At 39.5% G+C, this 125,556-nt stretch overlaps 5 protein-coding genes across 7 annotated transcripts; 2 read left to right on the top strand and 3 right to left on the bottom strand.

Moving 5' to 3' along the window:
• Positions 1 to 53,498: 53,498 nt before the first annotated feature.
• On the bottom strand, positions 53,499 to 56,622 carry TIMM8A (translocase of inner mitochondrial membrane 8A). The gene is made up of 2 exons (XM_054572262.1): positions 56,423 to 56,622; positions 53,499 to 54,901 (listed from the first exon to the last, which is right to left on the bottom strand). The coding sequence occupies exons 1-2, from the start codon at positions 56,552 to 56,554 to the stop codon at positions 54,740 to 54,742; spliced, it is 294 nt and encodes a 97-aa protein (XP_054428237.1). The 5' UTR covers positions 56,555 to 56,622; the 3' UTR covers positions 53,499 to 54,739.
• An 820-nt stretch (positions 56,623 to 57,442) lies between these two features.
• On the bottom strand, positions 57,443 to 88,434 carry BTK (Bruton tyrosine kinase). Its single transcript, XM_054572261.1, has 19 exons — positions 88,323 to 88,434; positions 79,883 to 80,053; positions 79,258 to 79,356; positions 77,346 to 77,414; positions 75,730 to 75,811; positions 68,912 to 69,040; positions 68,547 to 68,614; positions 67,112 to 67,299; positions 66,408 to 66,470; positions 65,514 to 65,568; positions 65,143 to 65,222; positions 64,835 to 64,962; positions 63,907 to 63,981; positions 63,251 to 63,422; positions 62,516 to 62,732; positions 61,443 to 61,507; positions 60,522 to 60,640; positions 59,832 to 59,989; positions 57,443 to 57,921 (listed from the first exon to the last, which is right to left on the bottom strand). The coding sequence occupies exons 2-19, from the start codon at positions 80,021 to 80,023 to the stop codon at positions 57,850 to 57,852; spliced, it is 1,980 nt and encodes a 659-aa protein (XP_054428236.1). The 5' UTR covers positions 80,024 to 80,053; positions 88,323 to 88,434; the 3' UTR covers positions 57,443 to 57,849.
• Positions 88,435 to 94,077: 5,643 nt separating this feature from the next.
• On the top strand, positions 94,078 to 97,399 carry RPL36A (ribosomal protein L36a). Its single transcript, XM_054572260.1, has 5 exons — positions 94,078 to 94,149; positions 94,552 to 94,657; positions 94,881 to 94,948; positions 96,938 to 97,060; positions 97,323 to 97,399. Exons 1-5 carry the CDS (start codon positions 94,147 to 94,149, stop codon positions 97,341 to 97,343), a joined length of 321 nt encoding a protein of 106 aa, XP_054428235.1. The 5' UTR covers positions 94,078 to 94,146; the 3' UTR covers positions 97,344 to 97,399.
• A 662-nt stretch (positions 97,400 to 98,061) lies between these two features.
• GLA (galactosidase alpha) lies at positions 98,062 to 107,514 on the bottom strand. Of its 2 annotated transcripts, XM_054572281.1 has the most exons (7): positions 107,222 to 107,514; positions 103,065 to 103,239; positions 101,852 to 102,029; positions 101,007 to 101,098; positions 99,535 to 99,696; positions 99,164 to 99,361; positions 98,062 to 98,798 (listed from the first exon to the last, which is right to left on the bottom strand). In XM_054572281.1, exons 1-7 carry the CDS (start codon positions 107,437 to 107,439, stop codon positions 98,514 to 98,516), a joined length of 1,308 nt encoding a protein of 435 aa, XP_054428256.1. In that variant the 5' UTR covers positions 107,440 to 107,514; the 3' UTR covers positions 98,062 to 98,513. The 2 variants fall into 2 exon arrangements, with proteins under 2 accessions (XP_054428256.1, XP_054428257.1); XM_054572282.1 differs by lacking the exon at positions 101,007 to 101,098 and having other exon boundaries at positions 101,796 to 102,029.
• Positions 107,515 to 107,720: 206 nt separating this feature from the next.
• Positions 107,721 to 113,654, top strand: HNRNPH2 (heterogeneous nuclear ribonucleoprotein H2). 2 transcript variants are annotated; one of them, XM_054572279.1, is made up of 2 exons: positions 107,721 to 107,820; positions 111,461 to 113,654. In XM_054572279.1, exon 2 carries the CDS (start codon positions 111,514 to 111,516, stop codon positions 112,861 to 112,863), a length of 1,350 nt encoding a protein of 449 aa, XP_054428254.1. In that variant the 5' UTR covers positions 107,721 to 107,820; positions 111,461 to 111,513; the 3' UTR covers positions 112,864 to 113,654. The 2 variants fall into 2 exon arrangements, with proteins under 2 accessions (XP_054428254.1, XP_054428255.1); XM_054572280.1 differs by lacking the exon at positions 107,721 to 107,820 and adding an exon at positions 109,605 to 109,797.
• The last annotated feature ends 11,902 nt before the right edge of the window (positions 113,655 to 125,556 follow it).

Raw genomic sequence — 125,556 nt, 5'->3', positions numbered from 1 at the left:
ATGGCAAAAAATGTTTTATGCTGATTAAAAGAAATCAAGAGTTAATTTTCAATATTTCATTCATCTTAATGGATTGGTAAGAATTAAACAAGACCATGGGAGAGCAGGCAGTTTTTTATGACTTTAGAGCCAGCATAAATAGTTCAGAGCTACTTTCTGAAAAGTTCAGTTCTTATTATTAGGCTATGTATAGGAGTACACCTAACTTTGTGGAATAGACACATTCCTGAAGGGTGATATGAAAGAATGTAAACTCCAATTTATTCATCGCTAAGATTTACTGTGTGCATTCAATGTGTAGGAACTACATTGAGCATGTTAGGTCTATTATTTCACACAAGCCTCAGAACCACCACTTATTTTAAGTACTCCTAAAAATTTTTAAATAAACCCTAAAATGAATCCCTTTTTTTTTTAATCACAAAAGACATCTTCTGTAAGGTGAACAACCCTCTCCAAGGTAAACTTTATTTTTCATCTTACTTTCCACCTATTTGGGATATATCTGAAGTGGCTTGCATTTTTGCTTTTTGGGACCACACTTCTTCTGAGGAAATTTTTCTCAAAAGTGGAAAGAAAGCAATGTATGCATATGAAACTTGACAAAGTTTTCTTAGGTCCTAAGGACATTATACTATACACTAAGTTATAAAATCTTATACATATACCTCATGTTAAATTAATGTATAGCTCCTAATACTTTGTAAGCCATTAACTGGGCTCTGAGTTCTGAACTTGAATATCACTTAAAAGCACAGGAACCTTTCTTTAAAAACATGTACAAGTTAGTCTGAGACCCTATTATGGTGAAATCATTCACCAGTTACAATTCAGTCCTTTAGTATGACTTCGGAAACTACCAGAAAGGCATAGATAGAAAGCACAAGAGAGGCCAGCAGTGGAAAGGCAGACAGCCAGGATGAGAGAGAAAAAGACAGAGGCATTGATTATTTGTGATAATCAGTTTTTCTTCCTGCTTCATACAGTTACACACACATAATGTAAACATAAGGGGGAAAGTTAATTAAGATAAAGCAAATTAAATTAAAAATCTTGGGGCTGGGAAGATTGCACTACAGCACAAAAAGTAACAAACACTAAGATTGGGAGCAGAAATACACATACTTGAAGAACTAGCTGTTAAGCAAGATTTTATCGAATCAGTAGTAACTTTTAGATTTCTCAGCAGAACTAAGACTAGGACACTTTGTTCATTTCAACGCCTTCCTCTCAACTCCTGTTTTATGAAAGAAAGAATGTAAAAACGGAAACTTTCAGAGAAAGTTGGCAATCCTGGTTGAAATTTTTAATATTTTTCAAAATTTGCTACCTTCATTTATCCAATGAACTGGTTGTATAATATTTAAAAGACATCCACTTTTATCTTGGCAAGCACTCTTTGATACGTAATTAAATTAACAAGACCTCTCTCCACCATTTACCTCCCTGTTCAAACTCGCGTCAGTAGAATTAGATTTGGAATCAGAATTATGGCGAGGTGGAAGGCGACTGACAATATGCACCAGGCAGCTCAAGTCACCATCAGCCAAAATTGGCATTTTCTCATCTTCATAGCCTCTGGCTGCAGTTTAGAGGCAATAACCGCTCCATCCTTACCCCAGGGGCACTAAGCTTCCAAGGGAAGAGTCCAGCTCCTAGACTTTGAACAGATTTCCCTGGAAAGTCAAGGGGTCGTATCCTCTGAGCCTCGCGGTTCACACTGCCAAGAGAGGGAAGCACCGTGCGCTGACGCAAAGCGCTGGCCCGCCCCGGGACCCCTCCGCCCGGCCGACTTACCTGCTCCTCCGCTGACTCGCGCGGGCACCCATAAGGCCGCGCGGGAAGGACCCGCCTCTCTACCCCCCTGGTTCCGACGGGGGCGCGAGTGGGCTTCTGGGTGGCAAGCCATGGAGACTGACGGCGGGCGGCGGGTGGTAGACTGTGCAGCGGCAGGTAGTAGCAAAGCTCACAGCCCCTCCCCGCCTCGCCACGCCTCCGCGGCGGCCTGGACGAGCTGACAGGCCAGTGGCCTCGAAGCGCAGCCAGGTCGCCGCGTGCCGGGGCGGAGGAGTGAGGGTGGTGTTGGGAGTGGGAATGGTGGTAGGGGAAAGACTCGAGGGGCGCTGCGCGGGGCAGGAACGCGACAGGTCCGAGATCTCAGGGAATAAGGCTTAAGAACTAATTCTCTGGATACAGGGTCAACCTTCGGATATGGCCTCAGGGCTTTTACCAGTGCACGGCGATATTTGTAAAAGGGGTGGCACATTTGGTTGCGCTTCACCGGGTGACAAATACGCCGCCCCTCAAACCCATTTAATAACTGGAATCGGCGCCCAAGCTACTCTAACATATTAGCCACACCCTCTCTTCCACAGAGTCGTTATTTTACATCTGTTGAACAGGGACTTATTTTTCCTAAAGGGATCCCACAGTTAAAATAAACTTCTCCTGAAGAATATCCTTAACTTGCAGGGGGAAAAACCGTAAAGCCACTTACCTAGCCCTTCCATTAAATTTCCCAGAGAAGTTCTGGCATTAGCTTGGGCGCCGTGGCTGGCAGGAGGTGGGGTGCCTTGGTCACCCACAGTGTGAGTGCCGGAGTCATCCGAAGTTTCAGCTTCAGAGTCCACAAGAATTTGGGGGTCTTGGAAACTCATAGTTTCTGATTTTGAAGTTGTTGGTTCACTTTCCGACATATGGGTGAGCTGCCCCTCAGGGTACTCCAGGGTCTACCTACTTGAGGTACTAAAATGGCTCCCTGTTCAGTCATGTGACCTGAAAAGTTCCAGTACTTTCATGAAATGATGTCGAAGGTATCCTCCTTAAAGACATAGGGATAAGATTAGAGACAATACGGTTGCCTGTTAGAGATTATAGCCACGAAGTTTCTACTGTTGAACAGTTATTTAAACTTATTGTAAGGAATAAATATTTTGGGAAGACGAATGATTGTGTAATCATTTCTTCTGGATAAGTGATTTTTTTTTCCACTAGTGAAGCTAAATTACCAGAGCCTCAGACCTGGACAAAATCATTTTGGTCCCTTTTAGAATCCATGAACTGTGGTGTTACATCCTGGGTCTACTACATCAAGGGTTATAATACAAAATAGACCAATGAAATTCAGCTTTCATTTACTGTATAATATTCATGAAGGCATTTATTACATAAAAATAATTTTAATAATAAATAAAAGTTATATTTTTAGTAACTGAGATACTTGAGTAATTGTGTTTTGAATCATATAGACAATGTGAATTGAGTAATTAACTTTCCTTATGATGGCTGCTAGGATGCTCAGAACCCATTTGGCAATCCATCTCTGAAAACTGTGAACCTTATGTTGATATTTCTTTTGTCTTAAATAACGAGTTTTTCCCAATTCCCTAATTATTTTTATCTTGTGTGGTAAGTAACACTGCAAGCTGTTTCGAAACCCTTTATTTTTTTGAACCCTTTAAAAAGAGAATTAGATATAAATATTAGATAATTTTAAAAGTGTTCTTACAGAAGTGTCACAAGGAGCATCCCTATGGGTGGAAGAGAGGAGCACAGTGAGCTCACTTATAAATTCAATCACCTGACAAATGTTAATTGAGAATCTAATATGCCGAGCTTGATTTGAACTATTTATTGAATGTTTAAAATATGGTAAGAGTTTCATGGAACGAGGTAAAAATTAAGATACAGGCATATACATATGTAATTTTTCTTTAGTTGCCAGATTTCCAACACGTTCTTAAGAAAGAAAGGAATAACCCTGGGTGGTGTGCTCAGTGGGTTGACTGCAGGCCTGAGAACTGAAAGATCATCTGTTTCATTCCCAGTCAGGGCACATGTCTGGGTTGAGGGCCAGGTCCCTGGTTGGGGGCATGGAAAAGGCAACCAATTGATATATCTTTCGCATATCAATATTACTCCCTCTTTCTCCCCCCCTTCCCCTCTCTCTAAAAAATATTTTTAGAGATTTTTTAATAATAAAAGCTTTAAAAAAAAAGAAAGAAGGGAATAAAAAGTGCAAAAAAGGAGAAAGGGCAAGAATTATGATTTCTCTTGGTAGGGAAGAGCTGATCCCAGACGTAGTACTGATGTACAAATTACCTGTCACATACATACTATCATGTTGTCAAATACATACAGAATATATTTATGGGTTCTGTTCTGTCCTGTTGCTGACTTTCGAATAAGTTCTTCTGGTCCAATCCCCTCCAAAGTCCTCCTCCTCCTCCCCCAACTAAAGCTTCAATCAGGTTCATCATTATAGCAAATATGCAGTTTCATGTAATTCCTTCAACAGAAATGTATTGAATTATGTGCCAAGAACTTATCAAAGGTTAATAACATTGAACATTCACTGAGTGCTTATTAGGTACTAAGGTCTTTGCTAAGTGCTCTATGTGTATCTCTTTAACCCTCATAATTGCTCTGTGAGTTTGTTGTGACTATGGCCCTGTTTCTTTTTTTTTTTTGTCTTTTTTTAATGAGTAAACTAAGATTTTTAATAGTTAGTTAATGACCCATGTTCCACATTTAGTAAATTGCAGAGCCAATACTTAATTTAAGCTCAGGCCCATTCGACTCTGTGTCTATGTCTACATTCTCAGACCTCCCCTACACAATTAGATGTGCAGTTTTCCCCATTCTCTACTCCCCCCAGTCCCTGGAAACTTCTACTCTTCTTTCTGTCTCTATGAATTTACCTATTCTAGGTACCTCATATAAAGTGGAATTATACAATATTTGCCCTTTTGTATCTGGCTTATTTTACTTAGCATAATGTTTTTTAGGTTCATCCATGTTGTAGCATTATCAGAATTTTGTTCCTTTTAAAGGCTGAATAATATTCCCTTATATGAATATACCACATTTTACTCATTCATCTGACAATGGATATTTGAGATGTTTCTACCTTTTGTCTATTATGAATAATGCTATAACATTGATATACATATATCTGTTTAACTCCCTGATTGCAATTGTTCGGGGTATATACCTAGAAGTGGAATTGCTGGATAATATGGTAAATCTATGTTGAACTTTTTGAAGAACCACCAAATTGTTTTCCATGCTGGCTGCATCATTTTACATCCCACTACAATGTGTAAGAGTTCACTTCTTCCACATCCTCACTAACACATTATTTTCAATTAAAAATAATAATAGCTATCCTAATGGGTATGTAGTTCTGTCCCATTAAGCACTTATAGACATCTTTATTATATGTATTTTTAAACAAATCCCTAAAACATTACAGAAGAACAATCACATTTATTCCCTGAAATAACACTCTTGTCAAAATAGTTTGTGTGCACAGAACACTCATATAACCATCTTTATCATTATGGTTTTGATTTGCATTTCCATAATAGGTAGCAATGTTGAGCACCTTCTCATGTGATAATTGATCATTTGTATATGATGTTTTTTTAGAAATGTCTATTCAGGTCCTTTGCCCTTTAAAAAAAATTGAGTTGGTCTATTTTTGCTGTCATTGAGTTGTAAGAATTCTTTTTTTTTTAACTTTTTTTATTGTATTTTTCCATTACCATTTATCCCCCTTATACCTTATCCCACCTCCACCCACCCCCTCCCCCTGCAGTCACCACACTGTTATTCATGTCCATGAGTCCTTTTAACTTTTTGCTCAATCCTTCCACCACCAATCCTGCCCCAGAGCTGTCAGCCTGCTCTCTATGAGTCTGTCTCTATATTTTGCTTGTTAGTTCAGTTTGTTCATTAGATTCCACATATGAGTGAAATCATATGGTATTTGTCTTTCTCTGACTGGCTTATTTCACTTAGCATAATGTTCTCCAGGTCCATTCATGCTGTCACAAAAGGTAAATTTTTCTTCTTTTTTATAGCTAACTAGTATTCCATTGTGTAAACATCCCATAATTGTTTTATCCACTCATCTACTGATGGACACTTCGGCTGCTTCCAAATCTTGGCAATTGTAAATAATGCTACATTGAACATAGGGGTGTTTGTATTCTTTTGAATTAGTGTTTCAGGTTTCTTTGGATAAATTCCCACAAGTGGAATCACTGGGTCATAAGGCAGTTCCATTTTTAATTTTTTGAGGTAACTCCATACTGCTTACCACAATGGCTGCACCAATCTGCATTCTCACCAACAGTGCAAAAGTGTTCCCCTTTCTCCACATCCTCACCAGCACTTGTTATTTGTTGATTTACTGATAATAGCCATTCTGACAGGTGTGAGATGATAGCTCATTGTGATTTTAATTTGCATTTCTCAGATGATTTGTAACATTGAGCATTTTTTCATATGTCTATTGCCCATCTGTATGTCCTCTTTGGATAAGTGTTTATTTGGGTCCTTCTCCCATTTGTAATTGGATTGTTTGTTTTGGTGTTGAGTTTTGTAAGTTCTCTATATATTTTGGACATTAACCCCTTATCAGATATATGTTTTAAAAATATCTTCCCCAGTCTGTGGATTATTTCATAATCTTGATAGTATCTTTTGATGCACAAAAACTTTAATTTTAATGGCACCCAATTTATAATTTTTCTTTTGTTGCCTGTAACTTTGATGTCATATGCAAGAAATCATTGTCAAAACCAATACTGTGAAGATTCCCCCTATGTTTCCTTCTAAGAGTTTTATAGTTTTAGGTCTTTGATCCATTTTGAGTCACTTTTTTTAATATGGTGTAAGGTAAGGGGCCAACTTCATTCTTTTGCATGTGGATATCCTATTCAGTTTTCCCAAAACCAATTGTTGAAGAGATTGTCCTTTCCCCTGTTGAATGGTCTTGGCGTCTTTATGAAAGATCAGTTGACCATTTATGCTGGGTTTATTCCAGGAATATTGATTATATTGGTCTATATGTCTGTCCTTATGTTAATACTACACTGTTTTGATTACTGTATAGCTCTGTCGTAAGTTTTAAAATAAAAAAGTGTGAGTCCTCTAACTTTGCTGGTTTTTTTCAAGACTGTTTTGGCTATTTAAGGGTTCCACATGAATTTTAGGATGGATTTTTTTTTTATTTCTGAAAAATAGCCATTGGGATTTTGATAGAGATTGTATTGAAACTGTTGATCATTTTGGGTAGTACTTCCATCTGAGCATATTAAGTCTTCCAGTCCATGAACACAAGATTTTTTTTGTTTATTTATGTCTTCTTTTTGTCATCAATGTTTATTGTTTTCAGTGTATAAGGCTCTTGCTTCCTTGGTTAAATTTATTCATAAGTATTTTATTCTTTTTGATGCTATTATGAATGGAATTGTTTTCTTAATTTTTTTCATATTGTTCATTGTTAGTGTATAGAAATGCTGCTGATTTTCGTGTGTTAATTTTATATCCTACAACGTTGCTGAATTTTCTTATTAGCTCTAATAGTTTATGTGTAATCTTTAGAGTCTTACAGATCATGTCATGTGAACAGAGATAAGTTTACTTCTTCCTTCCCTATCTGAATGTCTTTTTTCTTACCTCACTGTTCTGGCTAGAATTTCCAATACCATGTTGAATAGAAATGGTGAAAGTGGACATCCTTGTCTTATTCCCGATCTCAGGGGCAAGGTTTCCAGGCTACTATCATCGAGTATGATGATAGCCTTAGGTTGTTTTTTCTTTTTTATTAAAATTATTTATTTATTTATTTATTTATTTATTTACAGAGAGAGGAAGGGAGGGAGAAAGACAGGGACAGAAACTTCGATGTGTGAGAGAGACTTCGATCAGTTGCCTCTCACACTTCCCCCGCTGGGATCCTGGCCCACAAACCAGGCATGGCCCCTGACTGGGAATGGAACCAGCGATCTTTTGGCTCACAGGCCGACACTCAAACCACTGAGTCACACCAGCCAAGGCAGCCTTGGATATTTCATATGTGGACTTTATCATGTTGAAGTTTTCTTCTATTCTTAGTTTGTAGAATGTTTTTTTATCATAAAAAGGTGTTGAATTTTATCAAATGGCTTTTCCATATTGCTTGAGATGCTTATGTCTTTCCCCCCTTTATTCTATTAACATAATGTGTGACATTGATTGATTTTTATATGTTGAAAATTTCTTGCATTCCAGGAAAAAATCCTTCTTGGTTATGGTAGATAATGCTTTTAATATTTTTCTGAATTCTCTTTGCTAGTATATTTTGGAGATTTTTACACCATTGTTCAAATGGATGTCAGTCTGTAATTTCCCATTCTTACAGTGTCTTTGTCTGACTTTGGTATTAGTGTAACTCTGGTCTCATAGAATCAATTAGGAATTGTTCTCTCATAAAATTTGAAAGAGTTTGAGAAACATTGGAGTTAATTCTTTACATGCTTGGTAGAATCTATCAGTGAAGCCATCTGCTTCAGACTTTCTATTTTGGGGGAGGTTTTTAGATACTTATTTAATCTCCTTATTGGTTAAAAGGCTGTCGAGATTTTCACTTTCTTCATGATTAAGTTTTGGTAGTTTTGTGTTTTTAGGAATTTGTTCATTTCTTCAAGGTTATCCAATTTGCTCATGTACAATTGTTAATAGTATTCTCTCATAATCATTTTTTTTATTTCTGTAAAATTGACAGTAATATTCCTGCTATCTTTTATAGTTTTATTAATTTGTCATTTCTCTTTGTCTTTGTCTGGCTGACAGCTTCTCAATTTTGTTGATATTTTCAAAGAACCAACTTCTGGTTTCATTAATTTCTATATTGTTTTTCTATTCTCTATTTTATTTATTTTCAATAAGCATTTTGTAGTTTATTTTTCATTATAATTGACACATATTATATTAGGAAGTGATGACCACAATAAGTCTAGTACCCATCTGACATCATAGTCAATTATTACAATATTATTTACTATATGTCCTAGGCTGTTTTACATCTCAGTGACTCTCTAATCATCATTATTTCCTTTATTATATTAACCTTGTGTTCAATTTGTTCTTTTTCTAATTCTTTAAGGTATAAAGTAAGGTTGTGGATTTGCGATGTTTCTTATTTTTTAATGTGTATAGTTATAAATTTCCCTCTTAGCACTGCTTCTGCTGCATCCCATAAGTTTTGTTTCATTTTCAATTTTCTCAAGTTATATTCTAATTTTCTTTGTGATTTATTATTTTTTTGTCCAATGATTATTTATTCTGCCAATCTCTCTGCCTTTTTGTTGGAGAGTTTGATCCATTTAAATTTAAAGTAAATACTGATAAGGAAGGGCTTCTGTCATTTTGCCATTTATTTTCTGTGTGCCTTGTAGTTTTTTGGTCCCTTGTTTCTTCCACCAAAGACTTCCTTTGTGTTTAGTTGTTTTTTTTATCCTCACCTAAGGATATATTCATTGATTTTTAGGAAAAGAGGAAGGGGGGGCAGAGAGAGAGAGAAGAGAAGGGGGACATGGATGTTGGAGAGAAACATTGATCAATTGCCTCTTGCATATGTCCCAACTGGGTATTGAACCCACAACGTAGGTATCGATCCCACAACCTTTTGGTGTACAGGATGACACTCCAACCAACTGAACCATCCAGCCAGTTCTAGTTGATTTTTTCATAGTGATATATTTTTGTTTCCTTTAATTTCCTTTTGCGTCTATTCAATAGATATTTTCTTTGTGGCTACCATGGAGAAGATATCCTAAAGTTATAGCAATCTAATGAATTTATACCAACTTAACTTAAATTGCATATGAACACTCAACTCTTATGTTGCTCTAGCTCCCCCCTTTATGCTATTAATGCCACAAATTACACCATTACATATTGTATGTCCAATAACATATATCTATAATTATTTTATGTATTTTTGTTTTAAATACTGTAGAATACAAAAGGAGTTACATGCTAAAAATACAATAATATTGGATTTTAGATTTACCTCTGTATTAAACTTTGTTATTGTACACTATTTCCTTATGAGGTTTTGAGTTAATGTCTGGCGTCATTTCAGCCCAAAGAATTCCCTCTAGCATTTTCTGTAGAGAAGGCCTAGTAGTAACAAAGTTCCTCAGTTTTTGTTTATCTGAAACTGTCTAAATATCCACTTCATTTTTGAAAGATAGCTTGACCAGGTATAGAATTTTTGTTTGACATTTTTTTATTTCAACACTTTGAGTATGTAATCACATCACCTTCTATCTTCCATGGTTTCTGATGACAAATAGCCTATTAATCTTATTGAGGCTGTCATGTACATATATCACTTCTTTCCTGATAATTTCAAAATTCTCTCTTTGTTTTTAACCATTAGACTATAATGTGTCTGAGTGTGGATCTCTTGAGTTTATCTGGCTTGGGATTTGTTGAGTTTCTTGGTGTGTAGATTCTAGTCTTTTATCAAATTTGGGAAGATATCAGCCATTTCTTCTTTAAATATTCTTTATTCCCCTCTCTCTTTCTTTCCTCTCCCTCAGAATCCCATTAAGTGTATATTAGTATTCTTTCTCCACCCCTCACCTGAGGTAATTTTTTCATTGTTTTTAGAGAGAGAATGGGGGGAGAGACAAATACCAATCAGTTGCCTCCCATACACATCCTGACCAGGGATTGGACCCACAACCTAGGTATGTGCTCTGACCTGGAATTGAACTCACAACCTTTTAGTGTATGGGACAATGCTCCAACCAACTGAGTCTCACTGGCCAGAGCTGTTAGTATTCTGGATAGTGTCTCAAAAGCCTGTTGGACTCTGTTAACTTTTCTTCATTATTTTTACTTCCTGTTCCTCAGACTGGATGATCTGGATTGATCGATCTCCAATTAGTTTCTTCTGATTGCTCAAATCTTACTCAAATTTGTGTCCTATAGTGTAATTTTAATTTCAGTTACTGTACTTTTCAACTCGAGAATTTCTTGTTGGTTTCTTTTTATAATTTCTGTCTTTTTATTGATATTCTCTATTTGGTATGACACTGTTTTCTTGGTTTCCCTCAGTTCTTTGGGCATATTTAAGACAGTTGGTTTAAATTATCTAGTAAATCCAATGTCTCAGCTTCTTCAGGGACAGTTAATATTAATTTCATTTTTACCTGTGAATGAGCCATACATTCTTTTTTTACATGCTTTATAATTTTTGTTTAAAACTGGATATTTAGATTATTATAATATGATAATTTTTTTCTTAAAAGATTTTATTTATTTTTAGACAGAGGAGAAGGGAGGAGAAAGAGAGGGAGAAAAACATCAGTGTGTGGTTGCCTCCTGCATGCCCCCTACTGGGGACCTGGCCCACACCCCAGGCATGTGCCCTGACTGGGAATCAAACCAGTGACTCTTTGGTTTGCAGGCCAGTGATCAATCCACTGAGTCACACCAGCCAAGGCAATATGATAATTCTTGATATATCGTTCTCGCCCCTCCCTAGAATTTGTTATTGTTTCTTCTTGCGGGTTGTTGTTTGTTTGTTTAATGGCTTTTTCTAAACTATTTTTGTAAAGTCGCTGTTCTGTAATGTGGCCAGTGAAGTTTGTATTCCATTTGCTTAGTAATCAACTAATATTTTGACAGAATTTTCCTAAATGCCTGAAGCCAAGAAAAAAAAAAAGGAAAACAATAGTCTCTCAATTTTGCAGATTGTCTCTGTGTTGGGAGACTCCTTCAATACTTAGCCAAGTCATTTACAACTCTTCCTTAGCCTTCAGTTCTGGCTTGCATGAATCCTGAAAGTTAGCCAGAAATGAAATCTTAGGTCTTCTCATGCCTTTTCTGAGTACGTGTCCAGTCCTCAGCGTGCACATGGCTTTCTCAATTCCCTAGTATATGTGAGAGCTGTTAAAAGTTCTTATTCCCCCACATGTTTCCTTTCCCATATTCTTCTTTCCCAGGTTTTTCAGTCTGTCTATTTCTTGTCTTGACTGTTCGTTAATTCCTTTTCCCAGGCTGTGCTAGTTGAAACTTTTGCCTTTAAATGCTTTTGGCAAAAGCCACCCACTGAGCCCTGAGAATGCTCTGAGTCAGGTGAAAGAAAGGCAAGCTCTTACACCAGTCCTTGAGGTAGTCACTAGTCAGGTTGAAAGACACAATCACAATCTTTGGGAATAAATTATTGACCCCCTTTGGGGGTCATTATTGCTTCTTCTGCCAGTATCAACCTGTACCAGGAGTGCAGGATGTCATCTTCATGGCTGCTGCTGACCAGGGGTTTGGGGGGTTGGTTGGCAGGTGATTTAAAATGCCACAGCATTTTTTACTGCAATGTAGCTGTTTCTTCATTAAGTTTTCCCTTGGTTGTTGGTTTACTTTTACTACATTCCAGAGTTATACATAAGTTAACAGTTTTGCCAGCTTATTAGTTGTCTTAGTGGAGAGACAGAACCTTGGATTTACCTACTCTGCCAGTTTTGGTGATGTTCCTCAGCAAATATAGTTACTGTAAAGTTTTGGTTAGTTTCCATAGTTCTTTAAAGTTGATTTTAATTTGATCAGGTTATTTGCTGCTTTTGTGAAGAGAAAAACTTTTGGAATTTCCTACTCTTCCATTTTCACTAATGTCACAAAAACAGGAATTTTAAAATCTGGGGAAATTGTCCATCTTAATATTTTATCCAACCAGAGACTCATTGCTGGAAGGAGACAATGTCTGGCCACTTTGACTTCCACATTGGCCTACTCTAGGCTCTCAGCTATAGCATTTTCATTGGAGGAAGTGTTCTTAAAGAAGATAGACCTTACTAAAATGAATTGAAACAGTTCCATTAGAGCAATCTCTACATTTCCAAAAAGGTTGATTTTAAACTTTTCTTCTTGTCCTCTTGTTTTCTTTTCCATTAGCACATTTTTTTCTGTGTACTTTTCTGTATGTACTGTTTTTTGCAATTAACATGTTAATTTAATGATAAAAATCAAGCCCTTTCTAAAACAAGTAAAAATAAAAGTGACAGGAAAAATACAAATTCCTTACTAAAGCTCATAAAGAACAGTTATTTTTCAATTGTGTTTTCATCTGAAGAAAATATAAATAGTTGCACTATTACTTTATTATATTGCAATATTCTCGAATTGATAGATAATAATTTTTCTGCCATTCTTTAGGTCGTGGAGGTCATATATACCTTAAAGAATTGTTTTGATGGGTTGGGCTAATATCCATTAAGTGCTCTTCTGTTTCTAATCTATTGAAATTATATTTAACCCAATGACCTATTTTAATTTTAATTTTTTTAATTTTTAAAAAGATTTTTAAATTTATTTTTAGAGAGAGAGGAAGGGAGGGAGAACCGGAAGGAGAGAAACATCAATGTGTGGTTGCCTCTTGCATGTCCCCTACAGGGAACCTGACCTGCAACCCAGGCACGTGCCCTGACGGGGAATTGAACTGGTGACCCTTTGATTCACAGGCCAGCACTCATACCACTGAGCCTCACCAGCCAGGGCCCAATTACCTATTTTTCTTGCAGGTTAATTTTATTTCTTTTTTAAATGTCAAAGTTAATTATAAAATATTAAAAAATTAAAACCATTATAAAATCTCGGCAATTAAACCAACATAACACCTGCACAAAAATAATCAAGTAGATCAATGAAATATAATGAGCATTCTAGAGACAAACATGTATGTCTCTCTAACAATGTAATGTAGGATTAAGTTGATATTTCAAATCAATGGGGAAAATAAGGCTTATTAAACAAATAAGGTCCATGGACCACTATTACTTGAAATAGAAAAATTATAGAACCCTATTTCACACATTATACAAGAAATATTCAGGTGAGTTAAAAATTAATATGTAGAACCTAAGGAGTTTTAGAAGAAAACAGAACTAATATTTTTTATGACCTGAAGTAAAATATTCAACCCCAAGAGCTATAAAGTAAATAATGACAATGTGACTATATTAAACATTTAACTATATAGTAATATACATATAAAAAAAGTTAAAAGAGAAGGAATAGAATAGAAAAGTATTTGTAACACATCTAAACCATAGTTAATAAGTTGTTTGTTTGATTGATTTTTTTAGGGAAAAAAGCTCTACAAACCTTTAATCAATAAATGGATAAAGAATACCAAAAAGTGATTTAAAGCTTTTTTTGAAATAATAGAAATAGGCAAGAAATATACAAAAACAGGTTTAGTTTCAACATATAGTAAAGGAACAATTAAAACATCATTGTCACAATCAGATTAATGAGTATTAAAAATATTAGTAATATCAAGTATTGGCCACTCTGAAAGGAACTGGGTATTCATAGAAACTTTTTCTTCATCTTAAAGCAGTCCCTTTAGCATATTTTGAAGTGCTGGTTTGGTGGAGGTATAGTCTTTTAGCCTTCTTTTGTCTGGAAAATTCCTTATTTTGCCTTCCATTTTAATTGAGAGCCTTGCTGGGTAGAGCAGTCTTGGTTGTACTTGTAGGCCTTTGCTTTTCATTACTTGAAATATGTGTTGCCAGCCCCTTCTGGCTTGCAGTGTTTCTGTTGAGAAGTCAGCTACTAGCCATATTGAGGCTCCCTTATATATTACTACCTCTTTCTCCCTTGCTTGCTTTGGGATTCTCTGTTTCTCTTTGATATTTGCCATTTTCATGATGATGTGTCTTGGAGTGGGCCTCATTGGGTTCCTCTTGAATGGGACCCTCTGTGCTTCCTGGACTTGTGTGACTTTTTCTCTTCTCCAATTAGGGAAGTTTTCCATCATTACTTTTTCAAACAGGTCCTCTATCCCTTCCTCAGCCTCTTCTCCTTCTGGTATCCCTATGATATGGATATTATTACGTTTCAGGTTGTCCTGCATTTCCCTCAATGCCTCCTCTGAGTCATTTTTCATTTCTGAGTCTTTTTTAATTTTCTCCATCTTTCTGGGAGCTTTTTTTCTACCTTGTCATCCAGCTTGCTGATTCAGTCCTCAGCTTCATCAAGTCTGCTTTTGGTTCCATCTACTGTGTTCTTCAATTGAGAAACTGTATTCTTCATTTCCTCTTGCCTATTATTGATCATTTCTATGTCCTTTTTCATGCTGATATAGTTTGCAATAAGTTCCTCGTAGTGTCCCTGTAGTTTTTGGTAATTCTCTCTGAGCTCACTGAGCTCATTGAGCTTCCTTAGAACCGTTGTTTGGAACTCAATATCTGATAGTTTACTTGCTTCTATTTTGTTTAGTTCTTTTTCTGGGGATTCCTCCTTTCCCTTCGAGTGTGGCATATTTTTTTGTCTTCCCATTATTTGTGAGACTCTTCTCTTTTGCTTCTGATTCTTAAGTTGATCTGTCTTGATTTCCTGATTTTCTGGTGTGACCTTCTATGGTAGGAGACTGCTGTTTTAACTTTCTGGATCTGCCTCTGATGATGTCAGATGTTGTCCCTCTCTGACCTTAGGCAGTCTGTTCTTTTTTCTTATTTTTTTTAAAGTTTGCTTTTTCATGGATCACAGTCAGGCTTAAAATAAGCGAACAAGCATTCTGAGTTTTTCCTTTTCCCGGATATTTTCAGTAAAATCTCATTTCTTCCCATAATTACATACACGCTCACATACATAGATGTAGTCACACAAGCATAAGTACATTTTTAATTTTTTATAATAAAAAATTATCTCATGGTGGCTGGTATGGTTCAGTGGATTGATTGCCAGCCTGCGAATCAAAGTGTCGCTGTTTCAGTTCCCATTCAGGGTACATGCCTGGGTTGTGGTCCAGGCACCCAGTAGTGGGCGCATGAGAAGCAACCATACATTGATATTTCCCTCTCTTTCTCCTTCCCTTCCCCTCTCTCTACAACTAGATAAATAAAATCTTTAAAAAATTATCTCAAGGAGAGAGAAGAGGGCGGAGGAGTAAATGGGAGTCACGCTGACCTCCTCGCCCCAAGACCAAACTGGAATTGCGACTAGATAGTGGAGTAATAACCAGGAAAACAATGGAACAATAGTGGGAGAGGAGCCTTGGAGCCCCAGACACACAGTGGATTCGACTCTCACACATCCCAATGGGTGAGAAGTGTGGTGGAGGCTTGAGAGGGTGGGCTGGGTGCCCGCAGGCACTACCACCAGAGGGACATTGAAAGGGCCAGTTAGCTTCGCCCGAGAAGAACGGGGTCTGAATCATGAACAGGAACCCCTAAACTACAGCAGCTAAAGCCGAGAAAATACAGACAAAACGCAACCCCAAAAAGCTTAGGGGTGCTCTCTGCCAGAGACAGGTGGCTGGGGATGCAAAGAGACATTTAAAGGGCCAACGCAAAAATTGCAGTGGCAGCCACCCTCCTTGATCTCTTGGCAGAGGCAGCAGTAGGGTGGGCTGGTGCCTGGGAAAAGACTGGTGAGGAAAACTTTGTGAAGAGAAATGACACGGCGGGCCGGTGGAGCCCTGGTGATGGCACGTCTCCCACTCTGCAGCTACCATCTCGCTCAGGCATAAGGGAATCAATTAACCTGCCTTTTGTGCGCTCCGCACACAGCCTGTACGCGTGTGAGCTGCAGGGCTGAGTGCAAACTGGCTGGGAGAGCCTTGAGGAGAGACTGGAGACAGAGGCATTGGGGAATGAACGGGAGGAGGAACCGGGGAGTCCCGACTCCCTCCCGGTTCTGTAGTCTCCATTGTGGGCTGGAAAGGCGCGACCCCAAAGAGGCAGAAGCGGGGCGCGCATGAAACAGACTGCTTGAGATTGAAATGCAGTGCGCACAGGGGGTGGATCCTTGGCCGAAGGGGTCAAGAAACTGCCGGGAGGTCCCTGAGGAGAGACTAGAAACAGAGGCGATGGGGAAAGAATGAGAGGAGGAACCGGGGAGTCCTGACTCCTTCTCCTTGCCATAGTCTCCATTGCGTGGGAAGAGGCCACAGCCCCAAAGAGCCAAAAGCCGAAAACCACACATAGACACCCTAAAAACACTCAGCACAGGCGCGCACACTTGTGCCGAGTGACCTGTGAGGGCTGGCGAGCGTGTGTGTGACCCCCGCGGGCTGGCGAACGCTTGCACCAGTCTGCAAGGCCTCCCACAGATTGGCACCGATATGGACTGCGAGGGAATGCACAGAGCGGCAAGGGTGGGCATAAATTGACCCGCCCGCACGGGACTGCTGAGCAGCCCACAAAATTAGTAGAGCTGCCCAGAATCCCTGGAAGAGAGACCGGAGACAGGATAAACCGGAGAGTCCTGGAGCTGACTTCCTCCCATTTCCGTAGTCCCCATTTGGCGAGGGCAAGCAATGCACCCAAAGAGACAAAAGCGGGGAAACACGCACAATACAAGTCCCTAAACTGACCAGAGCCAGGGAGCTCGCCGGCCAGGGGGGCCAGATGAGTACGTGAGGTCTCGAATAAACCCCCTGGTCTGGGGCAAGCACATGCGAATCCAGGCAGGAAGGGGATACTGCCCCGATGGGAGCGCACTCAAGGATCCAGCAGGAAGTGCAGAGAGACCCCAAAAAATAGGCCAGCCCTGACCGAAGGGGTCACAGAGCTGCCCCAAGCAGGAGTCAGACAGTAGACTCCTGGAAGGCTCAAGCAAACAACCCAAGGTCCTATAGGGTAAACAAATAACATCATCATAGGCAGGCCCAGAAAGAAAGGAAAGCACAAAAATACTTAACAGACACTCACAAAAATGGGAAGGAAAAGAAGTTCCCCTCAAATGAGTGGAAAAGGGGACTCCCCACAGAGAGACCTAAATGAAATAGAGGCAAGGGAACTATCAGATATGGAATTCAAAACAATGGTTCTAAGGAAGCTCAATGAGCTCAGCCAGCTCAAAGAGAACTCTGAGAAACTGCAGAGAAACTATCAGGATCTTACAGCAAACTATATCAGCCTGGAAAAGGACATAGAAACTATCAAGAAGACACAAGAGGATATGAAGAATACCATTTCTGAATTGAAGAACACAGTAGAAGGAATCCAAAGCAGGCTGGATGAAGCTGAGGATGGAATCAGTGAGATGGAGGATAAGGTAGAAAGAAGCTTCCAGAAAGGGCAAGAAATGGAAAAATGACTCAAAACGAATGAAGAGGCATTTAGGGAAATGCAGGACAACCTGAAACGCAATAATATTCATATAATGGGGATACCGGAAGGAGAAGAAGAGGAGAAAGGGATAGAGAACCTCCTCGAAAAAGTAATGATGGAAAATTTCCCTAATTTGAGGAGAGAAAGGCTCTCATGGATCCAGGAGGCACAGAGGACCCCACTCAAGAGTGACTCAAGGAGGTCCACTCCAAGACACATCATCATTAAAATGGCAAATGTCAAAGACAAAGAGAGAATCCTCAAGGCAGCAAGGGAGAAGGAGAAAGTAACATACAAGGGGGCCCCGATATGCCTAGGAGCTGACTTCTCAACAGAAACACTACAAGCCAGAAGGGAATGGCAACAAATACTCCAAGCCAGGAAAAGCAAGGGCCTATAGCCAAGGCTGCTCTACCCAGCTAGGCTCTCAATCAAAATAGAACGGGAAATACAGAGTTTCCCAGACAAAAGAAGGCTAAAACAATATATCTCTACCAAACCAGCACTCCAAGATATGCTAAGGGGACTGGTTTAAGCAGATGAAGCAAAAGAATGACACAGAGAGGAACACAGGTACAAAGAGAAAAGATGAGTAAGTTTCTATCAGTAATATCTCTCAATGGGAATGGACTAAAAGCCCCAATCAAAAGACACAGGGTAGCTGAATGGATAAGAAAACATGACCCACACATATGCTGCCTACAAGAGACCCACCTCAGAGCAAGAGACATACACAGATTGAAAGTAAAGGGATGGAAAAAAATATTCCAAGCAAATGGGCATGAGAAAAAGGCTGGCGTTGCCATACTTGTATCAGACAAAGTAGATTTCAAAGTAAAGGCCATAAAGAGAGACCCAGAGGGGCACTTTATAATACTTAATGGAAGAATCTATCAAGAAGACATCAACATTGTAAACTTATATGCTCCCAATATAGGAGCCCCCAAATTTATAACGAAATTTTTGCATGGCTTCAAAAATGAAATAGACAGCAACACACTGATAGTAGGGGATTTGAACACCCCACTGACAAAAATGGACAGATCTTCCAAACAACACATTAATAAACATATTGTGGCATTGAATGGCACACTGAATCAAAGAGACTTAACTGATATATATATATAGAACCTTACATTCCAAAGAAGAAAAACACACATTCTTTTCAAATGCTCATGGCAGTTTTTCAAAGATAGACCACATGATAGGACACAAAGCAAACCTCAGCAAATTAAGGAAAATTGAAATAATACCAAACTTTTTCTTGGACCACAAGGCCTTGAAACTCAAACTCAACCTCAAAGAGAAACTTCAAAAACTTGGAAACTCATGGAGACTGAACAGTACACTATTAAACAATGAATGGGTCAATAATGAGATAAGAGAAGAAATCAAAAAATTTCTGGAAACAAATGAAAATGAACAGACAACAGTCCAAAACCTATGGGACACAGCAAAGGCGGTCCTCAGAGGGAAGTTCATAGCAATACAGGCTTAACTAAAAAAGATAGAAACATTTCAAATAAAAGACCTAACACTACAACTTCAAGAACTGGAGAAACAACAACAAATAAATCCCAGAGCAAGTAGAAGGAAGGAAATAGTCAAGATTAGAGCAGAACTGAATGACATACAGACAAAAAGAACCATTCAGAGGATCAACCAATCCAGAAGCTGGTTCTTTGAAAAGATTAATAAAATTGACAAGCCATTAAGCAGACTCATCAAGAAAAAAAGGGAGAGGACCCAAATTAATAATATCAGAAATGAAAGAGGTGAAGTCACAACGGATACCACAGAAATACAAATGATCGTCAGAAACTATTATGAACAATTATATGCCAAGAAATTTAAAATCTTGATGAAATGGACAAATTTTTAGAAAAGTATAATCTTCCAACACTGAAGGAGGAAGAAACAGAAAGCTTGAACAGACCGATAACAGCTGGGGAAATTGAAGCTGTAATCAAGAAACTCCCAGCACACAAAAGCCCAGGACCAGTCGGTTTCCCAGGAGAATTTTACAAAACATTTAAGGAAGAGCTAACCCCTGTCCTTCTCAGACTATTCCAAAAAATCCAAGAGGAGGGAAGACTCCCAGACTCCTTCTATGAGGCCAGCATCACCCTGACCCCAAAACCAGATAAAGACCCTACAAAGAAAGAAAACTACAGGCCAATTTCTCTGATGAACATAGATGCTAAAATCCTCAACAAAATATTTGCAAACCGCATCCAGCAATACATTCAAAAGATTATCCACCACGATCAAGTGGGATTCATCCCAGGGATGAAGGGATGGTTCAATATACGCAAATCAGTAAACGTGATACATCACATAAATAAAAGAAAAGACAAAAACCACATGATCATCTCGATAGATACAGAAAAAGCATTTGACAAGGTACAGCACCCATTTATGATCAAAACACTCAGCAAAATGTGAGTAAATGGGGCATTCCTGAACGTAACAAAGGCCATATATGAAAAACCTACAGCTAATATCATACTCAACGGGCAGAAACTGAAAGCTTTCCCACTAAGATCGGGAACACGACAAGGATGTCCGCTCTCACCGCTTCTTTTCAACATCATATTGGAAGTCCTAGCCACAGTGCTCTGACACAAGAAAGAGATAAAAGTCATCTAAATAGTAAAGGAGGAAGTAAATCTAGCATTGTTTGCACATGACATGATAGTGTACATAGAGAACCCTGTAGACTCTACCAAAAAACTCCTCAACCTAATAAGTGAATTTGGCGAAAAGGCAGGATACAAAGTCAACATTCAGAAATCAAAGTCATTTTTGTACACCAGCAATGCAATAGAAGAAGAAATCAGAAAAATAATGCCATTCGATATAGCAAGAAGAAAAATAAAGTACCTAGGCATAAATTTAACGAAATACGTAAAAGACTTGTACGCAGAAAACTATACAACATTGAAAAAAGAAATTAAGGAAGACACAAATAAATGGAAGCATATACCATGCTCATGGATTGGAAGAATTAATATCCTCAAAATGTCCATACTACCCAAAGCAATTTATAGATTCAACGCAATCCCTATTAAGATACCAATGACATATTTCACAGAAATAGAACAGACATTTCAAAAATTTATATGGAACCATAAATGACCCCAAATAGCTGCAGCAATTTTGAGAAAGAAACACAAAGTAGGAGGGATCACAATACCAGACATCAAACTCTACTACAAAGCCACTATACTCAAAACAATCTGGTACTGGCACAAGAACAGACCCATACACCAGTGGAACAGAATAGAAAGCCCAGAAATAAGCCCAGGTCTCTATGGGTCTAGTATTTGACAAAGGGGGCAGAAGCATACAATGGAGCAATAATAGCCTCTTCAACAAATGGTGTTGGGAGAGCTGGACGGCTACATGCAAAAAATTGAAATTGGATCATCAGCTGACACCATACACAAAAATAAACTGAAGATGGATAAAAGACTTAAATATAAGTCGCAACACCATCAAAGTCCTAGAGGAGAACATTGGCAGGAAACTCTCAGGTATCCCACGCAGCAATTTTTTCAGTGATATGTCTCCTAAAGCAAGGGACATAAAGGAAAGAATAAACAAGTGGGACCTCATCAAAATAAGAAGCTTCTGCATGGCTAAAGAAAACATCAGCACAATGAATAGGGAGCCAACCCTATGAGAAATATATTCGCTAATGATACGTCAGATAGAGGTTTGATCTCCAAAATATATAAAGAACTCACTCGACTCCACTCCAAGAAGACAAATGATCCAATAAAAAAATGGGCTATGAACCTGGGCAGACACTTTTCCAAGGAGGAGATACAGAGGGCCCAGAAGCATTTGAAAGGACGCTCAGCATCACTAGCCATCAGAGAAATGCAGATCAAAACCACCCTGAGGTACCACCTCATACCAGTCTGAATGGCCATCATAAACAGATCAACAAACAACAGGTGCTGGCGAGGCTGTGGAGAAAAGGGAACACTAGCACACTGTGGGTGGGAATGCAGACTGGTGCTGCCACTGTGGAAAGCAGTGTGGAATTTCCTCAAAAACCTGAAAATGGAACTGCCTTTTGATCCAGTGATTCCCCTCCTTGGACTATACCCTAAGAACACCAAAACTCCCATACAAAAGAACCTATGCACCCCAATGTTCATAGCAGCACAATTTACAATAGCCACGTGTTGGAAGCAACCTAAATGCCGATAAGTAGATGATTGGATCAAAAAGTGATGGTACATATACACAATGCAATACTACACAGCAGAAAGAAAAAAAGAACTACTAAACTTCGCGACAGCATGGATGGAACTGGAGAGCATTATGCTAAGCGAAATAAGCCAGGAGGCGAAAGACAAATACCCTATGATCTCACCTATAAGTGGAACCTAACCAACAATACAAAGATGCAAGGAAAATAAGACCAGCAACACTGAAAGGAAAAATAAATCAACAGAGACAAGAGGGAAGAAGGGAGAGGGGGCGGGGACAAGGAAGGGAAGGGGAAAGTCAAGAAATATATAGCAAGGACTCATGGACAAAACCAAAGGGGAAGATCTGAGGGAGGGAAGGAGGGAGGGGGCAAGGGAAAGTGGTGGTGGGTTGGCAGAGACAAATGTATTTGAAAAAATAAGTTAAAATTTAAAAAAATAGGCAAAATAAATTATCTCAACAATATATTCCTCTCTCTTCTCTACAGTCAGATTTGTTTCTATGTGGCTAAGTCAATAGCAAATTTATCTTCAGCTCTCATTGCCTTGATGGAGAGTTATACTTGGGTTCCACTGCTCAAAGCCTGCACTGTAGGGAAGCAACGTTCTTAGGAAAATTATTCTAGTGAGGGGGCTTCCTGTGACAAATACCAGAAAGTGATAAGGGTAAAGTTGGTACCATCTGCTAGAAATTGGGACTGAGTATTTCAATAAAATCTTGCCCTTTTGGTCTTCTCTTCTGGCAGAAGTAGAGTTTTCTAATCTTACTAAAATAGAAATTAAGTGCTACTTGTGGTATCTGAAATTTTACTGCTTATGTTTTTCTCTAGGACTTTTATGGTGTCATGACTTATAGCTAAGTTTTTTTTATCCATTTTGAGTTTATTCTGGTATATGGTGTAATTTGGTGGTCTAGTTTCATTTTCTGCATGTAACAGTCCGGCTTTTCTAACACCATTGACTGAAGAGGCTATTTTTACTTCATTTTTTGCTTCTGCCCCCTTTGTCAAATATTAATTGACCATAGAGATATGGGTTTATTTATGGGCTCTCTATTCTTTTCCATTGATCTATGTGTCTATTCTTATGCTGGTACCAGACTGTTTTGATTACAGTGCCTTGTAGTATAGTTTGATATCAGGTATTTTGATCCTTTCTATCCCACATAGCAATATTTTTGCTGAGACACCTTCTAGGGTAAGGAAATTAAAGGAAAAAATAAACAAATGGTATTACATCAAATTAAAAAGCTTCTGCACAGCTAAAAAATAAATCACCAAAATGAAAAGGGAACTGACTATATGGGAGAAGATATTTGTGAATAATAAATCGGACAGGGGTTTGTTCTCCAAAATATATTAAAAACTCATCTAACTCAACACTAGGAAGGCAAACAATCCAATTAAAAAATGGGCAAAAGACCTGAATAGATACTTCTCCACGGAGGACATATAGATGGCCCATAGAGATATGAAAAGATGCTCAACATCACTAGCCATCAGTGAAATGCATATTAAAACCACAATGAGATACCACTTCACACCAGTCAGAATAGTCATCATTAATAAATCAATAAACAAGTGCTAGTGAGGACATGGGAAAAAGGGAACTCTAGTGCATTCTTGGTGGGAATTCAGACTGGTGCATCCACTGTGGAAAACAATATGAAATTTCCTCAGAAAACTAAAAATGGAACTGCCTTTTGACCCAGCAATTCCACTGCTGGGAATATACCCAAACATCCCAAATCACCAATTCAAAAGAGCTTATGTAACCCTATGTTCATAGCAGCATTATTTACAATAGTCAAATGCTAGAAACAGCTTAAGTGCCCACCAGTAATGAGAGGATCAAAAAACTGTGGTACATTTACACAATGGAATACTATGCAGCAGAAAGAAGCAACTCCTACCCATCCCAACAGCATGGATGGAACTTGAGTGTATTATGCTGAGTGAAATAAGCCAGATGGTGAAAGTAAAATATCATACAGTCTCACCTATAAGAGGAATCTAATGAACAAAATGCACTACCAAGCAAAATAGAACCAGAGTATATGGAAATATGTAACAGACTGACAGTGACCACAGGAGAGGGGGAAGAGGATAAGGGTGGAAAGAAGAGGAAGGGACTAGTCAAAGAATATGTAGGCATGACCCATGGACATGGACAACAGTGTAAGAATTGACTGTGAAAGCAACAGGTGGGCTGGGCAGAGGAAAGCAAAGGGGGAAAACTGGGACAACTGTAATAGAATAACAATACAATTGTTTTAAAAGGAAATTAAAATCTTATCAGTTTATCTTTGTATAAATGTACCACAGTTTGTTTGTTTGTTTGTTTTCTTTTTTTTTTAATAGTAAGTCTGACTTCTTTTTGCCCACCAAATTTTTGATGGAGTTATGAGAAAATACATTTGCATTTTTTTTTCTTTTTTTTAAATTTATTTACTTTTTAAATACATTTGTCTCTGCCTCCCCCCCACCTCTTTCCCTTGCCCCCTCCCACCTTTCATCCCTCAGCTCTTCCCCTTTGGTTTTGTCCATGAGTCCTTGCTATATGTTCCTTGACTTTCCCCTTCCCTTCCATTTCCCTGCCCCCCCATTCCCTCTTGTCTCTGTTGATTTCTTTCCCTTTCAGTGTTGCTGGTCATATTTTCCTTGCATCTTTGCATTGTTGGTTAGGTTCCGCTTATAGGTGAGATCATATGGTATTTGTCTTTCGCCCCCTGGCTTATTTCGCTTAGCATGATGCTCTCCAGTTCCATCCGTGCTGTCGCAAAGTTTAGTACTTCTTTTTTTTCTTTCTGCTGCGTAGTATTCCATTGTGTATATGTACCATCACTTTTTGATCCAATCATCTACTAATGGGCATTTAGGTTGCTTCCAACATTTGGCTACTGTAAATTGTGCTGCTATGAACATTGGGGTGCATAGGTTCTTTTGTATTGGCGTTTTGGAGTTCTCAGGGTATAGTTCCAGCAGAGGAATCGCTGGATCAAAAGGCAGTTCCATTTTCAGCTTTCTGAGGAAATTCCACACTGCTTTCCACAGTGGCTGCACCAGTCTGCATTGCCACGAGCAGTGTATTACAGTTCCCTTTTCTCCACAGCCTGGCCAGCACCTGTTGTTTGTGGATCTGCTTATGATGGCCATTCTGACCGGTGTGAGGTGGTACCTCATGGTGGTTTTCGTCTGCATTTTTCTGATGGCTAGTGATGCTGAGCATCCATTCAAATGCCTCTGGGCCCTCTGTATCTCCTCCTTAGAAAAGCATCTGCCCAGGTCCTTTGCCCATTTTTTGATTGGATCGTTTGTCTTCTTGGAGTAGAGTCGAGTGAGTTCTTTATATATCTTGGAGATCAAACCTCTATCTGATGTATCATTAGCAAATATATTTTCCCATACGGTTGGCTCCCTTTTCATTTTGTTGATGTTTTCTTGCGCCGTGCAGAAGCTTCTTATTTTGATGAGGTCCCACTTGTTTATTCTTTCCTTTATGTCCCTTGCTTTAGGAGACATATCACTGAAAAAATTGCTGCGTGGGATACCTGAGAGTTTCCTGCCAATGTTCTCCTCTAGGACTTTGATGGTGTTGCGACTTATATTTAAGTCTTTTATCCATCTTCAGTTTATTTTTGTGTATGGTGTCAGCTGATGATCCAATTTCAATTTTTTGCATGTAGCCGTCCAGCTCTCCCAACACCATTTGTTGAAGACGCTGTTATTGCTCCATTTTATGCTTCTGCCCCCTCTGTCGAATATTAGATGTCCACAGAGACCTGGGCTTATTTCTGGGCTTTCTATTCTGTTCCACTGGTGTATGGGTCTGTTCTTGTGCCAGTACCAGATTGTTTTGAGTATAGCGGCTTTGTAGTAGAGTTTGATGTCCGGTATTGTGATCCCTCCTACTTTGTGTTTCTTTCTCAAAATTGCTGCAGCTATTTGGGGTCATTTATGGTTCCATATAAATTTTTGAAATGTCTGTTCTATTTCTGTGAAATATGTCATTGGTATCTTAATAGGGATTGCGTTGAATCTATAAATTGCTTTGGGTAGTATGGACATTTTGAGGATATTAATTCTTCCAATCCATGAGCACAGTATATGCTTCCATTTATTTGTGTCTTCCTTAACTTCTTTTTTCAATGTTGTATAGTTTTCTGCATACAGGTCTTTTGTGTCTTTGGTTAAATTTATCCCTAGGTACTTTATCTTTTTTCATGCTATATCGAATGTTATATTTTTTCTGATTTCTTCTTCTTCTATTGCATTACTGGTGTACAAAAACGCCTTTGATTTCTGAATGTTGACTTTGTAACCTGCTGTTTTGCCAAATTCACTTATTAGGTTGAGGAGTTTTTTGGTAGAATCTACAGGGTTCTCTATGTACACTATCATGTCATCGGCAATCAATGATAGTTTTACTTCCTCCTTTCCTATTTGGATGCCTTTTATCTCTTTCTCTTGTGTGACCGCTGTGGCTAGGACATCCAATACGATGTTGAAAAGAAGCGGTGAGAGCGGACATCCTTGTCGTGTTCCCGATCTTAGTGGGAAAGCTTTCAGTTTCTGCCCGTTGAGTATGATATTAGCTGTAGGTTTTTCATATATGGCCTTTGTTACGTTCAGGAATGCCCCATTTACTCACATTTTGCTGAGTGTTTTGATCATGAATGGGTGCTGTACCTTGTCAAATGCTTTTTCTGCATCTATCGAGATGATCATGTGGTTTTTGTCTTTTCTTTTATTTATGTGAAGTATCACGTTTACTGATTTGCGTATATTAAACCATCCCTTCATCCCTGGGATGAATCCCACTTGATCGTGGTGGATAATCTTTTGAATGTATTGCTGGATGCGGTTTGCAAATATTTTGTTGAGGATTTTAGCATCTATGTTCATCAGAGAAATTGGCCTGTAGTTTTCTTTCTTTGTAGGGTCTTTATCTGGTTTTGGGGTCAGGGTGATGCTGGCCTCATAGAAGGAGTCTGGGAGTCTTCCCTCCTCTTGGATTTTTTAGAATAGTCTAAGGAGGACAGGGGTTAGCTCTTCCTTAAATGTTTTGTAAAATTCTCCTGGGAAACCGACTGGTCCTGGGCTTTTGTGTGCTGGGAGTTTCTTGATTACAGCTTCAATTTCCCCAGCTGTTATCGGTCTGTTCAAGCTTTCTGTTTCTTCCTCCTTCAGTGTTGGAAGATTACACTTTTCTAAAAATTTGTCCATTTCATCAAGATTTTAAATTTCTTGGCATATAATTGTTCATAATAGTTTCTGATGATCATTTGTATTTCTGTGGTATCCGTTGTGACTTCACCTCTTTCATTTCTGATATTATTAATTTGGGTCCTCTCCCTTTTTTTCTTGATGAGTCTGCTTAATGGCTTGTCAATTTTATTAATCTTTTCAAAGAACCAGCTTCTGGATTGGTTGATCCTCTGAATGGTTCTTTTTGTCTGTATGTCATTCAGTTCTGCTCTAATCTTGACTATTTCCTTCCTTCTACTTGCTCTGGGATTTATTTGTTGTTGTTTCTCCAGTTCTTGAAGTTGTAGTGTTAGGTCTTTTATTTGAAATGTTTCTATCTTTTTTAGGTAAGCCTGTATTGCTATGAACTTCCCCCTGAGGACCGCCTTTGCTGTGTCCCATAGGTTTTGGACTGTTGTCTGTTCATTTTCATTTGTTTCCAGAAATTTTTTGATTTCTTCTCTTATCTCATTATTGACCCATTCATTGTTTAATAGTGTACTGTTCAGTCTCCATGAGTTTCCAAGTTTTTGAAGTTTCTCTTTGAGGTTGAGTTTGAGTTTCAAGGCCTTGTGGTCTGATAAAAATTTTGGTATTATTTCAATTATCCTGAATTTGCTGAGTTTTGCTTTGTGTCCTATCATGTGGTCTATTTTTGAAAAACTGCCATGAGCATTTGAAAAGAATGTGTATTTTGCTTCTTGGGATGTAAGGTTCTATATATGTCAGTTAAGTCTCTTTGATTCAGTGCGTCATTCAACGCCACAATATGTTTATTAATGTTTTGTTTGGAAGATCTGTCCATTTTTGACAGTGGGGTGTTCAAATCCCCTACTATCAGTGTGTTGCTGTCTATTTCATTTTTGAAGCCATCCAACAATTTCGTTATAAACTTGGGGACTCCTATATTGGGAGCATATAAGTTTTCAATGTTGATGTCTTCTTGATAGAGTTTTCCTTTAAGTATGATAAAGTACCCCTCTGGGTCTCTCTTTATGGCCTTTGCTTTGAAATCTACTTTGTCTGACACAAGTATGGCAACGCCAGCCTTTTTCTCATGCCCATTTGCTTGGAATATTATTTTCCATCCCTTTACTTTCAATCTGTGTAGGTCTTTTGCTCTGAGGTGTGTCTCTTGTAGTCAGCATATGTGTGGGTCATGTTTTCTTATCCATTCAGCTACCCTGTGTCTTTTGTTTGCGGCATTTAGTCCATTCCCATTGAGAGATATTACTGATAGAAACTTACTCATCTTTTCTCTTTGTATTTGTGTTCCTCTCTGTCTCATTCTTTTCCTTCATCTGCTTAAACCAGTCCCCTTAGCATATCTTGGAGTGCTGGTTTGGTAGAGATGTATTCTTTTTGTCTTCTCTTCTCTGGGAAACTCTATTTCTCCTTGTATTTTAATGGAGATCCTAGCTGGGTAGAGCAGCCTTGGCTGTAGGCCCTTGCTTTTCATGGCTTGGAATGTTTGTTGCCATTCCCTTCTGGCTTGTAGTGTTTCTGTTGAGAAGTCAGCTCCTAGGCATATCGGGGCCCCCTTGTATGTTACTTTCTCCTTCTCCCTTGCTGCCTTGAGGATTCTCTCTTTGTCTTTGACATTTGCCATTTTAATGATGATGTGTCTTGGAGTGGACCTCCTTGAGTCCCTCTTGAGTGGGGTCCTCTGTGCCTCCTGGATCCATGAGAGCCTTTCTCTCCTCAAATTAGGGAAATTTTCCATCATTACTTTTTCGAGGAGGTTCTCTATCCCTTTCTCCTCTTCTTCTCCTTCCGGTATCCCCATTATACGGATATTATTGCGTTTCAGGTTGTCCTGCATTTCCCTAAATGTCTCTTCATTCTTTTTGAGTCGTTTTTCCATTTCTTGCCCTTTCTGGAAGCTTCTTTCTACCTTATCCTCCATCTCACTGATTCCATCCTCGGCTTCATCCAGCCTGCTTTGGATTCCTTCTACTGTGTTCTTCAATTCAGAAATGGTATTCTTCATATCCTCTTGTGTCTTCTTGATAGTTTCTATGTCCTTTTCCAGGCTGATATAGTTTGCTGTAAGATCCTGATAGTTTCTCTGCAGTTTCTCAGAGTTCTCTTTGAGCTGGCTGAGTTCATTGAGCTTCCTTAGAACCATTGTTTTGAATTCCATATCTGATAATTCCCTTGCCTCTATTTCATTTAGGTCTCTCTGTGGGGAGTCCCCTTTTCCACTCATTTGAGGGGAACTTCTTTTTCTTCCCATTTTTGTGAGAGTCTGTTAAGTATTTTTGTCCTTTACTTTTCTTTCTGGGCTTGTCTCTAATGATGTCAGTTGTTCACACTATAGGGCCTTGGGTTGTTTGTTTGAGCCTTTCAGGAGTCTAATGCCTGTGTCTGACTCCTTTTTGGAGCAGCTCTGTGACCCTTTCGGTCAGGGCTGGGCTATTTCTTGGGATCTCTCTGCGCTCTCACGTGGGCTCCTTGAGCGCGGTCCCAGCGCGGCAGGGTCCCCCACCTGCCTGGGCTCGCATGTGCTTGCCCCAGACCAGGGGGCTTATTCGCGACCTCGCTTACTCATCTGTCCTCCCTGGCACGTGAGCTTCGCGGCACTGGTCAGTTTAGGGTCTTCTATTGTGTATTTTCCCGGCTTTTGGCTCTTTGGGTGCGTTGCTTGCCCTGGCCAAATGGGGACTACAGAAATGGGAGGAAATCAGCTCTAGGACTCTCCGGTTAATCCTGTTTCTGGTCTCTCCTCCAGGGACTCTGGGCAGCTCTACTTATTTTGTGGGCCGCTCCGCAATCGCGGCGGGTATGTCAATTTATGCCTGCCCTTGCCCCTCTGTGCAATCCCTCGCAGGCTGTATGGGTGCCAGTCTGTGTGAGGCCTTGCCGGCAGGTGCAAGCGTTTGCCAGCCCGCGTGGGTCACACACACGCTCGTCAACCTCGCCCATCACTTGGCGCAAGTGTATGCGCCTGTGCTGAGTGTTTTTAGGGTGTCTATGTGTGGTTTTCCGCTTTTGGCTCTTTGGGGGTGTGGCCTCTTCCCGCGCAATGGAGACTACGGCAAGGAGAAGGAATCGGGACTCCCCAGTCCTCCTCCCGTTCTTTCCCCAATGCCTCCGTTTCTAGTCTCCCCTCAGGGGCCTCTGGGCAGTTCTGTGACCCCTTCAGCCAAGGATCCAACCCCTGTGCGGACTGCGTTTCAATTGCAGGCAGTCTGGTTCATGTGCGCCCCGCTTCTGCCTCTTTGGGGTCGCGCCTTTCCAGCCCACAATGTAGACTACCAAACGGGGAGGGAGTCGGGACTCCCCCGTTCCTCCTCCCATTCTTTCCCCAACGCCTCTGTCTCCAGTCTCTCCTCAAGGCTCTCCCAGGCAGTTTGCACTAAGCCCTGCAGCTCACACGCGTACAGGCTGTGTGCGGAGCGCACAAAAGGCAGGTTAATTGATTCCCTTATGCCTGAGCGAGATGGTAGCTGCAGAGTGGGAAGTGCGTTATCACCCAGGCTCCACGGGCTGCTGTGTCAGTTCTCTTCACAAAGTCTTCCTCACCATTTTTTTCCCAGGCACCAGCCCACCCTGCTGCCACCTCTACCCAGAGATCAAGGAGGGTGGCTGCTGCTGCAATTTTTGCGTTGGCCCTTTAAATGTCTCTTTGCATCCCCAGCCACCTGTCTCTGGCAGAGAGCACCCCTAAGCTTTTTGGGGTTGCGTTTTGTCTGTATTTTCTCGGCTTTAGCTGCTGTAGTTTAGGGGTTCCTGTTTATGATTCAGACCCTGTTCTTCTCGGGCGAAGCTAACTGGCCCTTTCAATGTCCCTCTGGTGCCAGTGCCCGTGCGCACCCAGCCCACCCTCTCGAGCCTCCACCGCAATTCTCACCCGTTGGGATGTGTAAGAGTAGAATCCACTGTCCGCGGCACCAAGGCTCCTCTCCCACTATCGTTCCACTGCTTTCCAGGTGATTACTCCATTATTTAGTTGCAATTCCAGTTTGGTTTTGGGAGGAGGTCAGCGTGACTCCCTTTCACTCCTCCGCCATCTCTTCCACATTCCTGTTTGTTTATTTTCAAATACACTTGTCTCTTCCTTTCCCCCACCACTTTCCCCTGCTTTATCCACTCATTTACTGACAGGCACTTAGGCTGTTTACAGCACTTGGCTATTGTAGATAGTGCTGCTATAAACATAGGGGTACATAAACTCTTTTGAATTGGTGATTCAGGATGTTTGGGTATATTTTCATAGTCTGAAAAACAGATGCATTTCCCCCTTATTTACCAGTCATTTGTACACATTTACTGATACTTTGATTATTGGGTCATATCATATTAAAAACTATCAATCTAAAAAAACTATCAATCTTGGTTCATTAAAATAATGACAAAATCTAGTAGGGCATCAGTAAGAACTATCCTGTTTTATAGCTGCTGGAATTTATTTAATTGGAAAAAAAGGTAGTGATAAATTGAAATTTGGGAGAAGTTCAGAATTTATGCATCACAAGTGTATGTATAAGAGCTTTTAATTCTCTACATAGGCTGTACCTAACTTTAAGAAGTTTAGTATATGTAAAAAATTGGACAGATATGCCAAGTTTTGTGTTCCCTCACTAAACCTCAAAATTTGTGAACACTTTGCAGTGGGAATTAGAGAAGCGTCAATTTTGTAGCCTGTGCCTTTGCCCTAGCAACCCCTGGTTGCACTAAGTATATTAGTAAGGTAAGCAGAAGGTGCTTTATCTGGTATTTCTGTTAGCAACATCATAATTTGTGTGTGTGGTTATTTATTTTTTAAGCATATTTTATTGATTATGTTATTACAGTTGTCCCAATTTTTCCACTTTGCCCCTCTCTACCTGGTACCCCCCTTCCCTCCAACATTCTCCCCCCTTAGTTCACGTCCATGGGTCATGCATATAACTTCTTTGGCTTTTTCATTTCCTATATTATTCTTAACATCCCCCTGCCTATTTTTTCCTCCCCACTATACTCCTTAATTCCTGTGCCTTTTCCCCCATTATCCCCTCTCCCAGCTGATAACCCTCCAGAATGATCTCCATATTTATGATTCTGTTCTTGTTGTAGTTGTTTGCTTAATTTGTTTTTGTTTCTGTGCTTTAGATTCAGTTGATAGCTGTGAGTTGTCATTTTAATGTTCATAGTTTTGATCTTCTTTTTCTTAAATGAGTCCTTTCAACATTTCATGTAATAATGGTTTGGTAATGATGAAGTCCTTTAGTTTTACCTTGTCTGGGAAGCACTTTATCAGTCCTTCCATTATAAATGATAGCTTTGCTGGATATAGTAATCTTAGTTGTAGGTCCTTGCTTTTCACCACTTTGAATCTTCTTGCCAGTCCCTTCTTGCCTGCAAAGCTTCTTTTGAGAAATCAGCTGACAGTCTTATGGAAACTCTTTTGTAGTTAACTGTCTGCTTGCCTCTTGCTGCTTTAATTATGATGTGTCTTGGTGTGGTCCTCTTTGGGTCCAACTTGTTTGGGATTCTCTGTGTTTCCTAGACAGGTATGTCTATTTCCTTCACCAAATTAGGGAAATTTTCTTTAATTATTTTTTCAAATAAGTTTTCAATTTCTTGCTCTGTCTCTCTTCACCTTCTGGCAGCCCTTGATTTGGATGTTGTCATGTTTGGAGATGTCCCAGAGTTTTCTTACACTCTCCTCGTATTTTTAAGTATATTTTATTGATTATGCTATTACAGTTGTCCCATTTTGAACTCCTCTTTACCCCCCTCCACCCTGTACCCCCCCTTAGATCATGTCCATCGATCATACACATAAGGTCTTTGGCTTCTCCATTTCATATACTGTTCTTAACCTCCCCCTGTCTATTTTGTACCTACCAATTATGTTTCTTGTTCCCTGTACCTTTCCCCCATTCTCCCTCCACCCCCTCCCCACTCATATCTCTCCATGTGATGTTCATTTATTTGATTCTGTTCCCGTTCTAGTTGTTTGCTTAGTTTGTTTCTGGTTTTGGTTCTTTTATGTTCAGTTATTGATACTTGAGTTTGTTGTCATTTTACTGTTCATAGTTTTGATCTCCTTTTTCTTAGACAAGTCCCTTTGACATTTCATATAACAAGGGCTTGGTGATGATGAATTCCTTGATCTTTACATTGTCTGGGAAGCACTTTATCTGCCTTTCCATTCGAAATGACAGCTTTGCTAGATAGAGTCATCTTAAATGTAGGTCCTTGCTTTTCATCACTTTGAATACTTCTTTCCAGCCCCTTCTTGCCCTGCAAGGTTTCTTTTGAGGAATCAGCTATAGTCTTATGGGAACTCCTTTGTAGGTAACTGTCTCCTTTTCTCTTGTTGCTTTTAAGATTCTCTCCATTGTTTTGAATTCTTGTTTCTTCATTCCATTCTGGTTGCATGTTTATTCCTTCTTTATGTTCCAAATCATTGATTTGAATCCTGGTTTCCTTCTCTTCACTGTTGGTTCCCTGTGGATTTTTCTTTATTTCACTTAATGTAGCTTTCATTTATTCCCTTATGTTTTTGCCATATTCAGTGAGTTCTCTGAGCTTCCTGATCACCAGTGTTTTAACCTCTGCATCTGATAGGTTGGCTATCTCTGTTCATTTAGCGTTTTTTTTTTTCTTTCTGTTATTTGTCCCCTCAATTTGGCAGCCTTCCTATTCTGTGCATTAGGTAGGGCAGCTTTGACTCTCTGTCTTAGGGCACCTGGCGGGGGAGTCTTAGGTATTCACCATGGTGGGGCAACCTGCTTCACTGCCTTGTGGCTCTGTGTCGGGGGAGGAAGTGTTGGAGAGGGCACAATGCCACTGCCTAGCTTCTGGAGGCTTGCCTGGTACTCACCCTGCTTCCAGTCACTTCACCCATTTCCTTTATGAGTCTGGCACCCTTCTAGCTGTCGCCCCGGTGGTGATTATCAGAGTGGGTGGGTTTGCGGATGTTTTAAGCCTGTGCAGGTCCTTTGAACAGACTCTTCTGAGAAACTTGCAGGTTCTTCTGCCACCCCAACACCCACTGGTTTTTACAGCCAGAACTTCTGAGGCTTTATCTTCCTGGCACTGGAACCCTGGGCTGTGTAGTCTGGTCTGGGGCTGGGATAGCTCACTCCCAAGGTATCCTTCTTGATTTTTATCCACCACACATGAATGTGGGACCACCCATTTTGCTGCCACTGCTGCCACCACCACAGTGGCTGCTCCACGCCACACCATGTCCTCTCTGCCCTTACCCCCCATCTCTGTCCCTCCTGTCTGGATGAATTTGGCTTCTTTAAATCCTTGGTTGTTGTACTTCCATACAGTTTGATTTCTTGGCAGTTCTGGGTGTTTTTTGTTTTGAGGTTAGTTGTGATTCTTCTTGTGGTTGCTCAAGGATGCTAAGCATGTTCATCTATGCGTCCATTTTGGTCAGAAGTTGCATCATCATAATTTTTAACTTTAGCTTTCCCATTCTTCTACCCACAAACTAGTTCTGATAGTATTTATTTCTGCTGAGAATGGTCTTTCATTTCCTTATTTCTATTTAGGAGAAAATTTAATTTTTATAGTGTTTAAAAATATTATATATTTTAATGAGTATTTGCCCATATACAATACAAAGCCCACCAAATATAACATTTCTTAAATTTTTCCTTGTGCAATAATTTTTCTTTAGTTTAATTTGTCTGTCTTATATGACCTTTGCTTCTTCTTGCTTTTTTTCCTAGGAGCTTTCCAGTGAATTAAAATAAAACCATTTTTTTATTCCTATTGAAACACTAGAAAATAATCTATGTGGTATAAGGAAGTTGTACTGAACTTGGTCATTTTTATCATTTTTCCATGAATTATATAGCTTAATTCTTGAGAATGAATTCTAGGTTTATTTACCTTTTACCTGTTTTCCCATACTTCAATTTTATCTTCTTACGATTTGAATGGATAATCCAATATACATGGGAATGTGGGCTTCATCCTAAGTATCCAGGGCTCCATGGTAATGGTGCTGTATGGCCAACAGAAGGAACAGACTTCTACCTTGTCACAAATGGCAGAAATGGAAAGGTCTACGTAGTGATAAAAAAAATGAGAACATGATTTTTACTTAAAAATCACTTTTTGATTTTTATTTTAAGAAAATCACTTAATAACAAGTTAGACTATAACCAAATATGGTTTATTCCAGCAATGAGGGTGATTAGATATAAGAAAATCTATCATCATAATCCATTATATAACCAAATTAAAAGAGAAAGCCACAGATAGTGAAAGGAATGTGAAAAAAATCAGCAGGAATTCCTAATAAAAGCTCTAAATAAAATAGGAATAGAAAAAATATACCTAAATATAATATGTCATTTATGAAAAGCCAAGAGAAAAGAGTATCATAAGTAGCATTTTGTTAAAACCATTTTGATTAAAAGCAGGGACTATATGGACATATTTACTATTGTTATTATTAATTAACATTTTTTCATTATTTTCAATATTCAAGATGAATGCTGTTCAATATTATAGCTACTAGTGATGTGTGGCTATCTGCATTTAAAATAATTAAAATTAAATAAAATTTAAAAAGTAGTTCCTCAGTCTCACCAGGCACATATAAAGTGCTCTATAGCCACATGTGTCTAGTGGCTACCATATGAGACAGCACAACTATCAAATACTTCCCTCACCACAGGAAGTTCTACTGGACAATGCTGTTCTACAGAATGAAGTTAGATAAGAAAATCTGTATATATAGTGTGAAGAATGAGATTAAATAATCTATCTCTCTTTTTTTGCTAATTTATGCTTATATAGATAGAAAACCCAAGAGACTTAGTAAAAAAAAATCTATAATTAATAGGAGAGTTTGGACTTAATATAAATACAAAACACTAAATAATTGTCCATATTATAGCTATATACACTTAAACGGGAAATGAGAAAAATATTAAACTTCAAAATCAGTAAAAAAAACTAATAAGCCAGACCAAAATATACAAATACTGCATGATTTCACTTATATGTGGAATCTAAAAAGGTGTAACTCATAAAAGCAGAGAATAGAATAATGGTTCCCAAAGGCTAGGGGGGAAATGTGGAGATGTTGGTCAAAGTGTAGAAAGGTTCATTTACATAGGATGACTACATTATGAAAATCCAATGTATATCATGTTAAGTATAGTTAATAATACTGTATTGTATACTTGAAATTTGCTAAAAAAGTTAATCTGAAGTGTTCTCACCACAAAAAATTATTACTTTGTGAGGCGATGGATATGTCAGTTAACTTGATTGTGGTAATAATTGCACAACACACACATTTTCAAAACATCATATTGTACATTGATTTTGTATCCTGCAACTTTACTGTATTTATTGTTTTTGAAAATCCAATGCATACCTGTACACTAACAATGAAATTTCAGAAAAGGAAATGGAAAAAAACAATTCCTTTTGCAATTGCAACAAAGAGCATAAAGTACCTAAGAGTAAACTTAACAAAGGATGTAAAAAATTTATATATTAAAAGGCACAAAGCATTATTAAAAGAGATTGAAAGTGACACAATGAAATGGAAAAAAAATTTCATGTTAATGAATTGGGAAAATCAACATAGATTAAATGACCATATTGCCCAAGGCAATATACAGATTTAATGCAATCCCCATCAAAATTCCAATGTTTTTTTTAAGAAATAGGACAAAAAAATCATCAGATTTGTATGGAACCACAAAATAATCCAAATAGTCAAAGCAATCCTGAAAAAAAAAAGAACAAAGCCATAGTCACTACACTTCTTGACTTTGAATTATACTACAAAGTGACAATCATCAAAACAGTATGGTACTGGTAGAACAGACACACACTCCAATGGAACAGAATTGAGAACCCAGACATAAACCCATATGTGTATATGAGCAAATAATTTTCCATAAAGGAGCCAAAAACAATGGTAAAAAAAGCCCCTTCAATAAATGGTGCTGGGAAAATTGGAAAGCCATCTACAAAAGAATGAAACTAGACTACTGTTCATCCTCATATACAAAAATTAACTCAAAGTGGATAAAAGACTGAAACAACAAATTACATAGAAGAAAACATAGATACTAAACTTATGGACTTTGGTCTTAGACAAGATTTTATAAATTTGACCCCAAAGGCAATGGAAGTAAAGACAAATATAAGTGAATGGGACTATACCAAACTAAAATGCTTATGCACAGCCAAAGAAACTGCCAACAAAACAAAAAGGCAATCAACCAAATGAGAGAAGATACTTGCAAATAACAGCTCCAACAAGGGGTAAATATCCAAAATATAAAAAGAACTCATAGAACTCAACACCAAACAAACAATCCAATTAAAAAATGGGCAAAGGACCTGAACAGACCATTCTCTCATGAAGACACACGGATTGCAAACATATATTTGAAAAGATGCTCAACTTCACCAGCTATTAGGGAAATGCAAATAGAAACTGCAATGTAATACCACCTCACATCTGTTAGAATTGTCATTATCAACAAGAAAAGTAATAAGTGTTGAAGAAGTTGTGGAGAAAAAGGACACTTTATTCACTACTGGTGGGAATGTAAACTGATATACAATTATGGAAAAACAGTATGGAGGCTCCTCAAAAAATTAAGAATAAAGTTACCATATGACCCAGCAACCCCTTTTCTGGGTATCTACCCCAAAAGTTTCAAAACATTTATTTGCAAAGATATAATCACCCCTATGTTCATTGCAGTATTATTCAAGGTGGCCAAGAGATGGAAATAACTAAAGTGTCCTTTGCTAGATGATTGAGTAAAGAAAATGTAGTACATATATACAATGGAATACTACTCAGCCATTAGAAAGGCTGAAATATTGCCATTTGTGATAACATGGATGGATCTTGACAATATCATGCTAAGAAAAATAAGTCAAACAGAAAAAGTTAAAAACCACATGATGTCACTCATATGTGGGATATAAAACTGAAAGCAACAAACGAACAAACAAAAAATCATAGACACAGACAACAGTATTATGGTTACCAGAGGGAAGAGGCATGGGGAGTAATAAAGGGTAAAGGTGGTCAAATATATGGTGACAGAAGATTTGACTTTGGATGGAGGGCACACAATGCAATATACAGATGATGTATTATCGAATTGTACACTTGAAATCTATAAAATCTTATTAACCATCATCACTCCCAATACATTTAATTAAAAGAAGGAAATACTACCTTTTGTGACAGCATGGATGGACCTGGAGAACATTATGCTAAGTGAAATAAACCAGTCAAAGAAAAATAAATACCATATAATTTCACTCATATGTGGAATTTAATGAACAAAATGAACAAGCAAAATAGAGACGGACACAGAGAGAAGGCTGACTGCTGCCTGAGGTGGGGGTTTGGAGGCTGGGTGGGTGTTATTGAGCAAAAAGAAAAAACTCATGGAGATGGACAACAGCGTGGTTGACTGCAAAGGGGAGTGGTGTGGGGGGATGTGGAGGAGGGGATGAGGGGATAAATGGTGATGGAAGGAGACTCAACTTGGGGTGGTAAACACACAATACAGTATACAGATGTGTTGTGGAATTGTGCACCTGAAACCTGTATTTTGTTAACCAGTCTAACCCCAATAAATTCAATAAAAAGGAAAAAACAAACAAAAATAACACTTTACAGCTTAAATATATATAATTTTTATTTGTCATGTATACCTCCATAAAGCTGGAAAAAAATTTTAAAGAACTTATAAAATACTATGGAATAAATTGAACCAGAAAGATGCAGAACTTGTATGAAGAAAAGTACAAGATTTCATTATAGATGTTTTATAAATGTTAATCTCATGAGCTCATGAAAAAGCACATGCAGTGTTATTGAATGGGGAAACTTAATATCATAAAAATATCAATTATCCCAAAGTTAATATGTAAATGTAATGCAATTCCGATTAGAATCCTATTGAGATTTTCGGGGAAGAGGATTGGGTAAAATGGTTAGCCAAGAAAACTTTGAAAAATAAGAACACTGAAGGAGGATTTTACTTTCTAGATATTAAGAAATGGTATTAAGCCATTGTGATTAAATCAGCATAACAGTAATATAAGATTAGACAACAGATCAGTGTAAGAGAGTAGCACATCCAGAGTGAGATCCCAGGATATGTGAAAAGTTAGTGTATGACCAAGGCAATAGTCCAGTTTAGTGGGAAAATGGTAAATTATTTAATAGTTGATACTAGCACAATGGCTACCCATTTGGGAAAAATATAAGTGGATTCCTACCTTACATACATTAGAAAAATAAATTACAGGTGGATTAATATTTAATACAAAATAAAATGGTAAATATGAAAAGTCTGATAGATTGTGGTGCAATGTAGGAACAGAGGAAATCTAATAAAGACTTTATAAAAGGATAGACCTATTCAACTATAAAAGCATTAAAAGTACATTTTTAGAAAAAATAAATCAATTATATTTCAGTTAAAAATGAAGATTATATAATTTGTACTCAACTTTATATATATTTCTATCTCTTTTTTCTAATGCTGAAATCTTTGTTTCTCATGACATTAACATGATTATTTCTTCATTTTATCCTACAATATATGTCTTATAGTTTTAAAATAACAATTACAGTATTATTAATAACAAATATGATTATTGAATGAAACTTACGATTTCTCTGTGATTCTTTTTGTCTTTGGGGTATACCCCACCAATGTAGTCAAATTATTGTGTTTTAAAGAAACCTGGCATAATTCTTCTCTCTGTAGTTCTGCCAACTGTTATATATCTAGAGTTGTTTGTTGTGTTTTTTTTGTTTTCAACATTTAGGGATTTGGTGGTTTAATTTTTGATATAATTAAGAAAAAACTACATGATTCCAAAGTCAAAACTGTAAGACAGAGAAGTCTAGCTTTAATTCCTGATCCCTAACAACTCATTCTTTCTTCTTGTTAGAGATAATCATTTTTATTAGCTCTTAGTTTATACTTCTACTGTTTATTTTTGAAAACATAAAAAAAAGTTATATATGTTTTTATTTCCCCCTTTCTTTCATAAAAATTAGCATGCTGAAATACTATTCTGTGCCTTGCTTTTTCACTTAATGGTATATCCTGGAGATCATTTCATGGTATATAGAAATGTTCCTCATTTCCTTTTACAGCTGCATGTTATTCCATTGTTCCAATGTACCATATTTTTATCCAGCAAACGTCCAATGACAGACATTTGGATGGTTTCAGACTGTCAAAAATGTATTGCTCATGAGAAAATGGTATTGTGAAATGATAGAAAATACAAGGGAGGGCAAAAGTAGGTTTATAGTTGTGAGTACATGAAACACAGAGTTTGTTCTTGTATTATTGTTTATTAATTATTATATTATTTTCCATATGAACAACTGTAAACCTACTTTGCCCACCCCTATATATATATATATTTATGTCTCTACCCCAAGTTTCTGGCACAGAGCTCCTATACCAGATTATGTGCTCCTAAATACCTTGGAATTTCCTGGGTCATAGGGGTCTTTTTTTTTTTTTTTTGAGAAGGCTGCACTTTCAAAAAATATTTTATTTTTTTATTGTTTATGCTATTACAGTTGTCACCACTTTTTCTTCTTTGTACCACCTCCACCCAGCCCCTGTTCCCACCCCCACCCCAATAAGGCCATCACCACACTGTTATCTCTGGCCATGAGTCATGAATGTAAGTTCTTTGGATAATTCCTTCACCTTCTTTCTTCCAATCCCCACTTCCCCCACTCCTTTTTAATAGCTGTCAGTCTGTTCCATGTATCTATGCCTCTGCTTTTGTTTTCATTAGATTCAAAATATGAGTGAGATCATATGGTATTTGTTTTTCACTGACTGTCTTATTTCACTTAGCATAATACTCTCCAGGTCTATCCATGCTGTCACAAAAGGGAGGGTTTCCTTCTTTTCTACTGCCATGTAGTATTCCATTGTGTTGTAATGAGGTGACTCTTAGTGGACTCCTAAACTTCCAACTCTAGGATGGGAGATGATCACCAGAAATACCAAGTTATGATTAGAAACTTGGAGCTTTCAGCCTCATACCCAATTCCCTGGAAAGAGGAGAGAGGCTGAAAATGGAATTAATAATCTATTATGCTCAAATGATGAAGGCTCCATAAAAATCCCAATTATACATGGTCCAGAGAGCTTCTGGATTGGTGAATATATTTATATGCTGGGGAAATGATGCATCCCAACTCTGCAGGGACAGAAGCTCCTGCACTTGGGACCTTTAATATGTTTTATATACAGTAGTTCCCTCTTTATTCACTGTTTTGATTTCTGTGGTTTCAGTTACCCACAGTGAACCATGATAAAAAAAAATTAAAGGGTGACTTCTGGTCAAGATGGAGGCATAGATAAACACAGCTTGCCTCTTTGCACAACCACATCTAAATCACAACTAAACTATAGAACAACTGTCAGTCATAAATTGAGCTGAATTGAAGTACTACAACTACATAAATAACGAAGAAACTACAATGGGACTGGTAAGAGGGGCAGTGACAAAGAACGGGCTAGTCCCACACCCACATGTGGCAGATAAAAATTGGAATATCTCAGGTGCAAAGGATCCAACCTCATACCAGGCCTCCCAGCCCAGGGTTTCAGTGCCAGGAAAAGATTTCCACATAATTCATGGCTGTAAAAACCAGTGGGGAATGAGGCTGTGGAAAACAGAAACTGCTGGGCTCCATGGCAGATCCTCTTGAAGAACAAGCAAACAGACTTACTCAGACTTACTCTTTCTGAGCTCCAGCATTGGGGCAGAAGATTGAAAGGTATCAGAGACATACAGGGAGGAACTGAATTGTCCAGCACCAGGGAAAGAGCTGGGTGTCAGCTTTCTCCTAGAGAGAAGAACTGGCAGAGGCCACTATTCCTTTTCTGATCCCTCCTCCCACAGAACTACAGAACCAGCAGGTGGGTGCCATCCATAGCTGTCTCCATCAACCTGGCTCACACTATTTGCCCCATCCCAGTGATTCCTGAGGCTCTACCCCTCCCACTTTTGGGCCCTCCCAAGCTGTTTTAAGTGGCTTTTCCATATGAATAGCTTGTCTTGGCCCATGCTGCAGATTTTCCTAAATTATCTCAAACAACCAGCATCTGGATTAATAAGGCCCATACCTCTTACTAAGTTGCCCCAGGCCTGGCACTAGCAGCAGCCAGCCTTGGTTCACAGCTTGGCTTCACCTGGGCACCCCCAAACCCAGCACAAGTAGCAGCCATATTCATATAGTTTTGTAGCTTATGCTGTATGACCCTGGACAGAATACAGACCTTGGATGTACCAACAGCAGTCAATGCTCAAGTACAACAGCAGGGTGTACACAGCCCACATAGTGGCTGTACCTTGAGTAGCCAGCTTGGGTAATAGAGGAGGCTGTGCCACTGGACCCAAGCCTGGGAGATGTAGCAGCTCTACCTAATACATAGAAGCAAACACAGGGAGGCAGCCAAAATGAGGAGACAAAGAAACATGGTCCAAATGAAAGAACAGAACGAAACTCCAGAAAAAGAACTAAACAAAATGGAGACAAATAGGCTACTAGACACAGAGTTTAAAACACTGGTTATAAGGATGCTCAGTGAACTTAGTGAGACCTTCAACAGCATAAAAGGGGGCATGGAATCCATTTTTTAAAAACCAGTCAAAATACACATATACCATAGTGTATGAAGGATACACTAATTAAAATAAAGAACAATTTACATGGAATCAATAGCAGAGTGGATCAAGCGAAGAACTGAATCAGCGATTTGGAATATATGGAAGTGAAAAACAACCAATCAGAACAAGAAGAAAAAAAAATTTAAAAAAATGAGGATAGAGTAAGCAGCCTCTGAGACAACTTCACGCATACCAACATTCACATTATGGGGGTGCCAGAAGGAGAAGAGAGAGAGCAAGAAATTGAAAACCCATTTGAAAAAATAATGACAGAAAACTTTCCTAACTTGGTGAAGGAAATAGGCATACAAATCCAAGAAGCACAGAGAGTCTCAAACAAGATGAACCCAAAGAGACCCACCCCAAGACACATCACAATTAAAATGCCAAAGGTTAAAGACAAAGACAGACTCTTAAAAGCAGCAAGAGAAAAGCAGTTAGTTACATACAAGGGAGCCCTCATAAGGCTGTCAGCTGATTTCTCAAAAGAAACTTTGCAGGCTAGAAGGTAGTGGAAAGAAATACTCAAAGTGACGAGTAGCAAGGACCTACCACCAAGATTACTCTACCCAACAAAGCTATCATTTAGAATTGAAGGACAGATAGTTTCCCAGATGAGAAAAAGCTAAAGGAGTACATTGCCACCAAACAGTATTATATGAAATGTTAAAGGGTTTTAAGAAGATCAAAAACATGAACAGTGGAATGTCAACAAATACATATCTATCAACAATGGACTCTTAAAAAACAAAATAAACAAGCAAAACAGAAACAGAATCATAGATACAGAGAACATTTTGATGGTTGCCAGATGGGAGAGCTTGGGGGATGGGCAAAAAAGGTGAAGGGATTAAGAAGTACAAATTGGCAGTTACAGAATAGCCATGGGGATGTAAAGTACAATATAGGAAATGGAGTAGCCAAAGAACACATATGTATGACCCAGGGACATGGACAACGGCAACAATGTGGGGACTGCCTGGGGGATGGGGGGCACTGGGTGGAGGGAGAAAAAGGGGGAAAAATTGGGACAACTGTAAAAGTACAATCAATAAGATATAATTTAAAAAACTAAAAAAGAAAAAGAAATGTAAAAATGTTAAAGGGAAAATTCTAGAAATAATTTATGTTTTAAATTCTGCGCCATCCTGAGTAGCATGATGAAATCCTGAACCATCATGCTCCATCCAGCCCAGGTACTGAATCATCTCTTGTCCAGCATTTTCACACTGTATATGCTCCCTACCTGTTAGACATTTAGTAGCCATTTGGTTATGAGATGGGCTGTGTTGGTATCACAGTGCTTGTGTTCAAGGGACCCTTATTTTACTTAATAATCCAATACTCACATAATTCTTATTATAGTACATTTTAATAATTGCTATATTTTATTATTAGTTATTGTCATTAATCTCTTACTGCATCTATAAATTAAACTTTATCATAGGTATTTATGTACAGTAAACAGCATAGTATATTTAGGTTTCAGTACTATCCAGTTTCAGACAACCACTGGGGATAGAACATATCCCTCCCCAGGTAAGAGGGGAATACTACATAACATACATAGATATATACATATACTATATATATAATATATGAAATAGCATAAAACTATATAACATACAAATTAGAAAAATGAACATGTTTAAGGAAAAATGGGCAAACCTTATAAATAGGTGGTCAATACATGAAAAAAAAAATTCGAACTTACTCTCACACACTTCCAACAGGTATGTAAATGGTTTCAACCTTTCTAGAAAGTAGTTTGCCAACAAACATTAAGAACCTTAAAATGCTCGTACTTTTTGACTTAGTAAGTCTTCTTCAGAGTATCTACTACCCTAAAGGGTCTATCTGAAGTGCACTGTTTTATATGCAAAGATGGTCTTCACTGGATTATTTATAATAGGAAAAACTTGCAAAAGATCTAAATGTGCAAAGTTTGGGAGATTTTGTGATTACCTTTATGATTTGTACATACTATGAAGCCATTCAAATGATAGCGAAGAAGAGAGGTGAAGCGTAACAATCAAGAGCATAGGTTTTTGAGACATATCTGAATTCAAGTCGGCGCACTGTCATAGGGTATGTGATTCTGGACAAATCACAGTCTTTCTAAGCCCCACTTTTCTCATCTGCAAAATAGGAGCAATAACCGTTTTAACCCATAGAAGTTGTGTGAGGATTAAATCTGATTATTCATGTGTTAAACACAGTGCCTGGCAGACAGCTTAGTAAACAGTAACTCAGTAACTTAAGGATGTTGGTTTTTACAGATGAGATAATGGGATAAAAGAAAGGGTGGGCCACTTGCCTGAGGTCACACAGTTAGTAAGTGTTGAGCTGGGATTCAAACACAAAATTTGACCTCAAAATTCATGTTTATATCCACAGCAATAAAATGTTAGTTGTTTATGCTGTTGCTGCTGCTGCTTAATGACCTAGGAAAATGCTTATGAGAAAATGTTGAATAAAAAAAGTAGGATACAAAATTATATGAATAGTATCATTCTGATTTTCCTTCAAAATTATTGTACATAAATAAACATGCATGGATAAAAGACTGGAAGAAAATATGCCAACATTAAAATGATAATCTTTTGAGTAAAGTGTTCAGAGCAATCCTGGCACATAGAAAATATTAAGTACTATCATGATCATGTTTTGATCTTCTGAAGACTCCAAAATGATCTAAATGTGAAGTTAGTTGTATTTATTCTGCTCAGGACTCATACTGTATCTGAGAATTTGCATCTTTAATTCATCAGTTCTGGAACACTCTCAGCCATTACTTCATTGAACATTACATTTTTTTTTCCATTTATCCTCTATGTCTCTTTACTTTTCACATTTTCAATTTCTTTATCTCTCTGAGCTGTATTCTGTGTATCTATATTCTAGTTTACCACATTTTATCTGTGCTCAGTCTGTGGTTTATTATGTCTATTGACTTTTCAATTTTAAAACTTTTTCATTTCTATAATTTTTTTTTCAAAACTACCTGGTCTTTTTTAAAAAATGGTGCCTTTTTCTTTTCTCACATTTTCAATTATGTCTTTAATCATATATTATTATTTTATTTTATTTTATTTTAATTTTACTTTTTTGTTCTCATCCAAAGACTTGCTTATTGATTTTAGAAAGGGGGGAGACACAGTATTTAAATTTAATACTGTGAATTTAATCTATTTCTCAATTTTTCAACATTTTTTCAACTGCTTCAATGTTCTGGAAAAAATTAACCATTTAAGAATATGTAAAAACACATTTATGGGGCCCACATTTTTCCTTTTGTCTCAGGCTCCAGTATGGCTGGATGTGGCATTTAGAATTTGGATATTTTGTTTATCATGGATTTAAAATTAATTTTGATTTTAAAATATTGCATTAAATGTTATTTATCTTCATTACTGAATTTTTGGCATTCCCTTAAATTTTGCATACAGGCAAGTGCCTTACTCACCCTTATCACAGCCCTGCTTGAGGTCCTTAGATATAAGTAAGTTATGTGAGTTTAGGGGCATCTGAAAGCATTGTAGTTAAAATATAGAGCTTTTATTCCTGTCAGTGGTTTCCATCACACCTTTTCACTCTTTAGTAGAGTTCTGAGTTCTGAAGTGGGGAGAAATTTTTATTTTTAAAATAATACTTATTTTTGAATTGGTAATACAATCGCATGATTCAAAATTCAAAGGGCATAGAGAAAAGATACATAGTAAAAAGTCTCCCTCCCTCCTCTACCCTTTGACCACTCAGTTCCTCTTCCCAGAGGCAACCAATGCTAACTATATACTTTAAGAGATAATGTACGCTTATTCAAACAAATGTGCACCTGTATTTTAATCCCCCCATCTATGTCTTGAATTTTGCAGTTTTAATTTAACATTATGTATTAGAGTTCTTTCCATATCAGTATATAAAGAAGTTTTCTTTTTTATAACTGCATGGTATCTCATTGTAGGAACATTATATAACCAATATCTTATTGAGAGACACTAATGTTAATTCCAGTCCCTCTCTACCACAAACAATGCTGCAGTGAATAACCTTGTTTATATGTCATTTTGTACATGTTGAGTATATCTGTAGGATGAATTCCTAGAAGTCGGATTTCTGGAATAGAAGCTTGTATCTATATTTTGGTAGGTATTGCTAAACTGCTGTCCATGGAGGTGGTACCAATTTACACTCCCATCAGTAATGTAAGAGCACTGTTTCCTTATAACCAGAAACAACAGTTATCATGTTTTTTGTTTTGCCAGTCCAATATATAAGAGATGATAGCTCAGTGTAGGGTTTTTTCATTTCTATTAAACAGAAAAGAATCTTACCATGTGTTCAGGAGCCATTTTTTTCCATCTCTTTGAACTGTCTCTCTATATCCTTTACATATTTTTCTATTGAATGATTGGTCTTTTTAAATTTTTATTTATTTTTAGAGAGCGGAGAAGGGAGAGAGAAAGAAAGGAAGAGAAACATCGATGTGAGAAACATTGATCAGTTGTCTCTCCCACACCCCCAAATGGGGATGTGGCCCACAACCCAGGCATGTGCCATGACCTTGAATCAAACCAGTAACCCTCTCTTCATAGGGTGATGCCCAACCAACCAAGCCACACTGGCCACAGCAAAACAAAAGTTATATTTTAACTTGTTTCCCTCTTGGCTTGTATAGAACATTGAATTTGTGAGTACTCTTTTAAGTATTTCTGACTTTAAGTTTTTCTGCATATGTTCCTTCAAATAGGCTACAATAAACAATGCCAGTTGTTACCCAAACATTTGGAACAATAAAACTGGGGAAAGTCATTTGTATAATTTCCTCTCCACAGCCAGTTAGACATGATTAGTTCTGCTCTCTTCCAGTCACTTTTGCTCCCCTCAATCCATGGTATCCTTTCACTGGCACATTTTTTTATACCCTGTTTCCTTTCCTATCATCTGTTTTACTCCTTTCCACTTTACTCCAGATTTCTCTCACAACTCCCCCAGATTCTAATTGTCTCCTCCTGTCCATCCCAACTTCCGCTATCTAAACTGAATCCTTCATACTCTCCTACCTGAATTAGCAAAATATTTATTATTATTCCTCTTCCTTAATCCAGCCACCATATAGCTGCTAAAGTGATCTTTCTAAATGTGTATGTGAGGGTAACAGAAGGACTTTCATTTAAGCGATCCTATGTTGTTTGAAAGTCTTAAAACATGCATGCAGTACTTTTGTCATTAAAAAAGTGCAAATATCATTATATCACTCCATCACTGATTGCAAGATAAAACTCAAAATTCTTAATATTATATGATTCATTAACTGCGCCATCAATTAATCAGCTTCAATTAATCAGCTTCATTAACTAACTTCTTGCTTTCCTCTTATTCTCCAAGTCTGCCAGGGTTATCAAAGATGCTTATTTCTGAATAATACATAACAGCACCAATTAAAGCATGTGTAATCTGCCAACCATTTTACATGTCTCATTTTTTCAACCCTGTAAGGTAGGCATTACAACTCAGTTTTATACCGAAACTGAGGATCAAAAAGGTTAAGTGAATTCCCTAAAGTCACATAGATGCTGGCAGGGTCAGGATTTGAACCTTGTTCCACTTAGCTCTAAAACTTACACTCTTTTGATTATACCATCCTACTTCTGGAATGAAATGTTCTGGTCATTCTAGCCCTGCTTTTTAAAGAAACATTACTTCCTATCTATTTTTTTTAAAGATCCTATTTATTTATTTTTAAACAGAGAGGAAGGGAGAGAGAAAGAAAGGGAAACATTGATGTGTGGTTGCCTCTCGTGTGCCAACTACTGGGGACCTGGTCCTTAACCCAGGCATGTGCCCTGACTGGGAATCAAACTGGCATCCCTTTGGTTCGCAAGCCAGCACTCAGTCTACTCAGCCACACCAGCCAGGGCACTTCCTACCTTTAAATATACATTAGGAGGCAATTTAGTATAGCTCAGACCATGAGCTCTGAAATCAAACTGCCTGGATTCAAATTCCATCCCTATATTAGCCGTGTAACCTGGAATATGTTTATTATTATGAGCCTCAGCTTCTCCATCTATATATAATGGGCACAGTAATAATAGTTCCTCTCATACAGTTGTCACGTGTAAAATATCTAATACGGTAAAGAGTCCACTTATCATCAATATAGCAAAGCTATTATTATTTTATTATTATACTGCTGATACGTATCAAAATTATTTGTCCTTTTGTTCATGTAGAGCTCCTGATCAGTACATCTGAACCCTGGTTTCCTGTATCTTAATTATCCCTTCTAACACTTCTAAGTAGCTTTGCTTTTTTGAGAGTGGTTTTTGCAGATACAGCTTTACATACGCAAATTTTATTCGCTCATACATTAAGTGGCTAATTACTGGAACATGCTGGCCACTCGCTAAGGTGTTACCTAGTGTAATGATTTGTCAAATTGCTTTAGCATTTTTTTATGTAAGTACTAAAAATAGTAATTCATTATTTTCTTTTATCACAGGATTTGGCTTTTTTGCCCTATGTGTAATCATTTCCACTTGTCTGTCTTCATAGTGTGACCTTACAATGGCCAGAGTAACCTCCTGGTGTATATTATTTGCTCTTCAGTTGGCTTAGTTTCTGTGTCAGGTTTCAAGTTTGCACATTGCCTTGAAGCAGCTGTTTTAGAGAAGCCAAACACAAAACCAGCCCTGGGTGGGATACTCTTAATTTGTCTTGTGATTTGTGTTAAGCATTCAAGTAAACTATCTGAACAAGACCTTGGATATTTTCAGTACCTACACAGTCATTCCCATGCAGTATTTCCTTTTCCATACTGCTGTCACCACCTGCTCTGCCCTTTTTTAGAAGGCAGCATAGGCCCTCAACAACTTTAGTGGTACCACCTGTGGTTTCCTTGCCATAGTTCTTTTGATGTTTCTTCCTCTACTCCTTTTGAAATATATTTTGGTTTGTACCAAATATAATCTCTCCCTAGACCAAGATTTTTTTTAAATTAAGGTATTGATACAAGGAAAAAATGGTTTTGAAAAAAAGACAATCAAAGCCCCGCCCTCAGCCCAGAGCTGAGCAGGCCATTTCCAAGCCTGAAGTGTTCCCTGTCCTTCCCTGGACGTCACTGTCCCCTTCTGCACTCTGGTGGCTTTGCTTATAGACTTCACTTAGCTTTGCAGTGGGCCTGAGGAATTTCCCGGGGCAGTGAGGCCTAATGGGGCCATGTTCTTGGTGCAGGTGGCCTGCCTGGATTGCAGCCTGATCTTGATCCTCTTGGAAGCCTCCCTGGCGGATCTGAATATCAGGCTGGAGAAGAAAGTGAATATGGACCATTTCAGGCCAAATATCGTGGTGACAGGCTGTGATGCTTTTGAGGAGGATACCTGGGATGACACCCTCATTGGCAACACAGAAATGAAAAAGGTTGTGGCTTGCCCCAGGTGCATTTTGACCACAGTGGACTCAGACACCGGAGTGATAGACAGGAAGGAGCCACTGGAGACCCTAAAGAGCTACTGCCTGTGTGACCCTTCCGAGAAGGAAATAAACAAGATGTCCCCACTTTTTGGGATCTATTACTCGGTGGAAAAAATTGGAAGCTTGGAAGTTGGGGGCCCTGTGTATTGGATGGTGTGGTGACATATCCATAAGGGTAACATGTTTTCAGCGTCAGGGAGACATTGATCTGGATTTTAACTTCAACAGCAGCACCACCTTGGCAAATCCTTACCACCCAACCTCGGATCATCTTCTCCCTGGAACTGAATCTCTGTCTTGACTTTTTGGAGTTACACACGCTCCGGGTGAATGCAAGGAAAGTATTAGAGGTGACTGGGACTAAGGTTATGTAGATTTTAGGTAAGGAAGACTTTTTAAATACATAAAACTGTCTTACAATTATTTTGATTGTTACTATAGCTATCATACTTCTGACATTAATACTGATGAGTTAAGAAAGTATAAACAATCTGCTCAAAAGCTGAAAATTTTTTCCTAAATGTTTACATTTCATTACCTACCATTCCATGTTTTAAGCAAAACGAGAAACAATTGGTGTCCTGTCTTGCCTTTATATGTGAACACACAAGGTTCTGTTAGTTGGTTTTTACATGACTACTGAGTCCTGTTGACTTTCTGCTCTTGTGATTTTGACCTCACCATCATGGAATCAGGTCATACTCGACTGTAGCAATTATTTTATAGACCTCATTTTTATAGCCGATAATGCTACTTTTCAGCCATATAAAAGAATTGTGTGTAATTGCCAGCTACACCACCAGGGATTCCAGGTATGATATAAAATAGAATGGAATTTAGAGAGTCAAGTGGGAAGATGGAAGGTTGCACATAGTTTTTTAGGTGCAAATAATTTTTTTTTTGGTAATAGAGAAATGAACTCTTTTGGTATGACTAAACAAAAATTCTCACTGAATATGTGAATGACTTAACCTACTTATAATTTTGTGGCATCTTTGGTATTAATAAATGTGACTTTCTGTTGTAAAAAAAGGACAATCAACTGTCTTCCATGAAAAGTCTATTTTATTTTTTAAAGATATTTTATTTATTTTTAGAGAGGAGAAAGGAAGGAGAGAGGGAGAGAAACATCAATGTGTAGTTGTCTCTCGCCCACCCCTAACTGGGGACCTGGCCCACAACCCAGGCATGTACCCTGACTGGGAATCGAACCAGCGACTCCCTGGTCCGCAGGCCAGCACACAATCCACTGAGCCACACCAGCCAGGGCTAAAGTCTGTTTTACAGGGAGGTTATTGATGTTCCATTTTGTAATCTGAATCCTGTATGGAGATTTGTTACCATAAATAAATACAAAGGTTTTGCTTGGTTTCTTTGCATCTGTCATTCCTAATGTTCATTCATGGATCATGAACAGGTTTAAAACTTTCAAACAACATAGGACAGCTTTAAATGAAAGTCCTAGGGATAGTATGGTTCCAGTTTTCACAGCATATGCTTGGTAAAACACTAGAAATCCTAAGTCAGTATCTTAGGCACCATGGGGTCAGGGCACAGGGAGGGGGGTTGAGGCCACAACAGTGGGCAGGCCTCCAGATACCCCCGCCATCAGAGTAGCTTTGCTTTTCTATTTTATATATTAATTAGGCTTCAAGAAAGACTGCATTTCAGTAAGAGTCTGCTAATCCAATCCTTTTGTTTTACAGCTGTGTCTTGAATGTTCTACCCTGAATATTTGAAACAAGGACTTTGAATGAATGTCATTAGGATTTACAGCACATTTCTGTCAAGGTTCTGAAAATAAATTTCTCAGATTGACAAAACAAAAGCTCAAATTGTTGCTCTGGCAGTTAACCCTCTTGAGGATGGATGCAAATGTTCTAACTCTTCTTTCTCATTATTTTGTGCCTACAAGTGTCAAAACACATCCCTTGGTGCTCAAGCATGTTGTATGAATCTGACAAGACCCTCTTTCTCATTGTATTAGCTGAGCAAGCAATACTGTACAACAAAGACATTCAAGTTTGTGTGTAAATGTAATGAGAACACGTTAATACTAGATGAAGGAATAATGATATAGTAATAAAGTAAATAAGATATAGTAAAAAGAATAAGGAAGAATGAAGAATAAGGAAGAAACCAAAGGACATCTCCTTCAAGACCTGAGGTTTTTACATGAACACACTAAATTTTGTAGGGAAAAAAATCAAAAGGGGCATACTGATACAAGGTACATGCCAGTTACCTACCCTAAAAGTCTGATTTTTCTGGACCTCAAAATGATATTCTTACTGCTATGCTGCTGCTGCTGCTACTTTTTCCCCACATACATGTTCTCCACACAGCAGCCAGACCCTCCTAAAACTTAAATTATATATCACTTGTCTGCTAAAAAAAAATCCTCAAATGGCTTCCCCTCTTGCTGGGTAAAATCCAAGTCCTTGCCATGGCCTACAACACCCTACATGATCACCACACACCCTTGACCCCCCAGCCCAAATCCATTTCTAGCATATTTCTCAGACTTTCTTACCATTCTCCTTACTCAATTCACTCCAGCCATACTGACCTTTTGACTGTTTTATCTTAGAATCACAGCATGCAGCTCCCACCCTGGGGCTTTAGGACTTGCGTCACCTCTACCTGAAATGTTCTTCTCCCTGAAGCCTACATGGCTTGGTCACTTAATTCTTTCAAGCCCCTGCTGAAATGCCATTGTCCCAAAGAGGCCTTCTCTAACCATCTTATCTCAAATAACAATACCCCACAAATATTCCCCAAACACCCTTACTCTGATTTTTCTCCATAGCACTCATTGTATTGACATATTTATGTGTTTATTGCCTACCTCCCCTCACTAGAACATTAAGCTCCACATGGCCAGGGACTCTGTGTACTGTTGAATCCTGGGCACAAAGCACTGAAATGTTTGTTGAACTGTTTTGATTAGGATTTTTAAAAAATTCCTTGTGACTATATGCAGGAAAGCTAAAAGGACTTGAGGCTCTAGAAATGTTATTCCCCCAATTTTCATGGATTTTCATAGAGGCACTGAACAAGTAGATCCACTCTAGGTCTATACTCCAGTCTACCCAGGATTTGAAGTAAGAGGAGAGGAATCTGATCAATTTAACCTCTTCTACTACACTCAGGGAATTGACTGTCAGCACTGAATTCTTTCCCTCCCCATCTCACCTCAAGGTTCCCTTTTCTCACAAAAAGGTCAGGGATCTGTGGAATACTGTGCTATAACTTGCACAGAGCAGGTACCCAGACTGACTACATTTTAGCCTTGGAACCAGTCCACACTGAATTTCTCCAGGGTGCAGGTGATAGATAACCAGAATAGAAAGCCTTCTCAATCACAGAGTTGAATCTTATAGAAGCTTTTATTTCAGTGATCAAAAGAACGCAGTAAATGGAACCTATATTGATTAACATTGGGCATGCAACTCTACCTCAAGCTGCTGTTGAATTCTGACAGGCCTAAGTCTTTATAACTTATTTAGGCACATCTTTGAATTTCTTGGACCCTGATATACAGGGTAAGTGAACTTCTTCCTTGTGGCACTTTAGTAATGAGAATTATGTTCACTGGCTAGATTCCTTTATAACTAAAGGCCTCTAGATACTCAGCTGCCTATACTACCTTGAGACCATATTTTTAAGTAAATCACAGTATAAGGGAGATAATTTAGAAAGCTGAACTGTATTCTATGAACATTCCACATTTTCCAGCACTCATGGTCAAAACATTAGGTAAGGAGGCCTACAGGTAAGTGCCAAATTACTCTTCCCCCACTGCCACCTTTCTCAGAGACTCCAAGATGTGTATCAGTATCCCTAGAAATCTGAAACAAGTTCATGCAAATGACAGATTTTACCCATGTGGTCCCACTATCAAATTACAGAAAGCAGTTCCACTATCCAAATTATAGGAAGTAGTTAATGGGACTTTGAGAAAAACATAGTCCCACAAACAGTAATATGCATCTAAGAAAGTCTTCCATTCATCTGGCCATTGTTTTCACAAGATTAACATTAAAAAAGCACAACCAAATACACATTATGACCCTTAAACCCCAAACACACAAAATATTGGTCTTTGTTCATTCTCTGATGACCAGATGTTCCATGAGTGCCAAAGGTAGGAGACAATGCCCCCATAGCTTTTCCTTTAACCATTCTTCAACTACCTTCCTTTTCCAAAAAGTTAATACTGAAATCAGTCAGAAAGGCTTTCTGAGAAGACTGGCTTGGATTTCTGGGTCTGTTCCAGTCGATTCAAGATGAATTGGCTTGTATCAATGAAGCGCTCAACGCAGTTCACAAAACAGGCCTCAGCCCGACTGTCCAACTTTGGCCCAGGCTTGTCCATGCATTTTTCCTGGTCAGGACAAGATTAAGAATCACAAAAGAGAATTTTGCGCAAAAAAAAAAAAAAAGAGTAACTCATTGTTTAAAGGAAAAATTTCACCTAAAAACAGTAGCTGACCTGTCAATCATAGTTCACATATAGCAGCAGCTTACTTTGTGGCAAGAAATTTTCTACAGCCTTACATCAAATTCTCATAACCTTACAGAGTAGGTACCATTATTAATCTTCATTTTAAAAAGAGGGAAACCATGGCATAGAGAGATACTTTGCCTAACGTCATAGGGACCAGAAAATTGTGGAGTTGAGATATTACAAAACAAGGAAAATGACAAGATACAAATGAATTAACCCTTCGCTGAATTTGATTACAACTCCACAATGCCAACTGTATTAAATGCCTTTAAATTAACTACAGGATTAAAAGGGTGAAAAGAGAAATCACTGCGCCAAGACACCCAAAAACCTACCAAAGAATAAAAGAAAATCTATGACCTGAGATTCTGTAACATTATATACTTAAGCCAGAGGTTCTTGATTCCATCTTAAATCCAAGGTGAATGGGAAATTGTATAAATTTTCCTAAAGCTTACCAAGTCTTAGGGAAGTCCTTAACCACATTCAACATGGGCCAAGTGTAATGAATCAGATTTTTTTTTTTAAACTATCAAAGCACTGTGTTCCAAGGCAGGCAGGAGTTAAGTAAGCATTTGTTAAGGGTCAGAGTTTAGCAATAACATAAATTTATGAAAAAATGACTTCAGAAACTGATGACTGTATCTAGTCCAAGTTAGGCAGTTCAAATGAATTCTGGTCATTATTTTCTGCTGTGTACATAAGCCTCAGACCCTTCTCTTCTAAAGAAAATTACCCTTGGCCTCTGAATTCTGTATGTCAGGGCAGTTATGCTGCCGTTGGCAGCCAGAGAACACTTTGATCCCAAGATACAAATGCCCTCCACCCTTTTGCCAAAGTCCCCTCACGGGGCATACTCAATTCCTTAACCTTCGGACCCAAAACGGTTTAATATTACAAAACAACCCATCAAAAAGACAAGGAAGTGTGTACGTTGGGCGAGATTACACCACTTTTATAGTTAATAGGCTAGAGGCTCTCATTTGTCACAGGGGACGTTAGAGACACGGGGTAGTCAAGGTAAACCCTAAAGAGTCCAGGAACAGGAGCTTCGCCGACTACCCGGGGCTCGGAGTTCCAAAAATTATATCCCAGTACTGGGGACTCTTTCATCAGTGTTGCTGGCCAGCACTAGGCAGCTTCAACCTCAGGTGCCTAAAGTGCTGGTTGGGACAGCGGCATAAGTCTTCTATGATTCCCAGCCTCTGTACCAACACAGTCTAGGTCGAGTGACAATCCCCTGAGAAGCGGAATCACTTTTTCTCCTACCCGTGTCGGCCTGAGAAATCTAAGGAAACCAAGGGGTGCTGTCTGGTGCTCCCTTCTCCCCGAGTCACGCGGGGCAAGGACAAGGGGAAAGAAGGTACGGTGGCCAGGTCTCGGCCCCAGGCTCCTCACCCAACAAAGTTCGGTCATCTGGTGCACCAGCTGTTGGAAGCGCTGCTTCTGAGTCTCCACCTCGATGAAATGCTGCAGCTGTGGGTCCACTGAGCCCAAACCCGTCGCGGAGGAAGACGAAGAGGAATCCATTCCAGCAGAGGCACCAGTGCTGAAATGAACTCCGTAGCAACTCACCGACCTTCACGTGTCTTCGCGACGGAACCGGAACCACAACCCACTGCCTTCGGGACCGCCCCCCCCCCTCGTGAGCCCACTGCGCCTGCGCAAAAGTTCGCGCGGGTCTGGCTTTCTACACGGGTCCCCGGTCGGGAGTACCCCCCCGTTCCGCTGTGTTTGGATTCTCCTGGATCCACCCTCTGCGTCTTCCCCACGTCGGGTACTCAAGTCTAGCAGCTGGCGCGCTCCACGCAGGTCCTCTTAGCCCACTCCCTGCCCTATGCCCTCGCTGGGCTCTCCTCCTGGCTGTGTGCCCACTCCCCTCGCCCCCACCAAGCTCTGTTCCCGGCTGTCTGTGCTCCCTTCTCCCGCCCGCGTCCCCATCCCGCCTGCGCACTGAGGTCTCAGGACTCGCACCCCAACGCCTCATCGCTGTGTGGACATTATTCGGAAAAGAAAAGAAAGAAAATCAAGTGAAAAGGAAGTTACTGCAGACCACGTGGCCGGTTCGTGCTCGGCCCAACAGCCTCGCCCTTGCTCGCTTCCGAATTGGTCCGCGCTTTCCCAGGTTCCTTGTTAGTTCCCGGCCCGGACTCATCGGACCTTCTCTTAGCGGTCCTGAGTTTTCCCCTCCTGACTTGGGGATGGAGGCTCCGGCAGAATTCGTCTCAGAGCAGAATTTTTCAGAGGCAGAACTTTCCCAGAGCCCGAGGGGTTAAATGCCGAGGATCCTGTCGATTTCTCAAGACAGGAATATGCCAAAGCAAGGTCACAAAACAGTTTTCTGGAACACTGAGGGCATTTCAGGGAGGCCGCATGATTAATCGAGAGAGCAAGAAACCTTCATGCTTTACAGTAATTTTATTTTATCAAAACACTCCCCCGCCCATGTCTGTGACACCGTTTTATTTTTGCCAAATTCGGCCTCCCTCCCTGCAAGGTCTAATGCCTACCCAAAAGAGCTGTTGGACCCCTTGTGAGGCTATTTACATCCCTCCCTCCCCCAAACTGTTTGCATCCCAAATTCAGTTTCGGTACACTTGGGAAATTTCTTCTCTGGGGCACAATACCAGGCACAAAAATTCCATGGCCTTTGCTCACAAGGTACTATCCCATGGAACTAAAGAGGTAACCCTAGACGTAGAGAGTGGCCTTTGTGTATTCAGCGAGAGCACAACTGCTTCAGGGCCTGTAGCCTAGGTTTGCCCCCAAGAAAGTGAAATTGGGGTTTGTGGGGGAGAGTAGAACCAGGAAGCTTATTGGTGAGCTCAGGATTCTTCATCCATGACATCTAGAATATTGCTCAGAAGAACTTTGAACGTGGGACGTTCATCTGCTTTCTAAAACCAAAGAAAAAGAGTGTTAGAGTGGGCTAAAATCCAGACTTCAAGCGAAATGCAATGAGTAAGAAGCAAATGTTTATTAAGTATATCCTATCTGCCCAGTAACATACCCTGTTGATTACCCCCAAAAAGGAAAGAAATAGTAGCACTCTATAAAATACTTGTGCACTTTTCATCTTTAGTAACCCAGGTTATTAATGTGATGAGGACAATTTGCAAATTAAACTGATAAACATTGATTAAAACAGGGCAAATTCATTACATAATTGTACATCAATGCCTTCTTATTTTGTATCCTCAACTGAAAAATGGCTACCAAACAAGTTAAGAGGTTGACAGAACTGAAATCCTAAAAGCTTTGATAATTTTTAGCTTGGTTTCAAACACTTTCTATCATCTCATAGTCAAAATTAACAAAGGAATTAACATTTCAAGGCCACGGGCTGCGTGCATCACTGGGCAGGGATCCTGAGCACCTAGGACCTACTGTCTGGTTTGCAGACTAAGGACCTCTGTGACGGCCATGGTCCATAAGCCTCCTGAGGTATTTAGTGATTCAAGGCATAGCCATGCCAGAAAGATCTCAATTCATCAGCACGAAAAAGCCATCAATTTCTGTTCCTTTGAATCAGTGGTTCTCAAACCTAGGTGAGTATCGGAACTTCTGGGGCCCTGGATGGATAGCTCAGTTGGAAAGAGTGTCATCCTGATACAACAAGGTTGCAGGTTCCATCTCCAGTCATGGAACAGACAAAAAGCAACCAATGAATGCATGAGTATGTGGAACAACAAGCCTGCCTGCCTCTCTCTTGCTCTCTCTCCCTCTTCATCCCTCTCTCCCTCCGAAATCAATAAATTAAAACAATTAAAAAGATATTTCTGGGTTCCACGCCAGACATACCTCATCAGAATCTCTGGAGATACGGCCCCATCATCTGTAGTTGTAAGAGTTCCCCAGGGATTCTGATGTACATCCACTATGGAGATTACTACTTTAAACAGGCTGTGGGGAAAGTGCCTCTCTGAAACAGTTAACTAACAGAGTGAGGATGTCCTAGTTGCGGGGGAGCACAGCCATTCCACCTTAATCCCGCATGGCACAGGAGGGAGAAGGGAAATGGCTCCAAGGGGTTCTCCATACTTTCCTTGTGACCCCAGTCATTTTTTAAGGAAAAGATGCCATGCTCTGATCCAGATCCCCAATTTTTAACCCCACCAAGAGGGCTCCAAATTGACATATGTGCTTGTTGGAAATGGTCTTCCTCTGTTTCTAGTGGGGCAGAACTAAAAGCTGAACATTTATTTTTTATTAGAGATTAAGGTTGCCAAGGATCTACTGAAAAGTGGAGGAGGCACCTCTGGAAGAACCAAAAGTGAGAGCAGCAAAGCATTTTAGTAATAGTGGGACAAGTTCTTTATTTTCAAAACACCACATGCCCTGCAATGCAACATTATTTAAAAGAGCACTACCTATTTTTGTTCCCTTTCAGGTCATAGGGCCTTTATTTTTAAAATCTCACTTAGGGGCACAGCCAGGAAGGATTGGCAGTAAAGTAGAAGAAAGGACCAATGACTCCCAAAAGAGTGAACACAAATTTTAATGACTTTTTAATGCCCATACATTTGTCTGAGTGCCTTTGGCTTCCTGGATATACTAGGTGATATGGCCTCACATCACCTCCTCTCCCTAAAGCTGAGTTGTTATTGGAGTCTGCTAATAATACTCTAGTGAGAATTGGAGTGGGCCTGGGAAAGCTTCTGGCCATAGAAGGATTAGGGTGCAGGCTAGGGTCTTAAAATGTGTGCAGCTCCATGCAGCCAGGGAGAGTGGGAACTGGGTGCTTGGCTGGCTAAGTGAGAAACTAGGTACAAGAAAATAATTTAAGAGGTCCCAATAAAACACTTACCTCATGCCAGCAGCTGTACATGATGGTATATACCCGCTCAGAAGCTAGATGAGGCCTGTAGAGACGCAGGCCTTGGGCAATGTGTTCAGCGGTTTCACTGTTAGTAAATCTCTCATATGGCATCTTCCCCAGAGAGTAAATTTCCCACATTAAAACCCCTAGAAAATGAAAAAAAAAAGTAATAAGTCAGTTTGCAGTCTTTTCAGGTATCAAGGATCCTAGTCTTCCTTAAAACAACCTCAAAAAGTAGATTCAGCCAATTTGCTGCTCTGTGATTTTTGCATTTTGTCCAAACTTCCACTATAGTATTGACCATGCTGGAGGCTAATCAGAGTTGCACTGAACCATTAGCTCCTTCAGGAGAGACACCATCATATTTGTCTTTGTGGTCATAGGGTCTGGGAGAGTCCCTGGTACATAATCAGTATTCAGAAGCTGTCAAATACTGAGTGGATTGTTTGTTCCCCTTATTGTACTATATTGTAAATTCTAAGAAGGCAGGGATCATATCTAGTTTACTGGTTTTATCCCCAGAAATCCTGTGGTGCCTGACATAGTAAGCACTCCCTAAGGATTAGGTGAATGAAAGCAAGAACAAATAACCTCTCTGTGCAGGTTGCAAAGTGTCAATTCCCATATTGCGTTCCTCTGCCTTTGAGCTGTGTAATCTTTATGATCTTATCCACTCACCAAAAGCCCAAATGTCAGATTTGCTGCTGAACTTGCTGTACATAAGCACTTCTGGTGGAGACCACCGGACTGGGAATTTGGAGCCTACTGAGCTTGTGTATTCATCATCCAGAACATATCTGCAAAGGATTCAGGGCTCGTTACTTTTTGGATTTGGAGAGCTTGATATTAACTTATGTTTTCTTGGCACAGTTACAAGAGTTGCACAAATAACAGCCTATAGGCCAACCAGTGTGTTTTACAAATGTTTTTTTTTTTAATCACTGTCCTTTAAAAAAAAAAAGATTTTATTTATTTATTTTTAGAGGAGAGAAACACCAATGTGTGGTTGCATTTTGCGCGCCCCCTGCTGGGGACCCGGCCTGCAATCCAGGCATTTGCCCTACACTCGGAATCGAACCTGCAGGCCAGCGTTCAATCCACTGAGCCTCACCAGTTAGGGCCATTTTCCTGTTCTTACATCTGATTTAAATTTCCTGATTGACAATGTGGTTACAACAAAGGCGAAGTGAAATAAGACCTAATGGGTACTCCCTTCCTCCTCTCTATTCCTTTCCTTTCTCTATTCTCTTCCTTTCTCTATTCTCCTTCCCTTCCTTCTGTTCTATAGTTGCCAGTGAGACTTAGGCTGATTAGGAAATAAGAAAGGATGGAGTAAAGGCAACAGGATTAAGAGATCAAGATAGCCATTGGGAAAATTTCGCTTAAAAAGAAGAGAAGGAGAAAGAAGAAAGGAGTATAACAATAAAACAAAAGGATGAAAGAAGTGACAAATTCAGAGAAAGAAAAAGTGTAGAAAGATGTTGAAAAAGACTAGAATGAGAAAAAAGAAAGGGAAAGGATGGAAAATTATAATGCCTCCTCAAGTTTGTACTGTGCTATTTTTACTTTTGGAGGGAAAGATGAAAAAGACACACTTACCTGGATAGGCCGAAGTCAGATACTTTAACAACTCCTTGATCATTTACCAAACAGTTTCGAGCTGCCTGTAGTGCAACAGATAGCAGTGAGACTCTATCCCTGGCAGACAGGTTAAAGGCACAAAGCTTCTGCCCACCAGGAGAGTGAAGCCAGGGTAGCCTCATCTCCTTCAACTAGAGCCACCTTTCCACCTTACAGGAGTCAGCTGACACTGAAAAACGTTGATGCATTTCCATCACATGTAAAGCAACCTGATATGTGTACTAATAAGTAAAACACTGAGGGCTTGCAGAATCATTCCATTCACGCTGGCAATTCCGCAATACCCCTTCCTGCTCTTAGAGAGTTAAGGGAGAACAGAAGGCAAGAGTGTTTTGATTTCCGCTTTTCTGCCAGTGGGACTAGGACCCTCTGAGCCTTGGTCTGGTTGAAATGGGCAGGGGCACAAACTCATGCCTCCAGAGGCCAGGCAGACAAAGTGATAGAGTGAAGAGGGGTGGCTGAAGATTGCAGGAAACTGCAGAGAACGCAGCCTGTCTAAAGGAGGCAGCTGCTCCTCAGCTCCAGCCCGCTATTAGCATGGCCTGTGAGATTGTGGACCTGGTTACAAGATTGTATAGACTCAAGAGAAGCTGGAAATTCAGTTTTTTAAAAATATAAAATGTTTCTTTTGAAGTGTTTGCTAATAATATAATATTTAAAAAGACAAGCACCCACAGGCCCCAGTTTGTGACTCTGATGTAAGCAAATGATGGCTCTGTGCTAGGAGCAGCCCCTTTGGGAAGCAGCATTGCCCTTCTGCCCCTTAAGGACCCCACCATTTCCTTGGTGTGGTACAGGGCTTGAAGTGAGTGAGTGTTCTAGCTCCTACCATGGCAGGACTTGTGGTGTTGAGGCTGGGAATCCTTGACTGGATAACCACTGGGGCAGAGGCTCACCTAACTTTCAGTGTTTTGTAGATAAAACTGAAATGATGGCTTCAGCAACCCTCCTCATCCATGTACGATATATCTTCCTCTGCTACTCCCACCTTCTTAGCCCTTGATCCCAGGCCAGGGCTTTTGAGATCCTACCAGGTCTCTGTGGAGGAACTGCTTTGACTCCAGGTATTCCATTGCTTCGCAGACATCCTTGCACATCTCCAGCAGCTGCTGAGTCTGGAAGTGGTGACGCATCTCCCTCAGGTAGTTCAGGAGGCAGCCATTGGCCATGTACTCAGTGATGATGAAGATGGGGCGCTGTTTGGTGCAGACACCGTACAACTGTACCAGCTTCTCATGTGAAAGGTTCCTACAGGAGAGGCAATGAACCAGTCCTCCCCTTCTGGCTCTATATACCAGTCAGAAAAGGGCTGGAGTAGAAAGCAGTTGGTCTGGGATTAGAGTGTCAGATAAGGGACCACAATAACAAGTTGACTTTCCTCCTTCCCACCCTACATTCCAACAGTGCCTAATATGTAACAGTGAGCAGAGACTCAGGGACCATCAATAGAACAGGAAATGGATCAAGGGCTGAATGAATACTAAGGCTAAATCAGAGTCAGTCTTCCTCTGGAAAGTCTCATTTTCCACAACCACTCTGAAATGCCACTGAGATAGAAGCATCCATGATCAACATTAATCTCAACCAATATCTAGGGTAGATAAATGATTACCTTAGAAATCAGGACTCCCACCAATCAAAGGTTGACCTCAGGCCCTGGTCCCAAATCTCCTTCACTAAAAGTCACGTTAAATCACAATGGATTGTCCTGGTAATTCCTAGACTCCAGCAACTGAATTGAGAGTTTACTTTGGGCTATAACTCACATCATGACCTTGGCTTCTTCAATGAACTCATCCTCAGACATGGAGCCTTCTTTGATCATCTTGATGGCCACGTCATACTGGCCTCTCCATTTCCCATACTTTACTACTCCAAATTGTCCAGTCCCCAGCTCCTTCAAGAAGGTCAGGTCCTTTGGATCAATTTCCCATGATCCTATAACAACAAAGTCTTAGTGAGAGTCTTTGGGAGTCCAGTATGTATAATTCCTACAATAGATAAGAATCCCTACTGAGGGTAGAAATAGGCAAGCAGTAAAATGGAAATTCTCAGGAGTACTAATCCACCTTTGCTCAGGTAAATCAGGGACAAGGGATTTCTGGTTGGAGGCATCTGGGAATTTTAGATGCAAGTCAGCCATAAAGGCAACCTCTTAAAATGCTTTAAGATTATGTTTTTTTAAAACCACAATTAAAAGGAATAATCCCTTTGTAAATTTATATTTTTGCAGTCCCAGTAGGAGCCACCAGAGGGATAACATCATTCAATAACTTTTGTTTGGCTCTGTCTTAACTTTCCTTGAGACGGCTGGTGCAGAAGTGTGTTGCAAGGACCCTTGCAAGGCAAGGTCTAATGGGTCTGCCAAAGCCAGTCCTTGCACCTGGACAGTCCACCCTACCCTAGAAAAATAAGCAGTTACCGTAGCCCAGGCCTGCAGTAGAAGGTGCATTCTTGTTTTGTTGAGACACTGGATATTTGAGCCTAGATATGAGTCCTGAAACATACAGAGGGGGTCATGTTCCTGATGCAGCATGGGGTGGGATACCTCACACATCCTCACTTAAACCTCACACTTCTGATGTTCATCTTTCTAGTACATTCTGAGTCCCAGAAGATTTCACGAACCTAAATTTTTCTGAAAGTTTCTCCTCTCATAAAAGAATTTTCAGGAACAAAAAAGAGAAAATACTAGTTGAAATACACTCCCCAACTAAATATATAACCACCTCCCAATCAAGGCTTAACTCACACACTGCCTTCTCCATGAAGCTTTTCCCCTTACCAATCTTCCAGTTTTTAGAATGTCTACACTACAGCAGGTCCTCAAATAATGTTGTTTTGTTATAATATTGATGTGCTACCATAAGAACTTAACACTTGTTTATATCAGTTAGCCCACGGTAAAATTGGTTTTGTTATACATTGTTTTGCTTAAAGTTGCAGAATCTATCGGTGACATTGAGTGAGGACTTACTGTACTTACAAACTGTTTTCTAACCTTACATTCTTTGAGGGCAAGGACCTTGGTTAGTAATTTTCCTGCATTCTCCTCTAGTACTAAGGAAATTGCTGAGTACACGGTAGTAACTCAATGAATACTTGCTGATTCACTGATCACCACTCTCATCTATGTCTTTCCTTAGCACTGAGCATAAATCTCCAAATGAGAAATCAGTCCCTATGTGTACAAGTTCTTTATTTGACTTCCACAAAGCATCATAGGGGTTGACTTTGACAGCTAATTTGTACTGACTGCCCTGTGAGGCTTATTCTTCTCCTTATCATCTTGTTCTGAACTTCTTCTTCTGGTGCTTGTCACATCCTTCTTTCATGGCCCTGATACTCACCTGCAGAGTTATGCTGATGGTAGTTAATGAGCTCAGGGATGGTGCTGAAAAGATGCTTCTCAGCCAGGTAATACTGGCTCTGAGGTGTGGAACACACAACATAATGGCGTATCACACCTTGAGGGTCCCTGAAGAAGTGAATTCTAAGTCAGCAACTTGGGAGCAAAGGTCACCCAAGACCCAAGAAGTGAAGTGAGATGACTTTTGAGTTTCAGGGAGAAAGGAAGTAGGAGAGGCACACCATTAAAGAGCTGTTGGGAGGGCTCCCCTGTCTTTTAAAGCCAGGGGCTTGGAACAGTAGTACTTACCCTGTAGATTTAGCATACACAGACACAGTATATTTTCCAGCTTTGCTGGAGTCTCTGACAATGAAACCTCCTTCCTTCCCCTGAAACAACAAAAGAGAAGCTCACTGTAAGGAGGAAGTGGTGCTCACATCTGCACCCCACCTCCCCAAACCTGGAAGAAAAATAAAACAACCCCTGATTTCACTGCCAACTTCCACAATTCAGCTCCAACCTCATTGCTTTTTGATACTGAAAGGTGTAATTGGGACTCCATAAAATGACAGCCTTGATGCTGCCTTGACTGGAAGCAGTGGACAGCAGCAAGCCCTCAATTCAGTAGCCTTACTTTTTTGTGCAAGGAGAATGCCATTTTCTTGTGGTGGTACACTTACCTCTTGCTTTAGCAGTTCTTCAGCTTGACTACGAGTCATGTGTTTGGAATACCACCTGTAAGGGGTAGAGTGCTTGGGTAGCTCCTAGGCCATGGATTAGGGGATTAGAGTGCCCTCCAAGACTTGTTCATCCTAGTGATTCAGTCAATTCACTCAACCCCTATTTATTGAGTGCCTACCATGTGCAAAGCACAACTGCATCCCTTTTTCAGCCCAGTTGGTACAGAAATTTCATGGAAGTAGAGAGTATATGGAAAAGGCAGGTGGCAAAGGGTTGCAGAGAAGGAATTAGGGACAGGGCATTTAAGGAAAATCCACTTCTATGATTAAGAAGAAAGGACAATGGCAGGAATTTGACATTTTCACCCTTTCAAAATGTTTCCTATAAGGCTGTCAACTCTTTCTTTGAGTGTAGTTCTTCTGGATTTCAAGGATGTGATGATCTCTCTAGGTCTCATGAGCAGAATGTGTTTGGGGTGAGGGTAAGACATTGGTGCTAACTTGGGGTGGTGCCATCATTGACTTAGTTGGCAGTGATTTTAATAAGTATCTCGAAATCAAAAAAAAATTATAAGGAAATTTCTTTTTTAAAAGATTTTATTTATTTACTTTTAGAGAAGGGAAGGAAGGTAGAAAGAGAGGGAGAGAAACATTGGTGTGCAAGAGATGCATCAGTCCGTTGCCTCTCACGCGGCCCCAACTGGGGACCTAGCCCACAACCCAGGCATGTACCCTGACCTGTAATCAAACTGGCAACTTTTGGTTTACAGGTTGGCACTCAATCCACTAAGCCACACCAACCAGGATCAAAATTTTGTTGAAACTACAAAAAAAGTATATACCATATTTTATTTCTTCTGGAAGATTGTGCACTAGAAACATAAGCATACTCACTCATACATTTCTATGGAGTCTTCTGCTTCGGTAACATAGTTACTAGGGATGTAGCCTTCCTGCCTGTAGAGGAGACATTGTGGTAGATCATCCATCATTCCCCATCCTGGGGGAGAGACAGATTCATATGCCCATATCCCTGAGCTCAGAACCAATCTCAAATGGAGGTATATAAGCCATGTCCCTCCCATAAAGAGGATCGTGTTGCAGATGCATGGCTAAGCTAGTGAAATATGTATCTTCTGCATATGTGGCATCAGTGATTTGTGCATTACAACATGTGGACCAGACCCTGCAGACTCAGAGAGATGGCCACAAGTAGAGCTACACTCTGGGAAACACTTGGAGGGCCTATTCACCTTGGTGTGAGAAGAACAATTTCTGATTGGGATGCCAAGTAGGGAAATTACACTGCAGGACTTTGCCTGTGTGTGGAGTGGGCAGTCACAAGGCTCAGGAATGGCTGTCATGGACTCACCCATTTTTTTAAAGATTTTATTTGTTTGTTTGTTTTTTAAAGACAGGGGAAGGGAGAGAGAAAAAGGGAGCACAATATCAATGTGTGGTTGCCTCTTGAGCACCCCCCACCAGGGACCTGGCCCGCAACCCAGGCATGTGCCCTGACTGGGAATTAAATTGAAGATCCCTTAGTTCGCAGGCCAGCACTCAGTTCACTGAGCCACACCAGCCAGGGCTGGACTCACCCGTTTTTGTCTCGTGCTCGCCACCAGGGTAAGTTGCTCTCCTCCAGAATAAAATATTCATCACCTTTCCGGAGCTGTAGATCATTTGCATTCATTGGCATGTAATCATAAAGGGCTACAACCTTTTTAAGTTCGGTTGTGGAGACTGGTGCTGCTGTTGGCTCAGGAGGCAGTGGCTTTTTCAAGATCTGTGTTAAGTACGAGAAAAAAATAGGGTGGTCTGGCTAGACATCAAGTATTCTCTTCTTTCCCAATTCCCTGGCTTACTAGACACACCATTATAACCCAAATAAGGCATAATAAAACGTTTATTCAGCATCTACTGTTAAGCCCTTATGCAGGGGTTGTCAGTCTGGAGTGCATATCAGAATCATGTAGGGAACAATTGTTTAACAATCCTGACAGCGGGACAGTTTCCCAGACCAGTTACATCAAAATCTATGGGGGTAGAACCCAGACATCAGTATTTTTTTAATCTCCACCCCAGGACATTTTTTCATTGCTTTTAGAGAGAAAGGAAGGGAGACAGAGGAACACTGATGCTAGGCAGAGGCATTGATTGGTTGCCTCCTGAACGCGCCTAGACCAGAGATTGTATGCACCCAGACCAGGGGCCAAACCCGCAACCTACGTATGGGCCCTGACTGGGAATCGAACCCACAAGCTTTTGGTGTATGGGATGGTGCCCCAACCAACTGAGCCACACCAGCCAGAGCCAGGCATCAGTATTTTTAAAGCTTCCAGAGAAAAATACAGTCAGGAAAACTATATGGCACTAAACTGGCATATGGGTCTATTAGGTGGCTTTGGATCTCAGTTTCCTTGTTTGTAAAATGAGCATAATAATTTCTGCCCTCCTTTATTGTGCTTCACAGACATTTCATTTTTTACAAATTGAAGGCAAGACCCTCCACTAGCAAAAAATTATGACTTGTTTTATTTTGGTGGTCTGGAACCAAACTCACAATGTCTCCCAGGGTCTGCCTGTACACGAGGAAGGGCTTTCTAGACCTCAAAATGTAACCAAGAAAAGCAAGTTTGAAATAATATGTTAGTGGGAGGATGAAGGTATTGCATATATGGGTGTTCACTATTAAATTCTTTCAACTTAATATTTGAAAATATTTTTCATTTTAAATAATAGGGCTTTGTTTTGTTTTAAACAAGTAATTGGATTAAATGGTTGTCAAGAAGTGAGGTCCTGTAGCACAGGGGTTAGAGCACTGATCTTGTAAGTAGTTGTCAAGAGCTTTCAAATAGCCCTCTATCTTTCCACTGAAATGGAAGTCCTAATTAGAAGGACAAATTCCATGTTTCAGAAAGACTATTAATTAACAGTAGCAAGTCTCAGGGAAATTCTAAGACTTCACCGTGTTTTCCAGGGTGACTGTAATTTTCTGTCTGAGCAGTAGCAACACCAAATTCCCCTACATACCTGGTCCTCCTCAGGTGTGGGAGGAAGAGGCTTTTTTGTCTTCCGGTGAGAACTCCCAGGTTTCAAGCCTGCAAAACAAGATACCAATGATGATACAAAATGCATTTTAGGAAAAGACGAGATAGGTTTGGTCTGGGACTTTGCTCTCCTCTACAGTGCCTTTAGGCAAGATAGGAAAAGTCTGTGTGGGTACAGCCCTGTGGCAGTTTTCACAGACTGGGGAACAATGCACCAGCTGGATTTCAGCCCCTGACCCCAGCCCCCTTTCACAGTGGCCAAAATGTATGAACCTGGTTTGATAGGCCCCTGAGAGAGTGTGTGATAGAGCCAAAAGAGGGAGAAATGATATTGATTGGATCTCTTACTTCCATTCCTGTTCTCCAAAATTTGGCAGCCCATAGCGTTTTTGGCTGTCTGAGAGCAGCAGAGATACTGCCCATCAATCCAGAAGCAAGGGTGGTATTTCTGTACCAGATCACTGTTATACCGGATTACTGTAACATGGGAGAAGAGAAAAGAGAGAGAGATCACATCTGACATGCAGGAGAATCCACAATTTGCATGTTTTCCTCTTCGATTAAGCTTAATGGTAAGCTTCAAACAACTGCCCCTTCATCAGCCACCTGAAGGGAAGCAGACAACAGGGTCAGTTGGCTCCCATGCCTGGCCCCAGAGATTTTCTGTGAAGTTCTCTTCAGTGGTCAGTCCGGATGACTATCTCCTGACCAATGTGATAAGAATATCTGATGTCTCCAGAGCCCAAGAACAAAAATACACGTTATCTGCATTTTCCCATGTAGCCATTACAATCTTCTTGCAAGGCAGCTGTTGATTATGTATTCTTTTCCAGAAAGGGATACAATTCGCCCAAGCCAAACTCTCACTCCAGCTTTCAATATACCAATGTCCCAGCTCCCTGAGTGATCTTTTAGAAATATTTGCCTTAGTAAGAACTTCTGCATCAGGCTTTCTGTGTTCATAGACTAGTCAATAGAGCGAGCTCATTGGCAAATGAAGGTGATTCTGCCTCTAGATTCTGTCTAGAATAAACATGGTTTCAATCTTCCTAGGGCTGCCAAGGTGGGTTGAACTCATTGTGGGAAATAAACTCAGCAGCTCCATTTCCCTTCCAGGGTTGTGAGACTCAAAAGATCTCCTAGAAGCCAAAACAGTTTGCAAAGAAAAAAGTGGCCTGTAGATAGCAGGAATTGGCATTATGTTTGGTCATTACTCATACCTTGAATATAGTATAATACTGTGGCATCTCAAAAACCTTAACATGAAGTCAATTAGGCAAGTCATCCTGGAACCATGTTAGATAACAGAGAGGCAAAGACAACTGAAATAATTGACAATAGTTATCACTGGGGCAAAGACCTTGGCTGGTCTAAGAATATACATATTTGAGGACAGACACATTTCAGCCTTTACTGATAAGAAGAATCCCTGCATAACTTTTTAAAAAAAGATAACAAAACTTTTCTCTCTACAGACCAACTCCAGTCCTTAAGAGCTTGTTAGTCACAGTCCACTCACTTAAAGCTTTGGAGGAGGCCTAGAAGCTTCTGGTGGCCAGGTGTAAATGATTAAAAGTGATGTCTTAAAACAAAAACAAAAACAAACAAAAAAAACCCCACTGTTCCCCTGGCCAGGTAGCTCAGTTGGTTAGAGTGTCATCCTGATATACTAAAGTTATGAGTTCTATGATCCCCCATCAGGACATATACAAGAACCAACCGACAAATGCATGAGTAAGTGGAAAAACAAATTGATGTTTTCCTCTCTCCTCCTTTTCCTCTTTCTCTCAAATCAATAAGTAAAATAAAATGAAGTGCTCTCTTGATGTTTTTCTAAACGGATTTGAAGATTTCTAACCACTCTACATTGCCCACCCTGACCCCTCACTTTTTCAACACTCCCCTTCACCATTGTATGGTAGTGAGAGCTATTCAGATGGGGTACAGGTTATAAGGGGCTGCATCATCCATAGAAAAAGTTAAAATAATAGTAAAATCACCCAAACATCTGCCTGACTTTTATTATTACCAGGTACTGGCAATTCTAAACAACATTCTATATACTCATCTCAGCAAGAACTGATTGCTCCCATTACCTCTACCCTCTCCCCCCATGACACAGCATTTCACCTAGGGATTTGAAGGTCTTTGGGTGCAGGTCTGGACACTGGTGGGTACGCCAAGATTTCTTAACAATTAGTTACTCTGATAAACTAAGCTATGTTAATATGCTAATGAGGGAACATAAGGCTTCTTGCCCTCCCTACCTCCAGTGCACATAGTAAGAACCCACCCTTCATTACCAAATAATGTCTGTCTTTTAAGAGGTCACCTTAAAATGATGGTCCTTTTTTGTTGGCAAATCCAGAGCTAGTATTTCCAGCTACTTAGGAGAGAATTGTAAAAGTGGAGTGTCTGTTACGGACTGATTGTGTCCCCCAAAATTCATATTGTGAAGCCCCCCCAATGTAATGGTATTGGGAGATGAAGCCTTTGCAGGGCATTAGGTCATGAGAGTGGAGCCCTCATGATGGGATTAATGCTCTTATAAGAAGAAACTTAAGAGAGAGATTCTCTTTGTCTTTGTGCCATGTGACAACTCACTGAGAAAGTGGCCAGTCTGCAAGCTAGGCCAGCGTTCTCACCAGGAACCAAATCCGAGGCACCTTGACTTTGGACACCCCAGCTTCCAGAACTGTGAGAAACAAATATTTGTTGTTTAAGCCACCTGATCTATACTATTTTGTTGTGACAGCCTGAACTAAGACAGTGGTCAAGTGGGAAGGCTAGGAGAGACAGTTTACTTCACCAATGCACATAGGGCCAGCCCTGTCTGGGAAGCATTAATGGTTGGTGCACATCCTTTAAGTTCTTGATGGACTGGTGTTTCATATCCATATTTATCAAGATAATGTCTAAAATTCTGTTTCAGGAATGAATGAATTATTCCTCCTACACTGCTTGTTGGAGTTTTGCCAAGGTCACTCTTTCATTCATTTTGGTGAGGTCACATAATCTGCTTATTTTTAAACTTGCACATAGAATAGTCTCTATTGAGCTTGAGTAAACAAAGATTCTATAATGAATATAGCCATGTATCTGTGATGCTGTAACATAGAAGTGTCCACTGCCATGTTCAAGGAAATGGAAGAAGAGAGTCTAAGGCTAAGTCCTCAGGCATACAATCTTTGCATGGAAAGTGCCACTGAAAAAGAAGATAGCAGCTGGATATGAGGTACCTGAGGCTCTACTTTTTTAAATTGAGGTGTAACTTACATATCATAAAGTGCACAGATCTAAGGTATACAACTAACCACATTTGTCTACAACCGTTTAACCACCATTCAGATCTAGCACCGCAGAAGGGTCCCTCATGCCTCTTTACAGCAGAGACAGCCAAGGTTCTGATGAAGTCTCCTTCTCATGTTAGTGATTTTTAATTGGTGTATTTTATCCTAAAGTGGGATAACATCACTAGGGTGGGATTTTATGGCTCCTAGACTATCTCACTATTGGTATTGCTAGCACCTAAATCTGCCCTGGGGTTGTTAGAACTTGCATCTAAATCTCTCAGCAACTATGGTCTTTGTTATAAGGCACCTACTCTTTGGCTCAGATTGTCAGCCCAAGCAGGTTCAACAAGACATATACCCAGGTCTGGGACATATGGGAAAAAGAAAAAAAAAAAAAACACCTTTGGTAAAACATAAAGGAAGAGAAGGCAGAATTGTACCTACCTACACTAATGACCCAACTGAAGTGGTTATGTTTTCTGTTTGTTTGTCTTGGTTCTATTTTTATTGTAATTACCTAATTACCTTTAATATAAGTGCATAATCAGTATAGTAAGGTTAACATCTGTGTCAATAAACCAAATTTACATTGGTTATTCTTATCCTTGATCATTACACCTTGAATACAGTAGACCCTCAAAAAATTTTTGTTGGACTAACCTACAACTGGTTTTGAAATTAGTATTTGAAATGTAAAGGAGTTACTAACTTGTTCCTGCTCATTTTTCTCTTTTGTTTCTCCCTCAGCTAGTATATCCACTTTCCTCTATTTCCAAACTAAATCTTAGCTGTCCATCAATGTAAAACACATATTAGTGGCGGTTGTGTACTCCTATAGAAAAATTAATTAACATAAGTATTTATTGATCTTTTTCTGTGTACAAGACACTATGTGAGGCATTGTGGAGAAACAAAGAAATCCAAATATATATGTCCTCTGGAGCTCTTATCTCAGTCCCTATAAATATTTCCCTGGCTTGGAAAGAGCCTGTTCATTCAGAGCTTGGAGTTCAAAGCCTGACCCTGCCACTTATTAACTGAGTACCTTTGGGCAAGTTACTTAATCTTTCTGGTACTTCAGTTTTCTCATCTATAAATGAGGATAATAAAAATAAGTGCCTCATATGGTTGATATGAAGAAGAAATGAATTAATACATGTAAGGAACTTAGAGGCTTCTGGATCATAATAAGCACCCACTGAAGCATTTGCTTGCTTTGCACCCCCAGGGCTAAAGCAGGCCTCTTATCTCAAAACATGCCAAGAACTGAACTGTGTAGTGCAAGATATCACCTATTTGTAATACTCAGCATACCCTTACTCTAGAATATAATCATGCACTGCTTAATGACAGGGATTAGTTTTAAGAAATGTGTCGTTAGGAAATTCCATCGTTGTGTGAACATGACAGAGTGTACTTACACAAACCTAGATGATATAGCCTACTACACACGTAGGCTTATGGTATAACCTACTTATTGCTCATAGGCTACAAGCCTGTATAGCATGTTACTGTACAAAACTATAAAAGATTAAATCAAGCACAAGAGAAAATAATGTAATCAAGAGATGTGGTAAATGCAAGATGTATGAGGCAGCTGCTAGTTAGTGTAAAAATGGCATACTGTTTTACAGCAAACAGTTTTTTATAAGTAGAAAACATGTACTCTAAAGTAACAATAAAAGTGTAGTATAGTAACTACATAAACAATTAACATCATTTACTATCATTATCAACCATTGTGCCCTGTAATAATCATATTACTGTACTTTTATATGAGTGGTAGCTCAGTAGGCTAGTTTACACCAGCATCACCACAAACACGTGAGTAATAGGTTGCACTATCATGTTACTAGGTCATAAGAATTCTTCAGCTCCATTATAATCTTATGCAATCACTGTCATGTATGTATTCTGTTGTTGACCAAAATGTCCTGATGCAGTACATGACTGTATCTTGCACCCAACTACAGGTGCAATTTCTGGGCTGGAGAACCAAGCAGCATAAAACTATATTATGAGCTTAATCTCTGGAGTCATACAGATCTAAGAATGTGATAAGAATCCAGGCTTCCCCACTCACTAGCTGTGTGCCATTGAGCAAATTACTTAACCTCTTTGAGCCTCAGTCTCTTCTCTGTAAATAGGTGAATAATACATACTTCTTAAGTTTGTTGTGAGGCTTTAATGAGCTAGTACACATGAAGTACTTGGCCCAGAGCCTGGTACATAGTAAGTGTTCATTAAGCATTAGTTATTATGTTGTTGTTGTTTTGCCCAAGGTTGCTATAAAAATTAAATAAGAAAACAAGTACAAGGTATTTAGCTTGGTGTCTGACACATAGCAAGAGTCCAATAAGTGACCCTTCTCTCCCTTACTCCTCTTTCAGCTTGAAGAATTTGGTAATTTTTATTTCAAATAATTGACTTGCATTCAAGGGAGTGGACAAAGCTCGTATAGACAGCTACCAAGTATCAGAATCTAAATGTTATTAAGACAAAGGGTTGTCATGCAATAACCCAACCATGCCGTTATCAGTCTGCCATCCTTCCTGTTTCTCTAGGCAGACTTTCCTGATGTCAAGTCAACCAGTTAATTGCTCAGTCACTTGACATGTGTCTATATATACACACAAATATGTGTGCATGCATCCTGTGCTGCAAGCATTTACAGTCAAGTTTATCTTAACACACTGTATGGCTTATATGAAATGCTGAAATTATGTTCAAGTTTAGATCCTCATAATGTTAGGAATATGAAATAATTCCTTGGAAACTATTTACCTGCAATGAAGGTATGTACAGTGCTTTACTGTTTTTCACATGCTTTCACATATATACCATCATTTGACCCTTAGGACAAACTTATAGGTAGATTTGGCAGGCATTATTATTATTCCTAATTCAGAAAAAGAAAGCAAGCCTCAGAGACGCTTGTTGGCTTACTTTCCAGAGGTCACTTTGCTTACTAGTGGTAGAAGAGGGCTTGGAACCAGGTTTTCTACTCTGACTTCAAGCACTCCCATAATCACCTATCTTTTTTCTTTTTTTAAAAATTTTATTTTAATTTATTTTTTCAAATACATTTGTCTCTGCCTCCCCCCCACCACTTTATTTTTTTAATTAGGTATTTTATACTTAAGATTCAAAATATTGCAATAACCATTGAATGCCACATTATACCACCCTTGTAATCAGTGTAAAGAATGGGATATTTTGCCCTGCCTGGTGTGGCTCAGTAGATTGAGAGCAGGCCTGTGAATCGAATGGTCACTGGTTCGATTCGCAGTCAGGGCATATGCCTGGGTTGTGGGCCAGGTCCCCAGCTGGGGAATGTGAGATACAATCATATATCTTTCACACATTGATTTTCTCTCCCTCTTTCTCCCTCTCTTCTTGTCTCTCTAAAAAAGTAAATAAATAAAATATTTTTTAATGGGGCATTTTTATAAATAAATGGAAATACCTACAATGACAACATTGCACTACAGAGATAGTGGTGGAATTAGGTTAGCCTAGTGTGTGGTCTTTTATTCATATGATGGAACATTAAACTCAATATCATCACCAATACTGGAAAAATCTTTCCCTCTTTTTCTCCCCCTCCTTCTCTACTTCTTTCCTTCCTTCCTTCCTTCCTTCCTTCCTTCCTTCCTTCCTTCCTTCCTTTCTTCCTTCCTTCCTTCCTTCTTTCCATCATTTTTTACTGTTACTCTATTAGAGTTGTCTCAACTTTTCCACTTTATCCTCCCCCAGCCACCCTTCTCTTTTATATCTTCTCTTCTCTCTTCCTCCCTTCTTCCTTCTCTCTTTCCCTCCATTTTTCATTATTTCTTTCTTTGGAAACTTCTTTATTTTCCAAATAATTCTCACCATTTTTGAGCTGGTGAATCCAACGTTTCCTCAGTTCTTCTGTTGGGGAGAAGACATAGAGAGGTCCTTCATCATATACAACCTGGGGCAATGGACACACAGATTTTAGCAGTTAGGATTCAGAATAAAAGAAGGAAGCCCTTGAAATAACTAATTTTAAGCTACAACTTCGTATATTCACAGTGGAAAATAAAGAAAGGTGGGATCTTCGGTCAGCAGCTTGGCAGAGATCATGCAAACTCTCTGCAGAATCCCTAAGCAATTCATATCCAGGGATGTAGGATTTAGAATATCTTAGTGTATTGAATACTAGGGTCTCTTGACTTATGTTTCAAGTTGTATATAAACTTAGTTAATAATGTTTCCCTCAGCCTGTGGTGGAGAAAGGATTTTTGTTTATCCAACAAAGGGCATTTTATGATCCTATTAGACTTTGAGTTTGTATAGAGGAGAATTGAACTAATGATTTATATAACTTGATTAGTATATATGGATTATTCACTTGGATAATATGGAGCCAAATTTTAACTCATGGCTAATTTCCCATTCACTGGCTAGTGGCCTCCCCTTGCCAATATTATCCACTAAAAATCAAACATGGAACTACAAATTGACTTCAAAAGGAACAAAGTATATATTAAGCACTCTTATCAAATTAAACAGTTGATATATTTTGAACACCTCACAAGTACAAGGCACCATGCTAGGTGTTGTAGAGGTGTATAAAACATATTAGATATTTTACAGACTTAATAGACTTCACATAGTGGATTCTAAAGTCAAATGTAAATTAATTTTGAATTATCTGCTGCTTAACTTTTTCCACCAGCCCAGCCAAACAACGTCATCTTGTTGAAACACAATGGTAGCAAAACTATGTCTAAAACACACTTCCGTCACAGGTTTTGTAAACTTTGCTACAGTTAAGGACATGAACAAGATGCTTTTACATTTTTCTTTTTGCTTGTTAGTCTTGCTGTGCTCACAAATCCATGACAGAAAGCCCCCTCCCCTGAGACTTTCCACTTCCTTTTCTGGCTTTCACTGTTGCAGAGGCTGCTATATTCACAACAAGTAGCCTACAGAATTCTCAAGACTTAAGCAAGCCAAATTGAAGGTTGAATCTCTTGTTCTCCTTTATGGCTTACAATGTACCTACCAAACATATTTTTATGAGGCCAGAATAGAATTTAGGCTTATGAGTAAGTCTAATAAGCGTTCCCCATATCAAATTTCCTAATAGTCCTCCCCTCCCCTTTTCTGACTTTTCAACCCACATGACCACCATTAGACAGATAGGCAGAACCAGAAGGAAGTGAAATGCTCACTTGACAGAGCATCTTTCTCAATGCAGTTATCATATACGAGATATACCATAACAGAATTAAGGCCATTATGCAGTCTCTTTGAAGTGCAAAGACTAAAAGAGACTGTTAAATTTGGAAAATAAAAAAGCAAACATTCTTAGATCATCCCAGTCTCATTTCTCAATCCAGTCTCTTTGTCCACCTCAACTTTTGTTTTCTGGGACTTAGTATCCTTCTCTTTGCCCCACATCTCACCCTAATGATTATATTACAGGTCCCTTTGAGACCTGGTGAGAGAAAATACTTCACCTGGAAGGGATAAGGAAACCTTTCAATGATTGAGATCTGCTCCATTTCACCAGACTCTTCACCTCTTCTCTGCAATGAAAGAAGAACCATGATTATTGGTTCATTCATTGTTTTTTCCTGGATTTTCTTTGGTACCGTGAGTTCTTTGAAGTGGCTCCAGAAGGCTCTCTTTCACAGACAATGCAGATTCTTAGTGACTACTTCCTATAACCCAGTAAGGACATATATTCATAGGATCCAGCATATACTCATTAAAAAACAAAAACAACAAAAAACCACGGGCATTTCAAATCATCGAAGAAAGGGAGCTTACTTAATAAATGTTGCTGGGACATTTAATGACTAATATTAGTGGTAGGGGGAGGAGTTAGGTAGCTATTTCACTCTATACACTAAAGTAAATTTTGGATGTATTCAAGAGTTTAACATAAAAAAAAAACCCTGAATAACCGAGGAAAAAACAACTGACTATATAGTCTTGTGGGAGGCAAAGCCTTTCTAATATAATGGTAAAAGAACACTTAAGAAAAATGTGAACTAATTTGATGATATAGACTTTAAAACCCAGTATGGTAAAAACACCATAAGCAAAATATACAAATAAATGAAAATCAGGAAAAATAATTTTAACAAATGTTACAGTTAAATGATTAATATGTTTAATATATCAAGATCTCTAAGAAGGTACTAAGAACAAGGTAAAAATTTTATTAGAAAATGAGCAAAAATTAATGGGCAATTCACAAATGGAAAACACAAGTTAGCTGTAGATGTATAATTGTTCAACCTTATGAGTAACAAAAAATTGCAAAATAAGGCAGCAATGACATACTATTTTTCTTGGCTGCCAAATTAACAAACATTTAAAATATCTGGTATTGAAACAAGTGTGGGGAAATAGATACTCTCATACATAGTTTGTAGGAGTGCATGAAATTCAAATTCCACTTCTAGAAAACAAAATAGAATAAAAAAGATTTAAAACCCAAAGGGCACAGATTTCATAAAAAGAAGACAAAATTTTACTTCTAGGAATTTATTATAAGGAAAAGATGTATACAAGGATGTTCCTCCAACATGGTTTAAATATCAAATAATTGGAAACAACTTAAATGTGCAGTAATAGGGATTTGTTAAACAAATTGCAATACAGTATAACCATGATAAGGAATACTATGCAGTTATGAAACCCATGATATTAAAGAGTATCTATTGTCATGAGGAAAGGTTTTCATATATTGTTAAATTTACAATGTAGGTTGCAAAGCAAGATGGATAGTATAATTCTATGTTTTAAATATATAATGTATATTAGTGTGGATGTATGTGTTGCTAGTGGAGAAAAACATGCACCAACATGTAAAACGTTGTTTTAGCTGGTTGATGGGATTATGCATCATTTTATCTTCTTTTTGTGCTTTTTAAATATTTAAAAAATATTTATTTCCAGAGAAAAATAAATGATATTTAAAGAATTAACTCAGTAGGTGGTATGTCCAGGAGAGGCTGTGGGAAATGTGAGGAGAATAAACGAGCTATTTTAAAAATATCATATGATTCAGAGCCTTAGGATTCTAGCTTTCAGACTAACTCAAGCTTGTAAATCTGATCCTGTTAACTGAGGGAGTAAAACCAACCATCTCTGATCAGTTTGAAAACTGGATATTATACCATCTTGAAATCTGTGTTAGAAATTTTCCAGAACAAGTAAGTTGTTCTACAACTGGGGGAAAGGTGCTGAGACTCCATATAATCAATACATGGCATAGTGAATAATTTTATAAAGAGGCTTTTTTGTGTGTGTGTTCCACATTGCACAACATCGCCAGTGTATTTACAGAGAGTTGAAGTGTTCCAAGTTTCTTAACCGCTCCTCCACCAACACCCTGCTTTGTCAACTGTCTCTTCTTACCGGAATCTGTCTTTCAGGGGGAGGATTTTTTTCAGGAACTACGGTTTCAACGCAGGTGATCTTCTCAACATCTATTGAACCCTTCTTACTGCCTCTTCTCTGAGAAAGAGAATGAGGAAGAAAATGGAGAAAGATTAAGAGCGATTAAGCAACCGGATGATTAGATTTTGTTATCTAATCATTCAACATAGTGAGGTGACACCCATGCTCTATTATCAGGACTTGTCATTTTGAAAAATACAACTTTCAGATCTATTAATCTCACTCTTTTTTGACTACCAGACAGGGGGCAAATACTATGGAAGAGTGCATGACTGCGTGTTTTCATAACAAAAAATAAGAAAGCAATTTTCAAGTCCTGGATTTCATTCTCAACAATCATTTAATTAGTGTTCATGAATGGCAAGATCCCATGGTAATATTTCCCCCACAACTTCTTAGCACTTTTGAATTTTTTGCTCCCCATGGCTGTAGCTAATTCTAGGCTAGGAAACATTTTACCCAGTTTGAAATACACAGAAGTGCCTTCCACCATTTTCCTCCAACCAAAAAGTATCTGCTTCCTCCCCAAGGAATATCTAAAACTAAATCCTTGATAAGCAAGTGTCACAGCAGAGAAACTTACTCCACGTTCAAAATCATACTCATAATAGGAAAGTTTGTGCACGGTCAGGAGAAAGAGGCGTTTCTTGAAATTTAAAGGTGATGTTTTCTTTTTCTGCTGGGATCGCTTCAGAAAGATGCTCTCCAGTATCACTGCAGCCATAGCTTCGTGTTTGTGGAGCTCTCTTGTGTGCTGTTGATAATGAAAGTTCTTGACAATCAAGCACATTAACTCTCATCCCTCCTGGTTCCCTTCAGCCTAGACGCCTAGTTTCAAATGGAACAGAAAGGTGCAAAGCTAAAAAAGGACCTTCTTTTAGCCTTGTTGTCCTCCTTCCACATCCCCCAGCTCTGTTAGTTTTCAGGTATAATGGATGCACATTGAATTGGGGGAACTGGTTCTACATTGTAAGCTCACGTATACTGAGTTTTTGTATAAGGCAATGGAATGCTCTGGATGTCAAATGACATATACCTGTGTGCTTGGTAATATTTAGAGACAAATTTATACTAACCACCATCTTATGAGAAGTGCAGAATCTGTCAACAGTGAAGTCTGTGTAGCTGTTGACTCTGATAACCCCAAAAGAGACAATGTAGGTGCCAGAACTCCACTGAAGTACATATTGGACTTTCAGTTCCCAGTTTCCTAGATGGTGAATGTAATTTTTCAAACATTGTCCTACTAGGATCTGTAACTGAGGGATTTAATAAGGACATGGGGGCTGCACCTGCAGTTATGGCTGAATACCAACTATCACTCAACCGATTGTGCCCATCACCCACTAGCTGAGCTAAAAATGATGGAAGCTTAGTTCCAAAATTAAAAAAAAATTTTTGAGAGAGGGAGTTGTTTTGTTTTTTGACTTTTTCCCACCTTCTTGCTTAGATTAGTTCTTAAACAGCATCATGAAAATGATGAAATAATCTTACTCTTACGTATGCCATCTCTGATCATTTATAAAAAGTAACTTGTTTAACCTCTCCAAACTTACAGTACCCCAGAAAGATTTAGTTTAGGTAACTGAAATACAGAAAAGCAAAGGAAGTTATAAAAAGTCACCATTGTTTTTTTCTTTTTATTTACACAAAACAACAAACACCTCATATCAAGATCTTACATTATCAATTCCAAACCTTCATTAGAAAGATAAAATGAAAATATAAACACTGTCACAAAAACAGAGACCTAAATAAATACTGAAAAAAAATCACCATTCCTCCTCAAGTTTTGTTTGTGTTGAGTTTTTCCCCCTGGGGTTATTTAGTTTTTAAATTAAACTCCTTAATGGTGGCACCAGGGAAGCAGAATAAATAAAGTCAGCAGGGCTTTTTCTTCTTGTGAAGCACAGACTATTGCTCACACCAGAAAAGTAAGGGAGAGTTTTTTATTGAAACCTGAAGCTATCTGCACCCTTATATTGCTCTTATCTGCGGTGCAAAAGGGTCTATTCTCATATTGGGGAGACAAAAATAGGTTAATGGAACACCAGGGATGTTCAGAATGATCCACTATGTGGATGCCATTGTCTTCTGTGGGGTGGATTAGTTCATAGCTTGTAAGTGATCTTTCAAGAAAAAACTGGCCAAAGGAACAAACTTTTTCCCACACCCTGCCACACAGTTCTCTTCTCTGACTCCCTGGTTTAAATGGTCTGTCACAGAAATGACAAACTTATAGGAGTTTACAAACAATGAGAGTCCTTTATAACGCTCACATTCAGCTCAAACTCCAAAAAGCTTTCTTTTAAAGTTAAAATTATTCATTTACAGAGAAGTAGTGGTAACCGACTGATGATACTCTTATTCCCTGGGACTCCCAATTCACCGAGATCTCTGTAATAATATCGCATTTGTTCCCATGGTGAATTCCAATTAAGTATCTCTTTATAAGCAAAGATTCAAATTACAGAGGATAAAATAAAATCCTAAATAAACTGAGTAGCATAACCAGTAAATTGGCTCTGAAGCCTCCCAACAAACCACGTTCAGTTATGCTTTTATTTTTATTCATTTGTTTTTTTAGTAAAACACATCCAGTATTTTACCTTCAGTTTTGTTGCAAACTGTTGGTGGATACACCCCCTCCTCAGACCTAACATCTGATTCAGTCTTGATCTCTGTTCTTATTTCCTGTAAGACAAGTCCTTCTGGAAGCTTCCTCTGCTCTTTTTCATTTTCAGAACAGATCCAGTTTGTACAAAAGGGAGGCTTCCTCTCTTTCAAGTGTCTGTATTGGGGCAGGATTCAGTGTTTTTGGTCTAACTATGAGGAAGTAAGTAAGCCACTCACTAACCATCGCCTCTGTGAGCAAGGGGTGAAATGGCCTCTACCCTCACTGAGCTGAAGGATTACCGGGATTTGCATGGCCTGGTCACCCCTTCTTTGACAACTTCTTCCTATTTTGTTGTGATCCAGTCAGGAAACACAGCCTGAAATTGTAATGGTTTTTCTTACTCACCACTGGTCTATCCAGCAGTAATGTGAAAAGAGAGGTATCCATCTCCATGTCTTCTTGAAGAATGGTATGTAACGGACACTCTGTATTAAAGAGCACTTGCAGCTTCGTTGGGTATGTATTGTAGCAGGTCTTATTTTTTTCTAACAATTTTAGAAACCTACAGAGTCGATTTGACCACAAAAGATGCATGTGAGGGTTGACCCTGCACCTCATCAGGGGGTGGAAACGGAAGTGACATGAATGTCACACACACACTCTTGTTCATACAGAGAAAGAAAAAGGAGGAGGGAAAATAATAGAAAGAACTCTTCATTTAGTATATAGAATTCCAGTGTTATAACATTCTCTTTATTAAACTACAAATGCAAGAATTTTCATGCGGCCACATGTTGCATCCTTCCAGCTCCCCATGGAGCAGCAGAGTTCAAAAAGAGGATGCCATCTTATAGACTACACTATGCCAAGGAATGAATATTTATCAGTGTATATATATATATGACATTCATGTTACTTCTGTGATATACATATTTTATATGTGTGTATATAATCTATCTATCACTGCAGAATCAGTAAACTAAACTACCCTAGGCTCCCATTTTTACTCATACCAAGATAAAACACTATTAGGGACAATACTAGGGCAAAATTCAGAAAATGTCATAGCCTGCTTATTATTAGGAAGAGTCCAGCAAATGCCAGTTAGAAATAACCAGTCAATCATAGTTCAAATAACTACTTAGCCAGAATATCCAAGAAGCAGTATTTTTTCCTTATTTCTCCTTTAAAACATTACTTAATTGCCCAGGAAGATTCTGGTTAGTCTGCTTTCTCCTCAGGGAAATGGAAGGGAACTCCTCTTTCTCTCAGTGTAGTCTACCTGTCAGGCATTTTACACACATTATTTTATTTACTCCTTACAACAAACAGATAAGGAAAATGAGGCTCATGGAGATTATATAACTGCCTAACATCATCCATCTGGACTCCACAACCCTTGCTGTTTCTGTGGTACCTCACTGCCCCCCAGAAGAATTGTTTTTTATTTCATTCAGGTGTGATGCCATCTGCCTCCGCATCCTGTCAGTTCCTGTGTCAGTTCCATCAAACAGCAGTTGGAACCCACCTCTCTTCATCTTTTAGGAATTTAACAATAGTAATTAAGTTTCTTTCTTGCTATGGTTATGATATTTGAAAGAAGAGTTCTCTTCTGGTTCTAGGGCCAGGAAATTAACAATCAACGTCTCAGTCAGAACCTGAGAGATGCTTGTTTTGACCAAGAGATTTTTTGTAGGCCAAATTTAGCCTACAAAAAATTCTAATTAAATACGATTGATAGATAATTCTATCAGATTTCACAGTAAAGCATTAGGAAGATAGGAATTATGAGGGAACAAAGGGTTACACAAAGTGTACAGTCCAACAGATAAGCCAGACTTGGGTTTGCCACTTTATCTGAAGAAGTGAGAATTCATTCTGAGAGTGGAATATAAGAATGTTCATGGCACCATTTTTATAATTGAAAACAAACAATTTCCATATCCATTAATAGGAAAGTGGATAAACAAAGTGTGATACAGTCATCATATATGTTTCAAAATGCAAAATACACATACTTTTGACTTGGTAAATGATGCTTATACAGAGATACTAGTATTATGGAAAAATAATCAGGAGTAATGTTAAACAAGAATTTGAGATCTTTTGGGGAAAAGGTATATTGGATGGATGGATGGATAAATAGGTAATGTTAAGAAAAATAAGCAAACTACGAATAGTATGTACAATATAATTTCAAATATAAGAATAATGCACAGAAAAAATGGAAGGTAATATGCCCAAATAATAATGTCTCTGGATAATGAGCTTATAATTGATGTTTTCTTTTTAATATTTCTGTAATTGAATCATTTTCTCTGATGAACATGTTATTTTGATATCAAAGAAAAAATAAGTAAAAATGTTTAAATCAGGGAAAACAAAAACTGAGGGGGGGAGCCAAAGGAGCACACGACTTCAGAATGAAAGATGGACTCGCCAGCAGTCACCCTCAACCTGATGCTGAGTGTAAATTTATGAATTGGCTCTCCTTTCATCATCATTTGGCCAGAATTTACTCTCTCTTGTGCAGGGGAGAAGAGATTATGAATCCCAGAGACCCAGAAGTTTCCAAAACCACAGGAGAAAATGTGAAATGTAAACGTGAAATGCTGAAGGAGAACCAGAGCCCCAGGACCTCTTGGAAATGACTACAGCAGATGAGAATTTCCCTTATTAGCATGCAGCCAGAAAACTGATTCTGGCTGGAAGTCCTCACCATAAATTTGGTTATCTGTAGCACTGAACCTGAAGCTTATCATCAAATAATTAGGTTTTACTTGGGCCTGAATAGAACTTTTGGGGATCTAACAAGAGTAATTAAGGCTCTTTGTTGCTATGGTTATGATATTTGAAAGGAGAGTTCTCTTCTGGTTCTAGGACCAGGGAATTCTCAATCAAAATCTCAATCAGAACCTGAGAAATGCTTATTGAAACTGAGAAGAGATTTTCTGCAGGCTACCAAGACAAATACATTTTAAGACATTACACTAAGAAAGAAAGCAAGTTGTTGAAGAATATGTACAGTTTATATAAAAGTGTAGAACATGCAAACTAATACTAAATATCTTTTATGGATACTTGCATATATAGTAATAATATAAAAACACACCTAAGGGTGACAAACAACAAAGTCAAGATACTGCTAACCTCTAAGAATAAAGAAGATTTTATTATTTGATTGTGGAGGAGGACACAAGAAGATTTTTACTCTTTGGATAGTGTAGTATTTCTAAAAAACACTGGAAGCAATGTTATGACACAATGTTAGGATTCTGTAGAGCTAAGTGGTTAGCACATTAGTGCAATGTTATTTTCTGTACTTTTGCCTATTTGCAATATTTCATAATATAAAAGAATGTTCATTCAATGAAAGTTTTACATCCACTGTAAGCAATAACAACCTAAGGGACCAAAAAGTGGGCATTCCATATAACCCCTGAGCTTTTATCCCATCAATAATGAAAAGTCCTGAAAAGGAAACAGTGAGTGACTGGAGGAATCCACCAGTTAATATCTCCTTGGGGAAGATTTAAAGAAAATGTGAGAAAAGCTGGCAGGAGTGACAAGAGTCCTCCTGTGGGAAAAAGTACAGTTGATAGGTAACAAGGACAAATCATCTTTTCCAGCATGGAGGAATATAGCAGAGGAAAGTGTTCCACAATCCTCTGTACTCACCACCATTTCCTCTTTTGCCAAATGTTCCACTTTTTTCTGGGCATTATTCTTATGTTTGAGATTATGTTGCACATACTATTTGTAGTTTGCTTATTTTTCTTAACATTATCTATCTATCCATTCACCCAACATAACATTTCCCCAAAAGATCTCAAATTCCTACTTAACATTACTCCTGATTATTTTCCCATGATATTAGGATCTCTATATATGCATCATTCACCAAGTCAAAAGTATGTGTATTTTGCATTTTGAAACATACTGACAAAATAGTTTGCAGAAACATTATACCAATTTCCATTCTTTTCAGCAGTTTTTGAGAGCCTGGTTTCCCCCTACTTTTACCTCTTTTGTGCACCATTTCTAATCATTTTTTCTGTTTTTATTGCAGACTAATCTGTTTTCTCATTGAGCCAATGATCTTGAACTTCATTATATTCCAACCTTTCACTTGTCTAAAATTTAACTTCGCTTGACTCCCTAGAATTTTCTTCTAGGGTTGAGCTAATAGACTATAGTTCATTTTTTTTCAGGGAGGCAAGGCAGTGAGATGAGCTAATCCTTGAGGCTCAGATGGCCAACATTAACTCATAAGGGCATCTGGTGATTGCTCTCAGAGAGTGAGATGGGAAACCTGAGATTAAGGCTTGTGTTTTCAGTGCTCTCTGAACTCCCTCAGTCAGTGCACATGAACCTCCATAGAAACTGAAAGTCACACGTGGCCCATTTGTTTCAGGGTTTTCAGAGGAGTTCTCTATCTCCCTCCCCTGATGGCTTCGTTTGCATAACCAAGCAGCCTTGGAGTGAATTAGGTCAAGGTCTGTATCTAGCTGCTTGTTGAACACTGCCTCACTGAAAATTTTAGCTCTCCCTTAGTCCCTGGAGGGTGACAAACAGGAGATATCTGTGGACCCTGTAGAGAACACCGAAACTGGCTTTCAAAAGCCATATCTTCTTCTTATATCTAAGTCACTTCCTGGTATAGATCTAGTCCACTGAAAGGAAACTCTCTGTAGGAAATTTGCTCTAATGGAAATAGTAAATCATAGTGGTGATAATTTAAAATGGCGCCAAGACCCTAGAAGTGAATGGAAAGTTGTACTAGTTCTCACCAAAAGGAGTTTACGAAGGATTCTAAACAAACACATCACTACTCATAAGCAACAGGAGTTTGGATTTTCACACAAGCAGATAGTTTAAATCATCTGAATGTAAAAGGTGTCAGAATAAGGCAGATAGGGCTAGCCCTAAGGGGTATTGTTTTTGTAGAATGCTTTAAGTTCCATGAATATTTGCATCTTGTGGCTTATGTTTTATCAAATAACTGAGACTCCAAAAATGCTGTAGCACCCTTGGTTCAGAGGTTTGACATGCAAAATGAGGGAAGGAGTAGAACTAGCAGACAACTAATGGCACAGAAGATAGCCCGTGAGCTAGTAGCCCTCTGCCTCTGGCCTTTGATGCTGCCCTGCCTCTGGAAATGCACGGTATGAGATAGAGATTTGGAGCTTGGAGAGCTGAGTGGCATAGAGAGTGGACCAGGATTCATTTTGGAGGTCCAGCAACACATCCAAGGATGTCTTGGTCAGGGTCAGCAATCCCTTTTGTTCTAAATGCCACACCATTTGCTCTGAGCAGGCCCTCTGGAGACACTGGCAGATTTCAGGCAGCATAAAAATAATAACCAACACTTAGACATTAGCACTTACTGTTGCCAGGTCCTGTTTTTAACTTCTTTACATGCTTTACCACACTTATTGATCCCAACAATCCTATGGGGAAGATATTAAGAAAGTAAGGGAAAAGAGCAGGGCAAGAAAGGGGCAAGAAAAGCAATTCAACAATTATTAAGGCTAACTCTGTTCCAGCGGATGTGGTAATGAACAAAATAAAAGAGAGAATGAAGAAGAGGGGATACAGGTAGAGAAAGAAGGAGGAGGGGAGAAGGGGAGAGGAAAGAAGAAGAGAAATGATGAAGATGAGAAAAAAAGAAAGCCGTGCACATGGCAGACAACGTTAACAGGAAAAACCTCAAGGGTTGGCCACACAGTCTGGGCTGAGGCTGCGGCTGAGGCTGATATGGAGGCTGCTTTCTTCTGGCCCAGTCCCTTACCCACTAATACCACGAGGTTGGTGCACACAGTACTTCCAAAAAGCCAGCTCTAATCCTGGTAACATTGACGCTGTGCAGCCTTAAGGCAAGTAGCCTAAACCCTGGTTTAGGTGGTGTCTGTCTCCAGCTTATAAAGGTAACCGGTCTACTGTGGCACGTGAGCTTTTACTGTTTTCTCAGACAATACGCATCTTAAAATGTTTTCTTCTGAGGGCCTCAGTGACACAAGTACACTTTTTGTGTCTTCAAGCAACATTTGAGCAAAGAGCTTATTTTTATCCTGCTGCCACCAACAATATTACATTTCAGACAAGTTTTGCACAGGTGCTCCTTTATAACATTTGCTACCTGTTCATATGGTCGCCTCATGTTACTTTTTTCTCTTCCTGTCCCCCCCCCCCCGCCCAGACCTCCTCAGAAAGGGCTGTTACAACCTGTTGTGATTATCAGAAGGGATTGTCAGGGCCTTGTGCTGATGACACTCCCACCCTCGGTCAGCCTCCTCTGCCAGACGACTGACTATATGGCACCAGCCATGCTTTCTCTCTGGCCTTCAGGGGTCCAGCAAAAGGTACTTTCTGCTGCCACCCAGCCCCTGCCATGCCCCAAACCCACCTCAGTCCTGACTTAATGCAGGTAGCTTCCCAGATGCATTGAGATGCCAGGACTTTGAAGGTGGGACTCGATCTCAGAAGACCCTGGTCCTGGAGACATATTCTTACAGTCCAGAGAGGAAGGACAGTCTGAGCAAACCCCACCCTTTCACAGCCACTCAGTTCCCTTTTTTTGTTTCCTGACTTAAACCAATGCCTTTTTTTTCTTCTTCTCAGCAGCATGGTATGTGGTTCCCTGCTGCTGCCCCTATTCTACCCAGCCCCCCCACCTCAGCTGTCTCCGCCCTTCATTTGCTTGGGACCTCTGACACTTCTATCTATCTCCAGTCCCCTCTGAAAGAACCCTTCTCAACATTACTGGCGTTACTGAGACTATAGACAGGGCTGGGTTGAGCAAATAGGTTGTCAGGCCCACCTCCTCAAGGTGAAGGGAGAGCACACCTAAAGGACTGTGGGGATGGTCAGCAGAGGGAATGGAGACTTACAAGAAAGAGGAGAAATGGAAATCCATAAAGAAAAAACAAAGGGACTGAAGGGGAAGAGTGCCTTTAGTCTTACGTCCTCCAAGGCAGAGGAGACTTGGGTCACACTGTAAACTTGATAGTGAAGGATGGAGAGTGCTCATGAAGGGACCCCAGAGTACAGAGCTTGGCAGAAGGAGAGACAAGACTTCCCCTGCTGAGTCACTTTCCAAGAAAGCATTTTTTCTACAGATAAAAATGTCCAAATGTAAGCCTACACAAAGACTTGTGACCTTCCCCATTTTCTGTGGATGTTAATTTTCTCCCTTGAAGAGTTAGTGTCAGGGATTAAATCCGAATTTACACCTTTCTCATCAATCCTTTAAAGAGATCAACTGAATAGGTGTGTGAGGCATGTTACTTAAAGCCTGAAGGTATCTTCGGCCACCTCCTATCCTATGTTCTAGCAGCAGTCTTCTCTCAGGGGATTCTCCTAGGAAATTCAGCCAGCCCTGGCTGCAGACTGGGATGGTGGTATAGTCCTTGATGACTGATGTGCTTGCCCACCTTAACATATCAGGCACTGTCATGTTTACATGACTCGGGTGCTATATACTAATGTAAAAACACATCACAGATCTCACTAGAAGGCTGTCAGAACTTTTAAGACAACAGGACTTCTTTTTAAAAAGCATTTGTAGGGTAGCGCAGTAGTTTATCCTCATATCTGCATAACATAGATGTGCAACAAGTGTATGATCTTCCTATTTTATTGACAATTTATATCCTTTCAACTAGTCACCCTTGAACAACTCCTCCAGTCGCCTGTCTGAGAGCTGGTCAGAGACATTTGCCTCTCCTCCCCTTTTCTGCAGTCACATTTTACTTTTGTCATACACCCTGCCCCTTCTCAAGGTCCATCTTGGGGTGAAGGCTGGGGATTGATAAGCATACAATGGGAGGTCTGGACAAGGGAGGGCAGGACAAGGGAAAGGGGGAAAGCAAACCTAGGTGCTTCCTTACCTTCTGCCAATGAGCACTCTTCTAACACACTTGGCTAGAAGGACTGCATCCAAATAGTGCAAGTAAATGACCTAGTGTCACCTCAAAAGATTAACAATGTAAGATAAGGGCCTGTGCTTGGTGCTATCATATTCAACATTTTTATTAATGATCTTTGAGGAATCCATTAAAAAGTAGCCTAGCTAATCAGTGAATGGTGTGAGGCTCCTATGAGCGAGATGGGATGAGAGAACCAAAGCAGTTTCCCAAAAGATCTTAATCACCTGATGTAATAAGCTAAATTCAACAAAGTGTATTTTACCAGGGCTAAGGGTTACATCCCATAATTGGGCACTGACATTGAACTTCAAATGACTCAGGTGAAATTTGGGCAGCAGTAAAACTTGTAAAAGTGGTTCAGAGGTTTTTGCTGATAGTAACAGAGAGAAATGTCATGTCAGTAACACCACTGCCAGAAATTACAAGGTGATATTAGGATTCCTTGAAGAAGTAAAATATCTAGACAGAGGTACTTGAACAAGCCACTTGCTCTGCATGGCCAGGCCATATCTAGAGTCCTGTGTTCAGTTTTGAGTGCCTCACATTAGGGAAAATTAATGAGCAGGAGTTTGTCCAAAACAGACACTAGGATTGCTGAAGACAATGGAAACCAAAGGCATGTCACACAAGGTACGATAGAAAGAACTAACAGAAGCCATGTTCACTGTCTTCATATTTCCATGTTATGAATATCTAAAACCTCTAGATACTCCTCCAAGTCCAGTGAGAGTGCCTAAGAGCCTGGATAAAAGAAAATGTTGTGAGACTACAGGCTGGCTGTTTGGCAAAGGAACTTTTAAGAAATGTAGCAAGTAGTGGTAAGGTTTTTATTTTCTTACTCCCAGAGACCATCCAACAAAAAGGTGGTAGGATGATCAGAGAGTCAGCTCAGGACCCATGGGTGTTCCTCGAAGGTTATGCAAACAGAAGACCCTAGGCTCTCATAGTTCCTCAGCCCCTAATCCACTGGCACCTCCTCTTGTGCTTCTGCCCAATTCTCTCTCTTTATCTTCCTCTACTCTGCAGATGCCCCTGCTTCCCTGTGTGATATTGTGGTTAAGTGCAAGACTGTGGTATTAAACTACCTGGAAAAAAAATTCCAGCTCTGCAAAATAATCATTCGTGTGCCTTTGGTTAAGCAAATTTAATGTCTCTCATGCTTCAGTTTCCTAACCTGTTAAATACTATGATAATGGTATAAACTGTGTGGGTTGTTAGGATTAAAGGAAGTAGTATATAAGGTGGTTAGGAAAATGCCTGGCATATGATAAATGTTCAATAATCATTAGCTGTTACAATTACCAGGCCACAGTCTTTTGAAACCTATCACATGCCTCCTGCCAAGTGTCAACAAAAGAATGTCCAAACCTATAGGAAAGTTTTACAAGAGTTTATTTGAGTCACAATTTTGAGGACATGCTCAGAAGCAAGATGTCAATGGATTGAGAAAATGCTCTGAAGAATGGCAGTTCTGCATTTCCTTTTATGCATTTACAATCAAAGTAGACAACTATAAGGAGGGTCCATGAAATCTATTGGTGGTAAAATAAGGAGGCAGGAGAAAGCAAAGAGGGGAAATCTCTATGATCGCATAAAAAGCAAAATGGAGAAACACTTCTTTTACATTAGTGGGTAGAGGACAGTTAATTAACGTTTACAGCACATAGAGATGGTATGTGAGGATCTTCTGTGGTCTTCTTTGTGCTCTAGTGGTCTTGTGCTCTGGTGTCTGTGGTGGTACCTTTGAGGGGTCTAGAAAAAAAAATTACTCTGACATTTCAGAGCTATGTTATCCTAGATCTATAAGAACAATGAGCAGCACTTGCTTAAGATAAAGAATGACTTGAAGAAGCTACAGGCCTGGGATGTGACTACTTGGTATAATGTGCCCAGTTAGGCACATTTTTTTTCCTAATGGCAAAACACCACATTGACCTTTTAAATAAAAGATACTAATACACAAGTGATCTAATAAATACATATATAACAAAAGTGAAAAAAAAAAGTAAAAGTAACTATAGTGAGATGATGTTCTTCCCCAGAACTGTCTTGTAAAACATTATAGAAGTCCGAGCCAAAGAAACACTGCCATTTTGTTCATTCCTCCACCTGCCCACTGACACTTCCTTTGGCCTGCCTTCATACCCGGCTCACTCCGGTATTCCCTCTAGGGAAGGATCCATGTTAGCCCTGGGACTTGCCAGTGCCTCAATAAACAGACTGAAATGTGTAAAGGTGCAATTCCTTTGTTCTTCTGGATAAAGAATGATGTTGTTACTGACAGGCTAAAGAGATCTGTGTCAGAGAAAGTCACTGTAGTGTCCCAGAACAGCGATCACAGATGGTAAAACACCAACAGGTCTGGAAAGATACCTTGGAAAGCTTAATAGTGCCAGATAAAGGATAGATACAGCTCACAGGACCTTACAGAAGAAAGCATCACTAAAAACAAACAGTGAAGATTTATATTCCATGCCCTGACCAGTGTTGGTTCCATACTCTGTTGGTTGGGCGATGCTCCACAAAGCAAAGGGTTGCCAGGTCGATTCCAATCAGGGCACACGTCTGGGTTATGGGTTTGGTCCCAGGTTGGGGTGTGTGGGAGAGGCAACTGACTGATGTTTCTCTCCTTCTCTTTCTCCCTCCCTTTCCCTCTCTCTGAAAATAAATTTAAAAATCTCTTTAAAAAAGTTATTTCCCTGAAACTTGATTTTGCTAAAAGGTAAGAAAAGTAACTTTTCACATGCCATAAAAGCTTGCTTCTCTTGGCTTTGTCTGCCCTGAGTTTCCTACTCTCTGTCCTGGGAATTCTAATGGCTAAGTGAGCTCAGCCTAAGGCAGATGCTAGCCACCACAAGTAGCTCTTCACCCTGTTCTTTCTTGAGGGTGATTTTAGTATCTGACGTTACTCACTTTTAAACAATTTTACTTGCAGAAACTTAGAGCTATAGTTGTAGCCCTAAAGGTGAACATCTGCCCAATTCTTTTGTCCCTTTGTCAGATAAGGGGCAGAGAAGCTAAAAATGGGCAGCAATGTTTTCAGGGACCACTTAAAGGAATGCATTGAAAGGAAACCCTGGAAGCCATTAAGGAAGTTTAGCAAAGACCCAAAATAGACTGCAGATATTCCAGGAAATGTCATTCTAATTCATCCAGATATAGCCAGTGGCATAGCATTTACCCAATCCTAAAATTAGCAACTGTTATTCACATGAATCTTACTACAGTCTAATTACAGTTAACTCTACCTGAAACTAAAATAAAACCATGCATAGTGCTGCATGGACCAGTTTAAAAAAAAAGGAGAGAGTCTAACACAGCTGGACCATTGAGATTTGGAGTAATACCATTGGTGGGCCGCTGGGGAAGAAGAAAGTCTGCAGAGAAACCAGGTAATACTGCTTTGAACATTTCCCCCTCTTTAATTGGTCCAGATAAGAATTTCAACGATCAAACCATCCTATAGTTACTTATTGTCATTGAGTTTGTTAGGCCTGCCATGCAGGCCTCTCCCTGAGTTTGTCAAGTTCAGTCTGTGGACTCTTTTTTGTTCATACAGGTATACAGGGAAGGGAAGAGTTGCTGGATGCTTTCTATCCCTTGACCTGGTTATTGCTATTGCAGGAGCTGAACAATTTCATTCTCACTTTTCAGAACCTAAGGCAGTCAACTTGCTCCCTCAACCAACATGGGCAGCTTTAATGCTGATCATTGTTCTTGTTTTACAAGGTACTTAGTCGGTAATTAAACATTTATGAGCATGATTATTTGATTATTGTGCCCAACACATTTGTTGAATGGACGAACTGGTCATGTGACAGATGAACTAGCGCATTGGCCCTCTCCTAGCCTTCAGTGAACCAGAAGTTGGCTGCAAAAGATGGTCGTCCCAGTGTCCCTGAGGTGGAACAGAAATGGAAGGAACATGCAGGTGATGGGCCCCTCCACTTGACCCTAGTCCTGACTTCCATTGAGGATGGGGAGATGGAGGCCAGAGTGGATATAAGAGCACTGCTTGCTTAACTTAACGATGCACCAAATCAGTGTCAGCGGGACGTGATTAAGTGAGGAAAAGTCTCAAAGCTAGGGGGTGGGAGGAAGTCTTAGGCAGAGCCCTTCCTTAACTCCCGTCCGCGGCTCCAACTAGAGTCCTCTGAGACGCTAGAGGGCGCTGTGCACAGGGTCTTAGACTCTATGGTCTCTCCCACGAACTCCCATGAGGAAGCGCGACTAGGAACCTCCTATATACTTTCATTTCCGGCCTAGCTTCTTCCTTTCTGTGCCGTTAGAGCTCTCGCAAGCATGGTAGGACTTTGGGGTTGGGACATGTAGTATCCAGTGTAATCTTCCATCCACCGTAGACGGTACCATTCCGGAATGGGTCCAGGTCCCTCCGTGGACTGGTTGTAGCGAAGAAACCCAGTTTTCCCGGGTTCGACCCAGGAGGGACATGTCTTCGGGTCCAGGGATTAAAGTGATGGGATCAGACGTAGACATAACCGGGGGTGGAGTGACTATGCTTTTTTTCCACTTTTGGGCTCATCGGAGGCTGCTGTATGAGAAGCACGTGGGGCTGAACCACCTTCTAGTCAGACTGTTAGCGAGGACTTTGAGAGTCGAGTCTTCATGGGCTGCCATAGTGTGAACTGGGCGTTGTGTCATTGGCATCTTATAAACACTGCACGTTCTCATCGGTTTATTTACTAGGTGAACGTTCCTAAAACCCGCCGGACTTTCTGTAAGAAGTGCGGCAAGCATCAACCCCACAAAGTAACACAGTACAAGAAGGGTAAAGATTCTCTGTATGCGCAGGGTAAGATGGTCTTTTTGTATGGGATTTGGTTTAAAATTGGCATTTGTGGTAGTATAATACACAAGCCTAGACCGCCCTCCATCCCCGACCCACCGTCCCGTGGCTTGGGCATTGATATTTCTGCTGGAAACCCCAAGATAAAAACCATAAGAAAGGTTTTTGGTGTGGCTGTTGTGGTTTATTATCTTTGGTATACTGTAACAGATAACTTTACTTATCCCAGGAAAGCGGCGTTATGACAGGAAGCAGAGTGGCTATGGTGGGCAGACTAAGCCAATTTTCCGAAAAAAGGTGGGTGGTAAATATTTGACATGTTTCTTACTGACTGCTAAAGACCTTGCATTTGTTGTTAGCCCACGCAGCTGCACAATACAGGTATGTGTTTGCATAGTTGCAGCAAAGTTGTCTTCAGTCACCTGCAGTGACATACCTAGTAGGCAGGGGAGCTGGGAGCGCAACAATGTAGGTCTGACTCTAGTTTACAGTACTGCACCATTGCAATGTTTATATTTTTTTGTCTTTTTGTTTTTGAAGAGGCAAACATGAAGTTAGGGAATGTACCCAGTCTTTGTAAGTACTGAAGTTTGAGTGTACCAGTACTTTGCCCTGTTTCTGTCAGGTCCTCGGGAATCTTCAGCTCTTGCTTGCACTAAGAAGTGTTCCTTAATTTTGCTTCTCGGCTCAGAAGCCTGCAATGAGTCTGCTGCCTGTCTCATGAAGTTATAAAGCTCTTTAAAATAGCCATTTAGGCCTCCAACCACCCACCTGAATTCTGTCATTTTCAGACTGAATGTGTTGTTACCCTAGGTGATTTGGCCGCTCCTTAAAGTACACAGTGCCTGGAATAGCATTCCCATGAAAACAGTGTTTCTTTTGGCACTTTGCTCTTCATTTAGCTTGGTACCAGCAAGTATTAAGGAATGACTCGAGTGTTCATTTATCATTCAGCTGCAATAAATGATTTGATCTCAAAGTGATGAAAGGAATGCTTAGCCTATCACATTCAAGTAACTTGTTCAGAAGATGGGGAGGTTCCAGCTAGGTTTTGGGTTTTTTTTGAGAACTGCAACCTAACAGCAATAGAATTCTGATTACAAGGACAGGCTTAAAGTTGTATTCATGGGGAGTGTACCTTGAGTTAAAGCAGGGGTGTCCAATCTTTTGGCGCCTGGGCACACTGGAAGAAAAGAGTTGGCTTGGGCCACACATTAAGTACACAAACACTAACAAAAACTGAGGAGCAAAAAAGGTTTTGGGTAAATTTGTGATTTTGTGTTGGGCCACATTCATAGCCATCCTGGGCCATGGGTTGGACACCCAGGAATATATTTGAATACACAAATTCTAGATGTAATTGTAGGTAGACTCCAGAGAATTGATAGGTCTTAAATAACAGTTGTTCACCCTATTTAAATGCATTGCAAAAGCTGTGTTTATTTCATAGTGTGTGGACTCGGATGATCCATTTTTGGTTGTGTGGAATACCTATGTAAAGATGTTGAACAGCCACAAGTTCAAGGTGGTATGATGAATGCATATTTGATAAGAAGCCCTCTAGGAGTCTGTGAATGGAGAACTTGATGGCAATTAGATAACCTGCCACCTTTGCTGTTACTATGTTGGTCAAGATATATAATTCTTCTTTTTCACCAACAACTGTTGGTTTGGATATTTTAACTATGCCAGCTATCTCCCGCCTGGTATAAAGGCGATTATTCTCTGTCTCGATTTGATTGCTATCAACTTCAAAGGGTCTACCTGACCATGGAGCATCATCTAGTGAGAGATCTTCAGCATGAAACTTCGCAAACCACTTTGGAGACGTTCAATCAGCACCTTCTCCACACACTGCACACATTTTTTTTTTTTGCATTCCAATTGCTTTTACCTTTCTTGAAATAATAAAGTACAATACTCCAAAATTGTGACATTTCCTTCCATCTTCAATAACAAAATGGCTATACAAAGATTCACCAATTTAGATTTTTTAAAATTCATGCTGATACAACAGCTGTCACAGTCAAAATTATTTTGAATGAAGTTAAAGACAACTAAGTGTTAGTGGAGCCATCTTACAGAGAAATGAATTTTTGGCCAACCCAATACATTCTTGCTTTAAATCCACTGGTTTTCACATTTCTGTTTTCTCCCTATAGCTAATGACATTGTTACAACTCTTCGCAACACTTTGCTTGAAGGTAGTACATAACCCAACATAGTCATATTTTTGAAGAAAGACTTTCTGCAGTGATTTATGAAGGATATCTTTTTCTTTTCCAGGCTAAAACTACAAAGAAGATTGTGCTGAGGCTTGAATGTGTTGAGCCCAACTGCAGATCTAAGAGAATGTTGGCCATTAAGAGATGCAAGCATTTTGAACTGGGAGGAGATAAGAAGAGAAAGGTATACAATTTGGGGTGGAAGGATGAACATTTCTGCCCACTAATTTATTGTGGCATCAAGATCACGGACAGTCCTCTTAAAAGTACTTGATCTGTAGGTGAGGTGTAAGGTTTTGGTGGTGTTCAGCATGAGTAGAAAAGGGCGAATGAGACTTACCTTAATAAAGAATGGTGATCCCTTTAGGAATAGACACTGCTTGATGGAGTTAGAGGTTCTTTGCAAAATACAAAAAAAAAAAACTCATTGTTTTGTTCTTTTACAGGGCCAAGTGATCCAGTTCTAAGCTTCATTTTTTGTTTTATTATGTGACAATAAAATCTTGAGGATATGTTCGCTTCATGTGGTTGAAATTGGTGTCTTTGGGTGGCAGATAAAATAATGTTTACAAGGGGAAATTTATACTTACTGGTTCTTGGGTCCTTTACTAATTTTGAATTAATCTGACTGAACTCACATGTGATGGTTTAATTCCTGGGCTCCCTTTTGCTGTTAAGAAGTGTTAATTGCTTATCTTGGAATGTAAGCAGAGACCTGAAACTTGAACAGCGTGAGCTCAGTAACAATTATATCCATAGTGAATGAATGTAAAGTTTACCAAGAGTGGAATAATTTGTCTCACATACCTTGGCAACTTCAGTCATTTAATGAGGAATTTGGGCCCTGTTCTCTAGGCACCAACGTACTATGTATTACATGTCTTCAGACTTCTCATACCACCTGAGTATTTTGACTTGCCCCCTCAAGTTTAGTAGATGTAAATTCATTTTATGAAAAGGATTTAATTTCTAGTGAATTAAAATCCTCAATGGAATCTGGCAGTGCTAATCCATTCCTTTAAATGCCTAAGCTTCAAATTCACATCCCTTTTGTCTTTGTATACTATTACATATACACTCAGCTCTTCATTCTTGTGCAGCAAAACTGGATGGCAAAGTGAATATGCATTTGGTAAGTGAAAGTGCATCAGTGAGATGGAGCAGTTTGCTTCCAAATCTGTGTCTGGATAACTGTCTTGAGTTTACCAATTTTATTGCAATTTTTATGAACTGACAATAATTAGTTTTCCAGTTTTATTGAAAATAACTGGTAATAACATGACAGGCAAAGGAATGAAAACATTTTGTATTCTGAGTGGGCCTTTTGTGCCTTACTGGTTTTTGTAGAGAAATTTAAGAACAGCTGAAGTAGGAATGGAAGAACAGAAGTAGGGTAGTCACTTTTGCAACAAAATAAAAATTTTTAAGGAAGCTTTTTCTTTTTTTAAATCTTCAACCTGGGGGAAGAGGGGACTATGTTTATTGATTTTAGAGGAAGAGAGACATCAATTGCTCCTGTAAGCACCCCATCTGGGGATTGAACCTACAGTCTGGGTATGTGCCTTGACCTGGGATCAAACCTGCAGCCTTTTGGTGTATGGGACAACGCTCGTTCCAACCGAGCCACCCAACCAGGGCTAAGGAAGCTTTTGAAATGCCTGGCTTCTACCTAATAGAAGCAAAACAGTGCCTGTGGGATTTATTCGAGTTTTTAAACAAGAAGTCCATTCATAAAACCCAAGCTTTGTCTTCATAGGGAGGAGCTCTGTGATAAAACAGGCGGGATTGCAGGCCACTCCTTGACCCAGGGATGCAATATTGATGGTATAAGAACGAGGTCCACCAATCTCCTGCAGGTTTACCATAGCCACAGCCCAGGCTAAATTAGAGAGAGGGCGTTCCCATACTTCAATGTTGTCTTCCTGAAAAGTAAGCCAAGAAAATAGGTGATAGCTTGGTGACTGGCAATAAGCTTCCTTGTGGCATTTAGTCATAACTGTCAGAATTATCAAGCCCTTACAGGGAAAATTAAAAGTTATCCTGCAGCATATTTGGGAAATCTACCAAAAACCTTCATTACTGATTCTGTTAAGCTTAAAAAAATATATTCTCAAAAGACCAGTGTTATGTCTTCATATGTGCCAGCTTTAGGCCCAAGACAGACTTAAACATCTTAAAGCCATCTTACACACCAAAATAAACATTTGGATGAACAGTAAACTAGAAGTCGGGAGAACATGTTCCAGGCCAAGTCCTGTTTTTACCCATCGAACATTATTTACTATACCTTTCTAAGTAGGTATCCCTGTTTGCCCAAGGGGTCCTGGTTGATGGCAATTACATCCTTATTCTGAAGGAGCGTTTTGGCTTGAAGGCTGATGTGTCGGAGGTCATTGGACATGAATAATGGAGCTGCCATGATAGCCCAGAGGGCCATCTGAGTTATCTGCTGATCCCAGCTGAGGCCAAAGTTGCCAATCACTAACTGGGACAAAGAATGAAATTAGAATTCAAATGAGAAAACAAGCCACTTTCCGTGGCACCCTGCTCTGAGCACTCACACATAAAGCCTGCTCATAGGAACTTGCCAATTTACCTTGATGTCAATTAGGAAACAGACCCGCTGTAGGGGTTTGAACATGGGGGTCAGATCCTTACCATATCTGGGTCATTCCAGCCCCCGGGGCCTGCGGCACTAACAACTGTCTTTTGATTAGAAGATGTCCAGTCCAAGATACTCTTTACACTCTGCCAAGAATCATAAATGTCTCCAGAATTTCTCCAGTGATTGCAGTACTGTCGGATTTCTGTATAATTAGGCTGTGAAAAAAAGAGTTCACTCTACCATTTACCTTCTACTAACATTCTTGCAAGATGAAAATAGTCATATTTTTTGAAAATAGAAGGAAAGCACTTGTAGCCTTCTCTTTAGTTTACAGCTTAAAGGTCTCCAGGAGGAAAGCTAAATCCTTATTGGAATACAATTTCATTGTAAGAAATTTGCTTCAGAAGTAGGCAATATAACTTAAAATCCCTACTTTAAAGTGGCTTAAACAATGTTTATGCTGGAAATTTACCAAATGGTAACTAGGTACTGGAATTACGGAGGATTTAAATTTTCGTCACACCTCACTGTATTTTCAAACTAAAATGAACATCTATTGCTTTTATACTCAGAAATAAATGATCTTAATAAGTGAAAACAGCTGCAAAGTTACATAGAACTCATTAAACACGATAAGGCAATCTGAATCCTAGGCATATAATATGTTAATTGAACAAATAAAAGTTTGTAAATAGGCACGGGGGATAGCCAAAGTTTAAGATGTTGGGAAAGAGGTGAAGAGTATATTACAGAGATTAGAAGGAAATAACAGGGATTCATTCTATAATTATACAATACTTACCATATGCTAGGGATATAGTGATAAAGTCAGACAATGTCCCTGCCCTCCTGGAGCTTACATTCTAGTGGAGGAGACAAACAATAAGCCACTCAACACATAATTCTATATAGTGCTAAGGGCTTAGTTGGCCTTGAGGCAACAATAGGCTTGGAGTGTTTGAGGGACAAAAGAACAGCAGTGTAGTGATGGCAAAAGTGATGGGATGAGGTTGGAGAGGTAGGCCAGGGCCAGAACAGTAGAGTTTGTATTCCAAGTGCAAGGGGAAGCCAGTTAAGCATTTCAAGCAGGGAAGTGATATGACTCTATTTACATTTTAACAACACTGGGGTGCTGGTTGGAAAATGGATGGGGATAGGGCGAGAGTGGAAGTATAGAGATCAGGCTGTTGGGAGCAGTTTGGATGTGAGACGATGGTAGTTAGAAAGACCAAGAGGGATGCAGCAGAGATGGAGAGAAATGAGCTGATTCAGGATTTATTTTGTAGATAGTACTGATAGGATTGCTGATGGATAGGTGGTGAACAGGTGAGACGAAGGGAAGAATCAAAGATGACTGACTTCCCAAGTGGTGGTAGCAGTGGGGATGGTAAGAAGTTGGTTGGATCCTGCGAGAGATGGTAGGATGAGACTGTTAAGTAAGGTGGGACTTTGAAGGAGACCTTTGTTCTCAAGTCCTAAAAATCTATTTCCAAGGCTCTGTTGGATTCTGGACTCACTACCTCACCTTCCGAAAGGGCCACATATAAAGGGGCCACTCACAGGAGTACACAATGCTTCTGCCAGTCTTGTTCAGGGCCAAGGACATGTGCCTATAACCTGTATGAGAAAAAAATGGGTAAAATAAAGGGAGGAAGGGAATTTCCGGGGGGGGGGGTGCTGTACAGCATGAAAAAGAGGCTGCCTGGCCCTGGCTGCGTAGCTCGGTTAGAGCGTTGTCCTGATATGCGAAGGTTGTGAGTTCAATCTCCAGTCAGGGCACATAGAATAATGAAACAATCAATACATAAATAGGTGAAACAACAAATTGATGTTTCTTTCTCCCTTCCTCTCTCTTTCAAATCAATTTTTAAAAAAGAGGCTGCCTAGAAGGGCCATGCTTTTATTTTAAACCAGCACCAGAGATACGTGGCTGCTCCATGCTGGAACTGTGTCTAATACATCCTAGACTGCTGGGATTGTTCTGAAGATGTCCTATGGGATGGTGCATATATTGAGAAAAGGCAGGCATGAAGATGCCCCTTTTCTGCCACTGTATGATATTCTGATGCTTTACCAAATGATGTTATAGACAGAATTACTATTTGTAATGAATTCAGAGCCCTCTTGAATGAAAAGTATACAGTATTAGCCATAGTTAGGCAAGCATGGATTCTGCAGTGCATGAATGAATGAATGCATGGACAAACTGAAGTAAGAGAAGCAGTAGGAGCTTTGGCACATTGAGAATAATTATTTCCTGTATTGTGACTGGGTACTTAAAATGGGAAGATTAGTTCTGTGGATGCTCAGTTACCTTGGCCTCAAAGTTCTTCTCTTTGCTCATGGCTAAATCTCTTGAATGAAACATACCATCTGCCAACTGTTCCACACTGTCACAGTAACAACCATCAAATTTTAGCAGATCTACTCCCCAGTCAGCAAAGGTCTCGGCATCAATGTCATAGTATCCAAAACTCCCAGGGTAGCCTGCACAGGTTTTTTTCCCAACATCTGCGTAAATCCCTAGCTTCAGTCCTTTACTATGGACCTGAAATGAGAGGAAAGAGTCACCACAGTGGAAGGGCAGTCATGAAGCAGAAGAGAGAACCACTCTGGTCTATGACAAGAGACAAATGCATTTCACCAGGTATCAGGGGCATTTTTTCCCACAAGTCCCCATAATTATCCAGATGAGTTTGTTGGGAGACAAAGAGTAAATTCTCCAATTCTGCTGAGTTCAAACTACACATATAAGCTATAGAATAGAACTGAAGAGAAAGCTATCAGCCATTGTCATCATCCTCTGATGGGAACCCAAAAGTTACCTTTCCAGGGCAATGTCAGATTTATCTGGACAGACTCTATCCTTTACGGAACATTGGTTAGATTCCTCTGAGCCCTCTTCTTAATGAGGCCTCAACCTTGGCCTTCAGTGTCCACTTAGCAAGAATCCTGCTAAGTCTTCCTCCCACTCTTTGATACATAATCAAATTCCTTATCTCCCATTTGTGATGTCTAAATCCTTGGCCTATCTTTAGCAAGAATTTTCCTTCCCTTGATGTCTCCCCTTAGTAATTTTCCATTTACTGATCCTCTCGATTTGCTTGAAGGCTATAAATCCCCACTCATCTTTGTTATATTCAGAATTGAGCCTGCCTCCTTCTCTTACTGCAACAGTACTGAATAAAATGTCTTCAGTGCCTTTAATTAATGTTGGTTCTATTAATCATTAACAGTCTCTAGCAAGAATTCCTCCCATCTTCTAAAATTCTAGTTTATAGTACAATTGCAATACTGCTCAAAGCTTATATGGAAATATATGCACACATATGTCAAAAACCAAGTTCCTTTTTCTTCCCAGAGAATTCAGTTGTTTCAGCAAAAGGAGAACTTATCTAAGATGGGCCTCAGGAACTAATGCAAAACATGTATCTGCTGATGGGATGACAATTCCACCTGAGAAGCCTTACAATTCAATGTTCAGATAATGGCAGCTATTTTACTTTCTAAGTGTTTTTGAACAGGTTTCCATATAGAAGCGTTTAGTCTCCTGAATGAAAAGGAAAATTATCTATAAACTCACATAATTAGCTAGGTGGCGGATCCCGCTAGGAAAGCGTACAGGATCTGCCTGAAGTCTGCCTTTCGAGTCTCTTTGGGGAGCCATCCAACAGTCATCAATGCAGAGGTACTCATACCCTACTTCCTTCCAGCCATCTGAGTCCATGAGATCTGCCATTTGCATGAAGAGCTTCTCACTGCAAGAGAAATTCTAAGAATCATTACAGTTCATTAAACAAGTGCTTGGGCGCCTCCTATTTGTTAGGCACCTTGAGATTTCCAATTTCTCTCAACCCAGTAATAGCTGGGTAGTAATCACAACCAATGCAAGTTAAAATGTACTGGGCCCTTTTTCTTCTTCCCCTCCACTCTTAATACTTCCTCCCTAAGATCCATGAACAATTATAATAGAAATGAAAAACACATGAAACTGAAAAAGCTATTAGAACTAAGAAGAAAGTTTAGTTAAGTTAGAAACTACAAAGTTAACATAATTAACAGCTTCCTTAGATAGCAACAATAACCTAGTTATAGAAAAAGATACCATTGACAAGAGCAACCAAAAAAGCAACAGGAAAACCTAAAATATCTAGAGATAAATTTAAGATATTATTTTGCTTTTGGATAAGAAGACTCAATATTAAAAAGAAGTTAATTCTCCCTATGCATCTTTATGCATTTAATAAAACCCTGAACAAATCCCAAAAGGACTTTTTAAGGAACTTAGCTACGTGATTTGAAAGGTTCACCTAAAAGATTAAATACGTGATCATTCTCCAAAAGATAAATGAAGCTGCTGTAGTACCGATAGCATTAGAATACATAGATCAATGGAATTAAAGAGGAAGTTCAGAAAGAGATCCTTCCTGCCATTTGGTACCATGGAATTTAATTAATATTAAATGTGGCATTCTTTATAGGGGAATAAAGGCCAGATGGATTAAAGATTTAAATATTTTAAAAATCCTTAAACATACTAGTAGAAAATATAGATGACTGTATTATGTTCAGGCAGGAAAGGACTTTTCAGCATGATGCCAGAGTCAGAAATAATAAAGGAAAAAACTGATATTTGACATATAAATATCAAAATCAACATATAGCAACAACCACTATATTCACAATATATGGTAGGCAAAACAACAAAAAAAATCCAAAAGGCAAACAACCTCCCCAAAACAAACAAAAAAACATTGCAATTGAAAAATAGGGAAATAACACAAATAGGCAATCCATAAAAGAAACCATGCAAAGAGCCAATTTAACAAATGAAAATAAAAACACCTACCAGATTGGCAAAGTTTTAAAAGAGTGATCAAAATGCAGTGTTGGCCAGGGTGTGGGGAAACAGACATTCTCATTTACTGTTGTTGGGAATGTGCATTTGAAAAACTTTTGGGGAGGACAGTTTGATATGTCACAAAATGAGCACACATTTGGACCCAGTAATTAGACTTTTAAGGAAAGAATCAGATGATGTACAGTGATGCATAGTTTTGTTCACAATAATGAAAAATTGAAGAGCCTTAATAGCTATCAACAGGAATTTGCTTAAATAAATTATAGTATACACATACAATTTGCATTTATGAACCTCTTTATTCTGGGCCAGGTATTCTGCTTACTTTTAGGAAGGGTAATTAATTTGCCAAGGTCACAAGGCTAAGTAGCAATGAACGAAAATTTGAACACGGGCAAGCAAAATTCAACATTGTTAACAATTCACAACATAAACATGATCTCATTTTTATTGAAAATAATGAAAGAACAGCCCTGGCTGGTGTGGCTCAGTGGATTGAGTGCTGGCCTGCAAACCAAAGGGTCGCTGGTTCGATTCCCAGTCAGGGCCCATGCCTGGGTTGCAGGCCAGGTCCCCAGTAAGGGGCGCACAAGAGGCAACCACACATTGATGTTTCTTTCCCTCTCTTTCTCCCTCCCTTCACATCTCTCTAAAAGTAAATAAATAAAATCTTTAAAAAAAAAATGAAAGAAGAAATTTGTGTTATTTACTAGAAAACTATTCCAAGGCTGTATATTGACATTTTAACCATGATTATTTGAGTGGTGGAATGAGGGGAATCCTTATTTTCATTATATTCTTCTTTACTATCTACATTTTTTGCATTGATCATGCATTAATTTTATAATCAGGTATAAAAATAAGACAACTATCACTTAGAAAAAAATGAAAAGACAAGAAACTATATGTGATGGGCACAACTGCTACACAGTTTACCCCAGGGTCACAATGGACTTAATCTGAAACTCAGAAGGTCAATTATTTCTGTGATGTTTGCTCAACATCCTGACTTTATCTGTAAAGCTGTAAAGACATTCATAGGAATAACTTATGGGCACTGGCATATATCATAACCACTGCTTTTAGAGGGGCCTCTGCACTGTATGTGTCTTTATCATGTTTAAGAAGTATTCTGTTATTAACCAGGGTCACCCCAACAAACAATAAAAAAAGAAATTGATATGACAGATGGGTACTAGACTTAACAGGGTGATCACTTTGTAAGTTATATAAATGTCTAATCACAATGTTGTATATCTGAAGCTAATATGATATTGCATGTTAACTGTAATTGAAATTTTAAAAAATCAAAACTATTTTAAAGATCCTTTTGAATCAATTCCCCGAGGTTAGAGTTGTTATTCCCAGGCCTCGCCAGGTAGCTCAGTTAGTTGGAGCATTTTCCCCATATGCCAAGGTTTCAGGTTCAGTCCCTGATCAGGGCACATACATGAGTCAACCAATGAGTGTATGAATGGGTAAAGCAGTGGACTGATATTTCTCTCTCTTTCTCAAAATCAATAAATTTTAAAAAAATGAAAAAAAAAGAGTTGTTATTCCCAATTTATAGACAAGGAGAGTGTGGATCAGATAAGTTCAAAACTTGTCTTATCCAGCCTCATTGGGGAAGTTCAGCAATAAGATGTTGACCCTCCCAGTGGATCCAGACAACTGGCGGCTCCTCACTCCAACCCCTGTCCTTGGAATGTGCATTCTGCTTGCCTTCCTCCTCCAAGAAGCTGACCCTAGGATGCAGCCTTGAGGTAGGAGTGTATTGGTACTGTAAGGGCAGTACACAGGCATACCTCGCATTGTTGCACTTTATTGTGTGTCACAGATGTTGCATTTTTTTTTTAAACCCCCAAAAATTGAAGGCAAGACTTTCAACCAGCAAAAAGAGTGACTCACTTTATTGCGGTGGTCTGGATCCAAACCTGCAATATCTGAGGTATCCTGTATGTGACTGAACCCAACTAAGGCCTCTGTGCAAACTTTTCTTTGGCCGGCAGGTGTGGAAAAATTGTCTTGCAGCCTCGCAAGACAATCTGCCTAGGTAAATTCCCTCTCTCATTAAAACCGCTACCTACTAATTTGGAGTGGTCTGCCACTTTCGTGGGTTTCTCCCAGCTCTCCTTTACTGGGGTGGTTTCAGACTACACCTAAGGATGCTCCTGGCCAGTTTGCAAGCCAACAATCCTCAGCCCTTGGCCTCCATATACAGGCATACATCGGAGATATTGCGAGTTTTGTTCCAGACCACAGCAAATAAAGCAAATCCTAATCTTTTTGCTGATAGAGTCTTGCCTTCAGTTTGGGGGGGAAAAATACATCAGTGAAGCACAATAAAGCGAAGCGCAAAAAAGCGAGGTATGCACGTATAAAGTTCCTATAGGTCAACCTTTTACCCAGACATCACTCAAGGGCAAGAGGGTGGGGGAGATCGCAGGCACTCCATGGTCTCTCTAAACTCCCTCACGTTACAGTCAAGGAACCCTGTGACCCAAAAGAAGAAAAGAAGTCCTCTGACTCTCCTACTCACCGCAGCTGTGCTCGCTGCTAGTACCGGCTCTAGTGAGGCAGAGAAGCAGCTCACAAGAAGGGTCTGACCGGAACTGGATGGTAAATGGATAAAGTCCCTAGCTGGGTAATCCGGTAGAGACCGAGAAGCCGGAAGCAGGGCCCGCTGGCTGGACTCCCATCCCAGAAGGGGTCATACGGAGAAAACTTAGGGCTAGTCCCCATCCGGGACAGTTTGCTGGGAATAGAAAGCGGCAGCAGTAGGAAGATGTCCCTCAGGCTCAAATGTTCCCGCTGAGACCCTCTACCCCTCCAAACACAGGGAAAGGCGAATGGAAGGGGGTACCCAATGTTTCCGATACCTGATACAGGAATCCGGCTCTTCTTTGCAGTCGGTGTTGCACATGAAGCGCTCCCAGTGTAGCCAGCCCATGGTAGGGGTCACTGCCAAGCCATTGTCCAGTGCACAGGTCCCAGGAATGTCCCAAAGAACCAGGGCCAGAAAACAAAGCGCCGGAACGCGGCCCAGACGCTGAACTCTGCTTGTTAACCTCATTGTTACAGTAACCATGCATAACATAGTTCCCCGGTATACTGGGCTTTTAAATTCAAGCTTAGGGGTGGGCCAATCATTGGAGTTAAGTAATGACGTTGTTTCTCCGGCAACTGGGACGGTTATCCCAGAGGCGGACCAATGATCAGTCACGTAAGACGCACCACAACCAATCACACTCTTTCTTCCTTGACATTGGCCTGCCCTATTTTCGTTCCAGAAGGAAGTGTGGTACTTTAGTGATTCCGAGTTTAAGCCAAGTGTTGTTCACGTGACTGGGATCTCACATGACGTAGATCCTCACGTGATCAGTCGCTTACGTGAGCAGAAGTAGTTCTGGTCGTCGTCTACCGTCCTGCTATAGCCGTTTGAGGGAAGAAGGAGGAACATCGTCCGGCATCTTTAGAGGTTGGTGTGTAGGTGGGAACTGGGGACCCAGGGGTGGGGATGATGAAGATGAAAGCGGGGACCATGGGCCGCCTTCGCTTTTCTCGCTCCTTGCTTTTTCCCCTTCCCCGCCCCCCATTCCCCCATCTCAGTGCCGGGAAGCTGCCGCTGCTGCGCCTGGTGGGGAAATGGTGGACGTTCGTGACTGTGTATGGTTTTTGTGTCTCTCTCTGTCTGGGCGGGTCTCAGAGGACCCTTAAGAGAAACCTTAAGGTGAAAAACGTTTAAAAACCACGTCCGTGGATTAGGAAAAACATATTGAGACCAGTTATCTGAGTGCTGGTCCATCCTTTTAGGTACCCAATCGCCACTGCCTGATTGTCTGCCTGTAGGGAGAGGCACCGAGTCAATTTTATATGTAAAATCACATCTAGGTAAATGTTACATGCCTGACGGAGGCCCCCAATAAATGTTTTTACTGAGATGAATATTTAAATAACGTTAATTTTTCTGCTTATAACAGCAATTTTCAATTTTGGACATTTGAAAAATAACAGCATACTATAAGTTTTTAAAAATACAGTCATAATTAATCACCTAGAGGCAGCTGTTCAGCATTGTGCTGTATAAAATGTAAGTGTATAACACACGTGTAAATAGACAAATTCTTAACACACAAATGGAATCCTGGTTCCTACTTCGGCCAGCAGAGAAGTGGCCTTCTCAGGAGATAAAGTAAGGAAGCAGAACCTCCCTTCCACTACAGAGAGGATGTGAAGCCCCAGATTGCTGCAGGGACGTTAAAGGGGGTGGGTGATCCAAGAGCTAAGACAGGCGAAAAGCTAAGCTGAAAATCTATCGCTCAGATCTGAAGATGGCTTATAGGAAGACTCTTAACATTGCGGATTCAATGTGAAAGGCACGTAATGGTCAGTATTTGTCGAATTGAATCCTCTGTAGTTTTATGGCAGTTAGTATACTTTGTGCTTTCTAAGAGGCTCAGTGTTTCCACACCAGGTCAGATAAGCCACCCACATACCAAATTAGAAACTTTAATAAAATTTGCTATACCAAATCTTAAAAAAGGAAACATTTTAATTTGTTATTTTTGCTGAAATAAAGTAATTACTCTGTGTGAAATTAAGAGGGCGCCAAAGTTTTTAAATGAAATTTAAAAAGCATAAGCCTACCAGTCCAAAACCACTTTTAACTTTTGACACATTCCCCATGCATATATTTTTCCTAACGTTTTTTAAATTCCAGTTACAGTGATTTTTAAAAATTAAACCTATGTAGTAGTAGTTAGGGTAAGAAGTGAAAATCCACTTCACTCTTCCTACTTTCCAGGTGTTTTCTCAAAAAACAAGTTTGTATTACATGCTTCCAGATCTTACTGTATGCATTTGCAAACATATATACATGCATGTTATATTTTAAAATAAGTAGGGTCATACTATACATATTCTTTCATCTAATGTATTTTGGAAATCCTAGGTCAGGGCATCTTTTGTAAAAGCTTTGTAGCATTCCATTTTAAGGATAAAGTATAATTCATTCACTTATAGCTCTGTGGATGGATAGTTAAGTTTCTAATTTTCTGCAATTACTAACAGTGCTGCAGTGAACATTTGTGAGTATTTCAGTTGACCAGGCTCTGGAAGGAATTCTAGCAGGGTTGAAGAATATGTTTTTCACATAGTTGAGACTATATAGTAGCTGTTATCTTCGGTCACTTAGGATTATAACATAAATAATTTCTCATGTTATTAAATATTTTTATATTTTTTAAAATTAAGTATGTAATATTCTTTTTTATTTTTTTATCCTCACCCAAGGACATTTTTTCATTGCTTTTAGAGAGAGAGGAAGGGGGAGAGAGAGAGAGAGAGAGAGAGAACGAACATCGATGTGAGAAAGAAACATCGATTGGTTGTCTCCTGTACGCTCCGGGACCGGGGATCATACGTGCCCGGACCGGGGATCGAACCCTCAACCTAGGTATGTGCCCTGACCGGGAATCGAACCTGCAACCTTTGGGTGTACGGAACAGTGCTCCAACTAACTGAGCCACACCGGCCAGGGCTCTATCTTTCTTAATAAAACACCTTGCATTGAATATATTGCTCCATAAAGCTTTGTCTGAATTTCAGATCACCTCCTTAGGGCACATAACCTGAAGTGGATTTACTGTATCAAAAGACATGATACATATTTTCAAATTGCTTTCCAGAAATACTGTACCAACTTTCATTCTTCCGGGTATGTGTTAGTTTGTGAACCCTGAATATAAGCATAGACTTATCCTCACTGTGTAGTTTTCACTATCTTGATGGGTGAAAAGTGGCAATTAATTCTGGTTCTAATGTGCATTTCTGGTGATTGATGAGGTTTGAACATTTCCTAGACTCCTTTCCTGTATCCTCATATATCTATTCCCCTACATGTTATTAAGTCCCACAGAGTCCACTGCTTTGAATGCCTAGATAACATCTTCCTCCTTTTAAAAAACTGCTGTTGCCTTAGGTAAATCCTTAACATATCTCTGGGAGATCAGGGTTCTAGCTACTGTCACCTCAACCCCCTCTATTTGAGTGCCACACTGTTGCCAGGGTGATCTATCTGAAAGGGTTCTGAAGATGTCAGTTTCGTCCCCTCACTCCCCTCCCCTCACTCGCCTATTAAAGGCTCTTAGGGTTTGTCTGTCAACTAAGGCCTTTGGGATCTGACCTCTACCTTGCGTGCCTTATTTCCTGCCTTGCCTCTTCCTATTTTATGCTCCATCATAATTTTTAAAAAAATTTATGGACCCCTGAACCAGTTACTCTGTTTCATTTAATTATTCTGTGCCAACTGATAGAATTGACCAACCATGCCCTGCTTTAATACCACTCTTTAAACCTGCACAGAATTCTCTCATAGCAGAGATAATGTTTATTTGCCTTTTTTGTTTTTAGTAAAGAGGAACAGTTCCCCCTTAGGACCATAAGTCCTTGTTGGGCTTATAGATCCTTATATGCCAGAACCGAATACTGGACCTGGCAGCTGAAAAATGTAAAATGAATGCATGAATTCCCCATAAGGTATTTTTTCCATTTATTTCTTAGGCCTTAATATTCCTGTGATTTTATTAACTTATGAGTTCTTTATATAAGGGTATTAATACATTTTTGCAGTTATCTTCTCAAGTGTATTGTCTTAATTCTGTTTAATCTTTTGATGTAATGAAGTTTTTCATTTTTATGTAATCGTATGTAGCCATTTTTTAATTTGTTGCCATCTTCCACTGATTTTCTTGATGTTAATTTTTACTCATTTTTCTTTTGACTATGGTGTTACAACCATATATGGGCAATGTAGAAATCTTAGAATATACTGAAATTTCCAAAGAAAACATTCCCTGACACAAAAAGCTCCTATAATTCTACCACCCAGAAATAACCATTAATGATATCTAACACATAATAAAAGTATCAAATAGGTATCAAATAAATAATTGTTGAATGAATTAGAAATTTGGTGCAGTCTTTTTGTTTATATGAATGTCTTACCAAAAAAAAAAAAAGCTATCAGTGTATTTGAATTTTGTATCAATAGTTTTCTTTTTTCTATTATTATATTGTGAACATTTTTCCATGATAATAGTGTTCTCATTTTTTTTCAGCTACACTGTGTTTGCATTGAGCTGAGCTTGCTACCAAGAGCCTAACAGTCACCATGATGCTGGGCACAGAAGGCAGGGAGGGTTTCGTGGTGAAGGTCAGGGGCCTACCCTGGTCCTGCTCTGCTGATGAAGTGATGCGCTTCTTCTCCGATTGCAAAATCCAAAATGGCACATCAGGTATTCGTTTCATCTACACCAGAGAAGGCAGACCAAGTGGTGAAGCATTTGTCGAACTTGAATCGGAAGATGAAGTGAAACTGGCTTTGAAGAAGGACAGAGAAACCATGGGACACAGATATGTTGAAGTATTCAAGTCCAATAGTGTTGAAATGGATTGGGTATTGAAGCATACGGGTCCGAATAGTCCTGATACTGCCAATGATGGCTTCGTCCGGCTTAGAGGACTCCCGTTTGGCTGTAGCAAGGAGGAGATTGTTCAGTTTTTTTCAGGGCTGGAAATTGTGCCAAATGGGATGACACTACCAGTGGACTTTCAGGGGCGGAGCACAGGGGAGGCCTTTGTGCAGTTTGCTTCACAGGAGATAGCTGAAAAGGCCTTAAAGAAACACAAGGAAAGAATAGGACACAGGTACATTGAAATCTTTAAGAGTAGCCGAGCTGAAGTCCGAACCCACTATGACCCCCCTCGGAAGCTCATGGCTATGCAACGACCAGGTCCCTATGATAGGCCAGGGACTGGCAGAGGGTATAATAGTATTGGCAGAGGGGCTGGGTTTGAAAGGATGAGGCGGGGTGCCTATGGTGGAGGGTATGGAGGCTATGATGATTATGGTGGCTATAATGATGGCTATGGCTTTGGGTCTGATAGATTTGGAAGAGACCTCAATTATTGTTTTTCAGGAATGTCTGATCATAGATACGGAGATGGTGGATCCAGTTTCCAGAGCACCACAGGGCACTGTGTACACATGAGGGGATTACCTTACAGAGCTACTGAGAATGATATTTACAATTTTTTCTCACCTCTTAACCCCATGAGAGTACACATTGAAATTGGACCTGATGGTAGAGTTACTGGTGAGGCAGATGTTGAGTTTGCTACTCATGAGGATGCTGTGGCAGCTATGGCAAAAGACAAGGCTAATATGCAACACAGATACGTGGAGCTCTTCTTAAATTCTACTGCAGGAACAAGTGGTGGGGCTTATGATCACAGCTATGTAGAACTCTTTTTGAATTCGACAGCAGGGGCAAGTGGTGGTGCTTATGGTAGCCAAATGATGGGAGGGATGGGCTTATCCAACCAGTCTAGTTATGGGGGTCCTGCTAGCCAGCAGCTGAGTGGTGGTTACGGAGGTGGTTATGGTGGTCAGAGCAGTATGAGTGGATATGACCAAGTTCTGCAGGAAAACTCCAGTGACTATCAGTCAAACCTTGCATAGGTAGATAAGAAGTGCTAAACAGCTAGTACGAAATAAAAGCTGTTCATTTATGGGAGTTGAATAGAATGGGAGGGCTGTCCAACATATCCAATATGACTGGTAAATGGGAAATACTGATTCTGATCACTCTTGGTTTCTCCTCCCTCCCTTTTTCTTTCTCTCTGTCTCTTTTTTTTTAAGAAAACAGATGAATACTTTTGCATTACAGGCTTGTGATTTATGCTTACTGTAAAATGGAAGGCAAGATTGTTTTCAAACTGCAGGCTCAGTAATTTTGAACACTGAAACATTCATCTAGGATATAATAACAGTTCAGTATTGACCATAACTGTTAAAACAATTTTCATCTTTCCTCGAGTTAGTTATTTTGTAGGAGTGTACCTAATCAGTAAGCATATTTAGGTTAAAACAGTTTCACTTATGTTAAATGTTGCTGTTATACCACAATACATTGAAAACTTTGGATGCATGTTGAAAAACATGCTTTTCTGTAAAACTGAAATATAGGCGCTCTGTCTAAGATTCAAAGTGAAAACATTTGGCATGTTTGTTAAATCTAGCTTTTTTGTTTATTATCCTGTAAGGCACGTGAGTGTACACTTTAACTTTTTTTTTTAAAGATCTGGGACAATTTTGAGATGTAACACCAGTCCTTTAGGAGTTGGGTCATGTCATTTGTATAAAATTCTGAAGTTTTGATTTAAATCTTTCCTTGTATTGTGATTTCCATTAGATGTATTGTACTAAGTGAAACTTGTTAAATAAATCTTCCTTTTAAAAACTGGAAAAAATCTTGTACAGCTTGATTTTTATTATGTTCTGTCGTATGAGCCATTTTTTTTACACAGTCCTTTGCTGTTGAAGTTTAAGTTGTTTTCAGTTTTTTTAATTATAAACATATATGAACATCTCCGTAATTGCATATATCATTAATTATTTTTAAGATGTATTCCTAAAAGTGTGCTGAGTCAAAGGTATACACATTTTAGAAGCTTTTGATCTGTATCACTGGGAAGATCATGATACTTTGTGTTTCCATCAGAAGTGTGTGTTTTTTTAATTTCAACCCCATAGCCTTCTCAATGATGCATATTATTCTTGATCTCGGCCAACTTGTTAGTTGAAAAATAGTATCCCGTTGCTATTTTAATTTGTATTTCTTTGACTAATATTGAGGTGAAGCAACTTTCTGTTTGTTTTTAAACTTTCCACGTCTACAGGACTATTGGGCTACTCTGGAGACTACTTTATCAAGAGCACCCTCCAAAATCCAAAGAAGCAAAAGCAAATAATCCTCCTCCTTTAGTTTAACCATAAATGGGAAGATTTAAGGCACCTTTATATGTTCTGAAAAAGCAGGCCTGTGTTATAGAAATAATCGTCTCCTCCATAAATTAGTCGTCTAAACACCCTTTAAGGTTTTTCAGAACATTTAAACCTTAAACCAGTGGTTCTTAAGCACATACCAGAATCCTCTGCGGGGCTTGTTACATTGATTACAGGGCCCCATTCCTAGAGTTTCTGGAATTCTGTAGTTGTAATGCCTGAGAGTTTGTTGATGATGCAGTTTTCACAACCATGTTTTGCGACCCATGACAGCTCTAAAAGGCTTATTTGAACCCTGAAACAGCAACTTGAAGCAGCTTCCTACATGACCCCTGAGTGCCTCCCCTTTTTAATAAAGTAGGCTTTGCATATGCTTATATTAACAACACCTGTGATATCTGGGTTACCTTAAATTTCTGCCCACATCATAGTAGCCAGGAAAAATTACACCTTTTAAAAAGATTTTATTTATTTTAAGAGAAGGGAAGGGAGAGGGCGAGAAAAACATCAATGTGTGCTCGCCTCTTGCACGGCCCCAGCTGGGCATGTGCCCTGACTGGGAAGCAGGCTGGTGACCCCTTGGTTTACAGGCTGGCACTCAACCCACTGAGCCACACTAGCCAGGGCAAAAAAAAGAGATTACAACTTTTGATGATCTAAAGACCTGGATACCCTTATTGTCAGTATCAGCTGTACCTGAACTTATACTGATCTCTGTGTAGATCTGACCAGACTGGAAATGGATTGTTATCCATGGTATATTTACAGCTTGGGACCCAGAGAGACACTTGGAAATGGGAAACAAATACCAAATTGGTATTACCTGATTCCATTTTATTCAAGGACTTTTTTGTTATTGAGCACCATTTCTAGAAAATCATTCACATTGAGGATACAGTTGGAGGTGATTTAGGATTCTTTGATGACTTCCAATTTCTGTCACAGCTGCAAAAGAGCAAGAAATCCATTTTGACTCATGCCATAGTGAGCCATTCATTACCTTCACCTCCTAAGCCCTTCAGGAAGCCTTTCTCAGAAGGATCACAAGTAGGCATTTTTTGCTCAGTTAATTTTCCAGAATGTTCTCTATGAGCAAAGATTCTTTAGTTAGCCACTAGATGTCACCAAATCTCAGGAAAGGATTGTCTGAGCCTGAGAGCTTAGGCGTTTGCTTCCTCTGCTGAGTAAGAACACTTAGAAGTTGCAGGGCTGGGCGAAAAAGCTGAAGGGATTAAGCAACACAAAAACAAAACAAAGCAACAACACTCTCTTAGACACAGATGACAGTATGGTGATTACCAGAGGTAAAGGGAAGTGGAGGAGGTAGAAGGGGATAAAATGGGGACAGATGGTGATGGAAGGAGATGACTTTGGATGGTGAACACGCAACAATATACATATAATGTATTATAGAATTGTACATCTGAAGCCTATATAATTTTATTAATCAATGTCACCCCAATAAATTCAATAAAAAAGTAAAAAAAAAAAAAAGGGAGGTGGTCATAAGAGAGAGACCCTGGAGGAGATCAGCGGTCAGCACTAGAAGTGTGGAAAGGGGTGGCGGTACCTGTGGAGTCCATGTCCATGGGTCATGCTTATATGTTCTTTGACTAATCCCTTCACTTTCTTTCAACAAGTAGTAGAGAGAGAGGAAGGGTGACCGAGAAACATTGATGTCAGAGAAGAGCATTGATTGGTTGTCTCTTAGTACCCTGACTGAGGGATCCAGTGCCCAGACTGCAGATCCTGATCAGGGATCTAACCCAGAACCTAGGTATGTGCCCTGACTGGGAATCAAACCTGCAACCTTTCTGTTACAGGATGACATTCCAACAAACTGGGCCATACCAGCCAGAGCTATAAAGTGTTTTTTTTTTTTTAAGATAATGAAAATGTCCTAAACTTTAATTGTTGTGATGGTTTGCCTAAGTCTATAAATTTACTAAAAAACATTGAATTATGCACTTAAAAATGGGAGAACTTTATAAATATAAATTATACCTTCAAGAAGCACTTACAAATGCCTATGGAGTAATAAGTAAAGACTAGTGTAGATATACAATATATTTTTTGGAGAGACTAGCAGGATAAATGCAAGTGCAATGGCCTAAGGAAATGACAAAGACTCTGTTGACCAAACTTTAGACAGGTTCTTCTGAGACATCTTTTCAATTAGGCCTCATCCTTAGGCCCTGTTGTCCACATGGCAAGCCCAGTTTTAGCAATAATTTTTCTAAGTCATCTCCTACACTTGATACCTGTTCACATTGGCCTGCTTTTACCAAGAATTCTAAGTTGGTTTAACAAGAATACCATGTCTTTGATGGGTCCTCTTAGTAATTTTCCATCCACTGACCCACTCACTCTGTTCCTTGGTTACAAATCCCTACTTGTTTTTGTTGTATTTGAAATTGAGCACAGTTTTATACTGAAGTATCTTTTCCCCTATTGTAATAGTACGGAATAAAATCAGTCTTTACTGCTTTTAACTATTGTCTGCCTCTATTTCTCCTTGACAGAATGCACTTTCAGACAGTGCTTATGGCAGTACATATCAGTCTGTCCTGCGGGAGGGCAATTCTTTTTCAAAATATCCCTGAAAAGCGCCTACTCATTCATTCATTCACTTATTCACACAATGCTTATTAAGGGCCTACTTATTGTCAAGCACTGCTCTGGGTGCTGAAGAAATAGATGTGAGCAAAAGCTATCTATGAGGTCTCAGTCTTCATGGAGCTCATACTCTAGTCAGGGAGCCAAATAGCAAGCAAATAGCCATACAAGTGTGCACTTGCAATAAGGACAAGTACTAGGAAGAAGGGGTTCAGAGTTCTAGAAGAACCTATAAAGTAGGGGGTTTGACTAGTCAAGGTGGCCAGGAATTCTTCCCTGAGATTGTGATCATTGAGCTGAGAGGTAAGAGTAATTAGAAGCTTATTAGGTTGGAGATGGGGCCTGGGGGAAAAGGCTTAAGCCTATGTGTTCAGAGATAGCACAGTGAGTAAAAGGGGCTGAGAGAATGAACGCCAGTATTGCTAGAGTCAAGAGGCAGGGAGAGAGCAGTGTGGTGGGATTGAGGGTGTGCTGTATATAGGGGTCAGGACATGTAGATTGTCATGAGAGTGCATTGTCAACAGAAGCCAGCTTAAGCTGTTTTGTCTGTATTCTAAGAGCCACTGGCAGCCCTGCGTATATGTGTGGGTGGTGGTGGTAGTGGCGCTAATGGATTGGATTTGTCTTTTGAAGATACCACCCTGGCTACGGTGTGGACAAAGAACTGGTAAGGGGTCAGACTATACTGGAGAGTCCTATTACGAATCATTGCAACAATCTAGGGTAGACGTGATGGCAGATTGGACTAGGCTAGTGGTGGTTTGGATGGAGGGAATTGGTGTATTTTAGACTTACATAGGAAGTAGAATCCACAGGAATTAGAAATGGATTGGAATTAGGGGTGAGAGAGAATGAGTGTTCAAGGATGACTTCTCATTTTCTGGCTTGTACAACTGCAGGTTTGGGGGTACCAATCGGAGACACTGAATACCAAAATTTTGTCTTAAACACAATTGTGAAAATTGTGAGATTGGTCTTAGACATGTGTTGCAGATGCTTTTGAGAACACTTAGAAAGCCATATAGATAGTTCAATGGATGGATCTGCAGCTTAGAAGAAGACTCTAACTTGGAGCTATGGATTGTTAGCTCTATGCCCATAGGTGGTAATTGAAGCCATGTATGATGGTAATGCTGCCCAGGTCAGAGAAGTATCAGAAGGAGAATAGAGGAGAACACAGTAAGTCACCTTAAGAAACTCCAGGATTTAATATGGTGTAGAAGAGGATCAGCCTGAAAAGGAGACAGGGGAAGAGCAGCCAGGGAGGTTTAAAAGAATGCTAAAATGACTTGTGTCATTGAAGGCACAGGAACAGACTGTTTCAAGAAGTAGAGAGTGGACTGTCAACAATTTCCATTGGTGTTGAGGGTCAAGTAACTGTAGACTAGAAAAATATGTGTTGCACTTACAAATATGGAGGTCATTGGTGACCTTAGCTAGGTCTATTTTCATGGAGTGAAAGGGCCAAAATCTGGATTGGAATGGATTGGAGTGAGGTTAGCTAGGAGGGGTGAGGAGTTAAGGTGGTGGATACAGAGTATAGGCAACTATTTGAAGCAGTTTGGCTGAGAGGGACACTAAAATGCCAGTGTTATCGCAGGAGTGGAATGAGGAGTCCAGAGAGGCATTTATTTTTGTTTTATTTTTTAATTATTAATTGAATTTATTGGGGGTGACATTGGTAAATAAAATTATATAGGTTTCAGGTATACAATTCTATAATACATCAAATTTATATTGCATCATGTACTTACCACCCAAAGTCAAGTCTCCTTCCATCACCATTTATTCCTCCTATACCCTCTTCTACCTCTGCTCAGAGAGGTATTTTAATAAACCTCTACCCGTGTAACCAGATCAAGATATAGAACATTTCTATCAACTCAAAAGTTCACCTCAGTCCCCTTACCAGTTAATCCCTATGCCCAAGTTACCCACTAATCTGATTACTATAAGTATGCATCAGTTTGCATTTCCTAGAATGGTATACAAATGAAAGAATACAGTATGTATTCCTTTTTTTTTTTTGTTTCAGCTTCTTTCAGTCAGCACGATTATTTTGCAGCTTATTTTCTATTGCTAAGTCATGTTTTATTGTATGGATATACTACAGTTTGCTTATCCACTCATTTGTTTATACACATTAATGTTATTTCCAATTTGGGGCAACTATGAATAGAGTTGCTATGAACATTCATGTACAAGTCTTTGTATACATATAGGCTTTCATTTCTCTTGGGCATATACCTAAGAATGGAATTGTTGTATTATAGGGTAAGCACATACTTAACTACAGTAGATTCAAAAACACTGAATCTTAGATCTCTGTCCTCTGCCTAGCTTGACTTTTTATTTAGAGAAGGTAAATTCTTTCCCTCCACAAAATGAAAGTTACATATACTCTCTGTAGAAAACTGGAAAATGCAGCAAAGGAGAAAAAAGGAAAATTATGCCAAGATGACCTTCATATTCCTAAGTGTAACCCAGTCTCAAATAAGCTCTTTCCTTTCTGGAAATCATTGTTCTCTACTGGCTAACTTGAGACTGCAGAATCACAGCCTCAGAGTTTCTGGAAAATTAACTGAGGAGATAGTCAAGAATAAAATCAGTTTACAAATCCATGGAGATGCTCTCTACAAAAGATTCAGGGCCCAGGACACTGCAAGGCTGTTTGGACAGAGCCTCTGTAGTCAGGCCCAGAAAGTCAAACAGCTCCATGGCCTCTGCTAGGATTCCTGAGCTTCTTGCAAGACAGCACAGGGAGCAAAGGAACACACAATATGCTTTCTTTATGTCCTGGTAACTGAGCTTGTCCCTATAAGGAAAAATTGCTTAGGTGCATGTTGATATCTGCCACATCCATATAGTACAGTGCACCATTAAATATGCTTATGTAGATCTATATGAGCAATGCTAAAGTGTGATCAAGGACCTGTTTGGGGGACATATCTCAGTGTAGTGGTTAAGATCATGGACTTAGGAGACAGACTATCTGGGTTTGATACCTGGTTCCAACCCTAGCTTTTTGACCTTAAACATGTGACATTGTTTTGCAGTCCCCCTATTTCATCATCTGTGAAAAAGGAGGCATATAGTATCTACCTTGTGAGCCTGCTTTGAGGATTAACTAAGATAAAACATTGGAACACTTAGAAAAGCACTTAGAACAAGTAAAACTGTTGGGAAATGTCCCATCTGGTTTCAGGAACTGTTGTCTTGCTGACAGGTAAGAGCGCCCCAAGGCTAGAGCTGAACAAGGAGGCATTGGGAAAATAGGCCACTGAGGAGACAAAACATTTACGTCAACTTGCTTGGCCCCGGAGGGTGGCTGGTTAGTCAATAACGGGTAAGAACCCTCGATGGCAGGGGCAACCTAAGCCAGGCACAGTCGCATAGGCATCAGAAAATAACTTGGGGGATACAGGGAAAGGGCAAAAATCCCTCACCCCTCGGCTTTGATATGGTCGGGGTCCTCATTCTATCTGAAAGAAGTATCCTTAGCTCTTGGTGACTCTCATCCCCTGCCTGGCTCAGGTTTGAAACAATACTGGAGACAGCCCTAAACTGGATTCGAGGCAATTCCTGGGGGAAATCAGGCCTAGAAGTAAATTCTTTGACGTATGCTTTGTTTTTCCCTCAAAAGCTATGATAACCAGCTCATGCTGGGAAGGAAATGTACATTATTCACAGACCCTGACTCTAAACCCTTTGGCGCTATTATTTTTACACTCTCATGTTTACTCATCTCCTCTCAGACCCATGTAAATTGATGTGTTCCTGCCATTTGTTTTCTTCAAAACATCATCTATTCTCTGTAAACATTAACATACTGCTGTAATGAGATCACCTGTACATTCCTACTACCTAGCCCCATTGACAACCCTTTCAATAAAAGCCGTTGGGCACAGGGGCTCAGGGCCCTCTCCATTAGAGGGAAGTTGCTGTTCCTTCCCCTGGCAGACAGAGAAGTGTCTGGAATGACTTATTTTATTTCCCCCATCGGTGACGACCCTGGGACGGGCTCTGCGGGATCAGAGTCTGCACTCCCTCCTTCAGCTGGTGCCTGAACAGGGACCTCAGATCCAGAGCCCAGTGCCACCTCATAAAACCAGTGAGCAGTTTTAAGGTTTGGGTAGAAGTGGAGACAGAGTCTCAGAAAGAAAAAAAAAATAAATGTTTACTGAGCATGGATTGTGTCACATCCAAAGAATCCTGAGAAGTTTATTAACCCCTAAGAGGATTCTTAGTTCTCAGCCCCAGGCAGCAGAGTTTTGGAGGGCTGCCCTGGAGGTGGGGCTCTGAGAGGTCTGAGGCCCAGAAGTGCCCCTTTCAGATCTCCTCTCTCCTACTCTCTGTCACCTAGGTCTCAAATGGTGATGCTTGTCTGTATATCCAAACTCTACTTTTTAGTATGTTTATTTCCTCTCATGCTGTAAGGATACTTTATTCAGTTCAGATAGTCAGACATGAAACTGAAAGTCCTCATCACTTCAGGGGGGCTTTCTGGATATATAGTGTATCTGAGAAAATGAATGAGTTAAGTCTCCCTTACCTGGGTAAGGCAAACCAAAATGAATACAGAAATCTATCACTCTGACCAAGGTTTGGAAAGATTAATGGTCTCCCACAGAAGTGGTCCTCAAAACATGTTTTCTGTATTCATCCTTGAGCATTGTTTTTTGGCTCTATTACACTCTGTACTTCTCAGAATTTCATAATGTGTTCCTAAACCAGTGATAAGAAATTTATGTACCAAAGTACTTAAAGGCAGATTTGTAATTACTTTTTTCTTAGTTTTGTGAATAGTTTGTTTTTGCTGATCATGAAGTAGTAACAATGTTATCTATAAAAAATTTATGAATACATAAATGAAATATAAAATATTTCTGGCACAGAAATATGTGTGCCAGAGGAAGTAACTGTTGACATTCTGATATATTTTCTTCCAGTTTTTAAAAAAGAAATCCTTCTTTTTCAGAATTATATTCCTTTTCTCTTATAATGAGAACTGTTAACAATTTTCTTTCATGGCAATTTTCAAATATACAACACATTATTAACTACATTATTATAGTTAATAGTACTAACACCCATTATGATTAACTACAGTCATCATGCTCTACCTTATGGCCTCATGATTTTGTTATTTTATAACTGAAAATTTGTACCTTTGACCACCTTACCCATTTTTCCCTACCCCCATTTTCTTCCTCTGGCAACCATCCATCTATTCTTCCTATCTACAAGTTAGATTTATTATTATTATTTTTTAATTTTTAATTGTATTTTTTCATTACCATTTAGTTCCCTTATACTCCCCTTACCCCCACAATCACCACAGTGTTGTCCATGTCCTTTTTCCTTTTTGCTCAATCCTTCCTCTGCAAACCACCCCCCAACTACCTTTCATCTGTTCTCCATCTATGAGTCTGTCTCTGTTTTGCTTGTAAGTTCAGTTTGTTCATTAGATTTCATGTATGAATGAAATAATATGGTATTCATCTTTCTTTGACTGGCTTATTTCACTTAGCATAATGTTCTCCAGGTCCATCCATGGTGTCACAAAAAGGTAAATTTTTCTTCTTTTTTAATGACTGAGTAGTATTCCATTGTGTAAATGTCCCATAGTTTTATCCACTCATCTACAGATAGGTACTTGGGCTGCTTCCATATCTTGATGATTGTAAATAACACAGCAATGAACATAGGGGTGCATATGTTCTTTTGAATTAGTGTTTTGGGTTCCTTCAGACATATTCCCAGAAGTGGGATGGCTGGGTCAAAAAGTAGGCCCATTTTTAATTTTCTGAGGTCTCTCCATAGTGATTTTCACAGTGCCTGCACAAATCTGCATTCCCACCAACAGTGCAAAAGGATTCCCCTTTCTCCTCATCCTTGCCAGCACTTACTTGTTTATTGATTGATCAATGAGAGCCATTTTGACATATGTGAGATGATATCTCATTGTGGATTTGTTTACAATTCTCTGATGATTAGAGATGTTGAGCATCTTTTCATATGTCTATCGGCCATCTATACGTCCTCTTTGGAGAAGTGTCTATTCAGGCCCTGTGCCTACTTTTTTTTTTTTTTTTTGTTGGGTTGTTTGTTTTTTTGGTGTTGAGTTTTGTAAGCTTTTTTAATAAATTTTGGATATTAAAAACTTATCAGTTATATCAGTGAACATATTCTCCCATTATGTGGGTTGTTTTTTTGTGTGTGTGAGTGTGATAAACTCTTATTTTTAAATTATTTTTACTTTTTTATTTTTAAATCATGTTTATTCTATTACAGTTGTTTCAATTGTTTTCCCCTTTTCCCTCCTCCACACATTCCACACCACCCCCTACTCCCAGAGTCAATTCCCACTCTCTTGTCCATGCACATGGGTCATTCATACATGTTCTTTGTTTATTCTCTTCTTCTTTCCACCATTGTCCTCCTTCCACAACCTCTCTGGTCACTTTCAGTCTGCTCCCTGTTTCCATGCCTGTGGCTTATTTTGTCCGTTAGTTTATTTTGTTGAATAGAGTCCACTTATAGGTGAGATCATATGGTATTTGTCTTTCACCGACTGGCTTATTTCACTCAGCATAATATTGTCCAGTTCTATCTATGTTGTCGCAAAAGGTAGGAGTGCCTTCTCTCTTTCTTTCTTTCTTTAAATGCAGATTGATTTTATTTATTTTACCTGTCAAGATCCATTATAAAATATTAAAAAATTTAAGTCCATTATAAAGTCTCAGCAATTAAACAAACATGACACCAGCACAGAAATATTCAAGTAGATCAATGAAATAAAATGAGCATTCTAGAAATAAATGTACATATATATATATATCTGTCTAACAATGTAATATAGGATTAAATTGATATTTCATCCAATGGGGGAAATAAAGCTTATTCAACAAATAAGGTGCATGGGCCACTATTACTTGAAATAAAACACATATAGAGCCCTATTTCACACATGATACAACAAATATTAAGGTGAGTTAAAAATCAATACGTATAATCTAAGGAGTTTTTGGATAAAATTCAAAATTATATTTTTCTTACCCTAAAGTAACATATTCAAACCCAGAAGAAGTAAAATATTGACAATATGGCTACATTAAACATTTAAGACAATATAGTAATATATCTATTAAAAAAGGTAAAGGACAAGTAATTGAATAGGAAAGTATTTGCAACACATCTAAAAAAGGCTTAATAGTTTTTTTAAGGCAAAAATTCCACAAACCTTTAATCAATAAATGGATAAAGAATACTAAAAAGTCATTTAAAGCTTTTTAAAAATAATAGAAATAGGCAAAGAATATACAAAAACAGGTTTAGTTTCAACAATTAATATAGTAACAATTAAAATAACACATGATTGACACAATCAAATTAATAAGTATTGTAAATATTGGTAATATCAAGTATTGGTGACTATGAAAAGATCAGGGTATTCATAGACTCCTTTTCTTCATCTTCTTAAAGCAGTCCCTTTAGCATATTTTGCATGCTGGTTTGGTGGAGATGTATTCTTTTAGCTTTCTTTTGCCAGGGAAACTCCTTATTTTGCCTTTCATTTTAATTGAGAGCCTTGCTGGGTAGAGAAGTCTTGGTTGCAGATCTTTGCTTTTCACGACTTGGAATGTTTCTTGCCATTCTCTTCTGGCTTGTAGTGTTTCTGTTGAGAAGTCACCTGCTAGCTGTATCAGGGCTCCCATATAATTTACTACCTCTTTCTCCCTCGCTTGCTTTAGGATTCTCTGTTTGACTTTGATATTTGCCATTTTAATGATGTGTCTTGGAGTGGGCCTCATTGGGTTTCTCTTGAATGGGACCCTCTGTGCTTCCTGCACTTGTGTGACTTTTTCTCTCCTCCAGTGAGGGAAGTTTTCAATCATTACTTTTTCAAACAGGTTCTGTATCCCTTCCTCATCCTCTTCTCCTTCTGGTATCCCTATTATACGGATATTATTAAGTTTCAGGTTGTATTGAATTTCCCACAATGCCTCTTCATTCTTTTTAGGTCTTTTATCATTTTCTTGCTCTCTCTGGGAGCTTTTTTCTACTTTGTCCTCCAACTCACTGATTTGATCCTCTGCTACATCTAGTCTGCTTTTGATTCCTTCTACTGTGTTCTTCAATTCAGAAATTGTATTCTTCATTTCCTCTTGACTTTTATTGATAGTTTCTATGTCCTTTTTCATGTTGATATAATTTGCAGTAAGTTCCTTGTAGTTTCCCTGTAGTTTTTGGTAATTCTCTCTGAGCTCACAGAGCTTGTTGAGCTTCCTTAGAACCGTTGTTTGGAACTCAATATCTGACAGTTTACTTTCCTTTATTTCATTTAGTTCTTTCTGTGGGTATTCCTCCTTTCCCTTTGACTGGGGCGGGGTGTGTTTCTTTGTCCTCACATTATTTGTGAGGCTCCTGTGTTTTTCTTCTGCTTCTAAAATTGATGTGTCTTGATTTCCTGACTTTGTGGTGTGAATTCCTATGGAAGGAGACCGCTGTTTTTTTTTTGTTTTTTTTCTTTCTGCATCTGCCTCTGATGATGTCAGATGTCGTCCCTGTATGATCTTAGGCAGTCTCTTCGAGATTTCGAGGAATCTACTGTCTGTGGCCATCTCCTTCAGCTGCTAATCTAGTCACTCTGCACTCAGCAGGGCACCGTCGACAACTCAGGGTGAGGCAGAGTCCCTTCTGGGGGCAGGGGTATTGTGTCCTGTAATGCTGCTGCTGCTCAGAGGAGTG

Source organism: Pteronotus mesoamericanus, unplaced genomic scaffold (genome assembly GCF_021234165.1).
Source record: "Pteronotus mesoamericanus isolate MK-2021 breed Mesoamerican mustached bat unplaced genomic scaffold, CSHL_Meso_final contig_227, whole genome shotgun sequence".
Classification (NCBI taxonomy): Eukaryota; Metazoa; Chordata; class Mammalia; order Chiroptera; family Mormoopidae; genus Pteronotus; species Pteronotus mesoamericanus.
The sequence above is the reverse complement of the archived record's forward strand: the minus strand, read 5'-3'. Positions and strand labels throughout refer to the sequence as shown.

Bases quoted from the DNA above. Each gene is read 5' to 3' on its own strand.
- RPL36A (XM_054572260.1), top strand. The intron at 94,658-94,880 runs GTAAGATGGTCT...TACTTATCCCAG, and splicing joins AGATTCTCTGTATGCGCAGG to GAAAGCGGCGTTATGACAGG. The intron at 94,949-96,937 runs GTGGGTGGTAAA...TTTCTTTTCCAG, and splicing joins AGCCAATTTTCCGAAAAAAG to GCTAAAACTACAAAGAAGAT.
- GLA (XM_054572281.1), bottom strand. From the start codon at position 107,439: ATGTTATGCATGGTTACTGTAACAATGAGGTTAACAAGCAGAGTTCAG. The intron at 101,099-101,851 runs GTATGTTTCATT...TTTCTCATACAG, and splicing joins TGTGGAACAGTTGGCAGATG to GTTATAGGCACATGTCCTTG. The intron at 99,362-99,534 runs GTAAGGATCTGA...TCTTTGTCCCAG, and splicing joins GCTGGAATGACCCAGATATG to TTAGTGATTGGCAACTTTGG.
- HNRNPH2 (XM_054572279.1), top strand. From the start codon at position 111,514: ATGATGCTGGGCACAGAAGGCAGGGAGGGTTTCGTGGTGAAGGTCAGG.
- TIMM8A (XM_054572262.1), bottom strand. From the start codon at position 56,554: ATGGATTCCTCTTCGTCTTCCTCCGCGACGGGTTTGGGCTCAGTGGAC. The intron at 54,902-56,422 runs GTGAGGAGCCTG...TGTCCTGACCAG, and splicing joins AGATGACCGAACTTTGTTGG to GAAAAATGCATGGACAAGCC.
- BTK (XM_054572261.1), bottom strand. From the start codon at position 80,023: ATGGCTGCAGTGATACTGGAGAGCATCTTTCTGAAGCGATCCCAGCAG. The intron at 79,357-79,882 runs GTAAGTTTCTCT...TCTCTTTCTCAG, and splicing joins AGTATGATTTTGAACGTGGA to AGAAGAGGCAGTAAGAAGGG. The intron at 64,963-65,142 runs GTAAGTACTACT...TCACTTCTTCAG, and splicing joins GTGTATGCTAAATCTACAGG to GGACCCTCAAGGTGTGATAC.